This window comes from Phodopus roborovskii, unplaced genomic scaffold (assembly GCF_943737965.1).
Source record: "Phodopus roborovskii unplaced genomic scaffold, PHOROB, whole genome shotgun sequence".
Classification (NCBI taxonomy): domain Eukaryota; kingdom Metazoa; phylum Chordata; class Mammalia; order Rodentia; family Cricetidae; genus Phodopus; species Phodopus roborovskii.
The window spans coordinates 19863092-20005903 of record NW_026126571.1 but is presented as its reverse complement, the minus strand read 5'-3'; the positions used below and the strand labels follow the sequence as shown (position 1 = coordinate 20005903).

The 142812-nt window shown below is 46.3% G+C and overlaps 4 protein-coding genes across 4 annotated transcripts; 2 read left to right on the top strand and 2 right to left on the bottom strand.

The window, feature by feature from the left end:
* Positions 1 to 14132: 14132 nt before the first annotated feature.
* Ggct (gamma-glutamylcyclotransferase) lies at positions 14133 to 20608 on the bottom strand. Its single transcript, XM_051203003.1, has 4 exons — positions 20449 to 20608; positions 16627 to 16772; positions 15225 to 15360; positions 14133 to 14312 (listed from the first exon to the last, which is right to left on the bottom strand). The coding sequence occupies exons 1-4, from the start codon at positions 20587 to 20589 to the stop codon at positions 14163 to 14165; spliced, it is 573 nt and encodes a 190-aa protein (XP_051058960.1). The 5' UTR covers positions 20590 to 20608; the 3' UTR covers positions 14133 to 14162.
* Positions 20609 to 25168: 4560 nt separating this feature from the next.
* On the top strand, positions 25169 to 26162 carry LOC127235642 (pseudouridine-5'-phosphatase-like). The gene has a single exon (XM_051202989.1). The coding sequence runs from the start codon at positions 25221 to 25223 to the stop codon at positions 25908 to 25910; it is 690 nt and encodes a 229-aa protein (XP_051058946.1). The 5' UTR covers positions 25169 to 25220; the 3' UTR covers positions 25911 to 26162.
* Positions 26163 to 59595: 33433 nt separating this feature from the next.
* Positions 59596 to 96048, top strand: Gars1 (glycyl-tRNA synthetase 1). Its single transcript, XM_051203267.1, has 17 exons — positions 59596 to 59860; positions 66871 to 66972; positions 67844 to 67946; positions 69689 to 69830; positions 71120 to 71208; positions 71688 to 71764; positions 74582 to 74727; positions 80182 to 80331; positions 82521 to 82683; positions 83668 to 83832; positions 85042 to 85149; positions 86415 to 86560; positions 90196 to 90281; positions 91226 to 91335; positions 93667 to 93760; positions 94324 to 94514; positions 95770 to 96048. Exons 1-17 carry the CDS (start codon positions 59657 to 59659, stop codon positions 95893 to 95895), a joined length of 2202 nt encoding a protein of 733 aa, XP_051059224.1. The 5' UTR covers positions 59596 to 59656; the 3' UTR covers positions 95896 to 96048.
* A 9622-nt stretch (positions 96049 to 105670) lies between these two features.
* Positions 105671 to 133697, bottom strand: Crhr2 (corticotropin releasing hormone receptor 2). The gene is made up of 12 exons (XM_051203083.1): positions 133538 to 133697; positions 133279 to 133404; positions 120627 to 120712; positions 118818 to 118927; positions 118426 to 118543; positions 116235 to 116388; positions 115672 to 115732; positions 114502 to 114574; positions 108142 to 108227; positions 107830 to 107965; positions 107228 to 107269; positions 105671 to 105852 (listed from the first exon to the last, which is right to left on the bottom strand). The coding sequence occupies exons 1-12, from the start codon at positions 133638 to 133640 to the stop codon at positions 105712 to 105714; spliced, it is 1236 nt and encodes a 411-aa protein (XP_051059040.1). The 5' UTR covers positions 133641 to 133697; the 3' UTR covers positions 105671 to 105711.
* Positions 133698 to 142812: the final 9115 nt, after the last annotated feature.

The window sequence follows — 142812 nt, the reverse complement described above, 5'->3', positions numbered from 1 at the left end:
AAGAAGGGACAGAAGGATGCTATCTTGTTTTCTCCATTTGTCCCAAGGACACAGGTGAGAACTAACTAACCCCGACCCTGCCAGAGGCCCAATCTCATACTTCTTGCCTCTAGGAAATAAATAGAAAAAAATAAATAAATAAAAGGAATAATACCTGCTGTTTAGAACACAGAATCTGAAGGCTATCTATTTAGCACACAGATAACCACCATGAGTTTGTATACTCCATTAGCCATGCACTCTGTCTATAGAGCTCAGACTGGCCTCAAAGCTCTTATCCTCCAGGCTTCACTTCATAGTGCTGGGATTACAAGCAAAGCACTGCCAGACCCAGCTAATACAATGCTTGAGCCTTTTATGTTTTCAGCTTGGGTTTTTTAGTGTTGGGGCTTGAACCCAGTACCTTGGGAAGTCTGGACATACACTCTACCACTGTGTTAGACACTCAATTCCCAGTGAGCCATCTGATAATAGGTGTTGAATTAAAGTGTTGAAGAACTGAACCTCCAAAGAGCATGGAAGAACCTGGAGTTACGGTTTTATACCAGTCTTCCCTCCAGGCTACGGAGCCAGCAAGGCACTTCACACCCCTGGAAACATCCACTTCATTATTAGATATGCTCCAGCACCTACCACTTACTCTTGACATTCACTCTTCCGTCTCCCACCCTACCCCACACAAACCTCTGGGAAAGTTGCCAGGCACCAGTGCAGAAGAGGAACAAGCCCTTGGGAGGCAAAGGATAGGGGAGGTGAAGAAAAACACAAAGGCTGGGTGTTTTTAGAATTATTGAAACACTGTCACTTTTCCCTGAGTCCTATCCTAGTAGGCTTTCTGTGCTCCCCACCCACACACCTGCCTGCCATAAAGGCATACTTTACTGCATTCGGGAGACATTATCACAAAATAAACATAATACACGCTAATAAAGTTAAGTCTATACTGGTAACAAGGCTTTTGGGGTTTTTTTTTTTTTTTTTTTTTTCCTCTCCATTACAGTCCAAGCAATGGTTGAGGTTTAAGTCATGAGGGGCACAAGAGGAAGTTCCTACTTCCACTCCTTAAACTGGCAGAAACACTGCTAGGCAGGAAACATGCACACACCTGCCCTTAATTACAGGTAGAAGCCTGGACATGGCCAGCAGAGAAGGCGGGGTCCCACTAAACATCCAGGCAGAATTTAAGAAGCTGGTCTGGCTTCAAATCGTGAGTGGAGCACTGTTGACTTGGGGTCGGTCCTTTAACCTCGTGGGGCTTCAGCTACCCCACCTGGAAGATGGGAGATACCACTAAGGGCTTGGGGGCTGTTGGGAAGACTAAGTGAGGGGAAAAACAAAACAAAAACCTAGCACAGCATATATCCCTTGGCTCCATGTGCCACACAGCAAGTCTGTGGACCTGCCCACCCTTATCTGGAGTCTGTCATACCATCGGGACTTCATTTCACCAAACCTAACGTCAACCCCGTTCTTCCAGATGAGCACTGACTCCTGTTTTACAGATGCCAGAGCCCAGGCCAAGGTCACACAAGGAGATGGTAAAACCAGCCCTGCCATCATTATTACTATCACCACAGTAATCACCACTTACTGGGAGCTAGGTGAGGTGGACGGTGCTTCACAGATTAGCTCATCATTGGCTCAAAACACCCTGTTTGGAAAGAATGTCCTAGGTTGCAAAGCAAGGCGCCACGTTTAGTTGAGGAACACAGTGATGGTGTGACCCTGCTCTGAGTCCAAAGCCCCAGGTTCTTCCACATCCATCTGCTGTCGGCTTTACAGAAATCAAGAGCCTGCACTTGAAGCCTCAGGGAGCAACCTGGTGGCGTACTTTTTGAACTCTCCATTGTACCTGGCGTGGTGATGCCTGCTTTCAATTCTAGCACTCTAGGGGCAGAGGCAAGAAGATCTGTATGAGTTTGAAGCCGTCTACATAGTGAGTTTCAAGACTGTGGAGGCTACTAGTGAGACCCTGCCTCAAAAAAAATAATAACAATAAATAAAATGGAAAAGTCCACTGTTAAATGGAGCCAGGAAGGTCCTCTCAAGGGAGGGTCTGTTGTCCTGTAGTATTCAGAGACTGCCTGTCCCCAAGGGAAAGCCTAGCCTCCCACCTACTTCCTTCCAGAAGTTTGCTCTGTGGGTCATAGGTTAAAAAATGAGATTTTGTTTCCATAAAGCAGTTCTTGGCCATTGTATATTTAATTTTTGGGGAATTAGAACTGAGACACATATTCTCCCCAAGAAAACTTTACTTTCTCGCAGCCCTCCTACCACTGAAGAAGTGTCTTCACTAATATGTGACTGTCTTGCACGGTGGCACATGGCTGTGAAAGCATTAATGGAGTCATTAACTACTACCCTATCCCACACTTCTTCCAACCCTAACCTATGTGGTAGGGACAATGCAACAGAAGAATAAGCCACAGCTCCCGTCTAAAACAAGTGCATAGCAGGATACAGGCCTGTGATGCCAGCTACTCAGGAGGTTAAAGTGGTAGAGGACCCATAAGCTGGGCTACAGTTTAAGGACAGCCTAGGCAATTTAGTGAGACCCTGACTTAAGATTTTAAGAGTAAGAAGAGGGTGGGGTTATAGTGCAATGGCAGAGCTCTTGCTTAGTATTTGCAGAGTCTTAGGTTCAGTCCCCAGCACAGCAGTAATAATGATGGTGATGTACCTAGTGCTAATCACGTGCTTACTGGGTCATTTCCTGGGCCTTCATCTCTAACCATTTATTGCTTCTTTAAAATGTAGTCTCCTGTGGAAAAATTACTTATCAGCAAAAACAAATCCTAAAGTGAGTTTACTGCATAGTCCTGTTGGTTTTAAGGAAGCAGGGTACTTCATTGTTTTGCTGGCTATAAAGAAGTGCATCTCTTTCTAGGGACTCTGTTCCACCAAAGGCCAGGACAGCAGATGACAGCCTGCTCTCCATGGGCTGGCAGGAGAGTAAACGGGGAGGGTGGAGCCTGCTGCGCTGCTGTGGCTGACTCGGCATAGGACTCTCTGCCCACGATTTGGTGCCTGCCAATTCCTGATGAAATCCAAGTCTAAGTAAGCATCCAAGCCAGGAAGTCTTGTGTTGGCCAGTGTTCCAGCACTTGCTGAAATCCATCAGCTGATTGAAAAGACAGCAACTGCTCCCTCTTACTACAGAGTCGAGTTCAGATGAAACATCCGCCCTCCCTGAGCCTCTACAGACTTGCTCAGGACCTGTAGACTTGCAGGCTGCTACAGGACATACAAGTACATAGGAGCTCTCCTGACTTAATCTTGCCCACAACCCTCCCAAGGAAAAACGTGGAAGAAATTGTCATTTAAAAATCCAAAGCCTTCAATTTCCAGCCTTCCCTCAGCCTTGGTACTTCTTGTTGGATCAAATCCCAGTGACCACACATACACACATACACTTGTCCTCCACGCCTTTGTGCCTTCACGGTTTATATTTTGAATGTCTTATCTAAACAGTGCTACTGCTTGCTGTTAACTCTGGCGGTGACAGTCCCAACAAAGTGGAGAGCTGGGTGGCAGTTTGAGATGGGAGGCAGGCATCAGTAAGGACAGGTTTTGGAATTCTCTTATAAGGGTCTCCGATTGTCCTCGGTCTTTGCCGAAAGACTCGCAAGCCAACAAGAAGCAACTCACAAGCAAAACAAGAACAATGGAATGCACTGTCTCAGGCTGTTGCCAGCAAGGGAGCCATGTGTGCAGCATCAATTTTAAGTCCTGTTGACAGCCTGGCTTTCCTGAAATCGACTGCTTAAAACACACACACACACACACACACACACACACACACACACACACACAGTTTCTGGACAAGCACACTCCATCGTAGTGGCTATAACTGAAAATAGATAATTGTGGCACATAAATTATCACTACTCTATCTTCCAGTAATGGAGCCCCTGATGTGGACCATATAATGTTCCCTTATCCAGCTGATAGCTTCACTGTGTCCAGGCTTTATCAGTAAGAAAAGAGAGGCTCGGAGGGGCCATTTTTAACTTGCTGATCACATCACTCAAGCCACAGAATCAAAGACAGGAGCCAGCTTTTCTGGGTCTCCATTCTACAAAAACAAAACCTACACTTGGAGCCTTTGAAAGGGCTCTCTTCTACTCCTAGGCCCTGGGTTTTAAATCTGCCTCTCCCCTGGCCAGCATGTGTTAGGGTGCTCATCCATTTCCCAGTGGCGCCCGAATCACTGGCATCTACTCCCAGTTGCGAACAGGGGGACTCCCATCTCCAACAGACTTTGTGGATGCTAACCCTGAACACTCTGCCTAAAGTAGGAAGGTTGCTTTTAAGTAAGCACACAGACTTGTCCTGTGGGCATACCTTTGGCTTTACCCATAAAAGCGACCCTGCCAAGCAAGCATTGCCTTGCTTCCTTCTTTTGTATCTCGTGAAACAAGGGAAGTCCTCCCTGGACCTCAGATCCTTAGGAGGTCCCTGGAAGCCTCCTGCCTGCCTGCAGGTTGCTCTCCGGAAAGTCCCAGTCAGCAGGCACTATCTTTTGGCGGCCACCCCTTTGGTTTCTGCACATTGGCGTCACCCCGGCAGCTCTGAAGCAATAGCCTAGAAATTCGGATAGAATTGGTTGTGAAGTGGTCGTCTGGATCTACGAGGTCCCCATTTGATGATACTAAGTTGCAGGCTGGCAGGCTGAGAATGCCGGCCTTAGATCACAGTGGGATCTTCGATTCTGCTGGCTAAGAAGTGCACGCCTCCGAACTCGGGCTGCATCTGAAACTCCGGGGTCTTTGCCCGGTTTCAGCCAGAGCTTTCCAGAGCAGCCTTGCGTTTCCTCAACTGGTTCGGAGAGGGAGAGCCTGCTGGCACCAACCCCCCATGACTTACCAAGCTGACAGACAGGACTTTAGGCTCCGGTGGTCGGGGATACCGGTGGCCCGCAGTGTGGGGATCCAGGGACCAGGGTCGCGGATCAGGCGGGACAGCGGCAGCTGGAGAGCAGGGCTCGTGATCAAGGAGGGAGGGAACCTCCGATTCTCCGCCTTGCCAAGCCCCGGCTCCGGTGGGCTCCCGGGAGAGGATGGGGCAGAGCGGGCGGACGAGGCGGGGACCAGCTCCCTCTCACTCTTGCCAGGCCAGAGCCGCCGCCGCCGCCACCGTGTTGTACGAGCCGCCCTGTGGAGCGGGAGTGGGCCGGCCGGCCTCGGAGTTCGCCCAGGGGTGACACACTGGGAACTCGTCGTGCCAGCTCTGCCATGGCCGCTGAGAGCCAAGGCCCGCCCCCCTGAAAGTGCCACCCAAAGCCTGTAACCACAACCAATGCCCGGACCCGGGAGGAAGGCTTGTTAGAGTTTGATCTACTTTCAGGGACCGAAGCTTTCTCCCAGTCTGTCGTTAAGTCTTCTTCTCTTGACCATAGACGTTTTACACCCTTTTCATTTACTGCAACCACGTGAAGGAATTAACTTGCTATACATTTTCCGAATAAATATTTTTAAACGTTATTGACCATTAATCAAAAATGATTTCAGATTTATGGCCACGTACAGTCATGGATAAGAACACTCGCATGAAGGCTGCCCTCTGAGAAAATCGAAATGGAAACTTCAAGCTCGGTGGACCACAGTGTGTGAGGGTGTGTATGTGTGTGTGTGGGGGGGGGTGGCGTCCACGATTCTCCTCGCTCCTGCAGTGTGCTGAGGTGCTCCAAGTGGCAGGGACAGCTTTTCTTCTAAGAGTCTGATATTTTCAGGGGCTAGAGACAGACCCAGGGCCAAAGTACCCCCAGCGCATTGTTAGTATTTAGTCCTCTGCTCCTTGCTTAGTCTATTGTTTCTGTTTTTCTTTTTTGTTCCTTACTTGTTATTTGGGAATAATTGTATATTAATAAGGAATTGGAAGAAATAACACATAGAGCCATGCACCCTTAACCCCTACCCTGTGGAATTATGGTACCAAAAGCTATGGTAAACAGAAAATAGACAGCAATTCAGTCAAGATACAGACCAGGCCTGCCAGAAGCATCCCTTTACATCATCCCCCTCTCTGTTCGGCATCTGGCAACTGCAAAGCTGTTCCCATTTCTGTCATTTTTCAAGACTTAAATACATGGAATCGTGCATCAGGTTGCACTTTGGGATATCATTTTAAATTTGTGTGTGTTTAAGTATGTGAACACATGCATGCCATGGTGTGTGTACATGTGGAGGTCACAGGACAACTCTCAGGAGTTGGTTTTCTCTTTTTACCATGTGGATTTGGGAGTGGAGTGAACTCAAACTTGGCAGCAGGCACCTTTACCCATTGAGCCCTCTCACCAGCTCTGGGTAGCAGGTGGCTGTCGTTTTGTTTTCATTTAGTAAAATCCTGAAGGGATTCATGTAGACCATTGCTTTTTATCAAGTTACTTCCCTTTTATTATTATTATTGTTGGGCAGTATTCCAAGACATGAGTTCCTGTAGCTTTTGTAAAAACACTGCTCACCTGTTCACAGACAACTGGGCCACCTCCAGCCCTCGTTGCTCTGAGCAAACTACTCTGCTCATTTCCATACAAGCTTGCATGTAAGCTGAAATCTATGTTTCTGCAGGTCAATTTCCCAAAAGCCTGCTGGACTAGCTTCTGTATTAGCTGAAGCATTTAACATTTCCCCCATCGGCCTGCCAAGGGACTGCTTCATAGCCCTTTACCAGCCTCTGGTGCTGCCCTGTTTCTTCTTGGCCATTTGGCCAGTTGTGTTGTCCTGGTGAGACATGACTGTGGTTTCAGCTTGCTGATGCTGATCTTGCCTGTACCTGCTTGCCGTCTGCATATTCTCTTGAGGCAAACATGTCTCTGTGTCTCTTGTTCCTTTTCTAAGTGCTGTATGTTGAGAGTTTCTATGTTTGGCTTGTAAACATTGTCTCCCACTCTTTGCCTTCTCTTTCTTCCTCTTCCTTCTCTGCTTCCTTCCCTCTCTCTGACAGGGTTTTCCATATTCCAGGCTGTCCTGAAACTCACTAGATTGCCAAAAATGAACTTGGACAACTAGTCTTCCTCCCAAGCGCTGGGATTGCAAACATATGTCACCATGATCAGACACCATAGACCGAATCCAGGGCATGCCAAGCAAGGGTTGTGAGCAGACGAGCTACAAGACCCCTGCTTGCCCTGTCATTCCTGTGAGGTTCAGCTTACTGACTTTCCCTTTTAATGGACCATCTCTTTGGAACTCTGCCAACTCACAGATACTAAAGAAGACACCACTTTTTCTAATAGTTTTACAGGTGTGGTGTTCTATTGCTTTGCCCTCTCCACCCCCCAAGGTCTTGTGATGTAGCCCAGACTAGTCTTACACTGGGGTCCTCCCCCCGCCCCTCACGTCCTGGGGTAATAGTCTGTGCCACCATGGCTGGCCAGTTCACAGCAGACATTTATTCTTAGACTCTAAAATCCTACCTCTCCTTATAAAGAGTTCCCTCCCTGATTCAGGATCGCTTCCTGTCAAGTCTCCCATGAAACTACCTTGGCCAGAAGTCAGTCTGGTGTTTTCTCATGGATTTTTCCCTGTATTGTCTGTTCTGCTCCATTGGTCCATGCATCTATCTGTTTACTAGCTATTATACTAGGGTCTCATTTTATTCTCTCTCTCTTTAAATTGTTTTACCTATTCTACTTTAACAGTTTTAGAAAAAATGAATCGTGTTACAATTTGGTAAGTTTTATTAATTCTGTTCTGGGTTCAGGGAGAACCAACAATTTTTGAGTCTTCCACATGGATGTTTTCTTCAAGTCCTCCAACACATAACTATTTCCATTCACTTATGTTCGCTTTGATTCTTTTCACAAGTGTAAAGTAGTTTTCACCAAACACCCTGCTCTTATTGTCTAAGATTCACACTTAAGCGTTTTCTTAGTTTTTGGCTTCTTTTTGCTATTATTTTGAAACAGAAGCTCACTGTATGGTCCCTGTGGGCTTTGAACTCACAATCTTTCCTCCTCAGTCTGCCAAGTGCAGTGATTATAGGCACACACCACTGCACATAGCTAGTGTTTTCATTTTTTGGAAAGTGATTGTATATATGGTTGGTCAGCATTACAATGTTCCTGCCAAGTGGGATGATAGCTTTAAAGGGTTAACATACAGAATTACCATCTGATCCATCATTCTGTGCCTACGGATAAATCCAAAATAATTGAGAAGTGGCAGTCAAAAATATGTGCACAAAAAAGTTTTTAAAATATGTGTACATAAATGCCCTTGGAATAGTCATAATGGTTGGAAATGAGGACAGTTCAAGTGCCCACGATGGGATGAAGTGTGGTTGGGGTATGCATGCAACTTGTGGTATTCATTCATAAAAAAGGATGAGATTCATTCATAACTTGAGAGTGAAGCTTGAGGACACTATACATGTGTATAATCCCATTTATATGAAATGTACATGTTAATTAAATCCACAAACACAGACACTAGACTGGAGGTTCACATGGGTGTGAGAAGAGCAGGCAGCAAACGTTTGTACCTGGCATCACTTGGGGGTGACATAAATGTTTTGGAACTGGTTATAACACTGAATGTATAAAATACCAACTGTCCACTTAAAATGGCTACTTTATTAAAAATATAGCTAAAGTCTGTGATTTTTAAAAATTTGCTTTTTAATGTGTATGAGTGTTTGGTGGCCTGCGTGTATGTATGCATACTGCTTGCATGTCTGGTACCTGTGGAGGCCAGTAAAGGACATTAGATCCTGAGCCACCATGTACATACTGGGAACAGAAAGAAGCAGAGTTCTTTGTGAGAGCAGAGTGCTCTTAACCACTTGAACCCTGTCTGGCCTCAGTATTTATTTTACTATTGCTATCCTGAGGATCAAATCCAGGGCCACACACCTGGTAGGTAAGCTGTCTCCTGAGCTACGGCCCCAGGCAGTATTGTATTTTTATTTTCAGTGTCTATGTGTTCATCTCTAGTGTACAGGAATTCAATGAACGTTTTAAAAGCGTGGTAAATAAGAATCTAGGAAATGATAGGCTTGATGGATGTTTATTCGGAGAGAAATCACTTACACCAGAAAAAGATAACCCCTGCAGGTTCCTGTCCCAAGGATGCCTCCAGATGCTCTGTCTCCGACCAGGCAATAAGAGAGTGAGCTGGGTTCTGGGACCCCAGACCTAGTTCCCCCCAGGTCACACCCGCACCTGTCCCCACACCCCAATGGGCATGGTCAGTGCAAGAGTTATGGGCAGGGTGGATATCCACTACACTTTTTTGTATTTTACCTTGTACTCCCGACCCAGCTGGACTTACTTTATTGATTATAGAGATTTAAAAAAGAGAGAAAAGAAAAAGAAAAGAAAACCTCCCTTGGTATTTTCTATATGGACAATTATGTCAAGCATGTATAAATAGGGATGGTTCAACTTACTGATTTTTTTTTCTTTTTTATTACATCTAAAGTAAGTATGTGTGTGTGTTTGCAAGTCAGAGAAAAACCTGAAGGAGTCAGTTTCCTGTTTCCATCACGTGGGTCCTAGGAGTTAAACTCAGGTCATCAGGCTTAGCCGGGAGACTTTACCTGGCCCAGCTTACTGTGAACTTTTCTTCTGCCTTACAGCAGCAGTCTGTAACTTCTAAAGGTGATGAATAAGTAGGGAAAGCCTGTATCCTTATTCTCGATTTTAGGGGGAAAGCATAAACTCTGTAAGATTTAGTTCCCTTTGCATATTTTTCTGAGTGTTTTGATTGTGAATGGGTGTTGGCTTGTGCCAAATGCTTTTCCTGCATCAGTTGATACGTGCCTTTTTGTTTTGTTTTGTCACCGAAGTGACTTGACAGATTTGCAAATACCACACCATCAAGACATCTCTGGAATAAACCACACTTTGCCGTGGCTCACAACTCTTAGGTATGGCTGAATCTTATTAACTCCCAATTCCCTAAGCATTTTTTTTTTTTTTTTTTTTTTTGGTATTATCTTTTTCAGTTTGGTATCAAGCTAATACTGCTTCTTAAAAATGAATTAGGTAAGTTGGGCAACTGCTCTGTTTCCTTTGCTCTACCTCTATTTTGTCTGAGACTAACAAGAATCTTGTTTGCTTTGGCTCACATCTGCATCCCACACCTTTGTCCTCCATTCCCTTTCAAACTGCTTCACTCATTACAGCGGAAATTTCTTGTAGACAGCAGGAGGCTAAGCTATGTTTTAAATACATTTTTCCAACTTCTATCTTTTAATTATCATATTTAAATTTACATGTTGAAGTGTTTGTCTTCACGTATGTATCTATACCATGTAAGCTGGGTGCTGAGGCTAGCAGGGTGTTATGTGGGTGCTGGAAACCAAACCCAGGTCTTCTTAAAGAGCAGTGAGCACTCATCACTACAGAGACTCTTGGGCAGCTCCAATGGCACACATGATTACTATGCTGAAACATAACTGTCATTTCATCTTTGGTTTTTAGTTGAAGCTGGCTGAATTCATGATCCTCCTGCCTCAGCCTTTCAAGTACTGGGATTATAAGTACACATACATACATACATTCATACATACATACATACACACACACACACACACACACACACACACACACACACTTCTTGTCTTCTAGCAGATATGAGGTTTTTTCTTTTTTAAATTTAAGTTGTTTCAAGTCCTTTCTGAATTTGTTCTATTGTTTGCCTTTTTTTTTTTTTTTTTTTTTTTTTTAACACATTCAGATTCAGGACCTCTTCTCTGCTTTCCTTTTTTTAACCATGCTGACTTTCAGGACCTTGGCAGTTAGCATTACAACTTTTGCTCCATTGTCAAGTGTAATTAGGAGGTTGAGAAGGGAAGCCTATTGCATCTACCTGTTTTTCTCACCACGGCCCTTTTATTTCTATCATGCTCAAAGCTTCCTTCTTTTATTATTTCTTCTCTGTTTACTTTCTTCATTATTTGGGCAGGGTGGCTAATGATTTTATTTATTTTGATTTACTGTACTCTCATTCTGAGAGATTCTGGGGGTGTTTTGGTTTGGTTTTGTTGTCTTCATGAAGCATGCTTTCTTCCACTATTTCCAGTGGGTGGAGCAATGATCAACATGGCTCACATTCAAGAAGTTTTGATTTTTCCAAACTTTACTCTGGATTGTTTTGATGTGCATTTCTTTGGGCTTCCTTACAGCCCACTCAGCTTCTTTCCCTTTGCAAAAGTCACCCTGCCTTTTCTCCTGCAAGTTAGCTCTTCTCTTAGGAGTCAACTGGGCTCGGAAATCTCTTGGCGTCTTGGCTTTGCCTTCCACCTGTTATAATTTTTTTTTCCCACATTGGCAGCTAGTGTTCCATCACCACTTCATTCCTTCTTTCCTCTGTCATTCTGCTGGAGGACAAAGGTAGATTCGAGATAGTTTTATAGTTTCAGTTCTAGTTTTTGTTTCTCTATTGCTTGGGAGCCTGTCCTGGAACTGGCCCTGTAGACCAGGCTGGCCTCAAACTCACAGAGATCCGCCAGTCTCTGTCTCCTGAGTGCTGGGATTAATCGACTCTATTTTTTAATCCATTTAGGTCTTTTTTTTTTTTTTTTTTAATGTGCATTAGTGTTTTGCCTTGGGTTTTGGGTCCCCTGGAGCTGGAGTTAGACAGCTGTGAGCTGCTATGTGGGTGCTGGGATTGAACTGGGTCCCCTGAAAGTGCAGTCAGTGCTCTTAACCACTGAGCCATGTTCCCAGCCCCCCATTTGGGTCTTTCTATCCTCTGCTTTACTGAGACTCTGTTTTCACTGGCTTCCAGCAGGGTCCTGTTGCTCGCTGTGGCGTTTCAATGGCGGCTGTTTATTCAGTCACAATTGTAAGTGAAGGCATTCTGATGAACAAGGCACTTTGGGTTGGTGATGTACATTTTGTTGTTGGTCACTGGAAATGGTCACAAGCAGTGGTCTATTCTAAGCCCAGCTTGTGGCAGAATCAAACTCAGGACCTCACCCTGGTGAGCACTGCACACTAGCCAGCTGAAATAGCACCAATGGCTTACTATGCCTGGAGTGTGCGAAAAGTCCAGGCTCTCCTCTGAGCCTCCGTTGGCATGGTGGAAGTTGGAGTCTATCCTGTTTGTCTATGGCCTGACTGGCGTGTTTAAGCTCTGAATGTTTTATATTGCCAGGCTGTCCCTTCCCTGGCACTATCCCTAGAGCAGGCTGTGTGGACTGAAGCAATCCTCTTTGGTACTTCTGGGGCACTGCCTTTCTTAGCTATAACCTGAGCTGCATGAAGCAAAAGAAAACTCAGAGAACTTAGTGCTCTGGGGCATTGGGTCTGAAGTCTTTGCCATCTCCCCTTTCAGCCTTGCCCCAGTTAGCTGCATAATACATAGGGATTTTAGTTGTACTTAACTGGAGAAATAGAGAAAAGCACACCTACTCCATCTTGCCAGGAATCAGTGCATACATCCCTATTTTAAACTGGTGTGGGTTTTGTCATTTTGGGGATGAGGCTGCACTGACCAGACTGGACTCAGGCAATCCAGCCACCTCAGCTCATGACTATACTGAGTGCTAGCACACAGATCCGTGCCTAGTTAAGTTGCTGTTTTGAAAATAACTATACAATCTTCATTTGTGCGTGCACGTTCATACGGGGGAGAGTGTGCACAGAGGCCAGAGGACAGACTCAGGTGCCATTCCTTGGGAGACACCCACATTTTCATTGAGACTGGGTTTTTCAGCAGCCTGGGGACTCTCCAAGCAGGCCAGACTGGCTGGCTAGGGAACCCACCTGTCTCTGCATTTCCAGCACTAGGATTGTAAGCTTACAACACCATGTCCAGCTTTTTATTTTTTTTTTCTGGATTGGGGTCTAAGAACTGAATTTGGGTCCTCATGCTTGTATGGTAAGCGCTTTACCACCTGACCTGTTTCTCCAGCTCTACGCTCCTATTTTCTCTGCTTTCACTAGTGGCAACAACTGGGGGCTACACTGGGAGCCAAGTTAGTCCTTCCTAAGGGTTCTGGTATCTTATCTTACTCTGTACAGGATGCTCCGGGGCTATTTGTCTACTTCCAGGATACCTGGCCACTTCTTCCCAGTATTTGCTCTTTCAGCTTACAATTCACCTTTCCACCCCCTGGAAGAGGGGTTGGCACACTTAGAAGATTCTACAATCTAGGACCTAACTGTAATTTTTTTCCCTAAGTTTTTCAAGAGTTTTTCAAGGACCCAAACCACTGATTAAAAAAAAAAAAAAGAAAGAAACAAAACAAAAACAAAACTGAATGCCCTGCCACACATGACAGCACACACCTGGACTCTACATCTAGGAAGGCTGGAAGGCAGACAATCTGAATGCAAGGGCACCCTGGACCAGAGCACGCTTATGCCTCAAAAAAAAAAAAACAAAAGAACCCTCCAAACTCGGTGCCATTGCTAATACTAAGTGCCAGGCTCTGCCCTATGCTTTCCACCTTCTTACACACGAACCCTTCAGAAGAAGCTGCAGATACGGGTGTCCTCATTATCCCTATTTGCACAGGCGAGGCAAATAAGGTACAGAGACCCAAAGAAGCTCAAGTCTCACAACTGGACACTGTTGACTCAGCTAGGCCTAGTGGCACAGGACCATAAATCCAACTACAGGAGAAACTGAGGCAAGAGGGACACAGGTTCAAGGCCAGCGTAGCTCCGGATCCACGATGCTACTTAAGGCAGACTCCGTGAGGCTGAGGCTGCTCTGTGCAGTCTGAGATTAGCAGGGGGGGGGGGGGGGAGAGGCACTTGCTGGGACACCCCTTATAGCCATGGACACACTCACCCCTAGAAGGGCAGTGTATCGGTTTCTACTCCTCAAAGTCTTATCACCAACACTCTATAGTTTGCTTACTCTCACAAGCTGATCAAAAACGAGCAGAAAGCAGGCCAAGTGCAGCAATGTGCCACTGGGTTGCAGTCCTCAGAGCACACTGAGATGTTCCATGCAACTCAGGATACAAACATGTCCACAGGAGAACCCACAGCCATCACCGCTTACACACTCCAGGACCTCCTGGCCCCTTTTAATTGTCTAATTGCTATCCCCATTCCAGTTGAAAATATGGAATCACCTAAGAGAGAAGCCCCTTCACAGCACTGTTGAAAATCAATAGGTTAAAAACAGGAAGGTCCCAGATTCCTGCTGGCAAACACTAAACACACTTCATACTGCACACAGAAAAATCCTCAGATCCTGTTATGTTCTGTACAGTTTCGATTCCCCCTTTTTGATGATTTCTTCCATTTCATCTGAGATCTTTCCTTTATAGTCATTTGGTTCTATTGCTTTTAACTTCTCTTGATACTCCAATGGCAAACTGTTTTCTTTGGCACCCAAGCAGATAACCTAGGGAATGGTTAAAACAAGGAAGCCATTTTAGTTAGGAGCATGCTTTAGTGTACCATAGTTTTGTCTGTACTGTTAAGGCTCATGACACCGGCTTTAGATGACTAAAAAACTGGCACATTTTAAAACAACCCAGGCACAGCCAGGTGTTCCTCACTCTGTGGCGGCGGAAGGGATCTCAAAGCAGCTTGAAACGTTGTCAGAGTGTCGGTTCTACTTAACAGCATGACCTAAAATGTCTTAATAGTAAGATAAAATGCACTGTTATGGTATAAAATGTATATGCTATTTTAAGAAAAATTACATTCTTAAAAAAAAAAAAAAAAAAAAAAAAAAAAAAAGGCCAAGATTTTAGGCAGCAGCTGTCAGTGCCATTGTTTACTTCTGCTTAGAGGAGACACGCAGGGGACAAGGAATGACTATTCAGAGGACCCCAAGACCCTTACCAGGCTGATCTCTGGGCACCATGCCAGAGGCTCAGCTCCTGTGCTACCCTCAATAGCCGCCGGGTCCTCACGGGCCACACCCGGTAGGTACCTAGCCTCAGGTTTCCACCAAGGGACATCGGCCTCATCCCACTTGGGTCTTGTGCTTTGGAGGGTGGATTCCCTGACTCTAAAAGGCCTAGTTCCATTTAGGAAAGACAATACTTCAACAGCGGAAAATACATTACCCTCCAGGAAAAAAACGAATCTGAAGATGTTTGTTAAAGGGAAAAAAAATGATAAAAATATATAGACTACATATACATATAATAGATACTATAAATCCATTAAAATCCACTTTATTTAAAACATTTTGATTAAAATGTACATGTGGAATTTTAAATTCTTAAAAGCTTTCTAAAAATGAAATGCTCTCTAATTTAGCCCAGTGAGATTAAAATGATTCAGCAAGGTCCGGGTCGCTCACCTTCTTATACTGTGGTGATGGGGGCGCGCTCTCATAATTCGTCATCAGGTAACTTCGACAGGTTATTTCCTTCCCTTCCTGAGTTGAAACTTTAATTTCAATTACAACATATACTCCACTTTTAACTCCTTCTTGCCTGAAACCAAACGAACCACATTTTAGCCACATGGGATGTAGGAGAATGGCTTATAAGGTAAGATGTTTTACTCAAGCTGAAGTATAAGATTAACTACATATCTGTGTAGGCGTGTTTGCTCACTAAGTTCCACCATGTCAAATGTACACTTAGCATTTTTTTTTTTAAACACTATGCAGCCCTGTCTGGCCTGGAACCCACTCTGCAGACCAGGTTCAGACACACCTGCTTCTGTCTCCTGAGTGCTGAGATTAAAAGAATGCCCAGCCTTCTTTTGTGTGACGCCACATCTGGCATGCTTAGCATTTTAATGTTACAAATGGCTTCTGTAACAGATTGTACAGAATGAACTTTGGACTGAAAACATATTTTAAAACTTGGGTCTTAACTGAATACATACAGATTTTTTCCCCCCCTGGTCACTAGTACCTTAAAAGGAAAGCTGTTACAGTAAAACAAATTGATATTGGATTAAGCAGTGAAATAACCCAGAGATGATGCTGCCTTACAGGTGGGTAGGGGTAGGTCACATGCAAGTATCATATTAATTTACAAAAGGGACTTAACACGTGTAGATTCTGGTATGCTTAGGGGCAAAAGCAATGCCCTGTGAACACAGAAGAACAATGTCACCGAGTGCGCTTCTAGCAGATCTCTGCTTGTTTTTGTCTGAAGACATGACTCAAATGCTTATTTTACCTGTGTGCCCCTGAAGCAGTACTCTGACAGCAAGAGGACAGCGGAAGGGAAAGCACTACTGTAGCAGGAGCCAAGCACAGCATGCCGCCACTATGTTCTTTTCAAGGCCAGCTCTCTCTGGAACTTTGCATTGTATCAGGCACTCTGTCTCACAACTCTGAGAATTTTAGTTCTACTGTGTTATTCAGTGCTTTTATAAATTATTATTACTTGTTCAACTACAACCTCAAAGAATTAAAAAAAAAGAACTCTCAAAATCAACAAAAATATCTAACAATTATAAAAAAGCTTCATGACTTTCTGTAATATGAAACTAGAAAGATCATTTGTAATAAAAGACAAATCTAATTGAAAAATAAGGGCTTCTGTGTTTTGGCATAAAAGATGACAAACATTGCCCCTATATAATCAGTAAGTGTGACCCTTCTAGATTTATTTCCACACTGGCTGTTTCTAACTGTTGTACTGGCCCTGAAGTATAAGAATATATCTACAGTGTAGCCACAAATGCACATCCATATAACCCACTTTAAGTATTATTTTAACTTATAATTAGAAGCCACCTACTCATCCAGAGAACTTAAATTGCTTTTGTTCATTTTCCATACTACTCCCCACACTTCATCGCCAGGACTTTGAAAAATGGTAGCTATACCTCCATGCCACCTCTCACTTGTTTTTCCTTGGAAATTGCCAAAGTCGAGCTTAAAGTCCTGCAAAGGAAACCAAAGTGATATGTGATCAATACATATTTTAACATGAATTTCCTTCCTCAAAATACAAATGATTTGCCTTGATCTCCATGAAAGAAAAACATTCAATAACCTTTGTTTCTGTGTGTAAAAAGTTCTGGAACATAAGGACAGATAGACCAAGACCCAAACCTTAAGGCCTATAGATTCTTTCTTATTTTCCTTTAAAAATGAAGTTTGTTTTGAACAGGCATCTATAAATAAATAAAACCCAAAAAACCAAACAAACAACAACAACAACAAAAAACCTTAAGGAAACCTAATATACCAACACAATAGCTTTAGTTTTCATTTTTGAAAATGATTTGTTAGTCTACTTAAATACATGTGTATTTTCATTTACACACTCAGGGTGATGGTTTCACTTCTCTGTCTGTAAAGTATCTTACCTGCAAATCACTGTATTTAACCCTAAGCAAGCTGGCTTAGGGTGTCTGAGCATTAATCTTCATGAACTGTACCAATTTATTTCTAAGAGCAACTAATACTGATTATTTATTGTGTGTTATATGCACTAGCTATCACTTTACATGGACCAGTGTTTTACTCATCTTACAGCAGAAAAATTACAGCATAGAAGGATTAAATCACTTCCTTAAAGTCTTATAACAATAAGCAACAGAGATACCTTTCTAATTTGGCTTCTATTATCAATGATGGGCAACCAGGGAGTAGCCTAAGATGTCCTTCCCTCTCTCCAGAGTACACAGGATGGACTAAATGACAGTGCTGTAGTCCTTTCTGGTTTATATCATCCCTGCCACCCATGTTTTCTCAAAAATCTTGTTTGATAATTCAGGAAAAATGATGGTCCAAGTAGACAGGACCTTCAAGCAGCATACTGGGAAATTCAGTATCAGCAGATCTGATCAAAGATACAATCTCTGCCAGAGACTGGCAGCCTATTGATAAACACACCAAGCAATTGCATTCCCTGTCTGGTTCCATGGCTCACTGCTTGTATGTGACACAAGCAGCCACCTCTCCAGATCAGCCCTTTCTTCTGATTTGAGGTTGACCTGATCTTCTCACCTCTTTGCCAATCCCCCCTCTACTTCCCATCTTGAAATGTCAGGGTTTCTTTGAGTTCAAGCTTAGGTCCTTTTTGAACTTAGCAATGTGCCCAGGACAACCCTATCACCTCCAGTAGCTTCTAATACCATCAGATGCTTCGGCCACCTTTAAAATCAGCCCATATCTCTATTCTGAGCACTTGGAATAGGGTGCCAGCACACAGAAGTGCCTAACAAATGTTCACTGATATTTTTTTGTTCATGATTGTCCAGGGAGCATCTTAAACTTGATTATGTTCAAAGTTCTTAATAATTTTTACCTCCCAAACCTGATTCTCTTCTATAAACATTACCACCATCATCTACCTGGTTGTGCAAAAACTTGAGTCATATTTGACATCCCTTCCCTTCACACACTATCATCAAGGTTTAATGATGTTATCTTCTGGGCACTGCTCAGAGCCATCTACCTTCCCTGACACCACCCTATTAGATCATGGTGGCATTCTCTTGGATGTGAATATGGCAAAATCTTAAGTAGGCTTTCAATATTCACACTTTAGTAATCAGAATGAGCTTTTAAAGATGTAAATGCCATGATTTGCTTTGATCCTCAGGGCCTGCAAGAGATTGACCAAAGGTCTCTGTGGTCACATTAAGATGCGATACTTTCCTATCTTTCCAGCCCTCATGCCACATCTCCCTTATAGACTCCTGCCTCTTTGACTGGAACAACCACTTCCTCTTTCCTTGGGTTCTCTGAATAAATATTCTTTGAGTAAGTATTCTCTCACTTTTTGTTGTTATTTTGTTCCTCACCTCTCCATTCAGGTCTCAGCTTAAAAGCTGCATTCAGGAGGGCTTTCCTGAGTGTTTTGGTCAGGTTCTCTGGTCATATACTCCATGCACCTTGTCTGTCCTCTTTTAAGGCTAACCACTCTATAATTTATTTATGTGATATTTCTTTCCTGTGCTCTGACTAAGCATTTGAACTCCCTTCCTACACTCTCATGAGTTCCAGAACATAACTCCCAGCTTTAAAACTTCAAAGGCTAGAAGTTGGTTATCAGAATGTCTTGCAGTAAGGACATGGATACATGGTGAGACCTAGCCAATCCAATCTGGTCACTCAGAGAGGTTCTCAATTAGAGCCGGTGTTCAAGATCATCCGGGACTCCACTCTGGGTTTCAGAAACTGTAGGGCTGTGACACAGCATCAGAAAGGAGCCAGCTCTGTGTCGCATTTACTAGTTCAGGAAAGGTGCAGCACATCTCCCAAGGCTGGGCTGGTCTTCTCCTGCAATGCTGGTGGCACACACACACACACACACACACACACACACACACACACACACACACACCCCTATACACACACACCATCTCCCAAGGCTGGGCTGGTCCTCTCCTGCAATGCTGGTGGCAAACACACACACACATACACACACACACACCCCTATACACACACACCATCTCCCAAGGCTGGGCTGGTCCTCTCCTGAAATGCTGATGGTACACACACACACACACACCCCTACCTATACACACCTTCTTCTAGGGCTGGCCTGGTCCTCTCCTGCAATGCTGGTGGCACACACACACACACACACACCCCTATACACATACAACTACACACACCTTCTCCCAGGGCTGGGCTGGTCCTCTCCTGCAATGCTGGTCACACACACACACACACACACACACACACACACCTACACACATATATCTACACACACCATCTTCCAAGGCTGGGCTGGTTCTTTCCTGCAATGCTGATGGTACGTACACACACACACACACACACACACACCTACCTACACACACACCTTCTTCCAGAGCTGGGCTGGTCCTCTCCTGCAATGCTGATGGTACGTACACACACACACACACACACACACACACACACACACACACACATCCTGCAATGCTGGTGGAATGCACATACACCAGGCCTGCGTATTTACTCAGCTCTGTACTCCAGTCTTTCAGGTGATTCCATGAGCTCTCTAAACAGCCTTCCAAAACATCACCCTCCCATCCCCTCTCTTTCTTAAACCAGCCGGTTTCTGTTGCCTGAAACCAAAAACTCTGACAAAGTTAGCAAGGGCCATGAGTGTTTGGTTCAACTTGTCAAAGGCACTACACACAGTCGTATTGTATACACTGGACCGTCCTCCAAGTAGCGGGACTGCTCAGTCATCTTTGTAACCCCAGCAGTGAGTCCCAGAAGAATACGTATTAAATAAGCAGGTGAACTGTGGTCAAGAGCCATAGTTCACCAGAGTTCAAGTTTATCGGTTAGGGACACTCTTCTGAGGGAGCATCGCCATCTCTAGGGAAGACACGACTCCAGGTCTCAAGACCAGGTCCACTCAGATCCGGAGGAGAAGACAGATACACAGAATTTCACAGAACGGTGGGACGAACGCTGTGACAAAGGTATGCACAGGCTGGAAAACAGCTAGTCCTCGACTAAAGAAGCACCCATTGAAGGCGTCCTACAAGATGCTCGAAGTCGGCGGGAAAGGGCAGCCAGTGGAGGACTGAGAACGCCGATGGTAGCCGAAGGTTCCCGGCAGGGGTCGTATCTGACCCGCTCTCCCGGTAGCGGGCACAACGGCACTGACCTGCAGGCGTGCCACGCAGCAGAACACGGCCGAGGGGTTTCGCAGGTGAATCCTCTCGGTCAGCAGGTTGCTGCCATAGGCGAAGTACAGGAACGTCTCCCCCTCCTGGCCCGCGTGGCCCTCACAGCTGGAGCTCGCCATATCTGCTTGTCCACGCCAGCAGCGCCAAGCACTGATGAGCCCGGCCGGCACCGCCGCAGGAGCAGCGCGCCGCCACCCACGCGCCAGCGCAGAGCAGCGGGCGGAGCTGAGGAGAGAGCGCGCTGCGGGTTGGCTGCCGCCTTGCTGGCGTGAGCCGACAATTGGGATTGGTCCTTATGCACCGCCTCCCGCCCACTAAAGCCGCCTTCCCATTGGTTGCACTTCTCGGATGTCCGGCCCTGAGGCTACGTTGATTGGCCTACCGGGCAATTGGAGAGCGGCCAGGCTTCCGTCTTCTCCCAGTCTGGCAGCCCCTGATAAGTTCTCTCGGTGGGCTCCACGCTCGGTGCAGGTAAGACAAGGCCTCACGCTGCCGTCCAGCCTAGCCTGGAACCCGCGGCAGCCCTGCCTCAGCCTCCCTGGAGCGGGGACCACTGGCAAATCCAACAAGCTTTCTACTCTGGATGCCTGGGGCGCCCTTTCCCCGGTTCAGATCCCCGCATGGTATCCGCGAGACACTTGACTCTGCTCCTCTTTGCTCGCTGTTTCTCCTTTTAAAGAACGAATCACACGAAACCTCTGTTTTTAATCTTGAGGTGAAGGTAGGAGTGCAAACTGAAGACCTAGAGAAATGACTCCCATTGGCCCCCAGGTTTTGATCTAAACCCAGCAGCGCCACGGGGACAGGTGCCAGCATTCCTGGAGATGTGTTTGAGTCCAGATCAAAGCTAGGAATGAACAATACCTCTTAGAAGCACATGCTTCAGAAAACAATACAGACAAGGTCATTCCTAAAAGACTGCCCACTAGACAAAATGGGAACAATTTGAGCACCAAAACCACTAGAAACTAAAATAATCGTTAGCATTAAATATGTGTTATTTCCCTCAGGAAGTAAGCCAAATTAAAACAGAAAAGAAGGCCATTTTGCTACACTATCATTGGTGAATATTTTATCACCTTTACTCCTAAAAAGTGGTTATTTAAGAAAACAGTGTTTATTCTGTGTTTCTAGTACCGGCTGTAGTTTTGGAAAACCTTATAGTATTAGCAGATAAAGAAGCAATTCTTTGTGAAACCTATGGCAGCTAAATGCAGGAAAACGGGCAGAGCATCACCATTCAGTCTCTGATGAAACAAACCTTGGCAGGTGCATCAGTAAAACCACTGATTGGGACCCACAGATGTTGGTAAAGAATCAGAGACACCGCCCCTCCTCCCGTCCCCCATCACTGCTAGTCATAGGGGAGGGGGACTAGTACCACTTGAGAGACCTGAACTCTCTCACCTGATTGCAAGTCAATCTGATCACTAATAAATAAGACTACCCTGACATGGTCTTCTGATGAGAAGCAATATGAAACTCTAGCTTCTGTGAATTACAATTTGCAAAGGTCTTAAACCTCAACATAAGCCTATTATATCATCCTAGTTCAGAAACCATTCACATGGAATTAAAAAAAGAAATAATCAGTAACACCTAGAACCTATGTCTTAAATTCTTGTGGATAAAAATGAGAGGTAAGGCTGGGGCCCTCTAGATGGATCAGCAGACAGGGACACTTACTACCAAGCCTGCAGATGAAAGTTAGATCTCCAGGTCTCACTTGGCAGGAAAGATCCAACTTCTACAGGTTTCCTCTGACCTCCACATGCACTCACATATACATACAAAATCAATCAATAATTGCATACATATAATAAAACATGTTTTTAGAAAGACAAGACTGAAGGAGAGGGCTGTTCTAGCTTAAGAGAAACTTGAGATTTGATGATAAATGTGACAGTTTTTCTTTGCTTGATTCTGATTTGGTAACTGAAATAGAAATATATCTTAGGACAACTGTACTCGAATTTAGATTGCAGTATTAGATGATATTAGACAGTTGCTACTAAAGGAATAATGGTTTTGTGCTTATGCAGGAAAATGGGTTTATTTTAATATGCATACAGGCATTTAGGCTAACATTTGTTGTCTGTATTTTAAAATAATTCAGAAGAAATACAAGGAGCTAAATGTTAATGGAAATGATATGTAAATGTCATTCATTATACTGTTCTTTTCTTTATATTTGAACATAGTCTTAAGAGGGGAAAAAACAGAAAAGATGGGAGGAAAGTATTCGGACCAGTGTGCCTCAACAGGCAATGCCATTGTCGTATAAGCTATAGGTAGGAGATTGCTGTTTTCTCACTCCAACCACCAAGGCAGAACAGGAAACAGACTTGGTCACCTCACAGAGTTGCTTTTCAGTGCACATTTTCTAAATTATCCCCTGTTCTTAAGGTCCATGCTGCAGAATACTGCAATTTAAGGCTGGTTTTAAAGGCTTGTAACTACATAAAGTGTGGGTTTGGGTTTTTTTGTTTGTTGTTTTTTGGGACAGTTTTGTAATGTTGTCTAGTGTTGGGGACCATGTGAGAGAAATAGCAAGCAGCTTTGGAACTCATGGAATATGGCTCAGCAATCAGCCTTAGAGAGGCAGAGCCCTGAAGACTATGTCTCGTGAGGACCTCATGCTGTTACTGAGCATAACTCTGCTTATTGCCATAGCAGTCACCATCTCCCTCATATGAGTTGTATGGGTACTGGGGGGGGGGGGGTTCTATTCCCTCACTGGGCAGTGTCACTGATACTTAAATAGTTGTTGGCTTTTTCCAAGCATTGTTGCTGGAGCAGATTAATGATTCAACCACCGCCCTTAGAAAGAATTTTGAGATGTAGACTGTTAGCAAAGGTAGGTTAAGATGTTTTGTTATTGGATTTAATGTAGAAAATCTTGAGAAACAATTTAAGTTTAGAACGGCACACTTGTAATAATTGAGCAAGGGATAAGAACAAAGGCAGCTCGGTTATTACTAGCTGACAAGTCATTCTTCTTGCTAGAGATGGTAATCTAAGGCAGTGATTAATTTCTTGTTCCCATTTTTTCCCTCAGCTTCCTGGAATGATTTAATAAAAAATTGTGGATGAGTGGACATGTATACTTTTTTTAATATATAAAAGTTAAAATTATAATTTTTTTATAGGATTACCTTTTGAGATAAAAAATAAAATGGTGATCCTTTCTTTGTAACCGCAAAATGCAGCCTACTAGTAAAAGAACTGGCTAAGAACCTTGCTTGCCTACCATTTGTTAATCTATAACAAATGTATGTGGGTTGTTGGGAATAATTTTTTTCACTTGTAATAAGTAAAATGCTTAATCATGTAAGGGAAATGAGAAAAATGCTGGGTTTTTTATTTGTTTGTTTTTGCTTGCATTCATTGTAATCATTCATTTAAAAAAATAGAATGTAACCATATTGTAATTTTTATATTGCTTGAAAGATTTTTTTTTTCTTCCTGGGGTATATAAGCTATATAAAGATATATAGAAGGAAGACATCAAGGAAGCAATCAAAGGAAAACAACTGGGCAAGAGCAGAAGGAAAACAGTAGGATAGAAGAATAGAACCGAGAAAGAACAGAGTAGGAGCAACAGGAAGAGAGAAATAAAATGAATAAGCTTTGGACCTCAGAAAGGTTCCCATGTGTCCATGCATCTGTCAGTAGTTCACCTACTCTGTATCTTCTCTTCGGTGTTTCAGACCTGCTAAAAGAGCAGTCTAGACTGACCTTAAACTCTCCATCTGGCCTTGATATCCAAAATACTAGGTTTATAGTCCAGTCCCAGCAGACCCAGCAATTTAATTATTTTAAAGGTTATTTTTTCTTTTCTCTTCCTATACATCTTTCAGATTGTTTAATTTCATGGCTGTTAGTTATTTTCCACACAGATTTTTTTTTTTTTTTTTGTGGAAATTCTGAAGTGAAGCATTAATGTTTCCTTAAATTCTGAGAGTCTTGATTATTTATGTATTCAGCTATCCCATGGAGAATGTGGTGTGCAGAGTAGTATTGGCCAGCAAGGGGCAATAAGTAGCAGGGTTAGTTCTGGGTTTTGTATTTGTTTTGTCAATTTCAGCCAAACTCAAGTTAATCTTAGTTAACACTCACCTAACCCTCATGTTAGCTATGAGTCCATGGCCTAAAATCTTTCATTTACTAGTTCACTTACCTCTGCAAAAAGCTCTGTACAGAAGGTCACTGTTATTCTTTCGTAGGTATGGGCATGCAGGCTGTAGTTAGCATGCCTGAAGCAGACTCCACCTCTCCTGGATGCTGTCTCCCAGACTGCCCACCCTGCAACATTCTAGATAGAATAGTTGTATCTACTTTGTAGATATAATATATAATGTAATAGGTTGCTCTAAATATAGTAGTTAATAACAACAACTTCCAGATACACCCTGTGTTACAATTAAAGATATTATGAAACCACTTTAGGCTTCAGTCACTTGATAATGATAGCAAGGCCAGATGCCTTCCAAATGTCATCTTTTAATCCAGTTGTTCTTCATATTTCTTGATTGTGTCATAAATTTTTTGAGCATGCACAAATACATTTCTCTATATATTAACATATATGACTATACATTAAAGATATAAATAGCATTATGCCACATTATATGGGTACTATTTTTTGTTAATTTATTAGCACATGATAAATAAAACAACATTTACCACAAAATATATAATTAAAAATAAATGAACCCTTCCATCCACCCCAGATTGAGAAGGAGTCACCATGGAGATGCCCCCACCACGACCGGTCACCCACCTCATCTTTGACATGGATGGACTACTTCTGGACACTGAGAAGCTGTACTCAGTGGTGTTTCAGGAGCTGTGTGGTCGCTATGGGAAGATGTACAGCTGGGAGGTCAAGTCCCTTGTGATGGGGAAAAAGGCTCCAGAAGCTGCACAGATCATCATCGATGTCCTGCAGCTGCCCATGTCCAAGGAGGAGTTGGTGGAGGAGAGCCAGGCCAAGCTGGCAGACCTGTTTCCCACGGCTGCCCTAATGCCAGGGGCTGAGAAACTGATCCAGCATCTCCGAAAGCATAGCATCCCCTTTGCCCTGGCCACCAGCTCAGGCTCCGTGTCCTTTGAAATGAAGACCAGCAGGCACAAGGAGTTCTTCAGGTTGTTCAACCACATCGTGCTAGGAGATGATCCTGAGGTCAAGAGTGGGAAGCCATCCCCAGACATATTCCTCTCCTGTGCACGGAGGTTCAGTCCCATTCCTGCCCCAGACATGTGCCTTGTCTTTGAAGATGCTCCCAATGGCGTGGAGGCAGCTCTGGCAGCTGGGATGCAGGTTGTCATGGTTCCTGATGAAAACCTGAGTCAAGACTTAACAAGAAAGGCCACAGTGGTGCTGCGTTCCCTGGAGGATTTCAAGCCTGAGCTGTTTGGTCTGCCTGCCTACGAGTGATGGAGGCAGCCCTGGTGCTACCATGGGCCATTTGGCATACCTGGGGGATCACATAGCTTTATAAGGGCCACATGGTATACTAGGTTGGGGGAGGGAGTCTTGTTCAGGATTCATGCCACTGAGAAGAAAGGGGAACACAATGTATGGTACCAGATTGAGCCTGCTTATGTATTGCAGCCTTGGGAATGTGGCCATCCCTATCTGTATGCCACAGCCATCCTCTCTTTGGAGTGTGGTTGTGTCAGTAGATAACAGAGACTGCCCGGGATACAGCTTGAGTACAGTCAGTGATGTATATGAAGGAAATGAACATGCACATACACAGTACTGTGTGACTATACATGTGCCAATATATATCCATACATATATAAGTATATATGTAAATGCATAATGTTCCAGAATGAAATCATATTTGTGTTTGTTTCCGTATAATCTTTGTGAATGATGGCATTTGGGAATTGTAAATTCCATTATATATGTACATGTGGATGTATAGATCCTGTGTGTGTGTAATAAGTCTGTGTATGATAGACCATCCATTTCCTTCAGGGTGGACATTAATATTGCAATACCAGCTGGTGGGTGAGTCCACTTCTTTCTCCTTCTGACCTTAATGGCGGATTAGCCTCGTGGTGAATGAGCATCAAGCAATATCCTTTCTCTCCAGCCTTACCATCATCACAGACACCTTTCTGGCCTTGGACTCCATGCTGATTGAGCTCTGCCTCCAGGAGATCCCTTTGTCTCTGCATGCGTCTGCATATCTTTTATCTACTCCCTCATCTATGTTGGGGTGTTTTCTACCTCAAGGGAAAAAATTGAATTTGATCTTTCTTGATGTAACAACTTTATTTCAACATTGCTGATTGCATGTCTCGTCTGATGTTCGTTCTTCAAAACAGCTCTGATGTCTTGCTAGCACTCTCACAGTGATGATTTGGTTGTGTAATGTTTTAACAGGGATCATGATTTTACCTTTAAATAAAATATCCTCCAACCATCATAAGATAAGAAAGAGAACTATTTTAACTGTCATATGAATTGTGATATTTATCCATTGGCCAGTTTCAAGGCACTGTAAGTATATATAGTAGAGAATGGAGAGTTACATTGCAGGTAATTGCCGATAATGAATATGTTCCATCTTTAGCTGTCCTTGTCATGCCTTACTAGGTCATCATTAGCTGTACACCAGAGTGCTACAGGAGCTTGTGTAGAAGCCTGAAAATTACTGGGTTTTTTTTTTTTTCCCATCACTTGTATTTAAATTTTAGTAAGAGCTGGGATGTATAGATAGAGACAGGGCTTTGTTGGCCCAGATGTGCTTAAGGTGCAAAAGCTAACCAGAGACAGTGACTCTATAGTTCATAGTCTCAAGTCAGTGAGGAATAAAGACACAAAGAGAAAACTCCTGAGTGGGAGGGACCCAAAGGAGAATAAAATGGATGACATGCCTCTGTAGGGCCTTTTTGTGGGGCTTGGGGCAGAAACTAGACAAAGACTGGGTAATTTCTATTAAGGTAGTTTAATTCTATAGGCATATTGTGGACCATGCTAGTGGGGCGCCCTCATACTTTGGACATTACTCCAAACGTGTCCACTTGCTGCTTGCCAAACTGAAGGAGTCACACTGCAGCCCCACTCTGCCCCTTTAATTTATTGGTTAGCTGCTGATGGAGACTCACTTGCTGGTGATGCCCATTTTAGCAGGTGTGCCTGGTCTCTGACCTTGGCAGGAGTCTGGCTGCTCTTTATTCTCAATGTTTAGGTGGCTGGTTTGTAATTTAACTGTCAACCTCTTTTCCTTTCCTGCCTATGGAGAGCTATCTGCTGGCTAGAACACATTTCATCAAGCACAGGGAAATGATCAAGTCCCTACACAGAAGGGGTGAATGAGTGAGGGCCAACAACACTGTCAACCCTTCCCCAAGACAGCACCCTTCCACTGGGATAGTTCACACCCCCTATGCAGCAGAGACCAGCTGACTGAGAACTGTATACAAAATTCCTAAATTACTACGTAAGTTTCTTTACTGGTTGGTGGGCGATGTCCTGAATGCTGTGAATATATGTTTCTCTTATTGGTTAATGAATAAAGCTGTTTCTGCCAGTGGACAGGCAGGAAGTATAGGCAGGGCTACCAGAAAGAGACCCGGCATCACCGGTAAACCAAGACCACGTGGAGGTACACAGATTAGTGGAAATGGGTTAATAATTAAGGCAGAGCTAGCCAATAAGAAGCCTGGCTATCAGCCATTATAATTAATAAACCTCTGTGATTATTTGGGACTAAACAGGGCTGTGGGACCAGGCGGTACAGAAACTTCTGTCGACAACTAATCACAATAAAGGCAAACTATAGAGAAGCAAGAATCTTTCTGCTATTTAACTTAAATAAGTAAAAATCGAACTCACTGATTTTCATACTTTAGTAGGCCGGTTTGCTATTCCACTTTGCCTACTATTATTATGATTAGTTTATGTTACTGTTTTAGAGACAGGGTTCTTCTCCAAAGTCCTGAAACTCTGTAGTCCAAGCTGGCCTTGAACTCATGAGATTTATTTTTAATTTGTGTGTGTGTGTGTGTGTGTGTGTGTGTGTGTGTGTGTGTGTGTGTACTTACATGTGGATGTGAGTACCTTTGGAGGTCAAAAGAAGGCATCAGATCTCCTGGGGCTAAAGTTGCAAGTGGTTGTGTGTTCCCTACATGGGTCCTCTGCAAAAGCACTAAGTGCTTTTAACCAACTGTCAAGCCATCTCTCCAGCCCCAAGACCCAGTCTTTAAGAACAAACAAAATCAAGTGGAGTATTTTAGACAGGGTTGTGACCTGAGTTCTCCTTCATCTGAGTGAGTCTGGATACTGATGGGAAATTTAGTAGATCGGAGACAAAGCAGCTGCTGTAAAATTTACCGAACTCTGTTTGCATTTTTGTGGTACAGTGGATTGAATTCAGAGCTTCACATATGCTAGGAAAGTGCTCTACCACTAACCTGCACCTATGGCCCAAGTTTTGACAACTTGAGATGCTACCTTGGACTAGGGCAGAGGGAGTGAAGCCGCAGAGGAAAGCACTGGTGTGGACCGCCTTCTTATGGTTAAGCAGATCAGCCCTGCAGCCCTTTGCTGTGAGTCCATGCTTGGTCTACTCTCACTGCAGTCATTCTTGATTTCTCTTCTGGAGAAGGAAGTGATGATCAGTGAACGAAGGACCTGCTTTTCCTCCAGTCATTTGAACCACGATCTGAGTGATTCCGCCTCAGCTGTGAGCTGCTGGAGGAGACACGTGGATGAAGAAAGATGAGCCCGACACAGATAATAGGAAAGCAGATGGCAACCAAATCAGAGAAGGGAGGTGCAGAAAACAGCATGGACACATTCCAGTGCCGCCCCAGCAGAAATCAAGCAGTTCCTCCCTCTCGTTCAAAGACACTTGTAAGCCTAACCCTCAAGCCACACTGCTAATGAAATGTAGGGCATAAATGTTTATTATTTGAGACAGGGTCTTGCTGTAGAATTCAGCATCGAACTTGCTTTGTAGCCTAAGCTAGCCTTGAATTTGCAGTCCTCCTGCCTCAGCTTTCCAGATGCTGGGATTACAGGTGTGAGCAACCACACCAGCCACTTGTGACTAGATGTATGTGGTTGGGGGGAGAAACACGTTTAATCTCACAACAGTAATTTAGGGTGTGCCTTAAAGACCTCTACCTCCCACAGTAAAGGGCACAGCTGGGCGGGCCTGCATTATTTCAAATAATTAGACATGTCACGAACCTGATATCTCAGCACTCACAGACTGAAACAAAGGGATTATGACTTCACAGACAGCCCAGGCTACACAGTGAGACCCAATCTCAAATAACAATCAAAATAAGAGGGCTGGAGAGATGGATGGCTCAGCATTTAAAAAGCACTTGTTGCTTTTCCAGAGGAGTTCAGTTCCCATCACCCTTGTAGGATGGCTCATTACCTGTAGGTAGCTCCTAGGCATCAGACACTCTTCTGGTCTTGGACACCCAGTTGCATGCAGCATATACCCACACTGAAATACACATACAGATACATACACAGAGACAGACACATCACACAAAACCTTTCAAAAAACAAAAACAGGAGAGTCATTGTCTTATTGGAAACAGACAGTATCCCTTGGATGCCTCTAGAAAATCATGCTTGGTGCTGTGTTCAAGATAGCCTGGGAGAGATTAAGCCAGGGAGAAGGCAAGCGTGCTGGATACAGGTTCATTACAACAGCCAAAGTCAAGCAAGCCTGAGCCTGAGTGGTGGTTATAAAATGGGCTGCAGCAGAGTAAGGAGGGCATGTTACTCAACATTGATTTTATCATATCCCACCTTTCTGTAAAAAACCTGTGGAAGCATCTTTGGTTTATTACTTTACCAAACTTGGGCTCTTGTGCAATCCCATTGTTATCTGATTGTATTCTGTTTGCCTAGCTGATTTCCCAGTAGATGGTAAACTCTTTGGAGCCAGGGACCACACCTTGGGTGCCTTCAGCCTTTACCACAGCATAGATGAATACTAAATAATTGCTGATTAATTGTCCCAGAGTCAAAAAGCTCTGAGACATTTTCTGGCTCCCAAATCCTTTTCTCTGTCTGACTTTCCCAGTTTTCCTGGGACTTATGGAGAAACAATTGTCCTTTAGTTCTAAGATTTAAACATTTATACTAATTCTTCCACATATTCTAAGCAAACTTTATCGAACACAGTGGTATTGGCTTGTGGTTTGGCATAATGCGGGAAGTGAACCAGAGTATAGGTGAAGTCTTGACATGGGATTAGGGGAGGAATATGTTAAAAATTATAGTGGGGGGCAGATCATTTTATGTATAAAATAGTTTGCTAAATAAGCCTGGTGACCTAAGTTTAATAACTAGGACTGACAGTGAGAGAACAGAACCTGAAAATTGTCTTTTGGCCTTTATCACACATGCCATGTAGTGCACACCTCCCCACCTTTACACACACACACACACACACACACACACACACACACACACACACCAATAAAATAAAGATTTCATTGTTAAAATTCTATCAGGCAGCAGTTTCTCAGGGGGAAGGCAAGACTTCCTTACCATGCTACAAGGAACAAACAAATGTAATTGCCCCCTTAAAGCCCAGAACACCAAATAACCACACCCTAAACCAAATAAATATCCTATTGTTAAGGTATTAAGGTAAGACGTCCATTAGCTTAGGCCAAACATACTGTGGTTTAACCTTGAAGGAACAATAACAGGCTTGAACTCTCTGACCTTGTGTGAAGATGGAAGGGAGCCATTTCTATGGGCTTCCACACTGTCGTAAAGTGATTCTGACTGGTAGTTCCAATGTGTACTTAGTAAGTTGATCCTGGGGTGTCTCCATAGCTGTGTTCTTTGGGGAGGCACATGATGGGGGATGTCTTTCTGTGCATATGCTTCTCTTTTTGTTGATGAATAAAACACTGATTGGCCCGTAGCCAGGCAGGAAGTATAGGTGGGCTATGAGATGTGAATTCAGGGGAGACAATCTGCCGGAGAGACACCATGAAAGAGTAAGATGCTGGAGCATTCTCCAATAAGCCAAAACCACGTGGAGATACACAAGTTAATAGAAATGGGCTACTAACGAAGAGAGAGCTAGCCAATAAGGTGCCTGAGCCATGGGCCAAACAGTTCATAATCATTATAAGTCTCTGTGCGTTTATTTGGGGCTAAACGGTTGTGGGACCAGGCAGGATAGAAACTCTCAACAGGCATGGACCAGGCTGTTGCTGCAGGAAGGGAAATAGAAGCAGAATAGTGGGAAGGTAGGATGCAGGAGAGCGCTGAACAAGCACATTTTCTTATTGGTGCTGGAGGTTGAATGCAGGGCCTGGTGGATGCTGGGTGAGCACTCCCTGCTAAGCTGAGTCTATGCCCTTTTTTCACTTTTTATTTTGGGTCTTATGTTATCCAGGCTGGCCTTAAACTCACTCTGTAGTTCAGGCAAACTTTGAAATTGTGATCCTGATGCCTCATCCTCCAAGTGGCTGAGATTAAGGGCTTGTGTCGTCTGTAGTTTGGGCACTTCTGAGGATTTATTTTTTACTCTACTTTTATTCACACACACATGCGCATGCACACACGCACACACATGAGTCCACTGATATTTTAATTATGGAATGCCCCCCCCCATGGCTTCTCAGTCAGTACTCCACAGGCTACTCAGTCTGGCCTGCCATGGCTTCCTGTTCTGCAGCCTCGGCAGAGGCTCTGCCGAGGCTGCATATGTAGGTTTAAATTAAGTGTCTATTGTTCTATTTATCAATATGACTCAGAAGTCAAAGGCTGGGGTGGATACCTGCTAGTTCAGACAGGTTGACTTGTAACTAGCTGACCTGCTTTTGTGACTGGAGACACTGCAAGAGATACTCTCTCCCCTCATCCCAGAACCAAGAGAGCTCAGACTCTAGGCCCCCACTTTCCTTCCTGTACTTCTCTATCCAAATTGCTGGCTTCCTTATGGCCTATTCCAGTTGCCTACTACTGGCTCTACCCACTGACTCAAGGTATAGCTCTATTGGGCAGTCTTGGGAGTGTTAGAATTCCATCAAAATATCCCCCAATAACACACAGGGAAGAAAGAACTATAGCTCAGTAGACGAGTCCTTGCAGAAGGTACTAGGTTCTATCTCCAGACAATAAATAAATATAAGAACTATTTAAATGCAAGTATTAAATTTACAAAATAATTAACATTGGAACCATTTTACAGAATTTTGTGTCTCTATCTAGAGATCTGATATTAGGTAGATAAAAGGCAGGTAATGTAAGGTAGACAAAAAAGAGGGTGACAACTGAACAGATTGCTCAAAGAGAAACCCACACAGTGAACACATTCCCAAGTTGTGGCACTAAACATGTCAATCAGGTAATCTAACTGGATCCTGTCCACCTCACTCTACAGCATAAAGAAACTTCATCTGTGAATACGAGAGCCAGAATTGACCAAGCAGCTTTAGGAGAGGACCACAATATATCTGTTCTGGATCCTGCTGCCAACCTTCACAGTCACTTCCAGAAGGTTCTGAAAGAACCATTCAGCACTCTGCATGTCGTTTCCCATAGCATTTGTGTTAGTTTGCTTTTTGTCAACTTGACACTGGCTAGAGTTGCTGCCATCAGATTGATTTATGACAGATGTGGGTGGGCCCCAGACCATTGTAGTTCTGGGCTCTACAGAAAATAAACTGAGCAAACAATGTGGAGCCAGCCAGCAAGCACTGTTCCCTCACAGCTTCTCTATCAGTTTCTGCTTCAGGTTCCTCCCCTGAATGACTTCCCTTGGTGGTCAGCTGGGACTGGAACATGTAAGCCAGATAAACCCTTCTTTCCTAAGTTGTTGGGTATAGTATTTATCACAAGAATATAAAACAAGCTGAGACACTATTGTCAGCCCGAGACAGACATACAAAGATTGATGACTGTTAAGGCAAGGTCTGGTCAACTCCTCTCAGAACATAAAGTCAATAAACCTGCCTCTTAGCTATATTTGCAACACTTTCAATTCAGCTGACCACAATGAGACCAGCTATGGTGTTGATAACTTCAAAAGTTAACAGAAAAAAAATGTTGTTGTCTGTCATCTGTTGCTGACAGCTATAGCAGTGAAGATTTTCTTACTTGGAAATCAGTTTTTTTTTTTTTCTTGAGTATTGACCTCATTTTTCCTAGAAAGGAGTTTAAACTCAGTCAGTTCTTAACATCATGTATAATAATCAACTAAGAACCCAGAGTTCTTACAATGCCTCAATTGAAGGAGTTTTGGAATGAGGTCTAGTTTAAGTCTTCATAATGTTTTGGTTTCTTTGCTTTTGAAATTAGGAACTATGCTTGAGTTCGTTGCTTAATTAATGTGCTTGAAGTTTATGCAGTCTTGCCAACAACTTTCAATTAATAATTAAATCCTCTCAGACATATATGCACTTTAGTTGACTATTCAAAGAGCAAAACCAACAACAAACAAAAAACCACTTTGGGTATTTTCTAATCTTTCCAGTATAACTGTGACACCTTTAAATTATTATTATTATTATTTTGCTTCATTATTTCCTGCCTTCACATGAATACATATTGTGGTCATAATTCTACCAAAAGACAACTCTGCTTTTTTGTTTGTTACCATCTTATTTGTAGAGAAGCCCACAGACACCATACCGAACCAAAAATGACTCACAAAATGAGCAGTGACTGATGAGAAACAGGGGATTCAGTGTTGGGAAGAAACTGGCTTATATGCATTATTTGGAAGCTTCCTGAAAGCAGCATCTTTTATGTACACAAGCGAGGCACAGGTAATTCTAGCCTTTGGGAATCAGAGGCAAGACTAAGGGCTACGTGGCAACTTCCAGCCTGCTTGACTTGTGGAGATCTTGTCTTAAAAATAAAACAAAAGCCACAGGGATATTTTATTTACTTTGCAATACTTCACAGCAGCATGAATAAAATCTTTCCTATGACTCAGCAATTCCACTTCTGAGGTTTATCCCCAAACAGACTGAAAATAAAATATGTATATGCAAATCTTCAGAGCAGCTCCATTCACAGTAGTCAGAGATCTACATGGCTATGGAGGATTAATAAACCAGGCATTTTCATACAGGAATATTATTTAGCCAAAAAATGAAGTAATGACACTTGATACAGTGTTGACAAATGGATTGTTATTTACAAGAAGCAGAAAAAGAAAGTTACGTATTAGGTGGTTCCAAATAAGAGCTATCCAAATAGGCAAATCCACAAAAAGAGAAAGCTGGTTAGGAACCACCAAAGACCAGAAGAAGGAAGTATTCTATTTATCGTTTAGGGAGTATGGACTCCCATTTTAGGACCATAAAAATGTTTGTGAACGGGACAGCAGAGATAGTTGTATGATGTGGGTGTATTAACTTAAGTGGAACTGTTTATTTTAAAATGGCTATTATCATGAAACGTATACTTCATCTCAGTAAAGACAAACAACAGAACCCCCCTTAGTATTTGTGAGAACGCAGAAGAGGGAAACTTTTTTTTTTTTTTGAGACAGGATTTCTCTGTAACTTTGGAGGTTGTCCTGGAACCTACTCTGTAGACCAGGCTGGCCTTGAACTCACAGAGATCTGCCTGCCTCTATCTCCTGAGTGCTGGGATTAAAGGTGTGTGCCACTAACGCCTGGCTACTTGTGGGAACTTGAACATTGAGATCCTTTGATTTCAAGTGGGGTGAGGTATTTAAAGGACTTGACATGATCCATGGAGAGGTTACTCTGTTCTGATGGACAGCAAATGAGAAGCTCTTAGTTTTGAAATGGATGGTTCTAGAAGCTTTACCCCAACCCTGGAAGTCCTGAATGGGCATTGTAAGAAGAGAGAACCAGTCATTGCCAAAGTGTTTGACTTGTGGTTGGCTGGAGTTGAAAATGTAGAGGCTATAGACACAAAGGTCTGACTACAGACTGTATCTTTTGGGGATCTGTATTGTTTGTGGCCATGTGACAACATATGATTCATGGCCATGCGAAGGCATGTGAGTGTACACGGCAAGGAGGTCTGTGGAGCCCATTTAGTCCCCAGAACCACTCTGATACAAGAAGTCAGTTACCAAGAGGGTGGAAAATGCTTTTCTGGGAGATACACCTGCCTTGAGTCATTCGGCTTGAGTATCTGGATCACAAAGAGTCATTCACTTGAATCCCAAATTATTCAAAAAGTCGATAACCTGCAATAATGTGTTAGGTGGAAAGGGGAGATTACAAATCTCTGCCCTCTTCCATTTTGGCTTGCCCAGGCTCTGCCAGTGGGAGGAAACATTTTCTTATAAGGCTGACTCAGAAGTGTTGATGGTTTTGCTAGTTGCATGCCTTGTCCGTGGTTTGAAACTGTAGCACTATGTACAAAATGCTCATCAACTTCTATTTGACACAGTAACAGTTCCAGCCTTGCAAAAATAAGAACCTGATCCTAAGGCCAAGAACCAGTGACTGAGCTGTGTTTTCTGTGGTCCCCACTTTCCTCTCTTTATTCCATTCTATTTCTTTTATGATCATCAACTCATTTACAAGGGGAATAGAGCAGATTGGACAGCTTTGGGGATACCCCTAATGAGCATGGGACACACATGGGCAACGAAGGCGGGTCTTGCCAGGCCAGTTGGATCTTGAAACACGCTGGGGCGCCTTCATTAAAACAGTTCAGTCAGTGAGTGTCAATATTGATCCTCCCTTCTCGCTGCAAATGAGAGTCCTTTCTGAATTCCAATCACAAGCGCTTGTTGGCTTAGCAAGCTCCAGCTCCCTCGTGTAAGGTAATTTTCTGTGCTGTCAAGCAGTTAAGAATCTTCTCATGGTACTTAATCACAAGTGAATTGATAGTGACAAATTAGATTATTGCTCTTCGCTGTTCCAAGTCTTTCTGCCATTTCGGATTAGTGTGTCCAGGGTCTGATGGCCCCCGGAACCATGCTAAAGTGAGCCAAGTACTGACAGCAGAGCATTGGCCTAGTGTGGAGCACGATGCAGGATGAAGTTCCGCAACTAAGTCTAGTAAACGATTCAAAGGCAGGAAAGACACTTTTTAAAACATTGTGGCACTGAGAATTGAACCCTGGGCCTCGCATATTGGCAGCGGGTACGTTACCACTGACTTACATCCCTAGCCCTGAAGAGATTGTTAGTATTAAGCAAGACTGTCCTCCACCTGATTTTAAAATGGGGGGGGGGGAGGAGTCAGGAAGAAAATTGGAATATATATTTTTTTTTCTTGAATTTTGTCACTACTATAAAAATAATCTCTTTAGTAGAGTTGTTTTGAGTCTAATTTCACTAACTTGTTATATCAAAAATAAACTCAAAGACTTAAAAGCCAACCAAATATTGAAAGCACTTATACAAGCACACCGAGGAGACTGAGCCTGTGAGTGCCCTGGCAGGAAGGAAGACATCTAAGGAAGGGAACTGTGTCCTATGCTACTGGGCTGTGGGAACAGTGGTCCCAACAGAACTGGAGTTTCTCCTTAAATTCCATGCTAGGAGACTGGAGAGTCTGGAGTCAGTCAGATGGGGGAACCTACTTGTCTCCCAGAAAGAGATTCCACACAGTTCTAACAACTGGCCAGACTGTGAGGCAAAATTAATAACTAAAAAATATGGGACTCGTGGCAAGAAGGGAAAACCAGAAAAACAAGTGCTTCTGCCAATAGATATAGATAACCCCCTGACTGGAGAGTACATTCTCCCTGTCCCCATTATCTTAAAGACAAGGCCACTGTGCCCGCTGGTCCTAGAGAAAGAAACCCCCTAACCTTGCAGATGCACTAAACAATCCCGCCTTTTAAAAACTGTGTACTCTATGAAATCTTTGTAACCTTGGAAACCTTGTGGGCTGAGAGTAGCCTTCTCAAACCTCTCTTTCCCTTTAAAAACTCTTTGCAATTGTAAGCAGCCACCTTACTCTTCTGATAGAGTGAGGTCCCAGCCGGTTCGGTTCTTAGCAATAAAAACCTTTTGCTTTTGCAGTCAGGAGTCACTTCCTTGGAAGTTGAGGAAACCCGGTAGGCACAACACAGACCACCTTTCAGAGAAGACTTAAGTGATAGGTGGGACCACACTCTTGCCCGATATTTAACTTAAACTTCAGTTCATGTCAGGACCCCAAAGATAGACTTAGGTTTTATTAGTCCTTGCTGTAATAAAATACCCCTTTGTTCTTGACAAATTAATAAAGTGTAAAAGAAGGACACTTTTGTTTCACAGTCAGGAGGAGGCAGAGCTGGAGGTCACATTGCATTCACAGTCAGGAAAGGAGCGATAGAGGAGCACCTCCACAGTCTTCCTCAGTTACCCTAGCCTGGGCAAATTTCACAGACTTATCCAGAAGGCTTAATCTAATTTCAGTGACAGTTTATAGGCAGCCCAGGGGCCGATCATCTAGATAATTTTAGAGTCTGTCAAACTGATCATCAGTCTGCACCACCAGAGTCACTGGCCACACTAAACCCATCTCCTTCCTTTACTTTTCACCATTTCCTGTGTCTTTGTACATTGAGAACAGGTACTTAAACCTCGCTTGTTAGTGTCCCTGGAGTACAGGCTCTAACCTGAACAATGCCTGAAACAAAGTAGCAAAAGAAGGCTTATGCAGCTGGCGTGGACATTCCCACTTCTAACTCCAGCTCCAGGGAGGCAAAGGCAAGGGGATCTGGAGCCCCAGCCCAGCCTGGGCTACCAGGGCTACGTAGTAAGATCACGTATCAAAAACTAGAAAAGAAAAAAATAACAGGTGTGTGTGTGTGTGTGTGTGTGTGTGTGTGTGTGTGTGTGTGTGTGTGAGAGAGAGAGAGAGAGAGAGAGAGAGAGACAGAGACAGAGACAGAGACAGAGACAGAGGGTGAGAGGAGAGAGATTTCAGAACACCTACAAAGAACTTTACTCCTGTTGTCTTGAAAATGCTTATTTGCTCTTCAAGAGCAAACAAATATTACCTCCTGTCTCAAAGCGCCCTTAACTTCTAGTAGGTGGGATCACCTGTACGCTGTGTTATACTAGATCCATTCCTTTACTTTTGTATTAAAGAATTTAAAGTTTTCATTCACATATTTTTTTTCTCCTGTTGCATCAGAATGCTCAAGAGAACAAAAATAGTCATCCACTCAAATACATCCAATTCAGTACACGTGTACTGAGTGCTTCTACAGGCCACTCCTAAAGCTGGTGCTTCCTACACACTACTCCTGAAGGACTCAGCACTCACCTTCTATGCCAGGCCTTGGAAATAGGCAGTGTGACTACTGAGCAGGCATTCAGTAATTGGTTGCCAAGTAATCAAATAGTCCAGTGCGTGAAAAGCTCAATGGATGAATAGGCTCTATTGTGTGAGGTAGAAAAGGCACGGTTTTGCAGGGCAGTTTCAGTTCCCTGATTTACAAACAGAACAGTCAGCACAGAAAAGTCAAGCTAGGAAGAAGTGAGGAGTTGGCATTCTGCAGAGAAACACAGCCAGGCAGTTTCTAGAAAGCCAGTGGGGGACAGAGGACCCTGGCTATACGGCATCGTTAAAGGAACGGTGGGAGATGGAAGCCTGTCTGGTTCCTTCTAGGTGTGTTTCTGGACTCTGTCCTAGTCTGAGAAGTCAAAAGATGAATGGTTGAGTCAGGGTGACTCCCAGGGCTCTGCTGCTAACAACCTGTGGGTGTGGTGTTGGGGACAATGCCTCCCCTTCTTGCAGAATACTTGCTGAGGAAGACAGCCACATTAACTTGCCGATGTTTCTCCTGTGATAATCTATCCTACTGCAACTCTCCAGCTGCTGCAGATCACTTTTGATAGTGGGGAGTACTCCCAGGGCCACCAGGGCCACCATCTGCCTGAACTTGCAGTCAGCAACTTGCTCCCAAAGGGGTTCCTGCACTGCCTCAGACAATTCTGTCTCAGTATCTCACATGTGGGACCTAATCTCATCACACAGCCTCTAGCATCATTAGCAGCTGTGAGACCTGAGGTTGGATTTGCCACAAAGGGCAGTGAGCGCTCAGAAGCCTTTGATCTTGACAATGTTCCCTGCCAAGTCCCTTTCCCATTCTTGCACAGCTATTCCTGTCCATTGCCTGCCTTGCCACATCACCTCACTGTCAGCAAGCGACAAACCTCACATTTAATTCCACAGAGCTAACAGACAGCACTTGGCATCTTCCCTTCTTCCCATCCTGTATCATGCCTGCTGTTACTTGTTCTCTGATGTCCTTACACTTCGGGAAAAATGGTATATTCATTATCTATTGCTGCATAACAGATTAGTTCCCAATTGAACAGCTTAAAAGATGCAGCATTTGGGGGTGTGGCTGGAGAGATGACACAGTGGTTAAGGGTGCATACTGCTCTTCCAGTATGGAGTTCAGTTCCTAGCACCTGCCTTGTGCGTGTCATACTCACCTGCAAACTCTAGCTCCAGAGGATCTAATGCCCTCTTCTGTCATTCATGGGCACACACACACACACACACACACACACACACACACACACACACCAATAACAACAACAATAATAATAACAATAAATCTTTTTAGAAGACCGAGCTTTCATGACGTCACAACTCCACTGAGATGGCAATTTGGAAGTCATTTACTGGGCAGCTCTGGCTCAGCGCCTTGCATAGGATCCTGTACAGACGAGGTATCACTGGGCCACTATCATTTGGAGATTCTTTTCCAAGAAGATGCTGTCTCTCTCTCTCTCTCTCTCTCTCTGTGTGTGTGTGTGTGTGTGTGTGTATGCGCGCGTGCACTTTGCTGAACCTGGTGAGCTAATTTGTATTAATTACCTCCAATTTGTATTAATTGAAGGGGGTGACTAAATACCACCTGCCATTAGAAGGAGAGGAATTAGAGTCTATGTCTGGAATAAAAGTGCACCAAAGAATTTGTGGACATCTTTTAGATCTCTCACAGAGGGACCGCCTTTCCTTTTCAGGGCTAGCTTGAATCCATCCTTCCCTCTCCAACTTGGCCTATAAATGATGCTCTCTTATTTTCTCAATGGTGGGTTCAGTTCATGAAGCATCCCCCATGTCTTTCTACCATATATTTTATGCAGATAATCTTAATTCTGCACCATCTCTATATGGTGGGGCAAGGCAAGTGGGGCTTAGAAGTTTGAGATGTTCCGTGTCACACAAATAATAAGAGAAACGTTTCTATTTAAACTCACTCTTAGCTGGTCATGTAGCCACATCTGTCTTCCCAGCATTTGGGAGGCTGAGGTAGGAGGATCATCAGTTCAAGAGCAGCCTGAGCTACATAGTGAGATTGTCTCAAACAACACAACATAACACAACACAACACAACATGCCCTAAGTAACAAACACAGCCCTACTCAGTAGCCATATCTCTCTCTCCACTAATTTATTCTACACTGCCTCATATACACCTTCCACCTCCAACCTCCCCATTCCATTAGCTTCTCTGTCTCTCTCATTTTCCGAGAAAGGGTTTCTCTGTGTAACATTCCTGGCTGTCCTAGAACTCACTTTGTAGACCATGTGGGCCTCGAACTCACAGAGATCTATCTACCTTTGCCTCCCGAGTGCTGGGATTAAAGGTGAGCACCTCCATCTCCCAGCATCTGTTTCTTCTTCTTAGCCTCATCACAAGCTCCATCACTTTACATGCCCCACATTTCTTGCCAAGGTAGTTTACACATCATGCCTCCAACAAGGCCACACCTCCTAATCCTTCCCAAAACAGTTCCATCACCTGAAAGCCAGGTGTTCAAATAAAAGCGCCTAAAGAGGCCATTCTCATTCAAACCACCACAGGCAGCAGACAAGCAATGTGAAGACCCCAGTAGTGGTGTAATACGATGTTTGTGGAGGTGGCTCCAGTTGGTAAAGCGTTTGCCACCCAACCTGAGCTCCAACCTGAGCTCGGGTTCCCCTTATCCTGGGGTTAGCTGGGATTGGGGCATGCACGCATTCCTGGCTTAGTGTTTTTGATGCAGTTATCATGCACTGAATGCTGGCTTGAGATGAAGCCCTTAGTAGCATTTCAGCAGCAGGACATCAGACCGTGGCGGTGTCTTCACAGCGTGAGGTGTCATAAATACAATTTTAAAAGACGCTTGGACCCTTTTTACACTCTAATTAGCCTAGACTCAGCTGGAGGAAGAGTCTAATGTCTCTTTTATCCCTGGCATTCCCGTAATTCTTTTGAGGCTTTTGGAACTCCAAGGACTAGTACAGTTGTGGGCTACAGTTATGACAGACAAACATGACCAACTGTGGTATTGAATGCCTTTAATAGCATCAGTCTGGAGACAGCTAGGTACCAGTAAGTTCAGGGGCAGCTTTGTCCACATGGCAAGTTCCAGGCCAGCCAGGGCTATCTAGTAAGATGCTGTCTCCAAATAAACAAAAACAAACACATTAGAAGGTCACACCAGTCAAATCCATTAGCTGGAAAAATTACGGTCACTTGAATTGCTTGAGTTTTGGGTGAATTGTTGAGTGCAAAGGGTTTTTAGGAAAGAAAATGGGCAAAAGGGACCAGTCAGTTCATAATCTACTGCTTTGACCCATATAAAAGGGAGTTCAGAAGAGATGAAGGATGGTGGCAAATAACAAAATATAGACTCAAAGCAGGATGCTTAATCTGAAAGTCCTGGGTAGAAACCATATATACCTTGTGTCATCTACATTCATAAACATCAGTGGCTTTCTGTTTCCAGAGCAGAGTGCATCTAACAACTGTTCACTAAAGCAAGTCTTCAATGGGACTGGATGCCCAGTCTGCAGAATCCTTAGAAACTTTGCAAAGGCGTCGTGAGCTCCTGAGCCACCTATATGCTTATACATAACCATATGTAAATAACCTCAATAAATATGGTTTACCAAGCTGGGCTTGGGTAGAATCATTTCTCTGGTCTCTTGATACCTGCTTGATGTGAACAGACATGTGTCCAGTCTTCCCCAGAAAAATAACGAAGAAAGATATTCAAAGATCACCCTTTTTTTCTGAGCTCTCATTATAGACTTCCAAAAATTAACTTATATGCCTTTGTATGTACTTACTTAATCACATACATTAAATTAAATAAGTCAATAACTTTCACCCTAGGGTAAAAAACACTCCTCATGCCAGATGTGGTGGCACACATCTGTAATCCCAGCTACTTAGGAGCTTGAGGCAGAAGGAATGTAAATTCAAGGTCTGTCTGGGGCTACAGAATGAGTTCAAGGCCTAAGCATGTCAGCCAGAGACAAAATAGGATGTGCACACTGTGAAGTCATCCAAAGTTCTGGAGAGACATTTATTTGATGGTTATTGTTTTGGATTTAAGAAACCCAAGGAATGAAATGAGCTCGAAGCTCGGTAAACACACACAGATGTGCCGACCAGATGTTTCATCCTAAAAATGCTGCAACAGTCTAAAAACTGAGGTACAGCTCACAGGAGACTCCCAGCCAGACCCACAGCCTGTAACAGAAGTGCGATGCCAACTCAGGGAGAGGTCACTCTGCATACCAAGAGAAGAAGGACAGCTCTCTACTGACGTGCCTGCCCCTGGCAGAGGCTAAAGCCTAGATGACAGTCAATGCTGAACAGATGTTACTAACTTACATACCTGAAGCTTATGCATTCCACAAATGCTGCTGTCCTTAAATCTCTTGTGGGTCCTGGCCCTGGGTTACATTTTGAACAACTGAAGCACAGCCAGGAGGCTGCAAGTCTGGCTGGTTAAGTGGATAAGATGCTTCACGGCAAAGACACTGTGCATTGTCAGAATCATTTCAAGTGTTGTTCTGTTTTAATTGTGGTTACCCAGGCTCAGCTTGCCCATCTTTCATATTGATGTTTAATAAGGATCAGGAGAAACAAATAGGCCGAATAGATGTTTATTCAGGGAGAAATAACTCACAACATAGACAAATGAACACCAGCAGGTTCCTGGTCCCAAGGGGGCCTCCGGAAGTGCTCCTGCCCCCATGCTGCAAGCTAGAGAGCTCTCCGAGCCCCCTCCTCAGCCTTAGTTCCCCCAGGTCACATCCAGCCCTGTCTCCACCCCCCATGGGCGTGGTCTATGCCACAGGTGTGGACAAGGTGACTATCTCACTACACTTTCCAGTGGACTTAATGGCAGAGCTGGACTTCATGGTGGTTATGACCCTACACCATGCCTTGTGATGACTGCTAGAACCACGTCCTAGTGAGCATTTATATCCTAGCAGGGCAAGATTTGCTTATCTCTAACAGGCATGGTTAGCATGCTACTCACCTTTGCTGTGTTTGGGCCGACAAAATTCTTAGCTAAATTCTGCTTTATGTGAGTTAATGTTTCCTAAGCAAACATATTTACAGATCCTTTGTAACATCAATTCTATAACTTCGAGTTTCCTCTGCATCAAGCTGTCACCTCGACAGGAGCCATGGAGGCCAGGAGACAGCAGGACCCCCTCCCCCAGGATGCTTAGACCCTTCCTTCCCTCTTGGTTGTCTACATTCCACTTTCTGCTTCTACAAACATGACTACTTTGAATGCCTCATATGCCTTAGGGTTTCTAGTGCTGTGATGAAACACCTTGGCCAAAAGCAACTTGGGGAGGAAAGGGTTTGTGTTCATACTTCCAGGTACCACTCCATCACAGAAGGGATTCAGGGCAGGAACTCAAGCAGGGCAGGGGCTTGGAGTCAGGAGATGATGCAGAGGGCATGGGGCGGGCGTGCTGATTACCGGCTTGCTTCTCATGGTTTGTTCAGCCTGCTTTCTTATAGAAGCCAGGACCACCAGCTCAGTGTTGGCACCTTCCTTAGTGAGCTGGACCTCTCACTTCAATCACAGATAAATAAATGAATAATACATAAATAAATAGCCCTACAGGCCTGGATACAACCTGATCTTTCTGAGAGAAACTTTCTCAATTGAAGCTGCCTCCTCTCTGATGACTCTAGCTTGTGTCAAATTGACACGAAACTAGCCAGCACATCACATAAATGGACTTACATGATAATTGTCTTTTCGTACGTGACTTATGTCCTTTGGCATACATATGTCCTTAAGGCTCTTTCTGTGTGTTTTGTAATAATATTCCCTTCCCTGTTATGACTGAGTAATAGTCTACTTGGTACATATGCCCAGTTCTTCAGATGTGAAGGGAAGGGACACTTGAGTTGCTGCCCCCTGCCGGCTCTTGTGACTTCAGCGTCCATGGAGGAAGGGGCTGTGTTAGGCAAGGCCCAATGGCAAGCTGTGTAGGCTGCAAGCCACTCCCACCCACGGCCCGCCCCTGACATTCTCAGTTGGCAACCTTCCTGAGCTCCTAGTTAGTAGTTTGATTTTCTCCCTGGCCTCAGATCAGCAGCCCACATTTCAACAAAGGGCCTGGGGTCAGGTTGGCTCAGGTCTCAGCAAGCCTGAGACAGCAGACAACACCCCTCTCCTCTCACAAGAGCCCCATATGGTTTGATGGACAGAGGACTTGAGGCAGGGCAGCATCAGCTAAAGGAAAACACTAGACAAATGATGTTTGGTCTTTGCAGAGTGCAAGGCAGTTGCTCCAGGTTAGCCTGGTAGACTCCATGTGCTACTTTTGTTGTTGTCATGAGTAATAGATAACGTGCACAAAACTTAATATGCAGTGAGTACATTTATATGCACATATAGCTGTGTAAACACCATTCCAAAGCCGATAAGGGCATTTTCCAAACCCACCAAGGTCCTTCATGCCCATTCTCTCTCCCCTGCTAGAGGAAACCACTGTTCTGTGTTCTAGCACCAGAGATGATGAATTAATGTTTAGATGCTGTCCTGTAAGTCCTGACCACAGCCCAATGATATTTAGTTCTTACGAAGGATGGGAAGTCGCAGGTAATGCCATTGTAACAAAATAGACAAGGAAACATGTCAAAAGACTGTGGGAGGATCCGAGTTTGGTAAAGTGGGAGGATCCAGAGCTCCAGGCCAGCCTGAGCTACAGAGCAAGATCCCGTGTCAAAAATCAATCAATGATGGTCTCATCAAAAGGGAGACATTAGACATAGAGTGTGGCTCAATGGTAGAGAGCTTTCATGGCATGCCAGAGGCCCTAGATTCAACTTCTAGGGCTGCTCAAATAAGCCATACAGGAGAACTCACATGAGGTGAGTTATCTACACCTCCCCATTTGCTTTTCCTTACATTTCTCCCCTGCCTGAGAGTGAATGACCTGCAGAGCATGGACCTTCATGCTCTGACTCAGGAAAGGTGACACCCCAAATCACTCACGATTAGCGGTCTTGATGCAAAATGCATGAGATCTTGTTTATTCCAAGTGCACTGGGGTCCACAGTCATACACCATGCAGGGGTAGAGGACTGATGACCTGGAGTGCAGAATTGAGACAGCTTTTATAGGGTTTACAACAAAGTTGGCACATCGTAAACCAACCATCTCAGCAACAAGAGCCCACAAGGTGCGGTCCAATCAATTTAAACCATTTTATAGTTTTTAGACCAATCATTTAAAATCGTCCAAGCCTGCACTTTATAGATTCAGTTTTCTATAGCCCCCCGAGTCTGCATTTGCACGGGCTCTTAGGTGGGGTGACAAATAGCAGTTAGGTTAAGTCACTGGGGTGGGGGTTTCACAAGCTGTTTACAAAGTCAGATAAGCAGCAAGAAGTGTGACATTTTGCCTGTTTACTGGCTGAGGACAGGGTCTGGAATTTAAGGTATTTAGTATTTTTAAACTTCTAGCTTCCTGGGGTCAATGGAGAGTTAGGCTGTATTTTTCCATCCTTACAGGAGCTTTCCTAGGAGCTGGCCAAGCCGAACCATGTTATTCGCCATTATGTCCACCAGGGGGCAGCACCTCACTAACAGACGCTGGTGTTCTTTGGCCTCTCACCTCATGCGCTTGCTTCTCTTTCCATCACTGTTAAAGAGTAGGCAGAGATCGGTTTCATGCAGGTTGTTGTTGCTTGTTTTAGTTTGTTTTGTTTTTGAGGTCCGTAGTATTGCAGTCTCCTGAAAACGAAACTTGAGCTCTGGCACCATGTGAATCTTCCATTGGTCTTTCTAGTGGCAGAGCCTCTGATGGTACCATTCCTTGGGCTTGCTCAAAATTTGAGAACACGAGATTTTGGGTGAGTCTGACCAGTGCCACTCACTGATTGTGAGACTGGCTGTTTAGCCTCACAACACCTCAACTTTTCTCATCTGTAGATCCCGGGTTGTTGTGGCAACCTCTGTGTGGGGTGTAACACAGCCCCTGCCACACGGGGATGTAAAGCCCGTGTCAGTTCTTAGGGAACAGTTGGCTTATAAACTCTGTTGATCTCCAGGCTTCTCCCATTCGATGGGCAACAATAAACCTTACATTTTTAGCGCTCAGAGAACGTAACTGACGGTGGTTACTACTAGTGACAGGATGAGAAGTGGGCTTTAATGAGCGCTGGTCAAGTGTTCCAGCACTGAGCCACACTGATAGCCACTAACATCATTTAATAACCACAAAGAAGCAATGAGATACAATTACAGCTTCTTGATCTTAACTCTCAACAATTCCCCTAAATATCGGAACACCTTCACCCTTGTTCGGGAGCATCCAAGGGCAAGCTGTAGCCAATCTCCTGGGCGGGGGGGGGGAGGGGGGGGTCTTTAACATTAAACACGCCACTTTACATGGAGCAGGTAGTTGGTACTGATTTCCTAAAGAGACCCAGGAAGGTAGCTGGTAGCTGCTTCCATTTCAGATCTGAGTACTTCTTCTAAGTCTTCTCTTTTCCTCACCCACCTCGAAGTAGCCATGCAACCTTCTAACACTGCCCAGAAGCCTCCAGCTTTGGCCCCGCCCCGCCATCTCAGGAGTTCCTGAGTCGCCTTCGGATTCAGGACTCTGTGGTCTTGAGTGCACTGCCCTCCTGAGTTCCGCGTCCCCTCCAGAGGCTTCTGATGATGGTGCTGCGCTGTTGCTATTGTTTGGCTCCTGTGGTCATCACTTCACTGGTGAAGTTGTCTAGACCTTTTCCAGGGAGGACTGGCCATCCATGACATACTGGTGTTTCTTCCACAAAACCAAAACCAAAATGGATGGCATCAGCCCTGAGAAGCTGATATGGTTTAGTTCTTTCCTTGGGTTACTACTATTTATTATTTTACATTCCTAGGGCCTCATGGGTGCAGGCAAGCACCTTAGTACTGAGTGTCCCCAGGAGAACTCTTTTTTTCCCCCAAGGGAAATCTGAATGGGAATCCAAAAATGATTGCAGCCAAGCCCTGAGGTCGAGTCCAGGAAGTGGTCTGACCCTCCCAGAACCTAACCCGTTCTTCTCTTCACCTTGTAACATACCCTAGCCAGTTCATGGCTCAAGTGGTCTAATCATCTAGACTCCTAAGGTCTTCAAAGTGTGCAGGCCATGCTGGGGTCCAGAGCCCATGACAAGAATTGCTCTGTGGTTGCTGTGTGTTTTAGGATGTGGGGAAGGTCCAGGGAGGAAGAAAAGCAGGCAGCTCGTATGTGTTTGGTCAGGGTGGGTTCCCATCCCTCAGCCTGGGATTTTAGTGAAACGGTGGCAGAGCCAGGATAAGCCCCCTTCACGTCTCCTCCCGAGTACTTGAGCCCTCACGGGGAAGCAGAGGTGGGCTCCTGTTAGCTACAATGGGGTGTGATGCTACTGCTTGTGGACCCTCTGTCTGGACTACTCAGACTTGGGGTCTACATTCGGCACACATCCTGCTTGCTATTCCCATAACTGCTCCCCTGTCATTTAGGCTACAAGAGAGAAAATCAAATTTTGCACCTCTCACTCACACAGGCAGTACTATGGTTTGGATGTTTAAGACTCATCCTGAAATTGTCATTGCTACTGCTGGTATTATAACTCAAGAGTCGTGGCTGGCTCTGGAGGTCCCGATGAGCAAGCGGTGGGGAAAGGCAGAGACTGGAGAGTTAATGAATGGGGGCTCATTGGTTAGAACAGAAAGGGGGCTCAAGTCTGTCATCAAGGAAAGCAAGAGAAGGGAGGGGCTCGGGCATTGTCCTGGTTAGTTTCATGTCAACTTGACACAAGCTAGAGTCAGTCATCTGAGAGGAAAGAACCTCAACCGAGAAAATGCCTCCATAAGATCAGGCTATGGGCAAGCTCGTGAAGCCATTTCCTAATTCATGATTGGTGGGGGAGGGCTCAGCCCATGATGGACGGTGCTCCCCCTGAGCTGGTGGTCCTCAGCTCTACAAGAAAGCAGGCCGAGCAGGCCACGGCGAGGAAGCCAGTAAGTAGCCCTCCTTCGTGACCTCTGCTTCAGTTCCTGTCTCCAGGTTCCTGCCCTGAGGCCCCGCCCTGACTTCCCTGGATGACTGACTGCAATGTGGAACTGTAAACAAAACAACCTTTTCCTTCCGAGGTTGCTATTGGTCATGGTGTTTCATCACTGCGATGAAAACCCTAGCTCGGTATCTTTACCAGGCCAGGGTCTGCCTGGTCTATCTCAGTCTTGTTCTGCAAGGGGTTCTGAGAAGTCATTCTCCTGTTACCACTAGAGGGAGGTAGTGAGGGCCCCATGATCTGACTGCTCTTGTTCCACTCACTGGCAGCTTCACCACTGTGGGCAGGTGCTCTCACTTACAGGTGAGACACCCCCCACCCCCCACCCCCCCCCCGTGAGACTCACTGTAGCTTGGAGGTGCTTCCGTCCCTTGTCATAAAGATGTTTGTCACTCAAGCCTGTCATTCCTGGAACCCAAGGTCAACTGCAGAAGGGAACTACCAGGAAGGGGAACTTTGAAGGCAAAAATAGAGGCAGAGGGGGGTAAAATGGAGTAGTGTAGACAGCCGTGCGGCCACCTTCACTGTGGTGTCATCAAGCGGGGTGCATGCTGGTGGATGGATGCCTGAGTGGACGCCATTGTTGCGGGATTGACTTAAATATTTTGGGAGTGGCCTTCTTAAGGAGGTGAACTGTCTCACACACATGCGCATGTCTTCCCATGTGATATTATCAGGAGTGATTTAGTCAGGAACCTCTATCCCAGTACTGGCCCTCAGACATTGCAGTGTCCAGAAAGATAATGAATGTCGCCGCTCCTTATCAATTCCTCACTCTTGGGTGGTTTGTTACAGCGGCAAACCAATGGACTAAGACACCCAGTACCTATGAAGCTCTAGCCGCCCTCAGAGTGTTTCAGCTAAGTAGCTAAAGCTGGCCAGACTCACACCGAGAACCCTGTGCATGCTTGACCAATGCTTTACTGCCAAGCCATGCTCCAGTCCTGTCTCAGGTTTAAACGATGTGATGTAGGCATCAAAGTGAAAAGATTTGGTCCCAGCCTCTACTAGTCCAGTAAGTCAGAGCAGCCAAAGGAAAGTTAAACTTAGCCAAGGGTCTATCAGGCCTTGTGGCAGGTATTTGTGAGAGACAATCTACCTCCAGCCCTGACTGTGCCTGGATGCCGGAGATGACCAAGACTTCAAGGCCTCTGACTGGTCCTTATCTGGCCCATTTGTCTGGTCGTGCTTACAAGTGAACAGCTTTGATGACACCATATCCCCCACCCCAGATAAGGAACAAGCTTGTTCACTGTTTATTACTAAATGACACATTTTTCCAAATCAGTTGTGAGAGCACATGCAAACAGTCCCAGCACTTAAGAGGCAGAAGCTGGAGGCCGGCCTAGCTCATAGAGTGAGTTCAAGGCCAACATGGGGGGCTTGATCAGGCTGCCCTCAAGGGCAACAGATAGCACCCTGAGAATCTTGGGCACAGCATAGAGAAGCCAACCAGAAGAGAAAGGCTGTGATTAGGGGTGAGGAAACACGTGCAGTAGGGTTCATGGAGAAAACAACCCCCCTTTCCTGCACAGAGCAGAATCCAGACTCTACTTGAGGGCTGGAGTTTTTAAGGGCCTTTCTTCTTTCACTTAGGGTTGGCCAGTTCAAGCAAAGACGTGGGGCTGACTGGTCCACTACTGTGGGGTAAACATGTCCGGATCTAGCCTTGAACTTGTCAAACTGGTCAGGCACCCCAGGAGAAAAGGCATGTAGACCTTTGTCTCTTGCCAGCAGTAAGAGAAAGAAGTGAGAAGTTCGCCGTTTTTATTATCTATCGTGGCTCCTCCCTTTCGGTCCGGCTATAAGGGATCGTCTAAGTCCTGGTCCCTCAGTGGGATACATAGTGAAGCACTATCTCAGAAAATGCAACGAGACCCTTCCAAGGAAGTTAAGGCCAAGCTGGGCTCTCGCTTCATACAGCACCTAGCCCTGCCCTGGCAGTCGGCACCAAGTCCTGTCTCTGAGTTCGCCTGCATGTACTTCGCCCTTGTCTGCATCTACTCTGTCCTCATCCTGCACAACTACAATGGCGATGACACCTGAAGATGAATTCAATGTCATCATTAAAGCAGCTGATATCAGTGTTGAATCTTTCAAGCCTGGCTTGTTTGGACCAGCTGGGACAGAAACCTCTAGAATGAACAGAACACAGCTTTTAATCATTACAGAAATCACAAAATAATTGAATCGTTTTTTGTGACGCACAAGCAAGGCTTTTATATACCATGTTGAAGCAGCAATTTTGGAGGGAATATTACTTCTTTCTTGGAAAATGATTTAGAAGCACAGGTTTCATATTTCACACTTTCAGTGTGTTGTCACATTAAGGGCAGGAAGTACAAAGTACAAAAGCATGACCAGACACTGACCCAGCATCTCTATCTTTCCACCCACATTTTCACAGGACAACGGACACAATGGGCCAGTGTCCCAGGATGCTGGGGCCTTGGCCTGCAAATCAGTGATGGAAGGGATGGCTGTTCCTTACAGAGCACTGGGCCTGATGGAACTGTGCTGCCCCAACGTGCTGGCCGTGTAAAACAAATCATGGAAGCCTGCTGTGTTCATTACAGTTCTGCTCCCTGTGACTAATGCTCGGCAAGACGTAACTCAAGAAGGAAGGGTTTGTTTTGGCTCCGTTTGGAGAGACAGTCCACGATGATGGGAAAGACATGGCAGGAGGTGCCTCGGTGTTCCAGCGTATTTGAGATCACAAGGCAACTAATGTTAGTAGTCAGGAAAGAAAGAGGGAGGGAGAAAGGAATCAGGGCGTGGGGAGGAGAGCAGAGAGGGATAGAATGGACCACAGCTTCCCTGAGATCGGCCTCACAGTGAGAAATTTCCTCCAACTATGCCCTGCCTCCTAACTGTGACCCCCACCCCAATAACAGCTCCACCTGCTGGGGACTGTTTGTCAAACCATAGCACTTACCAATATCCTTTATCTTCATCCCTTCTCTATATGCCCAACACTGTACACAGCTAACTCATTTCCCCCATGGTTCTCCGTTTTCCAGTGAAGCAGGAGTAACAGGATGTGTGAGTGTTTATGGCTGTATACACATATGGGTACATGTATATAAGTATGCATAGGATTGTGGAGGCTAGAGAGTCAGGCATCTCTATGGTGGGCGATGGGATGGAATCCCACTACACCCCCTATAAGCTCCCTCTCTCTGTGTTCCCTGGCTGCATGAAGTAAACAGCATCATTAAATTCTGCTGCCCAATGGGCCCAGAAACAATAAGCCAGCCATGAACTATGACCTCTGAAACCAAACCAAAATGAATCCCCCTCATTTTCTCTCAGGTATTTACTACAGCAATGAAAACAGACTAGCACAGTGGCCCAGTCAAACCAACAGATAAAGAGGGACCATCACACGATAGAACGCTAGGCAGGAGACAAGTGGGAAGCAGTCTGTGGGGAGAGTCCTGAGGAGAGGAGGGCCCGAGGCCCTGCTGTCTCACCTTTCTCTCCTCACCCAGAAGGTGAACATGGAGACCGAGGCTCGTTAGCTTAGAGGGAGGCCAGAGACTCTCAAAGAACTCGGCGCTACATCCTTAGGCCCCACACCCACCTGACCTCCAACCACTTTCCTCCTCTTTAGCTGCAACAGCAGCGTGCTCGCCCTCTGTTCCTTCTGCCTGTCTGCCAGAATTAGCCAACTCTGAATCCCTGATTTACTTCCATTCCTTGTTAGACCTTCTGAGTCACTCCAGTGTCATTCGCTTCCCTAGAAGCCTCACCAGTGTGAGATACAGGCTAACTGTGGAGGATGTGGGTAGGGGCTGCATCACTGAGTATGACGGGAGTGGGCTAGACCTGAGGCTCACATCCGCCCCTGTGAGGTGGACTTGGACCTGGATAAGGGAAGCATCCCGCTTTCCCAGCCTGGGAGCCGCCTAGGTGCTGGTTCACAGGGAACTGCTCCCCTCTACTGGACAAAGTGAAATCTACTTTCCACAAATTAACAGATCTTCAGTTAGAGTAGGAAGAGTCCAGAAGCAGGCAGGTCCTGGCTGTTCCCATGGTAAGACTGAGGCTAGAGAGGAGAAGGATATCGTTTAAGGCTTCATGATAGTTGGTAGGGAGTCTGGGGCTAGAAATGGAATACTGTCCCTTCTACACAAGGGGAAGGGTAGCATCCCTTAGGATTTCTCAAGTGTGGCAGGCTTAGGATCTCAGGCCTGGGTGCCCGAGAAGGAAGTGCACACCTTAGCCTGAAGGACAGATCTGGAGAAGGAGGGACACACAGATTCTGACCATTTGGCTCTTACTAGAGATAGAAAAAAGTTGGCACTTCTGACCCAGGTGAGTGAGTGCTCTACCCAGGACCACTAGGGTATGTCTTTGAAGGATGTGTATTTTCCCCCTCTCTCCCCTTCTCTAAGTCATTCTCTTTGCTTCCTGGCTGCCAGGAAGGTGAACAGCCTTTTATCCACACATTCCTGACATGAGGATGCTCAGCCTCACCTCAGACCCAAGTGACCATGGAGCAAAGCCTCAGAGACAGTGAGCCAAAGGAAATCTTCCTTCTGTGAAGGAAGGATGTTTTGCACAGTGACAAAACATTCAGCTGAACATGTTCAAATGAGTCTGGGGCCCCGGGCTTTCTCCTACTGCTATGCTGACATAGAGGAGGAGGAGTCAGCAAGACGGGAGATTCGAACCATCATAGGAGGGAAATCCCTGTCACAGGAGGGAATTCCGATTTACAACCAGCCTAAAGCCAGGGATGGGAAGAAGCAAGACACCTCTGAAGACATGACAAGAAAATGTGAGAAGCAGTCACCCTCCCTCACACACAAATAAATCACACTTAAATACCCCCTCCATGAAATTGTTAAACTTTCTGAGTTAGAGCTCAGAGCTTTCTTGTCTTCTTCCTATTATCCTTCTCTGAGCATCATCCCAAATCTTCATCTGTTTGCCCATCCCAAATCTTCATCTGTTTGCCCTGATCCTCTGGGCACTCCTTCCTTGTGGCATGTCCTCTTTGCCTGCCCATGCAGCTGCTAGAAGGTTTCCATTGCAGAGCTGGCTGCTTCAGACATTCAACTCTGAAAACAGAACCTCCTTTCTCTTCCCATCGCTTCCCTCCTGGCAGCTGACTGTCCTGTTGCTTTTCTCTTAACCCTATGGTGGAACTGTGCTTGAGTTTCTTTCTGGCTCCTTTCTTAAGTCCTTTTATTTGCAAGATTTAGAACCTGTAAGAGAGACTCTGTTTCCTTGGCTGACAAAGGCAGTTTTAATTGCAATTCTTTGATGTGGGAGAGAGGGAGAGAGAACCTCTCTCTCCCTGTGTGTATGTCTGTGTGTGTGCTCGCGCGCGCGCGTGTGTATGTGTGTGTGCATTCTCAATATTGCCTTCAGAGGCAGAAGGACCACACCCAAATTAACCTCAGGGTGGAAGTTGCCTATAACAGACCTTGCCAGACAGGAATTTCAGGAGGTTGGAACAGGATGACCTCCAGTGGCCCCTCCTATTTTGGGGTTACTAGGTCTTTACTATGACAACCTAGATGACAGGTTTGGATATTTTTAAAATTATTTTTTTAGGTTAGAATACAGAATAATAGGTTGTTAAGAGTAGTTTTCTGGCATATCTTGCCTTCCTATTTGCCAACAGTGCTTTATTCATTAACTAATAAGAGAAACATATTTACAGAATGATATCTCCCATCAATAGGTTTCATCATGGTATCTTCATGCATCTGTGTCATTACAGTTTGTTTTCTTTTTTTCTTTCTCTACTGTCTTCCCATGACCCCACCTTGCTATTAGCTCATTTCCTTCCTTTCCCCAGTTAGAGCCCTTTCTTCTTTCAAATCCAGTGTACTCCAGTGCCCTCTCTATTTCCTACCTATAGGGAACAAATGAAGTCCTGGGCTAGTGAAGTTCTGAGTGCATGTGTATTGCTTGACATGAGTTGACTATGTCAAGGACAAAGACCTCAGACTCATGGAAAATCAGCAAAGCCTTTCCCTCAGGATCAGGCTCAGAGGGATGGCAAAGCCTTCTTCTGATCCAAGTGTGAATGTTGGCAGTTTGGACAGTATGAGTGTTGATGAATGAGTGACCAGTGTGTACAAAAAAAACTAACAGCTGCAGCTTTCTCCACTCAGATATTTACAGCCTGAGACTGCTCACCTACAGGGACCTCCTCCCAAGGCTAGATAACTCTTCCCGCTGCTGTGCATAATACACATGCTGTGGTTCCCAGCTGATGCCACTCTATCAGAGAGTGCACGACCCACCTGATCCAAGTTATTCTGTACGTGTGTCTCCTCTTTTCATTCCCTCATTATCCACTCAGGTCTAGGAACAAGCCACACAGGTCGAAGAAATCTACTTCCCTTAAGATCTCTTCTGCTCTCACAAGCCATTTTCTAGTTTCATGAACTACAAACAGACATATATACACACATAAACTTAAAGTGAGGTTTCTACATATCAAAGAAAACACATGACACTTATCTTTCTGAGTATAGCTTGCTTCATTTAACATAAAAATTTCCAGTAGTATCCATTCCCCTGTAGATGCCTGATGGGTATTTGAGTCATATTTCAGCCATAAAACAGCGGAGCACCGACTTGCTTCTGAATTTGGTGGACACGGAGACAGTGTTGTGATCATTTTTAGTGCTCCATGAGTTCCAGACTCTAATTGGGAGGCAAATGAGAGGGGAATTCAGCACCTCCACATTGAAGCCATTGAACCTGCCCAGTGGAGGCAGTTAAAACAAAACAAGCTCTAGTGTAAATGCTGACACATTCTCTGGCTCAGAATAGGAATTAAAGGCCATGACATTAACGTATATTGTTGTAACTGTCTTGACTTCAACCAAAGCCTGGCTCTTCCCAAGAAGCCCATTTCTCTTCAATCCCCTCCCTCGGGAGCTGCTCATTTCTGTTCCTCTGGGCTCTCCATTGTGGGACTGCTCCAGAAAGCTATTCTTTTCTCCTGGATAAACTCAACTTTATTGGGCTTTTGGCTCTTCCACTCCATATCTGCTAACCTCCTGGTCTCTGTTACTGGAATTAAATGGTCTGCCCAGCACTCAAATACTGACATTCAGGAGTTGGCAGGGAAGAATCAGGTTCATTCATGGGGTGGGAGAGTTTAGATGGGAGAGGTGAGTTAAGGTGGTGAGCCTTTACCATTGAGGCCAGTGAGTGGGTTAAGATGCTCCTAACACCATTGAAACTTACGAGTGGCTCAAGATTCTTCTATCACCACTGAAACTGATGAATGGTTCTTCTATCATCATTGGCACTGGTGAATGGATTAAGGTACTCCTAGCACTAGAAGGTCTTTGTCATTGTTTCTGTTTTGTCTCACTTCCCTATACTTCATTCTCAAACAATTAACCAATAATCAGCTTGGCCCAAAGTTAATAACAGGCAGATTGTCAAAGGACAGCAGTCACACAACCTAACCAGTCATCTACCTTTAGGACAGAATCAAAACTACATCAAGAGACTTGACTACCACAGGAATTAATGTTCATCCCCGTCTACCTGGGCATTAGCTGCAATTAGACTCCCCCTGAGCTCCACACAAGCCTTTGTATCTGTGGCTCTGGCAAGATGGAGTCTGGATGCAAGCCCTCCACCTCCCACCTGCTGGCCGGCTGCCTGCACAGCCCCTTCTTCTCCTGGCATTCTTTCACTCAAGCCACTGGCTGACAGTGGAACCAGGCTTTTCAGTTAGAGAGGCTAACCCTCAAAGCTCTGTCTCGGGGTTGCGGAAAACACAGTCATGGATAAGGAGCGATGGGAAGAAAGGCGAGGCTGTGGACAGGAAGATGTTTCAAGCACTCTTCACCGTGTAGGGCATGTCTCGTCTCTCACCTGAATACCGTAATGGACCTCGATCTCTCATCGCTAGTTTCTTTGTTTTCTTTCTCTTTTTCTTTCCTTGTTTGTTTTGTTCTGTTTGTTGGTGATGTATCCACGTGTGTTCATGTGGTGGTGGGTGTACATGCGTGTGCTGTGGAAGCCAGAGTTTCCTCTATCACTCCCCAACTTGCTTTTGAAATAGAACCTCTCATTTAACCTGCTATGCACTGTTTCAGCTAGGTTGGCAGGCCAGCAAGAATCTGCTTGTCTCCATACACCCGGTGCTGGGAGATGATGAATGTTTACATGGGTGAACTCATGCCCACATGCTTGCACAGCAATCACTTTTTCCACGGAGTCATCCATGCAGCATCTAGTTCCTTTATTTTGTCCTTTAATTTACATGCCTTGTATTAGTTAACAGACTGTACTGGAGACAAAGCAAGGGCTCCAACCAGAGTCTACTGGAGCCCGTTTTTGTTTGTTTGTTTTTGCAATACATTTCCATCTCTCCCAAGGTATTGGTAAGGAGAGGAGGTGATACCTTGCATAAGTTCTTGGAGCAGCTCTACAGGAGGCTAAAAGGGTTGTCTTTAGGAGGTGAAACAAACAGAGGGCATGAGGGGGAAACTATGGCTTCCCAATTGTGTCACCAAGTGCTGTCATGGTTCCCTGAGGCGGAACAGACCTCCACTGGAGCAGTGAGAACATAGACTTCCAGTCATCGTCTTCGGGGAGCTGTGGTGGCTGCAATGGCAAGCGAAGTATACAGCAATTTGAAGAAAATATTTTGTCATTTTATCAACAGATCTGTGAGACAGAACCATATAATATCAATTTACCAGTATAGAAACCCAGATAAATCTAACTTGTTTTATGACAGACTGGAACAGTACCATTAACTGTTAATATGACTAAATGTTTCATTTTCTTTCTTTCTTTCTTTCTTTCTTTTTTTTTTTTTTTGAGACAGGGTTTCTCTGTGTAACAGTCCTGGCTGTGCTGGAACTCACTCTGCAGACCAGACTAGACTTAAACTCACTGACTCACAGACATCTGCCTGTCTCTGCCTCTGAGTGCAGAGATTAAAGGCATTCATTTTCAAATCTTGTGTAGGTTGTGAACTAAAATTTTCAGGTTTGTGTATAAAAGCCTCCTTTGCTGCTCATACTTCTTTCTCTTGGTCTCAAGTGGGTTTAGGTGTTAATCTCAGATGTTTGCATTTTGGCTAGGGCAGGATAAATACCAAAACTTCCATGCAACAGTATTCCAAGATCCTTGAAGTGGAGGGCAAATCAATATTGTGTACCTGGAACTAAAACCTTCACCAAAAAAAAAAAAAAAAATGCCAAACGGGGGAGAAGAAATGGGGGACCTGGCTGTTTACACCAAATGTATTCAAGTCTTCCAAGCTCAGAAAGCATTCTCGGTTGCTAAGTGAAATTTGCAGCAAAGGGCCAAGTCCATGGGACAAGGGGTCCAGTCATTGAGTGGCCTGGATCATGGGTTCCCTATCCTGGGAGCTGTTGAACCATGGGTAAAGGTCTGGCTTGCTCAAAGCAGGCCCATCTTGTCAGCTGCCTGCCAGGCCAGCCACTGAAAGTAGCATTTTTGCAAAAGAGAGAGAGAGAGAGAGAAAAAAAAAAGTTTGCATAAGGCTGCCAAGTGGGTGATGATGAGAACAAACTCAGACCTGACTCCTGGAGACTAGGGTTTGGGACTCTTTTTAGGACAAAGAAACATGGTGGTTCACGGTAGGAAAGATGATTGTAGGTGAGGACTAAGGAAACGGTGATCTGTGTCATAGCTCTTCACAAGGTATGTTCTGAGGGTGAAGTTTTAAGCCCTCAGATCTTGAAAGGTCACCCTCAGACACCTGTGCAGGCCTCAGGGAAGGAGCAGTGGTTTAAACTTTTAATTTCCTGAAAAAATACAAGGGTTGCCATGGTGCTCCAGGCATTATCTCTAGTAAAGCTAATAAAAATATATGTGGTCCCTAAAATTGGTGCTCAAAGCAACTTGAAAGCAAATGAAGAGCTTCCCGCGCCTCCCAAGCCTCCTCCTCTTGCTCAGCTTCTGTCTTGGTGATAACCAGCAAACTAGTAACTGCTTTGGCTCCTCATCTTGAAAACCAGCATCAAATAGTTTGGGGAGTCGTGAACTTGTAGCTCTCATTGCACGAAGTTTGGCTATCCACAAGGGGGCCTTGGGCCAGCTTCACTACCCTCTAGACTGTCCCTTGTGTAAAATACAAATTATCAATGACAAGTATTGCTCAAGGATAATGATGGTTTTTCTTGACATTTGCCAAATGAGAAGGTAGTAGCTATCTCCTGATTGGGCCATAGGTAGCATCCATCACCTACCTCTATACCACTCACTAAGTCAGTTTTTCGGCAAAAACTTTGAAGCCAGGGTTCCCTGGGCTTCTTTATGAGCTGGTTTGCCAAGTAAAGTCACCTTTCCTTGCTTTCACACCTTGTCTTTCAAGTTAACCGGCATGCCCTGAAAAGAACAGCAACAGCAACCCCGGTTCCTAATAGTCCGAGGAACAATAGAGCTTGAATAATTTTCTCCCCCTTCTTGGAAACGGGAGCTCAATATGTATCTTAGGCTGGTCTTGAACTCACGATCCTCTTGCCTCAGCTTCCCAGGTGCTGGGCTTACAGTTCTGCACTACCATGTCCTGCTTATTAACTCCAGGTCTCTATTTGATGTGACTACATATTCTTCTAAGCAGCGAGCTGAAGAACAAACTGAATTGTGTGTGTGTGCTCCAGCGGGGCTCCTCGAGCGTCTGGACCCACGATCTGAAGATGCTCTGGCATCAGGTCTGCACTCTCGGTCAGAAGCCCCATCCTCCTGAGCGCCTGGTTGCCTTGTCCTCCTCGCACGTCCCTCTGAGCAAGCCGGTGCCCTTCCGGGTTCTGTGCCGAATCTGCGGCTGCAGACGCGGCGGCTGCGCGCGCCTGTGGAAGTGCGGCTGCGCGCGCCTGCGGCCTGACTGCACTATTTCATCATGCACCGGGCGGGCCGCGCGCCGCTTCCGTAGCCGCCCCGCGCAGCGCCAAGGCGGCGTGCTCATGCCCTGTCCGCTGCCCACGCTGCTCAGAGCCACCCGCGCCGCGCTGCTGCTACTGTCGCCGCCCAGAGTCGCCGCCGCCTCCGCGTCCGCGCCCGCGCCTCAGCGGCTCCTCAGTGTTCCCGCGCAGCCCGCCGCCTCCCGGAGCAGCATGGACAGCGCCGAGGAGCTGCTGGCCCCACTGCGGCTAGCCGTGCGCCAGCAGGTACCGGCCCTCGCCCGCGTCCGCCCGGCGCCCCCTCCCGACGGTCCTCTCCCTGTCCACGCGCGGCGCCCGCACCCGCGATCCGGGGACCTCGCGCGCTCGCTGCAAACCCCGAATCCCGCCGCAGGCTCCTCCGCCCTCGCACCCCGGTGGCCTGGTTCCTTGTCTGGTTCCCGGTTTCAGGGGCGAGTGGATGCCGCGCTTCTCTCGAGTGTCGGGGGATGCTTTGGGAAGCGGTCCCTTCTTTTCCCCTTCCTTCCTTCCTTCGGTGCTGGTGCTCAGAAGAAGACACGGTTGAAACGCGGCTGTAGGGAGGCGACGAACTCCCCAGTCCCCCGTACCGATGCGAATTCACGGCCCCTCGCCCCTTTCGGCTTTTCTGGCTTCTGAAGAGGGTGTCTGGGACCAGCGAGTTTTTGGATCAAGCTGGAAATTGTACATGGAATGACTGAGCCACTCGGTGAAGTCATGCATCCTTAGGGTGGAACACCTGGAAATGTGATTTTGCGCAAGAAAGGGTGGGCGGTTAGCATTAGGACCTGGGGATTTAATGCAGACAGCCCCCTCTTTTTCTGTAGCACTGAGTGGAGATCAGAGTCAGACTTGAGAGAGGGAAAGGAGAAAAGTATTTCAGACGATACCCACACCCAGCGAGAGGCAGAGCTTTCAGCAGGGCCCTGGCATCCGTGAGTGACCTACTAGCCGCAAACACCAGTCTGGTTGCTCCTGCGCTGCCGCCTGATGCAATCGTTTGTCTAGCTAAGGACAGAGGAATCCTGTTTCGGAAATAATCCATTGGAGTAGAGCTGCTACAGCTTCAGGAAATTCTGCCGCTTTGCTCTAGTTTGAGCCTGACTCAGTTAATAGGCTTTCATTTTGAATTTCACTGTGGGCTTCATTTTTTTTTTTTTTTTTAATTGTATGTTCTGTACATTCAATTTTCTTCCATCCACCTTCTACTCCCCACATAAAATTAGGCGTGGTTCCTTTGTTTTTGCTGTAACTTCAAGTCTTTCCTTAGGAAGAATATATCTAGTTTGGGGGAAAAACAAAAAAACACACTCCAAACCCCTCCCTCTGCCACGTTAGCCTGGAACTGCAGTACATAATATCCATCTGTAGTGAGGCTGGAACTAGTTAGCTTCAGGACGATTCTTGAGAGCTTTTGTGTGTGACATTTCTGCCCTTTAAATTGTTTATGTTGACTATGTTCGTCTGTTTATTTGGGTGGGGGGATTTTTGTTTGTTTTTGTACTTTAGGATATTTTCTGAATAGTTGTGCTAATTTATTTGTTAGGTTTTTGTTTATTTTTAATTTTCCAGAAGTAATATATGTTGATTAATTGCCTGGAAATTTGAGCCATACTGACTCTAGTGCCACTGGAAAGAGTTTAAAGATCATCTAGTTAAACTATTTTCTTCTTAGATATGTATGAAAATGTGCTCTACAGTGTGTCCATTTCACAGATTTTCCACTGTGACCCTTGTACAATCCTTGTGCAATGGATGACTTAGGAAAGTGGGCCTTTGGGAGGTATTAGAGGATTGTTCTTGATAGTGGCATGTATTTTGGGGGGAATTACTGGTAGCAGTTGTACCCCTAAATAAAAACTCAAGCCTTAGCAAAACTAAAATTTTGGAGAACTGGTTTCTATTAAAGCCAAGCTTGACAGATGCTTTAAGGACTTTTTGATGGGATGAGTAGTGATATTAGCAAATACAGAGATTCTGGTATTGTATGGTATATGAGGCTCCAAATGACCTGGGCATTGTGATGAAAACAGGACCTGGGAAAGCTCTCTTCAGAGTCCTAAGATACATTCCTGGGTTTATGTAACAATATAAAAGGTTCAATGCTGTGGTTTCTGAGTTAGAAATACTTTCTGTTCTCTTCTGAGATAGGGTCCTACTTTGTGGCCCTAAGTTTGAAATCCTCTTCTCAGAGACAAGGCTTTATGTATCCATAGCTGGCCTCAAATTCAACATGCAGAGGATGACTTCTCCTGGGCTGGGCGTGCTGTTCTGTGCAGCCACCTAAGATGCTGGGGAGTGAACTCTAAGGTGTGGGCATACTAGACAAGCAGACACCAACTGAGCTGTCTAATGCTTTGAAATCACTTGAGAAATACATTTTTACTTATTCATATGTGTGTACATATGAATGCCACATGTTCTTGTGGAGATCTGGACTATCTTAAGGCTATAATTTTTCTTTTTTAGTGTTTGTTATCCTACATGGAAGTATTGCAGGAGTAAGTTTTGTCCTTCCACCCCAGGTCCCCAGGGATCACTCTCAGTCTGTCTGTCAGGCTTGTAAGCATGCCCTTCCTGGCTGAGCCATCTCACTGGGCCTTTTGAAATCACTTACAAGAAACTACCGCCTGTTAGAGTTTTGGTCAAAGAAGAATTTCTACAATAACCTGAAAAGACATTCAGAAGTCCTTTTCCAGCTATGTATGTCTTCTTTAGTAGACTTTACCCCAAAAGTATTTCTCAATAGCAGCATATATGATAATGCCTTTGATAAATTGCAACTTAAGAGATCAGCAAAATCATAAAACTGCTATTTTTATTTTTTGAAAATAGCTATTTTCAGAATGATGTTCATGTTATATCAAGTTTCTTCATTTGAAATAATTTTTTTAAATTATTTTTTTCAAATTTCCATTTTATTTTCTAATACAAGTGTTCCTATACCTAGAATGGGGTTGTGTCCTGGTAAACTCTTTGTATATTGAGAATAGTGTAAGTTGAACCTTCCTGATAACATCTAACTTACCTAAGAACATCTAGCTTAGCAACCAGGCCACTGCAGAGTGTCTGTTAACCCTTCTGATCATTTGGCTGTATGGGAGCTATGGCTCACTGCTGCTGCCCAGCAACACAAGAGATCTTATATATCTCTGGCCTGGGAAAATCATAGATGTTCAAAATTCAAAGTACACTTTCTCCTGAGTTAAAAATATGGGGGCTGGAGAGATGGCTTAGTGGTTAAGAGCACCGGCTGCTCTTCTTGAAGTCTCAGGTTCAATTCCCAGCACCCACATGGCAGCTCACAACTGTCTGTAACTCTAAGATCTGAACACCCGCACACAGACACATGCAGGCAAAACACCAATGGACATAAAATAAAAATAAATAAGTAAAAAAAAATTTTAAAATCACCTTAAGTCAGAAACAGCTCACAGAAAAGCGCTTATTCTTGGTGATGTAGTGATTAGGGAGGAGCAAGCACTAAGGATGGAGAGATGGCTCAGGCAGTAAAGTACTTGCCATGCAGTCCTGAGCATCTGAGTTCCATCTTCAGCATCCATGAAACAAGCTAGATGTGGTGGCATATGTTTATAACGCCAGTGCTAGAGGGGTGGGAGTTGGTGGTCCCAGGAGCCCCATTCCTGAGGGTGCCCAAGGGGCCCTGAGTCCACAGGCTTTGTGAAGTTCTGTCTTAGGTTTGGACTGCTGTCTCCACAGTCCTGGAAAAGCGCAGGCTTCTTGCTGTCTTCACCATTTCCTTTCCCCATTCTCTCTGTCCACTGTCACTGTCGCTGTCTTGACCTTCACCACTGCCCTTGCTTAGCACTGCAAAGGGTACAGCTTCCCACATCACAGTTTACCTGTTCCCAGCATTCTGTTGTCCATTCCTTGTTACCAAGATGGCTTTTCTCATTAAAAAACAAACAACAAAACAAAACCAGAAACAAAAAGCCAGGCCTGGTGGCACATGCTTTTAATTACAGCCTCAGTATGCAGAGCCATGTAGATCTTTGAGTTGAGGCCTACAGAGCAAGTTCCAGGATAGCCAGGGCTCCATAGAGAAATCCTGTCTCAAGCAAAAGAACCACAAAACTTCTTGGCTCTGTCTTAACAAAAATTTGGGGTTGCATAGTTGCAGACGTGTGGATCTTCATGTTTGTACACGCAGGATCTTTGGAGGTGACCGGCCTGATCTAGAGGTTATAGGTACTGGTGGAGCGATGTAATGAGGCTTTGGTTTCTCTCTGGACTTGAGAATGTAAGTGTGGGTTGAAACTCCAGCAGATTAACTGTAGTAAGATAATTTTTTTTTAAGGCTGAGGTGGAACTTAATAATTATCAGCATAGGAGAAGCTTTGAAGAGTTCCTAGGTGTGCTTTTTTATACCCATTCCTCTGTGTGTGTTATGTTTATGGATTAAGCAGTGCTGGCAATTTAACCTTGTCATTTGGAATGCAGGCTCTAAAGATACATTTCCAAAGTTGGGATTGTGACTTTAGGCGAGTGATTATTTAACCTTCAGTAGCCAAACATCTTTATCTAATGTATGAAGTGTCCAGCGTGAAAATGAGTTCATGTAAAGTGTAGTGCCTCTTATCCCAGCATGTAGCATGCTCTTAGTAAATGCATCTTTCTGACTTACCCTTGTTGGAACATCGGTTCTCTAGCCACTGTGGCTGGGAGTTTACTTGTTCTCTTAGATTATTAGTTTGATGGCATTTTGAACCTATGTGTGAAAATTAATGTCTTCTAAATTTGAGAAGGTGACAGAAAAGCCTTTCAAATTTCCTTCTGGGATCTGTCACTGTCATGGGTGGGAGACACAGAAACCCGATTTTTTGTTGTGGGAGACAGAGTGAGGATGTGAGGAGCCTTGAGTCTTTTCTTGGCTTTGATTTTCTGAGCCAAGAGTGATTTAAACTTCTTGCTTAACCTACAAAGGGCAAATGAAAAGTTTATGAAGTTTTCTCAGTAGTATAAAACATTTGGAAGTCTAAGATGGACCCATTAACCCTAACAGAACTCTACTAGCCGTATGTGTGAAGCCACGCACTTTCTGAAGGTAAGGGAATGAATGGTTCCTTGTTTTCTGAGTGGCTTAGGCATCCTAGAAGGATCACTGAGGATGTGATCTGTGGGATGAAGCTCTGTGTTATCCATTGCTTCCCCTGCGAACTCAGATTTAATGCTTGTGTCTGTTGTAAGCTTCTACCCAGGAGCAGGACTTATAGTGTAGCCCTTGATGCATTGTAGGCTGGTTTCCATCACTGCACACACAGAAGTCCCCAAATGTGGATGGGTGCTGAAGAAAAATAGTTAGCAAGTAGGAATCTTGGAGCGTAAGGCATCTCTGATGCTTTTGGTTTAGATTAATAATGAAATTGAGGTTTTATTATCCCATTACTCAGGATAAACATAACTTTTCCCTTTGCTGGCTTGGAAAGATGGTGAATCGGACTGTAGGAAACCTCACCCTCACAGAACTTTCATGTAAAGACTGGCCGCTGAATTCTTGTGCCTTAAAAGACCAAAAGTGACTTGGGATGATACATTTTAAACTCTTCCTACCCTAGTCTGTCTCTTAGAGCTGTGATGAAGTGTGCAGGCACTTAAGCCACTGTCCAGGTTTACCACGTTTCTGTTGCTGTTCATGTGCACTGGTAAAGGTGTAATATGTTGGTTGCATATACTTCAGCAGCATTGCATTAATCCTTTGTTTTTTCAAATATTGTACAGCTTTTTCTCAACCAGTGAATGCTACTTTATAAAAATTACCTACAAAACAAGGTATTGCTTTTATATCACATTTTACTCTGCTCATTCCTGGAAAATACACTGGGTATGGGAAAATGCTTTGAAACGGACAGAAACAGCTGGTTTTAGGTTCCAGTGTTGTTGGTTTTTGTTTTGTTTTCACTTTTTGTCTGGAGTGTTCTAGAGAACATTGGCTCTGGAAGAGGCTGACAGGAATGAAGGGAGGAGTAGGGACTTGGAAAGTGATGATAACCAAGGAAGAATGAGTTCAGGAGCCCTTCAGGGCTCAGGATCTTAGGGGGGAAGACAATATGGCTGCCATCTCATCCCTGTGGGCGTGGGAGAGAAAGCAGCTTCTACCTGGGTCAGTTTTGCTGGCAGCCAGATTGGGGTACTTGGAAATGTGGTAGGCTGCTGTTAGGCTTGGGGAAATATGCGTGGGTAGGAAGATAGACAGTGAGCATAGAGTGGAGACAGTTACCAAGTGAAGGATAGTTTGTCTTTATAAAATAAAGCTTAAAGATGAGAAATTGCATGAGTTCAGGTTTTTTGGGGACCAGTGTCATTTTAGTATTAGATGATTTGGATGGGACACGCTGGCAGTCTATAGTCTTAAATTGGTCAGGAAGACTTAAAATGAAATTGACCAGATGTTCGAGCTAAAGTAGTATCGCTTGATGTTTCCTGAGATGGCAGATGGAGAAACAATTCAGCTTGCCACAGATTGGGTTTGAAGTATCTGTGGCCACAGCCAGGTTGAGGTACCTGAAAGCTAAATGATAGCTGTCAATCATTTTGCATGCACCCTGTTAGGTGCCATTAAAATACTTGATGTTCTTCTGCAACAGCCTGGGAGGTGAGGATAAGTTTGATTTTCAGTTTGCTCCAGGTTTCACAGCTGATAGGAAGTGAAAGCCAAATATTTATACCCCAACCTGTTTTACCGTGGCTTGCCCAGGCGTGGATTTTGTATGTGTGTTTGGATTTTCTTGTGTTTCCTGATCTGATAATTGGTCTTTTCCCAATTACAGACATCTCATAGTCACCATCTTCCCAAATATTGCCTATTAAAGTTTATCCTCCTTTCTTTTACATTTTAGTTGAATGTGTTAGACTCTCTCTTTGCCAGCCTAAGCTTTAACTGTCTTTCTGAACTATTCCAGTCAGCTTCTTTAGCATCTCTTGGGTCACTGATCCTCTCTTTAGCTGTGTCTGATCAGCTGGTAACCTGTCTGAACTTTTGGTGTCGGTAGCTCATTTCCATGTGAGCTCTGTTCTTCTCTCCTCACAAACTCACCGTGCAAGCACAGCTATTTATGTTCTGGACTGTTGGCGGAGACACAGACCTTCAGTTGTTCACAGAAACTTGTTATAGAATAAGCATGTGAAATTGCTATTTGTGCACAAGCAGTTTTTAAATGCGTGTTTAAAAATAGATTACTGGAGTTCCTTGGTTCCTTGACTTTGAAACCAATCTTGAATGTGGCTTGCTTGTTGGCCAGGGAGACATCGTGCGCAAATTGAAGGAAGATAAAGCTCCACAGGTGGATGTGGACAGAGCAGTAGCTGAGCTGAAGGCCCGGAAGAGGGTTCTGGAAGCAAAGGTAAGTCTTAGGGTGCTAAGATAGAAACATAGTAGGCTTGTTCTTTGGCTAATTTCTTTGAATAAGAAAGATCTGGAAAGCTTTCAATGTTTTTACTCTGCCTGCCTTTCCCTCATCCTCTACCTAACTGACTTCTTGTGCTGCCAGAGACCACTCAGGGCTGTACAGCTCAGAGAGAGAGAGAGAGAGAGAGAGAGAGAGAGAGAGAGAGAGAGAGAGAGGAGGGGAGGGAGGGAGAGAGGGAGAGAGAGAACACTTTACTTCACATACTAGGCCCTGGGTTCCATCCCCAGCACTTGAAAAACAAAGTGCTGCTTACAGTGTCACATTTTCTCTAAAGCTTCCCTGCTACCTGAATCCGTACCGTCACTGTCCCCCAAATCCAATAGCTAAATGAATTTTCCAGAAGACATTCGTTCCTTTGTAAGAATTCTCCTAGGCTTAGATTTAATGGTTTTATTGTAATCCATATCATATATGACTCCACACCTCTTTAAATCATAAACTTAGCACTAAAGTAGTTTTGGGTTAGGGGAGGATTGGTTGTGTGTCTGTCTCTGTGTTTGTGCATGTGGAGGCCAAAGGTCTACGTCAGGTGTCTTCCTCTATTGTTGTCCCTTTTATTTTTTAGACAAGAGTCTCATTGAACCTGAGTTCATCAGTTTGGGAAGACTAGCTAGCCACTGAGCCCATGGGATTCCCTGTCTATCTTCCAATGCTGGGGTTACAGATATGCCACCATACCATGCTTTTATGTGGTTCTGGGGTCTGAATTCAGGCCCCTGTGTTGGCAAGCTGGGCTGTCTCCTGAGCCTCGAGTCTGAAGTTTTAAAATGGTCCAGTTATATTCTTCTCGCTTACTCTCTTGTAGGAGCTGGCGCTACAGCCCAAAGATGACATCGTAGATAGAGCAAAAATGGAAGATACTTTGAAGAGGAGGTTTTTCTACGATCAAGCTTTTGCTATTTATGGAGGTATGGGTTGAATGAAGGAACAGTGGTGTTATCAGTGGCTTTACTATGCTTAGTCAAGAGCTTGGTTTGCTAACTGATATCTAGTTATATTAGATTCCCGTAAAGGAGAGAAGACATGTAATTTGCTGCTCTGTTATTCAGGAGTTGACATTTGGCATAATGCCCACTCTTAGTACTTCCCTACCCTGTTAATTCTTTTGTTTCATATTTTGAAAATATTTGTTTTCCTCCCATACACTTTATCCTGATTATGATATGATCCTTCCCTCTGCTCTTCACAGTTCCTCCCAACCCCCCCCCCCCTTCCCATCTGGATCCACCCCTTTCTGTCTTTCCCTGGAAAACAAACAGACACCTAAGGGTTAATAATAAAATAAACTGTAGACGATAAAACCAAACATATTAATAGAATGAGACAACCAGAAGGAAAAGGGCCCAAGAAAAGGCACACGAAATAGATATAGGTGCAGAGACCTACTTGTTCGCACACTCAGGAATCCCGTAAAAACACTAAAGGGGAAGGCATTATATCTGCCCAAAGGACTTGTAGTGTTAATATATATAAAATTTAAGAAAAATTCATTTTAGAAAAGGAAGGAAGAATGGCATTGTAAGACAAAGATAACCTTTGGGTTTCTTTTCTGTTGGCATCTACTGCTGGATATGCAACCTGTCCTTAAGAGTAGTCTGTTTCCCCAGTGAGACTCCCTTGGAGAAAACTAATTCTCATTTGCAAGTGGTTATCGATTGGAGATTGCTTTGGGGTTAGGGATGGGGACAGCATCCACTTCTCCTTTCGGCTCTAGGAGACCATCTGGTGCAGACCCGTGCGGGCCCAGTGCATGCTCCTCGGTCTCTGTGAGTTCATGTGTGTGTCTTGGTCCTGTTGTGTTTAGAAGGCCTTGCTCTGCTGCTGACCTTCGTCCCTTCTGGCTCTTACGCTCCTGTCTCCTTCCCCAGGGCTTCCTGAGCCCCGAGGGGAGGGACTTGCTGGAAACATCCTGCAAAGGCTGACTGTTCCAAGGTCTCTCACTCCATCCTATGAATTCTTGAAGCTTTTTTCCCCTCTCCTAGCAAGCAGGGGTTGCTGGGCTCAGACAGTAGGCTTTTGCTGGGGCTGTGTATTCATACATTGGTGCATTCTTCCTAAGACCTGTACTGTTGTAGTTCTGTTGGCCTGGCTGCCCTCCTTACAGGACCTCAGTCATACACAGTCCTTGGCCTATGTGGGCATTGGTCAGGGAAAGTGTTCTTCGGCAGGAAGATGGAACACATTTTTCCGAGTGCCATCTGAGGGCCCACTGGTTAAACATGAGCTCTGTGTCAAACAGAGATTCTTGGTGGTCATTGGCCCGTGTCACTTTGTCACTGAAACTTACCTGGATTTGACTAAGCACATCTTTGAATGTTTACCTCTTGAGGTTTAAATAGCAGCCCAAGTACCCACAGTGAATAAGAGAATGCAGTGCTAACCCTCAGGTCATTGTTCTCTGCCAGCGTGGCTTGTTTTGTACATGCACTGCAGGTTGCTTTTTTACCCTGCCCCTGGCTCTGTGGCTTCATTTAGTGTAACGTGGGGCTAACCCTCCGTGAAGTTACAACACAGAGACAGAGTGGAGGGAGCTTTTAGGTTTCCCTTGGTCAGCCAGCTGTAAGTAGTGCTCTTTGGTGCAGTGGGCATACTGTGGGCAGCATATGGGTTAGAGAAACAGGAAGAGCTGTTGGCTTCTCACTCCTCACAGGTGTCAGTGGTTTGTACGACTTCGGGCCAGTAGGATGTGCTTTGAAGAACAATATCATCCAGACGTGGAGGCAGCACTTTATCCAAGAGGAGCAGATCCTGGAAATCGACTGCACCATGCTCACCCCTGAACCAGTTCTAAAGTGAGGTTCTGCTTTGATGGGAGAAGTCCTTTAAAAGTTAATATTTTTTGCTTATAAAATAATCATAATAATAAGTTTTGATTACAAAAAGTGTGCTCATTTAGAAAATTAGTGAAAAACAAAAGAAACAGACAGCCACATTACAATTAGCTTGTCCTTTCATTCGTTTGTATGTTCCTGTGTGTTTGACATGACCAACTCATTGCATTTCTTCATGCAGTGTAGGTGAGCATATACTTACAGAGTTAAGTCTGTTGTAAGCAGTTTTGGAGCCATTGAGCTGGTCCAGCAGGTAAATGTGTTTGCTGCCAAAACTGATAACCGTAGTTTAATTCTTCATTACCACATGACTACTACAGCTTGCTCTCTGGCTTTGTCGCATACAGCCACATACATAGACACACCTGGACATGTACAGTGAATGAATAATTGTAATTTTAAGAAGCATTTCTGATGACAGCATAGTGCTCTGTTTTATTATAAGTGTAACATAATTTAGTCAGTGACATAACTTAGGCATTTAAAGTGTTTCTGAGTTTGTGTTCAAATAGATGCATTTTTGGATCTACCTTTGATTATTGCCATGGCATAAATTGTTAGTGTAAAAAGCATTCTCACCCATGCTTTATATATTAAGGTTTCAATGCAAAGTTGTATATTCAGGATTATTGAAAGTAGGGTAGAATTTCTGTAACTGCAAGAGGAATTCTTGCTACTTTGTGTCTCATCCTTATTATCACTTAATGTTGCTAGTAAGATGGGAGTTTTTATCATTACCTTCTTTGAGGTGCTCTTAATAATTACAGCCAATTAAGATAAGAGGCAGCCCTGTTGATAAGTCTGTAAGATCTGGATAAGCTCAGTGATCTATTTGTCCCATTAGTAAAGGCAATACTAAGTCAGTATAGGTCAGGATCTGTACCGAACTGTAGTGAATTCTTGGCTCATCAAATTCCTGATGACTTTGGCCTTTGCTTAGATGACTAATAATAATGGAATAAGCATGGATTATCCTGAAATGTCATACAGCCTTAAAACAGTTTGTAAATGTGTATAATCTAGCTAATCTCTTTTTTCCATAGGAAATACTTGAGAGGGCATGAGAGTTTTCTCAGGACATATGTCTGTGTGTGTTGTAGATACATGGTTACTCTAGATATGGGATTTCCATCTTTGACATACATGGATCTAAACTCTGGGTAGACATGTTATAGGGGATCTTCTTCTAAGGTAGTATACTCTATTCATTTGAATGAGAGTGACAGGTTAGTTTTCGTTTATTGCTTTAGGACCTCTGGCCATGTAGACAAATTTGCTGACTTCATGGTAAAAGATGTGAAGAACGGAGAGTGTTTCCGTGCTGACCACCTGCTGAAAGGTATGGTCTGCATCTCTTTCCTGTGCCTGTGGTTGCTCAAAACAAAAGGTTGGACCCCCCCCCCCCCCCCGGCCTTTTTTTTCTTCTTCAAGTTTTTCCTTTTTTTTTTTTTTTTTTTTTAAATTGGGTTATAGTTATACTCAAACATGTAGATCATGCCCTTTATATTACATAGTCTCCAAGAGATTAGTTTTATTCAGATAATAATTTCTCTAATCAGTAAGTGATCAAATTATTATTGACTGAGCTGTAGCTCAGTGATAGACTGTTTAGCATGTTTAAGGCCCTGGGCTTTATCATCAGCACAAGAGAAAACCTGGAACTGTTGAGACCACCCCTGCAAACTGTCTATGCATTAATGGAAACTAAGAACGCTAACTTCAGATTCATTTTTAATTGCTCAGCATTGAAACTTAAAATGTTTCTTCTTCTTTTTTTTTTTAACTTATGGAAACTGACACTTACCAATACTGTTCTAGCTCATTTACAGAAATTGATGTCTGATAAGAAGTGTTCTGCTGAGAAGAAATCAGAGATGGAGAGTGTCTTGGCCCAGGTGAGACGTTTGGAGACAACAGAACAACTGTGTGGTCACTCCTGGCGTCTTCCATGTTTGTCGGCAGTTCCAGAGTCCACTTAAAACTTTTCTTACGCCCTGTTCAGTCATGAAGTCCTATGTAGCACACCTTAAATCTTCTGTGGCTAGCCACAGACAGTTGTGTTTTTAACCTTTTTTCCCTTTGATTTTTAGTCGGTGTAGACCTCACGGTGTAGCCCAAGCTGGCTTCCAACTTGAAGTGGTCCTCCTGTCTCAGCCTCTCATGCCTAGCATCTATCTGAAACTGAGTGGAGAACTTGGTGCCATTGGCTTGTTTGTTCTTTCACTTATTTATTCATCTTGTGAGGGAAGGGTTGGCGTATGCCTTGGCTCCAGTGCGGAGGCCAAAAGACAGCATTAAAGAGTCAAGCTGGTCCTCCCTGTCCCCTAGGTAGATCCCGGGTTCCTCATCAGTCTTCCAAGTGCTGGGATTATGAATGCAAACTACCAGGTCCAGCTTAATATTTTGTTCTTTCATAGAAGTTGCTAGATTCTTTGTTGCTCTTCCCCTATTTTTCTTTCAAGCATGTAGATTTTTTTTTCTGATAATTAGCTTTCCCTTCCAACCTTAGATGAGACATTTTCTTCTTCATTTAAATTAAAAACTTTGTTAATCTAGTTGTTGGTTCATCTGCCAGTTTATTTCAGTCCCTATGATGTATAACTTGTTCCTTTCCTGAGGCTTGTTGCTCTAATGTCGGGAGGGTTAGAAAGTCAGCTTTTATTTATTTATTTATTTATTTATTTATTTATTTTTATTCTGATGCTTTTAGAGCTGTGTGTTCTTTGCAGTGCTGGGGATGGAACTCTGCCTGGTCATTTTATTTCCTTACTCCTTCAAAGGCTTAATATTCATCTAAAGGAAATGAAAGATGCCTCTAATTATTCCTGATTTTGGATTCTTTGAGACAGGGCCTCACTTTGTAGCCCTGGCTGTCCTGGAACTTGGTATCTAAACCAGGCTGGCCTTGAACTGACTGATCACCTGCCTCTCCCTCCACTGTGCTGGAATTAAAGCTGTACCACCATGCCCTGGCGTGTCCCCTCCCCCCCCCCCCCCATTTCTTATCTTCCATTCAGAATTACTAAGGATATTGCCATGTGTATGTCATGGAGTTTTACTGTAAGCATGAGTTTTCTGGTCCTGCAGGTCCCATGGCCGTTGAACCCCAAATGAACACAGAGACGCTAAATTAGTTACATTAATGTTGGCTGGCTAGCTCTCTTTTAATTGTTAACTCATAACTACTAATCTATGTATATCTACATGGACTTGGCTTACTGGAGGACTCCCCGTGCATGCTCTCTACCTGGGCTCACATCAAGACTCCTTTCTGCCTAAACTTCCCAGAATTCTCTTTAGTAGCCCTGCTTATCCTTCCTGCCTGACCACTAGCCAAATAATACTTTATTCATTAACCAATAAGAGAGACCTACACAGAAGGACATCCCCGTCAAGCAGTGTGTCCTTGATCAGACCAGATGCTTTCATTATCAAGTAAACTTTGAGAACTGAGAGTAGCTGATCTGGTGAGCTATGATTGCAGTTTGAGCACTAGCTTTTTCATGTCCCGAGAACAATGAACTTTGTTGCTGTTGTTATGTATAAAGTCCTCAGTGAAGAGTGAGGGGTGGGAGCTAGTGAAGTTCTCAGACGTGGCCTCTGTAGCTTCACTGCTTCAAAGCCCACCTGGTGTGGGTGGGACACGTCATGCAGATGCTGCACCACTTTGTGCCAGTGAGTCCAGATTCGCCCTCCAGTAGGAAGATCCTTTCCTTTTACGTGTGCTCAGCAGTTGAAATTGGCTCCCCCGTCTGTGTCTGTGCCGACTCAACAGCCAACGCTTTCTCCCTGTGCTCACCCTCAGTCTTTGTCGACCTATCTCTTCGTGCTGCATTTTGTAGAATCAGTTTTAAAACTTTATTGCAAAAAAAATATAAAATTACAAAATCGACCCGAAAGGTGAAAAATCCTTGAAGTTAATTTTCTTCCTTTGTGAAATTTGAATACATGTAATGTGAAAAATATAGTCACTATTCGCCTTGTCCTGGCTGTGCGCTTGCCTGTGTTCACCTGTCTGTGTTATCAGTAGAGTCTGGACATTTAGCAAGTGCACTTCTGAAGTTCTGTGTCATCTCCATGCGGTAGTCGCTGGTGACCGTGACACAGGTCCGTTGGATGATGAGGGTTTCGAAATGATCTTGATCTCTACTGTTGCTTTTGGCTAAAGAAAATAGGGGAACTTCCCTTACCAATTGTAAAGAAGATTGAGAATTCCTGTTTGATCCGTGCCTTCCTCCTGTTTTAACCTGTTTGTTGACTCCTTCCCATCCATCCAGAAGTGCATGAACAGTGACTTCCCACCTGTGTCGTTGGTTTCCTGCCTTTGTCTGTTCTTATTTAGAAATTACACATTGATACTTTTCTGTAGCAGCGGCCTTAGGCTTCCTGATGGTGGAATTGTCCGGTTGAGGTGTCAGGGATGTCATTAGTCTCTCCGTACAGCTCAGTACTCTGATGGCTTCCTTACTGTTTGGTGTGACAAGATAATTGCAGGCTCATTTAGTTTGTTTCATGTCTCAGAGCTGGAATCAGCCTTTTTCCCCAAGCAGACCTTGTCCTCCTTAGTGGAAATGCTTCCTGGTCATATGTTTGAGCTGGGGATCTTCTGCCTTACTGTAGCTGGAGCAGTGATGGGTAGCCCCTGTGTATAGTACTCGATCTGCTCCTTGTTCTGTAGTTTACACTAATTATTTTCTTTATTTGTTCTTTAGCTTGATAACTACGGACAACAAGAACTTGGGGATCTTTTTGTGAACTATAATGTAAAGTCTCCTACTACTGGCAATGACCTGTCTCCTCCAGTTCCTTTTAATTTAATGTTCAAGACCTTCATCGGGCCTGGAGGAAATATGCCTGGGTATGTATTGCTTTTATTTATCCATTTATCTAACACACTTACTAAAACTGCCTGTAACAGAAGGCAAAACTCCGTGCCAAAGAGAAAGGCCGCACTTTCATAAGCTAAAGTGTAGTGGGTTTTGTTTTTGTTATTAAATAACTACAAAGCCCATGATCATCGTACCTTGTAGTAAGAGCTGCATAGGGCAGGAGGGCCAGAGAAACGATTTTTTATATGTATTATTGTATATAAATGTATAGTTTAGGAATGATTGAGTCTGTCCAGTGCCGTTTGTGCTTCCTATATCATACTGTCCCTGTAGCTACTAGTCATATATGGCTTTTTAGCACTTGAAGTGAAGCCAGTGTTTTTGAGGATTGAATTTCAGCATTTATTTTACTTTGACTAAATTTGAGTAGATAGATCTAATAGCCCACATCCTTGAAAGATAGCTTTTATACATGAAGTAAAGCTGGTGACAGTATAGAGCCTATCGTGGGACAGACCTTCTACTCACCTGTTGATTCCTGGTGAGATAAGAAAATGGTTCTTTTAATCCGTCAATCTTTCTTTCTCTTTCCTTTCTGCTTTTATTGATTTATTCTGGGAGTATGGTACATGTGCCACAACACTGGAATATAGGTCAGAGTTCAACTTGTAGGAGTTAATTCTCTCCACCATATGGGTTCCAGTGACTCAGGTTCATAGCTGTGGCAGCTAGCATGCTTCCCAATGAGCCACCTTCAGGCCACACTGGCTAATTTTATGTCATGTTGACACAAGCTAGAGCTTTCTGCAAACAGGGAACCTCAACTGAGAAAATGCCTTCATCACATCTGGCTGTGAGCTCTTTTATTTATTAGTGGTTGATTGAGGAGGACCCAACCCATTGTGGGCGGTACCACCCCGGGCAGGTGGTCCTGGGTTCTATAAGAAAGCAGGCTAAGCAAGCCAATAAGCAGCACCCCTCCATGGCCTCTGCATCAGCCCCTGCCTCCAGGTTCCTGCCCTGTTTGAGTTCCTGTCCTGACTCCCTTCAGTGATGAACAGTGCTATGGAGGTTTAAGCCAGATAAACCCTTTCCTCCCCAAATTGCTTTGGGCAGCCTTTTTCATCATAGTAATAGAAACCGTAACTGGGATCCAGGCCATTTAAGGAAGTAATTTAAAAGGAAAGGAAACACACTAAAATATGTTAGTTAAAAGTGGAGGCTGGAGAGATGGCTCAGTGTTTAAGAACACTGACTACTATTCTAGAAGCCCCGGGTTCAATTCCCAATACCCACATGACAGCTCACACTATCTATAACTCCAGGATCGAATACCCTCTCACAGGTAAAACAGAAATAAAATAAAATAAAAATAACATTTTAAGAAGTAGAAACAGTGTATTTGTCCATTGACTTGAGAGAGGCTAAACTAATTGTAGTGAAGTAGATCATCTTAGTCTGACATTCTACTTCACTTAACCTGACAGCATTTAGTTATTTCAAAGTGGGCAAGTATAGTCATACTGCAAGTGGCATAATTTTACACACACTAGTTAGAAATGTAACCAACCTGTAGCTGCACTTACATTTGGATGAACCTGGAATGGGCCATAAAAATGAATAGTTGGTTTGTTAGAATGAAAGAGGTGAAGTTTGGGATTTCTTTTTCTTGGCTTTAAATTTATTTTAGTATTTTGAAGTAGCCCTCTAAGAACATGTATTTAAGTGAGTGTTTTACACGGAATCTACTGTGAAATTGGAGAGAAGGCACTGGCTAGAATACTGTTGTGAATGAGAATGCCTTCATAGTCTTATTTATTTTATTGAAAGTAGCTTTTTCTCTCATTTAGTACATCTGAACCATAGTTTCCCCTCCCTCCACTCCTCCTAGCTTCCCTGCGCCTCCCCTTTTCCCCAGATCCCCCCCCCCCTCCATTTTCTTTTCAGAAAAGGACAGGCCTCCAAAGGATGACAGCCAAACAGGACAAAACAAGACATAATAAGGTGAAAGTCATCATATTGAGACTGGACAAGTCTACCCAATAGGAAGAAAAGAGTCAGAGCAGTCAGGAGTCAGAGGCACACCTGCTCCCACTGTAGGAGTCCCACAAACACCAAGCTAACAGTCATAACATATGCAGAGGACCTGGTGCAGGCTCCATGCTTGCCATTTGAGGCTCTTTCGAGCCCATGTGAGCCCTGATTGGTGTTTGGTGGGCATGTTCTGTTGCTGTCTTCCATCCTCTTTGATAGACTTCCATATTTGCATACTTAGTTCCCAGTTGATGAACTTGAAAGGATTAGGAGGTTGTGATCTTGTTGGAGGAGCCATGCTGCTTGGTGTGGGATTTGAGGTTTCAGAAGCTCATGCCAGGCCCAGTGTCTCTCTTAGTCTACTGCCTGTGGATCAGGATGTAGAGTTCTCAGCTAGGGGAAGAGCAATAGGAGAAAGGGATAAATAGAAACAGTAAAAATAATATGTATTTAGATGCTAACTTTCAAAATGGAATTTTAAAATAAGTATGCTTAGGCATAGGTCTTATTTTCAGAAGGAACTAAATTTGGCATCTGCCTCCATATAAATGATCATTCCAGAGATGCCTTATGGCTGTATTAGTAGTTACTTTTCTATTGGTGTATTAAGAGACCATGAGCAAGGCAACATTTTTTTGTTCTTTACTAAAAAGTTCTTCCTACAATATATTTTGATTATGTTTTTCCACTCCCCTAACTCCTCCCAGATCACCCCCACCTTCTTACCACCTAATTTCATGCTCTTAAAAACAGCAACAAAAATCAAAGCAAGTAAGAAATCAGTAAGACAAAAACACTCCCCTCCCAACACACAGATGCACAGCATGGAGTGTATTTATTTGTGTTGGCCAACTACTCCTGGGCATGGGACCTGCTCTAGAGTGTGGTTGATACACCCAGTGATATCCCATTGCAAAGAACGACTTTTCCCTTTCCCAGTAGGTAGCAGTTGTACATGCTTTTAGGTTAAAGGTGGGACTCTGTGTCCACTTCCCCTTATCAGTGCTGGGACCCTTTCTGGCTTGAACCTGTGCAGGCCGTGTGCACGCTATGGCAGAGTTCATGTGTGCATCAGCCTTGTTGTATCCGGAAGACACTATTTCCTTGGAGTCTTCCACCCCCTCTGGCTCTTTTCATCTTTCTACTTCCTCTTCCATATAGGTCCTTGAGCTTTTGGGAGTGGTGATGAAACCATCCCAATAAGGACTAAGTGCTCCAAAGTCCCTCACTCTGCACGTTGTTCAGCTGTGGGTCTCCATGTTAATTACCATCCTCCAGCAGGAGCCCCTCTAAGGAGGATTGAATGCCCTGATGTATGGGTATGCAGTATATCACTAGGAGTAATTGTATTTGATCTCCCTTCAGTGCATTAATAGTATTGACTTTCCCTAGGCCTATTACCTGTGTAGTCTCAGGTTCTTGGCCACTTAAGTGGTATTAGGTATTGTTTCACCTCATGAAGTGGGCCTTTGAGCCAATAAAAAGGTGGTTGGTTATCCTTGACACTTGTGCTGCTATTACACGAGTGTATCCTGCAGGTAGATTGCTGTTGCAGGTTGCAGTCTTTGTAGTTGTGTAATATTGATCATTACCTTTCTTCTCTGGTACCATGCAGAGTTCCTTCAGTGCCATGAATGCTAGTTAGTGGGAGTGAAGTTTCAAGTTGGGTACCAATTCAGTTTCTCCATGTTTGATGACATAAGTAAGTCGTGTTTTCAGTAACAGGACCTTATTGTCTCTTTGTGGAGAGCAATAAGTAGCCTTGTGATAGCTTGTGATGTTTGGGGAGGTCCATGGGACCTTTGGCCAGTGCTCAATTAAATATAACCCATCTAGTCATCGACATCTAGTTGGGGCATTGCCTCTCCCGTTATATGTTGATTATTATTATTATTATTTTTTTTTTTAAGGAAGCTTCTACAGTAGTAGGTTTCCATATGCTTTTTCAAAAGGGCTTTAGTGTAACTATTCCTAAAAGATCCTAATGACTTCACCAGGAAATTTCTACACTTTCAGCAAAATAGCACATATAAAGTTAACACAGAAATCAACAGTCTTTCTATATTTAAATAGTAAACATACTGAGAAAATTAACAAGGAAATAATACCTTTCATGGTAGCCTCAAAAAACCAAAATCTTGGGATAATTCTAACCAAGCAAGTGAAAGACTTCTATAATAAGACATTGAAGAAAGAAATTGAAGACACCAGAAGTTGGAAAGATCTTCCATGCTCATGGACCAGTAGGATTAATATTGTGAAAATGGCCATCCTACCAGAAGTGTACAAGTTCAGTGTACTAACCCCATCAAAATTCAAACACAGTTCATAGAAATTTAAAAAGTGATCTTCAGCTTCATATGGAAACAACCCACAAAAACCCAAAATAGCTAAAACAATCCTGAATAATAAAAGAACTGTTGGAAGTATCCCGTCCCAGATTTCAAGTTCTATTACAGAGCCATAGCAATTAAAAACAATATAGTGCTGGCATTAAAAACAGATATGTTGGTCAGTGGAATCCACACACCAAGATTACACAGTGGATATAAGACAGCATCTTCAGTAAATGGTGCTGGTCAAGCTGGATGGCTGCATGTAGAGGGATGCAGATAAATCCATATTTGTCACCCTGTACAAAACCCCAGATAAATTATGGACCTGGTACATTTACACAATGGAATGTTAGTCAGTTGTTATGATGAAAAGAAAAGAAAAATTTGTAGGTAAAAGGCTGACATTAGAAAAAAATCATCCTGAGTGAGGTAACCCAGACCCAAAAAGACAAATTTATTTTCCCCTTAAATATGGATATTAGCGTTTAAGATTTCTATAACTATACTACTAGGATCTGAGTAATCACAGAGGGAATGGGGAATGGAGTGTAGTATTGTGGAGAGATAAAGGACGGGATGGGAGATGGGAGAGTAGGGCAAAGGAGGCAACTTATAAAAGAGTGTCTAGTTGAGCTTAAGGCTGCAGAGGGTTAGAGCCCATGATCTGAAATGAAGACATGGTGTGGGAACAGCTGAGAGCTCTCATCCCACCACAAGCAGGAGGCAGAGCACTCTAGGAATGGCAAAGTCTACCCCTAGTGATACAACTTATCCAGCAAGGCCATACCTCCTAATACTTGCCAAACAGTTCTACCAAGGGCCATTCTCATTCATACCACATAGTAACACTCAGAGAGGTGGATGTTTTGGCCATTGGAGTAAAGAAGTAAGGACAATTCTCAAGGTATTATGCCCACCCCAGGTTCCTAGTGCGTCCCCATGATTCTGTGTGAGTGTTTGAGACTTAGGATTCCCTTCTTTTAAAACTTCTAATTTGGCCCTTAAGTTTAGCTTTTCTATGAAAGGGTATATCTGATGCTTGACTTGTAACAGACTTTGTTTTCTTTGAAAACACAATTTATTTGTAATAGACTGACTTATTTACCTTTATAGATATCTGAGACCAGAAACTGCACAGGGAATTTTCCTGAATTTTAAGCGACTTTTGGAATTCAACCAAGGGAAATTGCCTTTTGCTGCTGCCCAAATTGGAAACTCCTTTAGAAATGAGATCTCTCCTCGGTCTGGACTGATCCGAGTCAGGTATTTCTGTTGGCATTGGGTTGGAGGTGTAAACTGACATACTTGTACTTTAATCTTGGTCATGGGTTTATTTCTGTTGTTTTCCAAATGTAATCTCTGGTGAGGGCAGCAGTTTTGATTGAGGGCATGAATTATAAGCGAAAGGAAGGAGCTTGCTCTGAAGTTATCTTTTCCTTTGCTTACTACCTGTTTTGAGGACATAGAGATCTTGATGTTGAAACCAATGCATTTCTGTCAGTGATGTATACTATGGGGTTAGGTGTGTGTGTTATTATAAAGAATGGGTAGTGTCCAGGGCAGGTAGCATTGCTGGGAGGGAATGAACTGGATGCAGCCTCTGGATATGTAGGGGCTTTATAATATGGGGCAGTTGGCAAGCCAAGACTGATGAGTTCAGACACCCGCCTAACAGCCTGGTGTGTCTAGGCATGTTGGAGAGGCATCCTGCACTGACTAGTCTCTTCTCTAGAAGCCTACTATGATATACGTTTATGATTTCCACATTTCTTCCTGATATTATCATTCTGAGTAATATATTCCATACACAAATAGGCTGTGTAGCCATAGTTAGCTTTACCTAGGCTTCAAAACAGTTTTTGGCCCAGCATCCCACCATTGCCTTTCTTACTGTAACTAGAGATCATAGTTTTCAGGGTGTATTGGTACATACGTTATGGAATGATTACCATAGGCAAGCTCATAATCTGTCGATTCTTAACGCTGGTGGTAAGAATCTTAACCCTTTCAGCGGGTGATGAGATGATATTACTACATTATTAACTGCAGTTGGCATCAACTACAGATGGAAAGACTTTGGCAGCACCGTTTTGGGGGGATTCTGGGTAGGATCCTTAATTCATCTTCCCAAGTTCATTTCCTGTTAACCATGGTGTAAGTTATGCAGGGACACAGCTCCACATTCACCTTAAGTTTTCATGTGCACAGACACATTTCATAGTTGTTGAAAGATAATTAAGACTTAGTAATAAAATGTGCCATTAACGAGAAAAACTTAAAACCCAGAGCTCTCGGCAGTACATTTCACATGTTTAGGGCTAATCTAAGCAATTTTGTGATGCTTCTAAAACATCTGAGATAATCATGAGAGTACACCAGTGAGATTGTGTCCATTTTTTTGAAAAGATTTTTGACTCATAAAATTAACTTAAAACACTCTCCCTTCCCCTGTAATAGCTACTAAATTGCAATTCAGAGAAATCTCTTTGGAAAACCATTGCCATGTGCATATTTATTTCATCATTATGTGCCGAGCTTGATAGTGACTTGTTCAGTTCATGCCCAGTGTCCTTTGCCTGGAATAAGGCTTTATTTAGAAGCTCTTCCTCTAACGAGACCATCTGTTTGGTACCATTATCAGTCATTTACTTGTTTGGAGCTATAAAACACAGTCAATCAAACTGCTTTAAAACCCAGAGAACCATTTCTGTTCACTTCTAATTTCCCATTCTTTGAAAAGTAAATGTCTGTGGCTTCTTTTAGTGTATATTTGTGCAAAGGCCTGATGCTTTAAAGTAGAATTATTTTATGTGGTGTTACTGTTCAGCATCTCGTTTCTCTTGTATGTGGCCTTTGCTTGTTTTCCTGTCTTAAAAGGCTGTATTAATCTGCTTTTAAAAATTATTTTTATTGCCGGGCAGTGTGGTACAGGCTTTTAATCCCATCACTTGAGAAGCAGAAGCAGGGGATTTCTCTGAGTTTGAGGCCAGCCTGGTCTACAGAGTGAGTTCCAAGTGACAACACAGAGTAAAACCCTGTCTCCAAAAAAAAAAAAACAAACAAAAGAACAAAAATATTTATAACTTGGGTATAACTACATAGAAGGAGTATTTGAGAGAAGGTTGCTGCTGAAATCATTATTATTATTTTTATTGTTGTTATTTTGATAATATGGATTGGACCTAAGGCCTTGAGCATACTAAGCATGAAATCTACCATGGAGTTGTATCTCAGGCTAGTTACTGAAATTTTTTTAAAAAGCAACCACCTACACAAACCCAATCTAAAAATCTTTGGGTAATTTCCTTAGGAAGCCAGAGTTCTGCTTGGTCATAATAAATCCCTGCTGTTTAGGCCTTTTATCTGTGGAGGAATGAGCAGCTGATGTAGGACCCTTGTTGGCTGAGTTTTATAGTTAAGCATGCAGAGTCCTATCTATTTTTTTCCTTCAGGGAATTCACAATGGCGGAGATTGAGCACTTTGTAGATCCCACTGAGAAAGATCATCCCAAGTTCCCGAGCGTGGCGGATCTCTGCCTTTGTCTGTACTCGGCAAAAGCCCAGGTCAGCGGGCAGTCTGCTCGGAAGATGCGCCTGGGAGACGCTGTGGAGCAGGTATGATTGTGGCAGAAGTTGATTTAGATTGTGCCCAGTAGGGAATGGCAGCGCTTAGCAGCTGGGTTGTACACTGGTTGATGAAATAGTTCACTTTAGCAGTATCTTTGTTTATTTGTGGCATTGCGGGTCAAGCCCAGAGTCATGTGTAGGCTTGACAAGTGCATGACTGCATCCTCAGTCCCTGGCAGGTTTTTTTTCTGTTGTGGTAATGGTGAGACAACCAAGGTCCTTGCATGCTGAACAAGTTCTAAGCCACAGCTCAAGTATCCATGAGTATTTACTTGATATGGAATTTGTTTATTAGTATCATGAGAGAAAATGTTATGAACCACTAAATTCTGAGCCATGAGGGTAACATTAAGAAAAATGTTTAGGGGCTGCTCAGAGGCTGCTCTTCCAGAGGACCTGGGTTCAATTCTCAGTATCCACATGGCAGATCACAGCTGTGTAACTGCATTTCTAGGGCATCTGACACCCTCATACAGATGTACATGTAGGCAAAAACATCAATGTATGTGAAGTAAAATTTTAAAAAAAGAAAAGAAAAAATGTTTAGTAGATGGGCCAGGGAGGTGGCTCAGCAAGTAAAGGCGCCTGCTGCTAAGTCTGAGGACTTGAGTTCAATTCCTGGAACAGTCATGGTAGAAGGAGAGAACCAACTTCTGTAGGTTGTCCTCTGTCCACACACATACATTTAAAATAAAATTCTTGTCGAGCAGAGCACTTAGAAAATAGGTCTTGGTTTGAACTGCACATCATACTTCATACGTAAGTAACCCTATGTTAACAGTCTGCACTACTTTGAGAGAGTCAGAATTTTACTCAGGAAAAGCAAACACTGGAGCCAAGCCTCCTTGTGTTGCCCACAACATGGGGTTATAGGTGTGTTCTTTTCTTAGTAGACTGGAATGCTGCAGGTAGTACCTTGGGCTTCAAAGGTGTTAATGTGAATTTTTTTCCCTCGCTGTACTCTTTGTTCAGGGTGTGATTAACAACTCAGTATTGGGCTATTTCATTGGCCGCATCTACCTCTACCTCATGAAGGTTGGAATATCTCCTGATAAACTCCGCTTCCGCCAGCACATGGAGAATGAAATGGCCCATTATGCCTGTGACTGCTGGGATGCGGAGTCCAAAACGTCCTATGTGAGTAGACTTCAGTGAGGTTTTACACTGTTGCTTACTGTTTGTCACGCCAGGGTGAACCAACGATGCTAGCAAGGCAACTTGTACTCTTTGTAAAGAGGGGCTTCCCCGTGCGTCCTTAAACCCCTGGGACACGGGTTTCAGATGGGGAGTAAAGGGTGAAGGTGGCCTGTGTGTGCAGTGGAGATGAGATGCTGGCAGTGGTGGCAGGGCTACAGCGTTGCAACACTCCTAGTTTAGAGAACCATTTGATAGGGTGAGGAGATAGAGTAGGAGACGCTGACCTCTTTCTCTGCGTATTACTAAAGATCCCGAGCTCCCTGGATTACCCCCCACCGTGTCCTCCCAACCCTCTAAGTGAGCTTGAGTCCTACAGCTGAGGAAAGACAAGCAGCGGGATATAGCAGGCTTTTTCTCTACAGAGCCAGGGTCCCAGGAGACGCCAAAGCAAGGGGCCTGAGGGTACCGGGCTCTTCCTGGTCGCATGGCTCTCTTCACCTAGAGAGAGACTGCTGTAGCTCAGGCTCCCTGAGCTCCACAAGGTCATTGGCTTTGAGCTTTACTTCTATAAAATGGCTTTTTATTTTGTTTATTTCATGCAGTCTTCTGTGTTAGCCCAGGCTGGTTAAGCCGTGAACCTTTTGCTTCAGCCTCAAAGTGCCCGATTACAGCCATGAGTCACTTAACACTACTGTTAAGTGACTTTTATTTTTAATGGGTTATTTTTTTCCTTAATATTTTTAATGGTTTATTTTTATATTATGTGCATTGGTATTTTTGCGTGCATGTATGTCTGTGAGGGTGTTAAATCACTTGGAGCTGGACCATAGACAGTTGTGAGCTGCCATGTGGGAGCTGGGAATTAAACCTGGGTCCTCTGGAAGAGCACCCAGTGCTTTTAACCATGGAGCCATCTCCCCATTTCCTGATGAAAAAATTACTCATACTAAAAAAGCGAAGACAGTGCTGGATGTGAGCCTAGAAAATAAGACCACTGAGTATACTGTGTGAATTCCTCTATGTATTTTATAGATGTGTTAACTCCCTTGTGTATGAAACTGTTCTCTTTTTAATAATTTACAAAGTCCAGTTGGAGGTTCTCTAACCGACTTGCCCCTGGATATTTGGAAGGATTAGTTGCTGTCTGCGTGCTTTCATTGACAAAGCCAGTGTGAGCAGTGAATGAATTTGTTGGTTCTGTCTTCCTAGGGCTGGATTGAGATTGTGGGATGTGCTGATCGTTCCTGCTATGATCTGTCCTGTCATGCTCGAGTCACCAAAGTCCCACTAGTAGCTGAGAAACCTCTGAAAGAGCCCATATCCTTTCTGGCCCCTCCAAACTGAAGGCTAAAGGTGTGTGAGTCCCAGTTTGTCCCTTGCCTTTTGGATGAATGGAGAGCTTTGGCTTTGTTTGAAGTTGGTGGTGGTAACCCTCATTGTTCCTTTCCTAGTAGGGTTTAGTGAGCACCCACAGCATTAAACCCTTAAAGACACACACTTAGAAGTATACCCAGGATGTGTTTTGGGGTGCTACTTTTTCTCAGATGTTCCCAACATGCCTTTCTGCACCCACACCTACACATAGGCTACCTGATGAATGCTGTTCTGCTCAAACACACACACAGGGTTTCTCTATGAAACAACCCTGGCTGTCCTGGAACTCAAAGAGATCTGCTTGCCTCTGCCTCCTGAGTGCCGGGGTCAAAGGTGTGCCCCACCACCTGACTGAGCTTGCCTCTTTATCTGGCTCTGAGACTGTGAGCTGATCCTTAGGGTTGAGTAGTGACAAAGCCAGATTTTTTTAAACATTATATTTATTAATTATTCGTTTGTGCTTTTCATTCAGCACATGTATGGAGGTCAGAGGACAACTTTCAGGAGTCATTCCCATCCTCTCGCCATGTGGGTTCCAGGAATTTAATTCAGTTTATCATCTTGGAAGCAAGCACCTTTTCTCAATGAGCCACCTTTTTAGCCAAAGACATTACCAGAAGTTTTTATGCGATGGATTGAGATATATTGTGGACTAGATAATATCTATTTCATTTTGCTCTAACCTTAGATAGAAGTCTGGGTTAATGGCATTTATTTGTTCTTTCTCTGTGGTTTGTGTGTCTGTGTTCATGTGTGTGAGGCTGCATGAAGACATATGTGTGTGGGACCCAGATGTCCGCATTGAGTGTATTCTTCTATTGTTATCTACCTCATTTTCTGAGACAGTCCCTCACTGAAAATGGAGTTCTCTGATTTCACCAAGACTGCCTGAGCAGCACCCTCAAGGAGCCCTCCTGTCCTCCTGTCTCTGCTTCCCCGGTGCTGGGAATGTGGGCGTGTACGGGCACTCTTGGGTATTATGTGGGTGCTTGTGTGGAATCATCTCCCCAGCTCCTGCTTTCTTCAGTAAGGCTGGTCACAATAATTTGGGGTATACCTGACCTGGTTCATCTTGTACTTGAAGCGGGAGTAAGCCTGGTCTGGGATGCTGATGCTGGCAGGACTGGTGGTGTTGGTGCTTCAGTGCTAAGACCATGTCCCAGAACCCTAAAGCAGCACTGCGTTGCAATTCCTTGACCATTTCATACAAAGTAGTTAACGTTGTACAGTTTGAGCCCAATAAGGGCGCAGTGGGCAAGGCGTACAAGAAGGACGCAAAGCTGGTGATGGAGTACCTCAGCGCCTGTGACGAGTGCTACATCACAGAGATGGAGCAGCTGCTGAGCGAGAAAGGGTAAGCGGCTGCCTCTTGCGGGGTCCATTGCAGGCTCAGAGTGGGGACAAGGTGAGTGTTTATAGAAGGGTTTTAAGGTAAGTGCCATCTGTGTCGTACCTGTTTTTAAATAACTCTCTTTGCTAGAATTTCGACATTATATCCTAGAAATATATTGGAAGCAAAATATAAAGCTCTTTTTATGATCTTCTTTTGTGTGTGTCATATGTTTTTTCTCTTTTTATGCTTATGAACAGTGTGCTGGCTTTAATCCCCAGCACCTCAGAAGAACAAGCAGGAGCAGGTTCTTTTCTAGGGATTTTCTTGGCAGAGACTACTGAGTTAGAGAAGCTAATCTAAGTGTTCTTTAGCTGTGTGGAGTACTCTGTAATCAATAAAAATATAAAGATAACAGAGGAGAGTCTTCAAAGGAATACAACGAAATCCAGCACCAGATTAAAAGACCTAGAAATAACAACCATGACTAGTAAATACATAACTACAGTAAGAGAGTTAACTACATATGTGTAGGAAGGGCTGGAGAGATATCTCAGCGGTGAAGCGTGCTTTCCGCTCCAGGACCCTCTTTTGACCTCCGTGGGCACCGGTCCACATATGACATTCACCCATATACATAAGTATTTAATATGTATTTCATAAAGAATACAAAGGAGACCGTGAACCTTTGTGAGGAGTGGAAGTGTAAACGCAAGTCCCAGCTGTCACCTTGAGCTGCCACCTCACTGTGCATCAAAAGTTAGAGGCTGGGGGATGCCGTGGACCAGTGCCAGACAAACACGTGTGATAGTCACAGTGTGTGGACCAAATATTTGATGATGCAGTAGCAAGAAACAGTTCCAGATTGAAGAGCTTAGTCCAGGCAGGTTGAAGACAGAAAATCACATGATGACACACATTAGACTCAAATTGCTAAAAACTGGGAATAATGAGAAAAATCTTTAAAGCAACCAGTAGGGGAGAAAAAGTGTTATTATACAACAGCCAATCAATCAATCAATCAATAAAGATAAAAAGATAAGAATAATTTAGAGTTCTTGTCAAAATGGTAGAAGTCAGAACACTGTGAGTTAGGGTCTTTAGCTGCCTAGAGCCAAAAGTACAAATGTGCTAGACTCAGCAGTACTGTCAAACAGAGCAAAAACTCCGTGAAGTGTTGGGGTGCAGATTTCTCAGAACTATCAAGAGCTTTAAAAATGAGAACTACGTGGTGATTATAAATCATGGTGTAAGTTCTTTAGAAAGACAGTGGACTGAGCACTGGAGAGGTAGCTCAGTGGGAAAGGGCTTACTGTGCAGGAGTGAGGACATGAGCTCCCACTCTTGACCGCCACACACAGACGCATGGCATCCGTAACCCCGGTACTGTGCGGCACATTTCAGCGGCTCAAGGAAGACATTCCACACAACGGCTAACCTTCACATATGCCCACACGGACAGTCGACTGGTGCATGTTCAGAAAGGGAACAAACTATTTAAAGCCAGAACAACAATATGTTATGGAATTTATGTGTGGAAATAAAATGCATGCCAAAGTAAGAGTGACTGGGAATACACTGTTATAAAAATAGGTGGAGTGATAGAACCTAATGGTTGGGAATACATTGTTCTAGGAGTAGAAGGAGTGAAAGAACCTAATGGATGCAGGCAGTAAATTCCAGAGCTGTTGTCTACAAAGAAAGTACACAAACCAGACACAAACTTAAAGATAAAATACTGTTTAAAAACACCGAAACCTCTAGAAAATTGGCAAAGAGGACAAAGAACGGTTGGAACAGATAAAAATATCTTGTAAGATGGCAGACTTGTACTATCAGTGAAATAAAACAATCTAATAATTGTCGGTCAGTCTGCTCCAAAAGTTCCAGACTTCATTAACTTCGTCCAGTATTAATACAGAAATAGATTTAAAAGTAAAAGGATCAAGTTTTTTCTATAAATATTAGCAAGAGTTAGAGTGGCTATGTCGTTGTCAAAGTAAACTCCAGAACAATGGAAATTAGAAGGCCAGAGAAAGACACTTTGTAATGATGAAGGTGGTTACACAAGAGATCATGTCATTTCTAAATATACATACAACTGAAAACTAGAACTTAAAATATACAAACCACAGAACTGAAGAGAAACCAGGCGTCTTTCATTTGCTGTAGATTTCTGTTAGTAATTGATAGACTGAGCAGCAGAGGAAAACACAGGAATTAGAAGGCACATACTGTTAAAAACTGATTTTTTTGTCATTTGTGGAGCAGTCTTTAAAATGCATGTAGAATGCTCGTTCCTCCCATCCCTTCTCCCTTTTTGTCTCACTCCAACAAAAAAATGATTTTTTTTTTTTTGTGTTTTCAGGGTGTGGGGATGGGTTTAAACAAGAATAACAAAAATAGTCAAATGAAACAAAGTAAGAAAACAATATACAAGAGACAACATGGGGCCAGCGAGCTGGAAATATTTCATGGCTGCTCTGAAGGGTTGCCTTCGAAGCAGATTTATGGTAATTTTGAGTGAGGGCACAAAGGAGAGGGACTTAGGACCTTTGAGGCCATGATGGTGTGTTTACCATTTGTTAACAACAGTCATGAACTCTTCAAGACCATTTGTTGGGTTTAATCTCAACCAGTAGCCATCTTAGGTTTTGTTTGTTTCCTTTTCTTTGTTTTTTTTTTTTTTTTTTATTTGGTTGGTGTTTATTTGTTTTTTGAGACAGGGTTTCTCTGTGGCTTTGGAGCCTGTACTGGAACTAGCACTTGTAGACCAGGCTGGCCTCAAACTCACAGCGATCCACTGCCTCTGCCTCCCGCCTAGTGCTGGGATTAAAGGCGTGCGCTTATTAATTCTAACTGTTCCATAGGTGTTTCCTACTCAGCATGTAGAATACTTATAGAGTACATGACACTGTGCGAGCGCACACACACAAACTTCAATAGTTATTGCAGGAGATTAGTGGAAATCATCCAGATGAGGCAGAAGATTATGACAGGAAGAGCCCTGCAAAATGTAATGATAACAGTTACTCCATAGACCTTCAAGATAACCACATGAGGGCTTTCTTTTAAAGTTCTGGGCTGCTGTCAGGCCAGTGAAGTGCACACTGGCCTTTATAGTGAGAAAATGGCTGGAATGTAGGGCCCTGTGCGGTCCCCTGGTGACCTGTAACTGATCTCAGGACACGAGCATATGGCAGCCATGGGGGATGTTTTATGCTCACATGGCAAAGTCAGGGAACGTGTTTAAAGCTGATCTGCAGTCTGTGTTTGTATTTGCTGGGATAGTTAAACAACAGTGGTCGTTTTCTCTGCAGAGCTATTTTGAACAAACTTAATTGCCCTAAAACAGTTTTTGTTTTGTTTTTTTAAGTTGTTATATTTAATCTTGACTTCAAGATCAAAGGAATTTGCCCTTAAATCACTTGTAGAATTTTATAAAGTGAGCCACACTTTAGACATTTTCTGCAGGTGATGGTTTGGTGCCATTGTTTGGGTAATAATCTGCTGGTTGTTAAGAAATGACTTTTGAGTTGTCATCTGGAGAAAAGATCAAATTGTGTTCGCACTTCAGATGAGGAATGTGTCAGCACCCTGGAGAAGGGAGCTTGTTCTAACTGCTGTGTATTGAGTTTTGTCCCTTTTTTTCTCTGTAGGGAATTCACTATTGAAACTGAAGGGAAGACATTTCAGTTAACAAAAGACATGGTCAGTGTGAAGAGATTCCAGAAAACACTACACGGTAATTTATGAGAAAAGTAAAGAAACAAGCAAACAACAGTTGTTAGTCCTAAATTTAAAAAAGAAAGACAAGTTTTAATTGTTTTACATGAGTTTCCAAGAGAAAAGCCACTTAATGGATATGGAAAAGCCTTCACTTGGGCGTTATTTTCTCTCTAAGGACAAGCCTAAGGACAAGGTCTGCCTGAAAACCTTACTACTGTTAGGGATCTTTTGTTTCTTTAGTAAAAGGGCCCTCTTCCCCGTAATCTACATTGCTGGGGTTTTTGTTTGGGTAAAACAACTTACAGTAGTTCTTTTGCTTTTAATGTTTTTTATAAAGCTAAGGATAATGGTTTTTCTTGTTGGGCAGATTCTGTGAAAAAGGCAGTGTATAATTGGAGCACATGTGAATGTCACTTGGATCTGAAGTGGAGCTCCTAGAAACTGTTATAGATATTTGAAAAGCTATGGTCAGTGGACAGGTGAGACCTGGCTTCAGAGCCAGCACAGGGGTCAGTAGCATAGCCATTGTGTCCTGACAGCTGCTTCAGAGCCTATACTGTTTCAGAGCCTATACGTTGCCATTATTCAGATGCTACAAAGGATGGACAGGAAAAGTGCCTTGATTAGATTCCTAAAATGCACCCCACCCCTTGTGGTACTAAGGATCAAACCCAGGGCCTTGTTCATGGTAGGTAGGCAAGTGCTGTACTAAGCCATGCTTTTATCTATCTATCTGTCTGTCTATCCATCCATCCATCCATTTTTGTGGTGGTGTGTGAATCTATTACTACACTTTATTATACTGGTGGGCTTGTGTTTCTTACGAGTACTTAGATCTTATGAGTGTATTCTTCATCCCGCACTTCAGAGGTAGCTTTAGTGTCGAGGGTTATTTCAAAGCTCTGATTTGTAACATGTGGTTCTTGAGAGAATATTACTGAATTATCATCTCTTTTGCAGTGGAAGAAGTTGTTCCGAGTGTAATTGAGCCCTCCTTTGGCCTGGGCAGGATCATGTATACCATATTGGAACATACATTCCATGTCCGAGAGGGAGATGAGCAGAGAACGGTGAGCTGCCCCTGGAATGAGCTCTTAGCTATTGATTATTGGTGATGTATGCTCCTATCTGAACTTCAGCACATGCTGGTTACTCTGGAAGCCATTGTTACAGCTCTCTGGTGACTCTGCTTCGAAAGAGCTTATTTGGGGTCGCATCAGTTTCTGACATGGTCCTTTCTGGTTTGGCCCTTTGTTTTTAAAAAAATTCATAAGGATGGGGATCTGGCCAGAGTACAGAACAGTTTATGCGCTCTTGCTAACCAGCCAAATCGCTTGTAAGATAAGAACTCCTAGGTTCTAGTCTAACAAATGGATGGTTTGGGGCTGAGCCCCAGGCATCTGTGCAGTGTTAGGTTTTGTTTTCCTTGAATAACTCGCCCAATACACACACGCCTAGACATTCACCCACACAGTAATTCCAGTGTGTTCACCTGATGGATCTTAGAGTGGTCAGTATCTGGGGTGGAGCTTCCCTGGCATTCAAGTGTTGAGGAAGTTACGAGTTTATAGAAAGCTTTATCAGTCCCCTCAAGTTTTCTCTTCATTTGACGATCCTGCATCTTGGTCCACGCTTTCCACTCCGTCTCTTCAACCTTGTCATCTCACTCTGTCTAGGAAGGCGTATTCCTGTAACTTCTAGCACAAACTACCAGGAAAGAGAGAGGTTCTGTCAGTGTCTTACGATTAACAAAACCATCTCATTTACCTGTAACATTGGATGTCAACCCTTGGTTCTTTGTGAAGCACTGAGCCTTGGAGGATAAACTGGTGAATTCTAGGTGCCTTCTAGAGGGTCTGACACACTGTGTAGCTAAAATTGCCCTTTTGGTCAGGATGTCGTGGTGCACACCTCTGCACTTGGGAGGCAGAGGCAGGCAAATTTCTGTGAGTTTGGGACCAGCCTGATCTTAAAAGTGAGTTCTAGGACAGCCTGGGTTAGAGACCCTGTGTTGAAAAGCAAATGACAGCAACAATAAAAACAACCACCACAAAGAAATTGCCCTTTTTATCTCTGCTAAATGTGTCTTCATTCCTGATATGACGGAGCAGCTGCCTTTCTTTTGGCAGATAGTAGGAGCACCGTGTAGTCGCATCCCATTTCAGGGAGCGATAGTGTGCGTAACAGAAGTGTTCTTTCAGATGTCAATTTTGCTTCATGTTTTTCCTGCTTATTTTTCTAATAGAAAGGTTTTTAGTTTTTAAGAAAAAAAATCTTTTGACTGTTTCTTTGAATTGAACAATATTGATATAAGTAGAACTTTAATAGACATTTCATAAAGGCTAAACAAGAATAAATTAGTCACACTGTTATGAATTGCATAGCATCCCTTCATGAAGAGAGATTTGATTAGGCTGTGGGAAGCCAATGATGTTTCTGAATTATTAGCACCCACTTACTTAATCCATTTGCCTACAAATTTGGTCTAAAAACCTTTCTGGTGAAATTTTTTAAAACTATGTTCTGTAAAGGCAAGTTCCTTTTCATGTGACATGGAATCATCAGAAGACGAAAGGAGGGAGTTGGGTTCAGAATATCCCGTGATGTGGGCCTCACTGTTGCTGGAGTACACAGTTCCCTTAGCGGGTATTTGTCACTGCTTGGCCTCAAGGGGCATTGAAGCTTTGCATAGGCGCTAGCCTCTCCCTGTCATTCAGTGGTTTAATGGCACAGAACCACTCTCAAGTTGTGTGTTCTTGCCTTCAGATGAACCTTTTATACAAGTACACTATCTAAGAACTGCCTGCAGCTCTCATTTCCAACCCAAATGGCCAGCTGGTGTGCCTGCTGCTCTCTGTGATTCTGAGTTACTTGTCCATGCATAGTGTAGGAGGCTTGAACTGTTTCCTAGAGGCTGATAGGACAGGCCTTATTTTTTTGTACAAGTTCTCTTGAGTTGATTGAAATTTTCGGTTGTACTAGGTCCCAAAGGTCTATGGATTCTTCTTGGAAGAGCTGGTTGGGTTTTGGCACTGCCATGTGTTATTTAATTCTCTGGGAGGTTTTTAGGTGGGCCTTGGGGAGGTGAGGGTTTCTCTCATGTAGCTCCCCAAATCGACCACTGTGCATATACAACAACATTCAGAATGCTTTCAGATCAGTGTTTTAGTGTCTGTGAGCTTGGCACTCCACTGTGGGCAGTAGAGATCCACTCAGAAGCAGAAACAGTTCAGAGAATTCATCAAGATGGGCCAAACTCAGATGGAGCTCTTCCTGGTTCTCCTGGTGTCCCGTTTGTCGCGCTAATTATTATACCAACTAAGTATAACTGCTTGTGCTTTGGGATGTTAATAATTATTTATAAACTAACATTTTAATGTCTTTCTTTTAAAACCATCTAGTTCTTCAGTTTCCCGGCCGTGGTTGCTCCATTCAAATGTTCTGTCCTTCCACTGAGCCAAAACCAAGAGTTCATGCCATTTGTGAAGGAATTATGTAAGCAAATCTGATGGGGCAATCTCCACAGAAGTGCAGTCAACACACTAAGTCTTACAGAACATTTTGTCAGTTTCAGTAAGCGTAGATTGACTGAATAAATGGGATGTCAGCCTCTGCTCTTAGCATTGGGTGAGTCCGGAGCCAGGAGCCAGACAGACATTAGGATTCCTCGCTGCTCTTATTGACCCTAGCCGAATGGGCACCTACTGGATCTACGGCTACTGGGTCTGCAGCGCTGGAAGGGGTCCTGGGAGTGCTGGCCCCCTTCTGAGTTGGGAAAAGGGAAGTCTGCCTGAGCAGCTTAGCGCTTTGCAGACAGGTGGCGGCTGTTAACCTAGTGCCCACCTGGTCCTCCTGTGGGGTGTCTGTCAGCTCTGTCAGGTGTAGATAGCAGTGACTGTCTGGGCTCCAGCAGGGGACTTAGGCAACATCCATGCGACTGAGACTTGCTGCTCTCTTGTCTCAGGCCCTTTATGTTCCCTGAGCATCTCAGTCTATATTGAGATGACACTGAGAGTTTCTGCAGTGTTTTCACTCCTACCTCACTTTGTTTTGCATAGCGGAAGCTCTGACCAGGAATGGGGTGTCTCATAAAGTAGATGATTCCTCTGGGTCCATTGGAAGGCGCTATGCAAGAACTGATGAGATCGGCGTGGCTTTCGGCATCACCATTGACTTTGATACAGTGAACAAGACCCCCCACACTGCAACGCTGAGGGACAGAGACTCCATGCGACAGATAAGGGCAGAGGTGACTGGCCTTTTCTTTGACATGTTTCGTCATAGACGTGTGCACAGTTTCCTACTGGCTTGATTGACTTTGATGTATTTATATTCCTGGTCCTTTTCTTCTTTGTAGTATTAATGGTGGGTTTGTATCAGACAAAGCCCAGATCCCCAACACTGTCTGGTTTAATTATGAAAATATCCATTAGCACTTCCCTAATATTATCTAGACGTCTGGATTGCTCTGGGCTCCTTCTCCAGCAGTTTGTTTTTATAGTTGGTTGTTTATTGGGCAAGAGAAATGCCATCTCATGAGGCTGTTGCTATGGTTATATTGGCAGGCTTTGGGGGACTTAGACATTTTTATCGTTATATTTCTATAGAAACATAAAGATATGTGTATAAACTTTGTGTTAGTCCATTGGAGTTGGGTTGTTTTTCTGTGATTTTATGTAAAAGAAGGGAATGGTGGGGCTGAACAAACACAGAAGGGTGGGCTGAGGGGCACAGAAAGGGGCTGCAGGGGCACTGTAATTCATAATTGCCTGGCTAAGTTTTTAACTTTGGACAGGTGTTTATTTAGAGTACCTGGTAGTATCCATCTTGATGTAGTTCTAATAAGGAAAATAGTAATTAAAAACTGCTTTTATCCAAAGGAACTCACAGTCCACTTCATAAGTCGTGGATTTTTGTCTTGTCTTTACACACCAGTCCTGGCTTCTCTGGACTGACAAACCAGTGGCTGTGGTTTTCAGAGTGTGGGCCCCAGAGCAGCTCACTTGACACCAGCATCTCCTGGGAACTTAGAGCTGAAAGATCTGACCCCCAAACCTGCCAACCCATTAGTCCGTAGGAAAGGGTTTAACAGGTTCCACAGATGCTGCTTTCCACGCCCAACTGTATAAACCACTGCTGGCCACCAGCACTTGCGTAGGCTGAGCAGCAGCTGGCTCTCTGCTGCGCGTCATAGACTTGGTTAATTACAGGAGTTCATTTACCAGGCCTGAGATAGCTTGACATGAAGGTGCAGGATGGGATGGGAAGCTTTGTTGCCGTGCTGAACTCTTCAGGGAGCTGGGAAGCTTAGTGGACTTAGGAACAAAGAACCTGGCCTAGGAGGGATGAACATGGTTAAGAAAGCAAACACAGCCTGTATAGGGGTGTGATCATTATACAGACAGTGTTTGTGCTCTGTGCTGTATATAAGGGTTCCTGAATTCAGGGCAAGTACTCTCTTCTTTACCAGTTGGCTAATGCTTGCCCTTGTTTTCTCTTCCCAGGTCTCTGAACTGCCTGGTGTGGTCCGGGATCTGGCCAATGGCAACATCACTTGGGCTGACGTGGAGGCCAGGTATCCCCTCTTTGAAGGGCAAGAGACTGGCAAAAAAGAGACAGCAGAGGAATGAGAGCAGCTGGGAACTTGTGATGACTTGTGCTAATGAAGAACTCATCATGTCCACTACACAAAGAATCACGATTGCTTCCAGGGACTGTAGTTTTCCTCAGTGGCTGCCTGATTTTACCCTGACAATTAAAGTTGAAGGAATTCTAAACAAATTTATAATTCATTTGTTCTTTCTTTTTTTCTTTTTCGTTTTTTTTTTTTTTTTTTTTTTTGCAAAAATATTTCAGACATGTATTTGATTAAATGTGCTGAGTTTAACATGGTACATCTTATAAAATTAAGTTTTATTGGGGTATAATTTATATACTGCAAATTATTTTAAGTGTACAATTTAGTGTACTTAGAGAGTTAAACAGCCACAGTCTGACTTTAGGACATTTATATCTGAAGGAATTGTCATGTGCATTTGTCCTAACCCTCCATTGCCCCTCAGCTCCCGGCAGGCACTAATCTATCATCTATAGATGAGCAAATGATGCTGTGTGCCAAAGAGACAGCCTTCTCCAGGAAGGTTGGTGGCTTCTGGGAAAGGCTGAGTGGATGGGGAGTTGGCGCTGGGGTAGGTTTCTGTCTACTCTACAGCGTCAATCCCTAGCTTCCTTGGGAGTTTTAGGAGGCACTGGTTCCTGAAAGCTGGAGGAGCCAGCTCAGTTGCCTGGCTCAACAGTTCCTTGATCCTGGTTCTGTAGTTTGGGCTTTGTTTTTTAAAAGGCTTTGCTGCTAGAACAAATAAATTGAAGGAAGTGGGAATTTGTAAAATTAAGGCCTTTTCCAGCTCCCCATCTCTTGTCCATGCAGGTCTAGGATTCGTGGCCTCCAGAGATTCCCCAGCTTTCTCTCACCTTGCCATGATGCCGACCACAATGCTGCAGATGGCAGGGACTCAGAGATCTGGATTAGTGGGGATTAGTTTTGTTGGCATTGGAGCTTGTGTATTGGGGAAGCACTGAGCTATGCCCCCAGCCCCAGCCCTCATCATTGAAGTTATGAACAGACCTTGTTGGGAAGAGATCTTATACCAAGGCTGATCTGTCTTCTGTCTTCTATGAGTACTCGTTATTACACTAGAATGAACTATAATTTAAATTCTCCAGGGTTCCCTCCTGCCTCATATTCTTCACACACTAGCATTCTCCCTTTCTTCTTTCATGTACTTCTCTTTTCATCAGATTTCACCATAGAAAAACAGCAGACTGATGGGCTCGTTAATATGGGAAGGTATATTAACCGCATCCCAGGATTCGCCTATCCTGCACCATAAAGGGATTCCAGCTAATGCTCTCTTCTCTGTTGGACTCTAAATGAGTTAGAGTCTGCCCTTCCTCTGCTCTGCCTCTAGGTGTCGCTGTGCCATCCTCCCTAGAGGATGCCTTCTCCAGGAGGATGGATTTCCCCAGTGAGGGCTGCGCAACAGCTTCACTGGACTTAAGCATAGAGTGCAAAGACTTATGTCCTACATGAACAAGCCTTTTGCACACAAGATTTGCTCATGCTCAGTGGTGGTTTAAAGTCCACATGTTTCTGGCTTGATGCTCTGTAAGTCTTTTTAGATTTAAAGAAAAACGTTTTTAAAATGTGTGTATCAAGTGGCAAGTTGAACATAGTTAAGTTAGCCTGGCTTAGAAGTCCTCCCTCCCAAACTGTGATGTGTGGCTCGGGCTAATTGCTTCTATGAAACTTAAAGAACCCTTGTAGGGTTCTTTATAGCTTAGGTTGGACTTCAGGACACTTGACCAGGTGTGACATGGAGTTGTCTAAAAATTGGGCCTGGTTTCTGCATGAGTTGTGACACCTTAACATCTAAACCATAGTACCAAGCATTGAGCTTAGAGGGGTATTCTAGAAATGGACTCGCCCCCAAGTTAGAAAAACAGACCAGTTTTAATACGAATACTGCCATGAAATGGTGTTCCCAGTTCTAATGAGAACAAGGTCACTCAAGCATTCATTCTAGACCTTTATTTATGGTTTCACTGGCCAACATGATCTTAGAGAGTGAGACTCCATAGTGTAGATGCCTGAGAGGATCAGACACCCAGGGAGAAAAGTCCCAGTGACCTTTGCTGTTTTAGTAGCTGTCTGGGGGTGAGCCTATTGTGATCAGGTTTACCTGGTCATGGGTGTAATGGGTGGGGCTAGGGTGCGGTGGTTTTGAAAGCATTGCTTACCACATAGCTTGTACCCTCATTATTGAAGATCTATGTTCCCAGTAGGTGTTTGTGACATTAGGCCAACATGGACATGAAATTGAATTGAAGATTCCATAAATGAATGAATAATCAATCGTGCTCTGCCTCAAAATTCACCTCCTGTTGCCTACCCAATAAGTCTTGGTTATCGGGCTGCCACTGAGCAGTAATCGTGTTAAGACCATGTGGATGGCACTAATGTCCTTCTCTGGAAATTCGGATGCTGATTTCAGAGCTTCAGTGTTTGCCTGAGATGAGCTCCCTGAGCTCCCACCCTCCTACCTCCAGACCCCTTCCCCGGGGAGGACGTGTTGTAGAATGCGTCTTTTTAACGCCATTACCTCAGACTGCAGTTCTCAACCCCAGCTGAGTGTTGAAACACCTTGAACTTGGAAAATACTCCCTTCTGAGCCCCACCTCAACCCACTAGGAAGTTTTTCCAGGATGGGTTTTGAGTGTCTGTCTGGGGATTTTCTTAGTAGAGCTGTTTCACATTACTGTTGCCCTTGGAGAACCTTCTTGCTTTGGGAAGGCAGGACTCCTAGCAAAGATCTTTGAGACTAGACTTTATGAGGGCCCTACATCTAATGAGCTGTGGGGCTTTAGATTCTGAGAGCTTTGTGGAGCCTCAGCCCTGTGGCTTTGGGATGGTGGCCTCAGAGCAGAGTGATGGAGGGAGACCTGTGCCCAAAGCAGCAGCAGCATCCTTCCCAGCCTCCAGCACAGCAGCCTCCCTTAAGACTCATGCCTCCATCTCAGGCCAGAAAGAGGGGCCCAGCTCTCAACACCGGACTTGGCACTGAAGGGAGCCAGTATAGACCTCTGTCTGCACCTTTTAGATTTTCAAACTCAAATCACCGACAATTAGCTGTAAAGCAGTTATTCTAACTAAAATAATTTAGGCTAATTAAAACAGTTTTTGGCTCCTCAAAACTTTCTGCTCTGCGTCCAAGTGCAATAATTGATAGTGAGATTAAGTAGAATGAAATTGTAGTGGGGCGGGGCCAGGCCTGAATTCAAAATAAAGGAATCTGAACCTAAACTTAGCATTTGGGGGCTGCTATTCTGAAACAAGTTTGCTAATTCATGTGTTCCAGCGGCCCATCCTCAGTAAAGACTCTCATGCCTCAAGAAAGACCATTGGCCCACCTGAAGCCCGACAGACCTAGACCTCCCACCACTCCTCGGCCACCACTCTTTGCCACCATGGTGCATGCGCATTGGTGATTTTTGGAAGACATACCTGAAGTTCTTGCCACTTAGGGTCTGTGTCACATCCAGTAGCTAAAGTGACCCCATTCTGCCCTAAAACTCATTGGCTTTTCATGCTCCTCTGGGAGGGACACTGAGTACCCACCCCTCCCTAGCCCGCCATCACTTTGCCACTGGCCCTTCCCTGCTGTCCCAGCCCACACACTTTTTCTGTTGTCACCACTGCTGGGGTTTTACGCTTGAAATCACCCAAAGGGCAAAATCCATCAAACGGAGAAGCAGTGCACAGTAAGCTTGATGTTAAATTCAGCTTACTTTGAACCGACTACTCCTTGCATATCATACACCTCGACCTTGGTTAGAACTCAATTTTCCACCCAGCAGAAGGCCGGAAGACAGGTTATCAAATTTAGTGGAGACACCTTTTTAGAGAAATGAAATCTCAATCCCTCAGAAATCCCTAGCTGGAGAAACTTCAGAGCCCATGTTATGAACTGTAAACCATCTTTTGGTTGATTGACATCAAGTAAATGATGTGACTAGCAACCTGTTTTTTAAAAACTATCACAAAATCAAGACAGTAAATGTAAGAACCTCTAAAATGTGTACTCTTGAGAAGAGAGGTTCCAAGAGGCCGATTATCTGTTAGCAGGACTGACGGCTGGGAGCTGGACCAGATGTGGTCTTGCCCGAAAGCCCTTGCTAGGTTGGGGGAATGGCTACAGTGCCATGTGAGTGTGGCCCCTGAGGTATGCTCTCTCTAACCTAGAAAAGTAGGGCCACCTGGTGCGTTTATATTGGCAGAGAATTGGGGGTTTGTGGGTGTTCAGGTTCTTGTCAGGAACAAGGAATTAGACAGTTGACTTGAACCCCCAGTTGACAGATGCTACCCCTGTGTTAAAGATTCCACAGGGCTTTCTAGGCAGTGGTGGTGCACGCCTTTAATCCCAGCACTCAGGGTGGGGGTGGCAGAGGTAGGCGGATCGCTGTGATTTTGAGGCTAGCCTGGTCTACAGAGTGAGTTCCAGGACAATCTCCAAAGCTACACAGAGGGACCCTGCCTCAAAAAAAATCAAAACCAAACCAAAACAAAAATTTCCACAGGGCTGATAGATGGATTAGCCTTAGTGATTATGGAGGGTTGAATGTTGCAGATCTGGAACCAAATTGTTATGATCTGTCTTTAGCTCCCTACATAGCCATTTATAAGCCATTTATATGAGTCTGAATTGTTCTGTCTTCCTGGGCAAAGGCTCCTTTATGAGTATCCATGACACTGAGGTGTGGATGGGAGGCTGGGCCTCAAGGAACCAGAGGGAGCCTTACTTGGTTCCCTGCAAACCTAGTTAAGTTTGTTACTGTACTCTCTTCCCAGCAGTGGCAAAGGGCAATTTTATTTCCAGGTCAAGAATCATTAGCTTGTCTCTGCCTATGCTTACTTGTAAATTTAACCAGCAGATACTAGAAAGGGACTTAGGACCTGCCTGGGAAAGTCCTTTTACTCCAGCATTCTCCCCAGACTGCAGATGCTAACATGAGGCTTTTCTGTGGATCTGACTTGGACCACTCACTTATTCTAGCAGCATCTGTGACCTCCATGGCAGTGAGACAATTTAGAATTAAGGACACATGCAAGAAGGAAAGGCATTAACTGCACTAGGACACAGGGGTAGACCATGTCTGGTTCCATCTTTGGGAGCTGGTGATACGCAGATGGCATCCTCTGCCATTGGGAAATCATGTTCCACCAGGCTTGAGTCCTCAAGTGAGATGACCATTATGATGGAGACAGGATCTCACTATGTAACCACAGCCTTGAACTTGACGTGTAGCTAGGCTGGCCTTGAGCTTGATATCCATCTGCCTCTTCCTCCAGAGTGCTGACATTACAGATGTGAGCCGCTACAGCCTGGGGCGGGGGAGGGTTTACACCATTTATTCAGTGGTGTTGGGGATCAAGCCTGGGCCTTAGTATTAGACAAAGCACTCAACTACTGAACCAGCCTTCTGCTGAAGATTCTATAGGATGTGACAGAAATACCCCAAGATCTGTCATTCCTGTGAAATGGAAGAGAGGGATGCTATGTTGGGGACTGGCCCTTGGCCTGATAGGGAGGGCAGGATAGGGATGGATGGGAGAATAAATTTCTCCTTTTGCCAGTCCTGATTGCTGTCTTCTTCTGCCTTGCTGGCATTGAACTCCTGCGGGTTAGCCCAGCCTTGAGTGGAGCAAATGAGAAGGGACTAAATGTTGAGTGAGTGGTTAGAGTTCGAGGAGGCAGGAAGGGTCAGCACAGTGCCAGGGATCCTGGCCTAGCATGGCTTCTGTTGTAGGAGTCCCCAGATGCCCATGTGTGGCTGACACTGGCAGTAAGGCAGTCTGAAAGGTCAGGCTTCACCAACTAGAGCAGGAGGCCACTTGGTGAGCCTCATGCTCCAGCCCTGTGCAGAAAGCTTTGTTTGCATTGCCTAAGAAACCCCCTGTCCATCCCTGTCTATACCAGTGAGTATGGGCCTGCTCCTCTCTTGTCACAGCTGCCTTCCCTTAGACAGGTCTTACCGCAGCTTTCTATAGCAACCCACCACACACAGTGGAAAGAGAACTTCCTGTTAGCTACGCACAGAGCTCACAGCTGCTAGACCGCCACCTACTGCCTTCCAGTTTCTGGGTCCACTCTCGAGAGATCTGTGTCCCCATCTCTGGACATGTGACTGTTAGGTCAGTTTTTGTACTGTGTTAGCTCCACCTGAGACCAATTTCTCCATGACTTGTCAGCCACCTTCCACAGGACCCTGGGGCTCTAGAGGCTTCAGGCCTTCAGTAGCTTCTCTACCATGGATTTTCAGCAAAGCATCCTGGGAAATGCAGCCTCATCCCCAACTTCTGCCACACAGATACTCCACCACCTGCCTTTCTGGAACACACTTATAATGTACCAACTCTTAGCTCCAGCCCACACTTTCTGCCCCACCTTGTGAAGGGCCCTCTGGACTTGGAGCCAGGCTGTGGCTTGGTCTGCAGTCTCTTGGCGAGTAGGACCAATGGAGTAGGAATTTCCTGTGTGCTCATCTTCCCCAGCTTTAAAGGGCAGGGAAGGTAAGGGTTAGACGAGAGCTGGAGGCAGTAAGGCTCTGAGTGTTGGAACTTGTTCCGACAGTGTCCGATAATGAGGCCTCTTTCCAGAAAGCCCTCTCAATGAGGACTGCAAGCTCAGAAGATTGCAAGACACTAACAAGGGCTGGCTGGGCTGTGGGAGCAGATGCTGAGTGGGGTTAACTAGTGGGGACTCAGAGAGATGGCCTAATGTCTCTGGTGGCATTTCAAGGGCACTACTCAGCCAGGGCCAGGAGCCCAGGGAGCAGAGCAATGCAGGGGTGGGGTATAACTCCAGGTCTATAACTCCATGGGTAGCACTGTCCCACCCAGCTCAGACCACAGACTCCAAACTCTCCAGCTAACTCATACAGGAGAAATAGGAACTGGTACTGAGGGGGCAGGGTGTCGGAAGAGCTCTGATGGGTGGTACTGGGGGAGGAGGGCGTCTGAAGAGCACTGATGGGTGGTACTGGGGGGAGGAGGGCATCTGAAGAGCACTGATGGGTGGTACTGGGGGAGGAGGGCATCTGAAGAGCACTGATGGGTGGTACTGGGGGGAGGAGGGTGTCTGGGGAGCACTGTGGGTGGTACTGGGGGAGGAGGGCTTCTGAGGAGCACAGCTGGGTGGTACTGGGGGAGGAGGGCTTCTGAGGAGCACAGCTGGGTGGTACTGAGGCTCTGTGGCATCAGCTCTGATAATTCCTGCTGTCTGTTCTCGTCTCAACAGCTCTTCACATGACCTCTTGGGCCAAGCCATTTATACCTCTTTGCTCTACAAGAGCATCTACAATGTTAATCAATTCAGCCATTACTGCTTCTCTGGCTAGGCAGGGAGACTTTGCGTGCCTGACTTCTGTCCCTTGAGAAAGCCAAGCCTAGACATTCCTGCCACCTACCTCCCCAATGACAAGAGAAGCCAAAGCCTTGTCCACACCACCCTCCAGGGCATCAAGTGTGTAACTCCCCTTCACCAGCTCCCACCACACTATCTGGTACAGGGGAGAAAACACCCAGCATATGCTGACCGGGGCCTCACAGCTTATTGCAGAATCATTTTCAGCTCATTCTTTTCAGTCAGGTATAAAGAGGGCTTAAGAGACAGAGACAGCATTTTTGGTTATAGATTGCCATGCAATCTGGGACACACATCCCACAAGCAGTATAAGGAAGCGAGTGGCATGCTTCTTGTTTATTTGAAAAGCTGTAAAGGGGAGGAAAGGAAGGAGAGAAATTGATCCTGAATTCTGACTCATTCTTGCTGTAAAATGCATCCAAGGATCCCTGAACAATTAAATTTCTATTCATTTGTTTAAGGTGTGGTTTCAATGTAATTTCCATCTTAGGTTTAACAATTACTTATACAAACTGTCTATAAATGTCAGTTCTAGGGCTAGCAAGATGGCTCAGCCAGATGACTGGAGTTGGTCCCAAGGACCCACATGGTAGAAAGAGAAAAATGACTTCCAAAAAATTTCCTCTGACTCTACACTAAAACAATGGTACACACACACTTCCTCCAAGGAAATAAGTGTAACAAACAAACAAACAAAAAAAACCCAAAACCCTTTCCATATCTAGTGTGGCTTTAATACATTGTTTATATTTAAAAATAGTTTAAAGCACGTGTTCATAATCTTAGCACTTAGAATGCTGAGGCCAGATTGGAAGTTCAAGGCGAGCCCAAGCTAATCAGCAAATTTTGAGTCCAGCCTGAACTGAATAGTGAGGCCCTGTCCAACAAATCCAGAAAAATTAAAAAGCTGTGATACCCAATCTAGAAGACTCTAAAAAAAAAAATCCTAAGAGCCAAGCAGAGAAGTTCGATAAGGGCACCTAAAGGGCAAAAAAGACATCTGAAAACAAAACGCTGTGGGGACAGTGGGAAGAAGGCCGGGGTTAGGAAAGAAGGGGCAACAGAAGCCACCTGCGGACAGCGTTTGAAGCAGGTGGCGGTGGCCCTGGAATCATGCAATACCATGCAGTTTGATGCATCTTAAAGTGCTGTGACAGTTTTCTAAAATTAAATATTTGCCAACTGTCAGAAACTACATCTTTCCATGCTTTAAGATGTATTAAATGCCAAACTAAATATGTATGGAACGTGATCATTTTTCAAAGTTTATTTTTGTGGGGTACCTAGACAAGGGACCCTTCTCAAGACTGTAGTCCGTTGGTTCCTCCCTCCTCTTCGGCTGGGGCGGGCACAGGGATGGAGGAGGGGTCCAAAGCCAACTCTGCTTCTCGTTTGTAGATCCTGGGGGCCTTGCCCACTTCCCTCCCAGTTCCAGAATCTTAGTCCCTGGCACAGACAGGCCCTGTGTGGGGGGGTGGGCAGATGTCATCCTGGGGTATGACAGGGATGATTCAGGCTCTCTGAACCTGGACACTCCAAACCCACCACAGGCCAGAGGAAGGCCTGCTTGGGCTGGGGCATCATTTCCAAAGAGAGGAACATGGCTACGCCCTGCAGGCATTCTATCCTCATCCTTGGCCTACACCATCACTCCGATGTCTAGTTGCTGGACTTGAAGTCTGCCACCCCCGTAGACACCTGGCTGATGTCACAAGGAGCTGTTCTTGCGGAGGAGGCTGAAGCAGTCTGGGGAGAAACTCTCACCCTGCTCTCTGCCCCCGGTGGGTCGTCTCCCCTTCAGTCCGGCACTGTGATTGGCCGGAGAGTGTGGCTTTCCATCTGCCTCTTTTGCTCATGGGATCTCCAGGTCCCCAGACTGAGCCCAGGCTGGATGGGGGTCTCCCGGGAGGGACAGCAGACACGAGCAGGGGGACCGGGAAAGGGGTGAAGGGGCAGCTTGGTGAGGGGCTTCTCTTAGACAGTCCTTGGGACAAAGCCAGATAAGTTCATTCTTGTCTCCCCCCTCCTACAGAGGGCGCCCTCAGTGAGGGCACCCCAGGTGCAAAGCTGGAAAGCAAGGAACAGAGCCAACTGTGGGTGCTGTGAGTGTGACTTGGCCAGGCCAAGCTACCCACCTCAGCTTTTTCACATGTAAATGGTGCTAACAGCGAGAATCCGTGAGAGAGGCTGGGTGTGCAAAGGCTTGATGATGTGAGATCCACTCTTTTTGAGGGCCCTGCCATGTCCCTCTGCTCCCTCTTGCTTGCAGACTCATGGTTGCACTGGACCTCGGTTCTTCAGAGCCCCCTTCCACAGCTTTCTTTTCCTTCCAGGCTGGAGAGTCGATCTCTTTCCTCCTTCTCCTGCGCCCCGGGGGTCAGTGTAGCAAGGAGGACCCAGGGGAAGGCTGTAGAGGATGGGGAAGCTGCCTCAGTGGTGTAGTGATGAGTGATGGATGACAGAGGGTCACACAGCGGCTGTCTGCTTGATGCTGTGGAAGCTGATCCTTGTGGGTGATGTGGGGATGGACATGGCCCGGGCCACGGGCACTCGGAGGGAGTGGTGGTCCTGCCAGCGATGCCATCGCTTTCTCAGTGCTGAGCGCACCTGCAGGGAGGGAGAGGCTCAGCCACCCGATAGGCCAAGGCTCTGTTAGCCCCCAGCCCCACCCAGAGCTATTAAAGGTTCTGGGATGGCCCTAGGCCTGCCACCCTTGCTCCAAGGGACCGGTACCCCATGAACGCTGCTGCCTGCCCTGCACCTTCTTCAGGGATCCATCCTCCCTCTCCCTCTCCTGGAGAGGCCACTGGCCTGCTCAAGGTTCCAGTTCCCTGTGGATACCCCTGCCACTATGAATTAGGCATCTCTGGCTCTGTTCCCCAGCCACTCAGCTCAGCCCAGGCATCAGGCTCCTCATCAGGAAGGGCCTTTCCTCGCCCCGTCCAGTCTCACCTTCCCCAGTTTGTTTAAGGAGCAGCTCCTGGCTCATTCTCCACACCCGACTGAATGTCTTCTGCTTGTATTGTAATGGAAGATATCAGCTTCTTCCTGAGTGTGCATGTGTGTGCGTCTCTGTGTGTGTCTGTTTGTGGGGTGTGTGTGTGTGTGTGTGAGTGTGTGTGTGTGAGAGAGTGTGTGTGTGTGTGGTGTAATTGAAGTGAGTACATGTATGTGGGGGGGGTATGGGGGTGTCTGTGTGTGGGTGTGGGTGTCTGTGTGAGTGTGTGTATGTCAGTTTGTGTGGAGTATGTGTCTGTGCATGTGTCTCTCTGTGTGTGTATGAGTGTGTGTGTGTGACTGTGTGTGTGTAAGTATGTATCTGTGTGACAGTGTGTGTGAATGTGTGTGAGTGTGTGTGAGTGTGTATGTGAGTGTGTGAGTGTGTATCTGTGTGAGTGTGTGTGAGTGTGTGTGTGAGTATGTGTGAGTGTGTATCTGTGTGAGTGTGTGTGTGTGTGTGTGTGTGTGTGTGCAGTGAGCACCACGGCACGTGTGTGATCAGCTTTCATTTAGGAGTCAGTTCTCTGCTTCCACCACGTGAGTGAGCTCCAGGGACTGAACTCCGGTTGCTGGGTTTGGCAGCCAAGTGCCTTTATTCACTGAGCCCTTTCACCAGCCCCTGATGGTTTCTTTTCTGCTGAGTTAGTAAGGCACTGCCTAAATGACATTTTCCTGGAAGCTTCCTTCTGTCATCCTCTCTGCCTGGCTTTCACAGGCCCTGCTATCTGGGCACCTTGCTTGCTCCCTGGCTCAGGGGGCACGCCCTGGTTGATAATATTATTTCTGCCTTGTGTAGTTGACCTACACTGGTTTTGCAGAAGAAGTTCCATTTGCCTAAAGTTGAGTAGTCTCTCGGCCCCTCTCCCATCACAGGGAGCTGAGCAGAGCCAGTGATGAAGCTCTTCTGGAAGGCCGGGCACCTTCCGGAGGGAGCAGTGTAATAGGTCTGAGCCCCTAGACCACCCTAAAGGCAGTCTCCTACCTCTCCGTTGAAGAAACAGTAGAAAACAGATACAAAGAAACCCTAGAAAGAAAGGAAAAAGACATCAGACATCTGCCTAGGAGTCGTTCCAACTGGGGGTGCAGGAGGACACAGGATGGCTGGGGGTACTCCTCCCAGGACCTAGGGCTCAGAGCTGAGTGGGGCCTCAGAAGTCCTGGGCCCAGACAAGGGACGTAGTTACAGCAGGGTCTGGTCTGAGCGGCTGTGGGCTCTCAGTGCCTAGCTCTCTCAGAAGTGCTAACAGGACGGGTGGTGGTGCCATACACCTTTAATCCTAGCACTCGGGAGGCAGGCAGATCTCTGTGAGTTCAAGGCTAGCCTGGTCTACAGATCGAGTGCCAGGATAGGCTCCGATTACACAGAGAAACCCTGTCTATAAAAAAAAAAAAAAGAAAGAAAAAGTGCTAACACATCTTAACCCTGGGATGGGGATGACATAACCAGGGCGGCCTGGTCAGCATCTGAGGCCCAGTGGGGTTCTGATCATGCCAGCATTTGTGTTTCATTCTCGAATAACTGATCCTAGCGTGCAGGCCCCGTCTGAGCATCCCTGGGAACTGCACTGTCGCTGGGGTGCCTACCTGAAAGGATTGCAGGAAAGAGTTGAAATAGATGAACACAATCTGTGACAGGTCGTCCTCACCGGGGTTGACAAAGAAGAGCATATAGGTGATACCCAGCAGTGGGAGGAGGACCAGGGTGGCCTTCACTGCCTTCCTGGATGGGGAAGCAAGCCGGCAGTGACAAATGAGTCACTCAGGTGGGGAGGTGGGCTCCCTGCTTGGCTTCTGGGAGCTCAAGCAAGCTCTAGGGTGAGGACTCCAAGGGCTCTGGGGAGAGGACCTTCTTGCTTCTTCCCTGCCTGACGGTCAGGCATCCAGGCATTCCCGTACCTGTACTGGATTGTCTCGGAAGTGGTGGATGCTCGCAATTTTGTCATCAGGATCCTGACGATATTGAAGAGAAATATAAAATTGATCTGGAAGAAAGCAGATAGGGGCAAGGGAAGGTCTGTGGGGATGACTAAGAAGCAGAAGTCCTTCCCAAATCCCGGACACCTGCCCCCCTGCAGGCCCCACCCAGCACCGAGCCCCTGCTTTGGCCACCCAGCTCTTTCCTAGCCAGGGCAGGAGGCACCCATTGACTCCAGGTCCTGATCTCCACTGGTGGCCCAGGCAGCGAGTAAAAGCGGTGGGTGGGAGAAGTTCCCTCCCGAGAGCCCCAATCTATGCCCTGCTCCAAGAGAACCACACCCCAGATCTCGGATCCATCTGTCTTCTCTCGGTCACGGGGTCCCTACTTAGCGATGGAAGACCTCAGAGGCCCTCAAACTGTCACCAGCTCTAGGTTGGCCAAAGGTCCTTTAAGCTTTGCCCCGGGGGGGGGGGTAGGGGGGAGAAACATGGTCCAGATGGAGTGGCTAATCGCTACCACTTCTGCTCCTAGGCACACTCCTAAGCTGTCAGACACCCTCAGGCGAGGAAGATGAATGGGCTGCCCGGCAGCTTTAGAAAAGGGACTCATTTATCTTCGTTTGTGCTTTCCCTCAGAACCAAGGTGCTCCCACGTCTCACTGCCATGGGTCTGCTGGCTCCTGAGTCAGCTTCATGTTACCTGGGTCCCTGTGGATCCCCAGGGTCTCTTGGTCTCTGAGGGGATCTCAAGGGTCGGTAAATTGGTCAGCTGTCCCCACGGCTGTGCTGTCGTTCTGTGTGTGTTGCCCTGTATGATTGTCCGTATGTGCTTGTTTCAGAGTGCATCTTGTGCGACCATGCGTGCGTGTCTACCTGGGAACACCGTGTGCCTGCATTTTTCTTCATGTACTGCCAAGTGCAAGCAAATGGGATGGGAGTGTGTGCAAGCCCGATGGGACTCTTTCCTCAGAAAGTGTTCACAGGTTAGGAGACACGTAATTAGCCTAGGGATGTCTGCTGTCCCAGATGTGTGGACACACACATATGTCCTCGCTCCAGTCTCTGTCTAGAAAAATTCATTGCTTCTGCAGATTGAGCCAGTCCTTCTAATCCTCCTACACTATAGATTTCAGGCAGGGAATAAGGGACATGAGCATATAACAGCCTTGCAGCCCCTATCTCCCAAGCTGGAAGGTAGAGGGACAGGAGGATTCGAACTCTCACCTCCCTGCCGCCTTCTCGCTCTCTCACATGCATATATAGTATACAGCCTAGTGAGCCCACAGACAGTTGGAGGGGAAGCCTTCCAGGAGGCTGCTCATGGCCTGTTGCCTGCTTTCTCTAAAGGCTCACCTAGCCTAAAGTAACACAAAGGCCTAGGTCTTTTTCTGGTTCTTTCTGACCTCTCTGAGAGTAGAGACTGTTGGAATAAAGAGATATTCAAATTTCTATATAATTTCCTTGTGTTAAATATCATCTAGTTCACTAATTAGTTTGTTCAATTATCTACCCAATGTTTCATCTATACATTAACCTACTAGACATACACCCATCTATCCATCCATCCTCCCACCAAACACTTCATTTGATTGTCCACCCATTGTTTTTGCCCATCCATCCATCCATCCATCCATCCATCCATCCATCCATCCATCCATCCTTCCATCCATCCACTCACTCATCCACCCACTCACTCATCCATCCATTCATCTATCCACCCACCCTCCCATCCATGCATCCATCCACCTACCCACCCACCCATCCACCTACCCACCCATCCATCCATCCATGCACCCACCCACCCATGCACCCAGAGGTCACTGAGCACCCCTTGGCTACAGGACCCTGTTCTGTGTGGTGTGCCAGGCAGGAAAGGTGGTTTATATGGAGCATCTAGGAGACCTGACCCTCTCCTTTGATTAACAGGCTACCCCCCCGCCTGGGTCTGTGTCCTTTTAAACTTGTTTCTCAGCCTCATCATGTATGGCATCTACATCAGTCTCATCCCAGACACCTTCCTCTCTATCCAGGGAGCCCTCTGACTGCTTCAGCCCACGCTGAACTCTTCAGTATTCTATCTTAGACTGCATGCCAAAGCAAAACACACCGGCTCCTCCATGAGCCACTATACCCAGACTTTGTTCAACCTGGCTTTTGGTTGTAGCTAACCATTCTTGCACTCAAACAATCATCTTACCATGCCAGCCTCTGTGCTAGGCACCAGTGAAAGGCATGTGGACAGGCAGACCCAGCACCTGCTCACAGAGAAGTATGGCCTAGTTGCAGATGGGGAGGCTCTGCATTTTTCTGAGGGACTCACCCAGAAAGGGCTGCAGAAAGGGCACTAAAACAGCGGTGACAGCATTAGCGGTGAAAGCGTGAAGCTGGCAGAGACCAGACCAGGAGAGGGGTGCTGAGTGAAGGAGCCAGCCCCTGATGGTGGTCAGCTGCTTGTGGGGGTCAAGACAAGCCCCAGGAGGGAGGGGCATCTGAAAGCCCCCACAGGAAACCCCCTCCCTCAACAACTCCTGTGCGGGGCACTCCCACCCGGCCTGGAATGTTCTTAAGGTGGTCCACATGGATGGATTTTGAGATTGCTGGAGCAGTACAGGTGGGTCTAGCTCCCCGAAGAAGCTTTGCCCGAGAAGTCTTGTCTTTCGGCACTCCTAACATTAGTGGTCCAGAGCCACGGCACTTGCATTCCATCTGCGTCTCCTCAGGGGACTCAAAGGTGTGAGTGCCGGGCCTAGAAAGGGCCTGAGCCTTCAAGGTGGCTGTAGGTGCTGAGGCGGGCCACCACATGAGAATGTCTTGCCTTGACTCCCACAATTTGAGCACTCTCTACACTCTTGTGACAGGACAGGCGGGGGGGGGGGGGGCTATGCATGCCTAGATGCCAATAATGAAATCTGGTGTTCGTGCCATTCCAGGTGGAGCCCCAGATACAGCACAGCTATTCCTCTTTCACAGGCAGGTCCCACCACCAGCCATGATTTACAGATGTCCAGGTGCAATGGACCTGTTGGCTTTGCCACAGACAGCAGCGCTGGCTTCAGAAGCCCCTTCACCCCAGCCCCTTCCCACGCCGCTGCTACAGGGCTTAAGGAAATGTGAGCAGACAGAAACTGGCTACCCTCTCAAGTACAGCAGCTCATTGGAGGTCTGCCCCAGGGAGGGTTTGAGTACTCCAGGACCTGCTGAGGGAGAGCCCAGAGCACCAGCTGTATCTTAGTCCTCTATATATGTGCTGCAGTTATGCATTATAGTGAGAGGGCACAGTACCAAGAGGGCGGAGTTCCCCCAGGGTCACACCACAAACCAAGAGGCTATTGCTCATCCCGTAATGCACACGGCACAGCCCTGCCTGCCACCACAATCCAAGGCAGAGAAAGCACAAAGCCAGCTGGCTGCCTCTGCAGCCCCACCACATAAGGCTCCCAAGCTTGCTGGAGGGGAAAGTACTTAGTAAGAGTAAGGCATGTTGCTTGCTCATAGGAGCCGAGTTGTTGTCAGAGCCTCACTGTAGGCTGAGAGGGGACGAAGAGGGAGGTAGGGGAGAAGACCAGATAACAGAACAGGTGACTTGGTTCACCTCTCTGTGGGCTTCAGACTTGCCTTCTGCCATCTTTAAGCTGGCCGCCTCAGGCCTAGGGGACATCTATTCCCTGCCCTATTCTGGTTCTTAGCAGTCATCTCCACATTTTTTACTCACCTCCTCCTTTTGGCTCTCACTCATCTTGTAGCTCTCTTCACCACACCTACTTTAGGACCACACCTGTCTGCTCTACAGGGATCTATACAGCCCGGGATCCCCTCAAGATGGCCTTGGTTAGCAGCTGTGGCCCCTGGTAGATTGGTCCTTACTAGGTGAATTACTACGCGCAGACAGCTGATTAGCACAGGGAGAAAGTCCTGATAGCACACTTCCCCTACCAGCAGCACACCTGACGTTACTCAGGACTCCAGATGGGCATATCCAAGTCCCCTGGATGTTATGAGGCATGTTGTTGGAGCAGATGGGGGGAATCTGCATTACAAACAGGTATGACCAAGGACTGTGGGGAGGCTGACAGGAGGCATGTAAAGTAAGGAGCCACTGTCCATGAGCTATAAAGCCCAGCATCAGTCAGTCAGACCTTAAGTGTCACATGCTTTAGATGTCTATCCTGTGTTCTCTGGCCCCGAGAGCACTTGCAGGGGACAGTGCTCAGCCTGAGGCTTTCTCTTGTGTCACTGGGCTAGTGACTGAAGATGTGGAGGGTTAATAGTCCCGAGGCCAGCTCCAGGGCAGATAGATAGGACAGCCTGCCCACCCTCAAAGGGACGTGTCTAAGATCTTTGTATGCAGCTCTTCCAAGGCTGTTTGCCTTGGTGGTAACCCTGACCTTGCACCTTCTGCTGTTATCACCCAGTGCAGGTCCTAAGACCATCTCCAGTGAACTCTTGGCTCCAAGTGTGGGTCTCCAGGTTCAAATTCCTTGTGTTTTTGTGACCCAAGGCATATCACTGGGCACATTATTGCTTCCTTGGGTGTCTAGCACAGAAAACCAGAGTCTGCCTTGAAGATTGACTCAGCATGACAGTCGTGGTGAAAGAGCCTGTGTCAGTTGCAAAGAATGACCATCCTTTTCCCACAATGACCACGAGGCAGTGGGCAGTCTTCTCACAGACTCCACCACCAGATTCCCTTCACAGAATCCAGAGTAAATGACGGGAAGCCTCTAGAGAACAGGAGAAGCAGGCCGGTCAAGCAGGCAGGGTGGTGAAGCAGGAGGCTGGTCCCTGCGTCTTGACTCCATGAGTCATGTCTGTAACCTTGGGTTCATCTCTGCACTGGGGAGTACCATCTCCCCTGTGTGTGAGCAGAAGTGTGAGGATTGCAAATTCTGGGAAACAGAACCTGCAGAAGGGCTCAGCTCAGGTGCTGGAAGCCTCTGCTAGCATAACTGGAAGGGCGTATGTAGCCGCAGATGTGGGCAAACTTGGGCAGTAGGCACCTGGGCTCCCTCCTCCCTTCTTTATGGTTCCCTCACTACCAGTGCGACAGTGGTAGGCAGGAACTCATTCCCAAGCTTTTGGTTCCCATCCAGGCCAGCCTTCTTGGCTGGGTCCCAGGTTTATCAAAAGCTCCAATCCCTTCACAAGAGCTCCTGGCAGCTGGCTGGGAGGTTTTCATTCACACCCAGGGGTGAGTGAGTCACTGCAGCTGCCAGTCCAAGGACAATCCTTCCCTCACCACTGACAAAGACCAGCTTCTGCCTCTCAAGTGAGTGGAGCCCTAAAGGTGGGTGGAAAACCTTTCTAGTCATCTTCAGCTGATATCCATCAAGGACACTCTAAAGATGGCATCCAGTGACTCCAGCAGTCACAGGAAGGAGAGAGTCAGGAAATGGAAGAGATAAATGGTACTTGTCGCCATGGTAGACAAAGACAGGCCCGCTAGGCACCTGTTGTGTGCAAGAAGAGGGCATCCTGTGAGTTTTCCTGAAGGCTCCATGGCCCTTTAAGAGAGCTGGCACACACAGAAGCCTGGAATAAATTTTATATAAATGCCAATTTCTTATGGGGCTTTTTTTTTTTTATATTTTTTTAATGTATGATATATAATGGGCTCTTTTTTTTCAGAATGCAGTACTTAAACTCTATCTTAATTAAAGCTTGTTGTGCATTAAAGATGTGGTGGCAATTATATCTTAGATGCAAATACACTTGGCAAAGGGCGGGGAGCTGGCCTAGGAACAATTGCTCATTATGCTGCATTCTGGAATCTGCTGCCCGCCTGAGGGCGGTGGGCAGGGCCCTAGAGGGTGTTCCTGGGGGCAGAGGAACTCAGCTCTGTGCCGAACAGAAGCCAGCACACCTTCTGCTTGTACCAGTTGCTTGCTCACCTTCCTGTCTCAGCATTGTACCTGGCCGGAAAGGCACTAAAACCAATCAGTCAGACCAGAGAAAATACCAAACAAAGTCTGGAGCCAGGGGCTGGAGAGATGGCCCAGTGGTTAAGAGCACTGACTGCTTCTCCAGAGGTCCTGAGTTCAATTTCCAGAACATACACAGTGGCTCCCAACTCCGCTTCCAGGGGATCCGACACTGTCATATAGACACACATGTAGGCAACACACCAATGCACATAAAATAAAAAGAAACAAATTTTTGCAAAAGTCTGGAGTCATGTGCAGTTGGCCCCAGGCAGAGCCCATAGTGGTGATGGAAACTGGGAGCCTTGTACAGGGCACGGGAACAGTACGGGTGCTGCTAAGTCCCGGTCTTTGTCACTGCCTAGCTGGATTTCCTGCTATGCTCCTAGTGCCCCAACCCTTAAATCCCCAGAGGACTTACCAAGAGCACCAGGATGATGGGGCCCTGGTAGATGTAGTCCACCAAGTCACCAGGTTCCTTGCCAAACCAGCACCTGCAAAGACAGGGCAGTTGGGGTGGCCTACTGGGCTGTGCCCATGGGGACATTTTCAACTCAGAAGTAGGCCCTCTGGTGTGAGCCTTCCTGAGCCCAGCCTCCAGGGCAGTCCTTGGTAGGCAGTGCCCTGCCCTATCTTTCATTGTAGCTGGTGGGGCTGGCCCCCATGGCCAGTCTCAGGGCTGCAGGCTGTGGGGGCCCAGGACTAGAGATGCGGCAAGAACAGGGTCTAAGGAAGAGCTGGCTTCCCTTCACTGATCTAGGGTCGAGCTGTCCCCTGCCACCTGTTATTTACAGGGCCTGGGCTGTGTCCAGACACTCGTGGCACAAAGCAGCAGGTGTAGAAGTTGGCCCAGCCTTCCCTTCGTCTTTGAGCTGAGCTTCGTACACACAGTGAAAGCTGCCTATGGCCTGGCCAGCATCACTGACGGCTGGGAATGCTTTGGGACCCAGAAGAAAGGCGAGGCTAAGTTTCTGACTCTGCCAGCAGGTGCTGAACTTCAGAGGTCACCCAGTGCAGGCTGGTCTCAGACAGCCATCTCAGAGCACCCAGCATCTCTGTTCTCTGTCTGAAGAGCCCCTTTGAGAGAAAGCTTATCACCTACCAAGGCAGCCCTCCACTTCCTGAGCAGCTTTTGTCTTTATGAGCCTTTCTGATTGCTGAGGTCCTTGAGTGTGCTTCTACTCTTGTTCCACACCCCAAATTCCACTTGTCATCTCTTGCCCCTGTGATCTCATGGGCAACTGCTGTCATTTGGGCTATGGTCCAGTACCCCTGTGATCTCATGGGGATCCTCTGTCATTTGGGCTATGGTCCAGAACCTCTGTGATCTCGTGGGGAGGCGCTGTTATCTGGGCTGTGGTCCAGTAGCCCAGTCTCAGATACAAGGAAGGCTGAATTGAATTCTACCAATGTAATGTGTGAGCCTGGCGTGTGAGGACCCATGGAGGTGGACCTGTTTCTTTCTGCCTGAGGACTACAAAAGAGTGATCTGCTCAGGCTAAGGTTGCGATTCCACCCCACCCAGGGCTGGGCCAGAGCCAAGGCTGACCTATCTTAATGCAAAACCCCTACACCGTCCTTTCACACTTACTGTTCATTCTCATAGTAGAGTTTGCCAACTGCCCAGGCAATGATGATAGGGCAGGGGATGCCTGGAAGGAGAGACATGAGATGCACAGGGTGGACAGATGCGCAAAGAAGATCACAAGGGGGCTGGGATTGTGTGTTTGGACTGCCAACTACAGGCCATCTGTGACGCTATGGTTCCTGTCTCAGATCCTGCCCCCCTCTCAGGCACCCTCTCCAAACAGGATGGTGCGGTGGGCAAGGAGAGCCAGCTCCTTTTGGAGCCAGAAACAAGGATCTTTCGTCTGGTCACCTTGGGTAGGAAGACTTCCTGGGATGACCTCTGGAGGGTTTAGGGGCAGAATAGAGGAAGCAGATGTATCCTGAGATGGTGCAGGGGTGGTGGGCAGATCTATACTGGGACAGTGGCCAAGACTGCATAGGGAAAAAACAGGGGCTGCGGGGTGGGGGTGGGGGTGGGGGGTAGCAAGGCAGCCTGGGTTCCGGTCCTTGGCCTCAAGATGAAGGGGGTGGGGTTTATTAGCAGTGCTCCTTTCCCAGGAGGCCCTCCTGCCCAGGGACCCTCACACCAGCCAATGAAGAGGAAGAGCCACTTGCGCAGGTTCTCTGTGGAGTATGTCATGACGACGGCTGTGTGCAGGTAGCAGCCCTCCACAAACATCCAGAAGAAGTTGGTGACCACAAAGTAGTTGAAGATGGTGGTGATGCAGCGGCACCAGATCTGCATGTGGGGTGGGGTGGGGTGGTGAGGGGCTGCTGGGGCAGCAGAGCAGGTCCCACGGGGAGGCAGAGGACGTCCCACTTTGGGGCTCATTGACACAGGGCTATGAATAATACCAACTCCCAGCAGGGTAGCTCAGCCTCCCGCCTCATATCTGGGCAGCTCTCCCCCCAGCCCCTCCCACCCCCCCCCCCCCCCCCCCGCCTCTTCAGTCTCTTTGCTTAGGTGCTTTAGGGGACAGAACCCAAGCATCCTGAGCTACAGTCCTAGCCTTTTAAGACATTCAAAAAAAAAGCTTGTATTTTGTAACAGTGTCTCACTAAATTGCCCAGGCTGGCTGCAAACTCACTATGTGGACCTGGTTGGCCTGGAAGTTGCAAAACTCTTTCTCAGTTTCCCAAGTAGCCGAGATTACAGGCCTACACCACCATGTCTGATGTCTCTTTTTCAGTCTAGAGAGGGAAGCTGGTTGGATTTCTGCAGGCAGAGGTGAATCTGACCAGCCCAGTTTTCAAGGCTCAGGTCCCTTCTGCTACATAGAGTCAGACTGGGTTTCAATTCGGGTAGATTTTGGACGTTCGCTTAAGAAGAATGAAAACAAGCCAGGTGTTGGTGGAGCACACCTTTAACCCCTGGCACCTGGGAGGCAGAGACAGGTGGAGCTCTGAGTTTGGGAGTTCTAGGACAGCCATGGATACACAGAGAAATCTGAAATCCTGTCTCAAAGACCCAAAATCAAAACTAACAAAACCAAAAAAAAAAAAAAAAGACAATGTAAGGGAGACAAGCCACCATTCAGAAAGAGTAGTGTTGTGGGGTCACAGCCACTGAGGTACTGAGGGCTGGCTTATGGAGGGGGCATACAACTTGCTAGTTTTGAGGCCTCTACATATCTGGACACTTCTCTAAGCCTCGAGGTAGCCACCTTGCCTGGTGGTGAGAGGAAAGGAAGGCTCTGAGGCGTGAATAGGAACTGTGGCCTGGCGGCTATCGTGTAGCTTGTCCGCAGAGCAGGCTCTGGCCCTGGCCCTCTGAGTGAGGAGCCTGTCCCCGAGCATATTACATGGGACGTAGGGAAGACGGACACTGGCCCAGACTCCCACGGTGGCTCCTCTGAGCCTGTGTCTTTCTTTTTCCCAGTCAAAGTTAGCATGCGGAGAATGTGGGCAGAGTCCCTGGGTGAGGGGAGCCCTGGGCTGCCTACTTCCTCCCTGGGCTGTCTACTTCCTCCCTGGGCTGCCTACTTCCTCCTGTGCCGCCCAGCCATCTGGTTCCTGGGTACTGGTCTTAGGCTGAGCTGCCTGCTGACCCATAGCTCTACCTTACAGCCCCAGCCCTAATCCTGGGTCCATCTAGTTGCAGTCTCCTTTGTTCCAATGTGTTGGTGGGTGGGAAACTGTGAATCCATACAGTAAAGCTGCCCTTTTTTTGCAGGTTAAGTGCAGTTACCAGTGGGACTGGAGTGCACCTGACACCTCATTACACCAGCCTGGCAGTGATCAGGGTCAAACAGAGGGGGGGGAGAGGAGAGAGGGAGAGAGGGAGAGAGGGAGGACAGAGGGAGGAAGGGGAGAGGGAAGAAGGAGGAAGGGGAGAGGGAGGAGAGAGGGAGGGAGGGAGAGGGAGGGAGGAGAGATATGGCCAGGCCAGGCCAGCCAGACAATGTACTGAGAACTGTGAGGTGAGCCAGAGATTGGGCGTGGCCCTCTTCCAGGCCACGGTTTTCCAGTAACTTGGACACTGTGCAGTAACAGTTGACACAAATCCACAGTGGACACCTCATATGTGGGACCATGCTGTGGAAAACCCATACTCACACCTCTTTGAGCTTCAGTTTCCATGTCTGTGGAAGGGGAATTAATCTCTCCAGCCCTGGCCTTGCAAGCTGAGTAAGGGCAGAGGGCGCGGGATGGGTGATGGTTTTGGCTGGGAGAGCAACCCCCAAGGCCTGGCCCATGGTGGGTCACTACACAGGATAGCCTATCAAGTGTCAGGCAGCAGGCTGGCATCCCCAAGCCTGAGGCGCCCAGCACTGACCTCGTTACCCTCGTGCACTTCGTGGTCGATGAGCTGCAGCAGGAACCACGTGATGTTTCTCAGGATGAAGGTGGCGATGAGGTTCCAGTGGATCACATTCCGCAGGCAGCGAATACTCCTGCGGAGGCCCAGGTCAGGGTCAGCCAGGGTCAGCCAGGGTCAGCCAGGGTCAGCCAGGGTCAGGTTCGGCTGGGGCTTGGGCTGGGGTCCAGGGTAAGGACAGCTGGGAAAGACTGCCTGGGATGAGGTGGGACTCCACCAGAGCCCAAGTCTCCCCCCCCCCCCCGGTGGTCCCAGCTGGGCCTGCTGGCTTACCCCATCTCTGTCCACTCTTCCCAGGGCCCCAGGATGTGGGAGACAAAGCTGAGGAGGCAGGGAGGAGATGGACTCACCGTAGAACCAAGAAGAGCAGGAAAGCAGCCACCAGGGCCACCACGGAAACACAGTGGCCCAGGTAGTTGACAATGAGGGCGATATGGTAATGCAGGTCATACTTCCTCTGCTGGACAGACAGACAGGCATGGGAAGACAGAAGCATGGCTATGTGGGAGTAGGGCCGGCACCCCAGCCGTTTCTGCCCTGGCCTTGGGACAAAGAGTCTCCGAGTATCCCCAATCCTGCCTTCTAGATCTTCCCCCTGTTCGCCTGGTGACTCTATTATACATGGCCAAAGCTTGGAGGTGCAGACCTATAATTCAGCTTCTCAAGAGGTTGAGTTAGGAGGACCTACCTGGACTACTTAATGTCTCAGAAAACAAACAAACAAACAAAAAACAAAAGACAGCAGAGGGCTGGAGCTGAGGATCAGTGGTGGAGAGCTTGTTCAGCACGTTTGGCCCTGGGTTCATCCTCAGCAACACACACATAAGCTGTGGCCAGGCCTCCCACCATGGATTTATAGGGGCACATTTGGACAATTTTTTGGGGGGGGGGTGGGGGTGGGATGGGGAGGGTGGTTAGAGACAGGGTTTCTTTGTGTATCAGCTCTGACTGTCCTGAAACTTAATCTGATGACCAGGTTGGCCTGGAACTCACGGGGATTCGCCTGCCTCTGCCTCCCAAGTGCTGGGATTAAAGGCGTGTGCTACCACCGCCAGCAGAAACAGTCTATTCTGGTATACCCTGGAGCTATAGACGCAGATTTAAAACTTGAGCCTCTACAGGGCCACAAATGGGTTTAGTCTCTGCTCAGACTCCAGCTGGCAGAGTAAGTGAGGGAGAGACGGCCCTTAGCTATGACATCTATACTCTGGGGCCAGCCTTCCCTTCTACCTTAGAAGCAATGACCTACGGGAGGCCCAGAGGGGTAGGTTGGGATTGGTCCCTGAGCATAGCGATAATGATATATACATTGTAGAACATTTACAAATAACACTCAAATGGAATCCGTGTTAGTCTGCTTGTGTCATGACCTGGGGGGAGGGGCTGTAAGAACCCAGAGGAGGGACAGAGCGTTGTCAAGTGAGCTTCTTCCTATCGAGCGTATATGGCTCTCCTCCTGCTCCCGAGGCCTCTGTGGAACACCTGGGCTCACATTCTGTGGCACCACGCTCAGAAGGGGCGAATGTTTCAGCCTCTGCACTTGGACTTTATCTGTGGAAGAGCTCCAGACCAACGGAAGACTTCCTTGGGTGAGTGAGGTGATGGAGCATGGGTCAGAAGCGAACCATGGCTCTTTGGAGGTGGAGCTCAGAGGAAGGGCGTTTGCCTAGCACATGTGGGACCTGGTGGATCACAGCACTCCACCTAAAGGCAAGGGAGGCTAGATCTTTGGCAGCACTGAAACCATTTTCAGAGCAAGAACTACTTCTGGGTGGCAAGGCGCAGGCAGGCCCAGCTTCCTGCCAGGATGGTTCTGATGAGGTTGTATTTGCTTCTCCATGGTGATGAGGCTGTACTTACTTCTCCATGGGAGAGTAGAAGCAAAACACCAGGGGGGGAAGGGCTCAGTGGAAGAGGAAAGAAGGAGCTCACAGAGCCCACTAGCCTCAGGGAGCACTGACTGCATGGCTGTACCCTCCCCAAGTTTCATGCCACCAGCTCAAGCTCTCCTGGAGGGGGACCCCATGGGGAGCAGGCAATACAGAAAAGAGGGTCTGGGTAACACAAAGACTGGTTCTGTTGCCAGTACGGTTCTTTGTGCTCAGTCTGAGTCCTAAAACTCCATGAGGTCCTGGGTGGGGGAAAACAGGGTCACTCACCTTGTCATCCAAAATGGGTTCACAGTGTGAGTAGTTGATCCTTGAGGCCCACGTCCCATTCCCCAAGCATTCTCGGTAGGCGTTCCCTAGAGAAGATGCCAACCACTGAAAGTCAGGCCCCTCTCTCTCCTTAAAAACCCTGCCTGGCTCCCTGGGACCTGCAGGATAAGGTCCACACTCCTTAGCTCCCCTGGACGTGAAAACACAATGCATGTCTGAAAGCTTGCATGAGTCATTTATATGAAAATTGCACAAGGGGCTTTAGCATATACAGTAACAGGAAGGCACGCTAAAACCCATTTTAGACACACTCTTTGACCAGCTCTTTGTGCATGTTTTCTCATTTTATTCCTCTGCTACAATTGTGAGTCTTGGGTTGTGGCTGAAGATTGGCTGCTTTTAGCACAACAAACAATTTCCGTCCCTACTTCCATCATTTCCCATGTGCGCCCCATGCTCTTCTCCAATAGCAGCTTTTGCATTTCAACAATAGCTGGCACTTACACGGCATGTGCTTGCCTGCCCAGGTGCTCTTCTAGCTGAGTCTAATGGACAAGATACACTTGCTGTTCAGTCGTTGTGCTCATCCTCTATCTATAGAGGAGGAAACCGAGGCACACGGGGAGGCAAGAATACGAATATTGCAAGGTCTGGCTCTGGGTTTTGTGTTCTTGACTCCTAGGTCACCAGGTTGCGATAACATGGAAGTTTGGGGATGCAGGGCTATGTCCCTGCCCTGGAACGATGACCACTTTGCAGGCCACTGAGTGTTGTGTATGTTTGGAGAACCAGTTTTCACATCAAAGTCAAATGTAGTGTTCAATGGGACATTTTGGACCAGGCTTCATCAAGGGTAAAGCATGAAGGTAAAAAATGTTCAAACCCAGCATTCAACTGGTGCTCTGGCCCAGGAAGTCTAGATTTGAAGCTGCTCTCTCCATAGCCCACCCCCACCCTCTGCAAGCAGGAGGGTGCCTCCTCCCTGAGATGCAAAGCTCTTCCCCCTTTAGCAGGGAGCTCACCTCCCCTTTGATTACAATTCCCAATAATCCATTGTTTGGGGGTGATTTGTTCCAGGGCTCTGTTACTGGCTAATGGGCAACTCTTCATGGGTTTTCTTTTTTGGCTCATGTTAGATATACAATATAAAGCTAATTAAAATAAATAGCTCAGAGCACAGAGTCATGGGGCTGGAGGGAAGACTTTAGATTGTTTGTGGAAGCAGTGAGTTCTGAAAAAAAATATTAAGTTACTTAGAAACTCCCTTCCACTGAGCTGACAGCGAGCTCAGAGAGATGGAACTATTAAGCAGAGAACAACGGGGGGAGATTCTATTAGCTTAATTAGTCTTTATTCTTGTGCTCCAAGCCAATAGAGTTTTCAAATTCAGGGTTTTAAAAAGTTGGCCTCTGGTGCCATCAGCACGAGGCCCGCCTCTGTCAGGATCCGGAGTCAGCCAGCAGTGCCTCACAATGATTGTAACGCTTCACGAGAGACCCTGGCACCACTCCAGCGCTCAGTGCTCATCATAAATAGATGAGAGATGGTTAAGAGATGCTAGTGGTTAAGAACAGAGGACCTGGATTCAGTTCCTAGCACAATCATTCCCAATTACTGGAAGCCCAGTACCTGGTTCTGACTTCTTTGGGCACTAAGCACATACATGGTGTACAGACATACATGCAGGCAAAACACTCACACATAAAATTAAAAAAAAAAAAAAAACCAAAACCTTTATGTGGTCTGTAGAAAGACCCAGACTCCCAAGGCCCTGCCACTCCTTTATCCTGTGACATCTCTTACCTGGCATGTTATGGGAATACCTCCTCACTGTTGGTAAGAAACATGGTACTGGCCATTGATTAAATGCCATGCCTGCTTAAAAAATCATCCATCAATAAGTGTCTCTTTATTACTCTCAAGAATGAAGCTCAGATTTCTTGGCTTGATATTAAGATTTCTCTACCCCTGGACCCCATGCCTGTCTAGCACCCCATACACAGCTGGCATTTGCTTTAGCAGGCCTAACGCACAACCAGAGCGATGCTACTCCAGACCCTGAGGCACTTCTGCAAGTTCTCCACTCTCTAAGAAACTCCTGCTTATCCCCCATGCCAGCTCCTACACAGGGCCAGTCTAACACTCTACAGCTGAACCCATCATTCTCTTCCCTCTAAGTACCTCTTTTCGGGAGCCTCACTTCTTGGAACATAGCACACACTCTGTATTGCCCTCAGACTCCATTAACACATACATTTTTGTATTATCAAATATACACACACACAAACACACACACACACACACACACACATTCACATTAGTGCTTGGATCCTGTTTCACAAAGTAAAATTTAGTTTGACCACAGCTATAATGTTTTTCATTCTACTCTGTTCTAATGTGTCTATTTGCTTCATAAACAAATGTTAGTCATGACCCACAAAATTGAAATCGCAGTCCTCTATTGTCACACAATCTGTATAGTTTGAAAAACAAAACTATTTTAGAGCATTTGCCATGATTCAGTGTGGGCTCTGTCTCTTTGAATCTAGTCCTTCCCTTTGCTACTGAACTTAGGCTCCCTGGTGACAGACAAGTAGACAGAGTTTGTACTGGGGTCACTGTGTGCCCCTCAGGACCAAGATTTTAAGTGCATGTGGACAGCACTGAATTAACTTAGATTTGCTAAACCTTGAAAATCATTATCTGAAATGTGGTAGGTGGGCGTGAAAAGGGTTTCCCTCTGGGGGCCCACTGCTGTCTGGGGCTGAGCTTCTAGCTATCAACACTGGGCACCAGAAGACTGGAAGACAGATGCGCCTGCTCTTTGAGGGAGCTGTCTGCTACAGCTAATGAGGGCACTGAGCCCTCAGGCACAGCCTTGGACAGGAGAGTGGACGAGCTCTGCTCCCTCCTCCCCACCAAACCTCAGGAGGATGGTCACATACAGTCTGAGGGCAGATGTCCAGGCCAGAACAGTGGGGCTGGATGCAGTGAGGTGGGTACCTGTTACCACAGCAACACAGGTGCACCTGCTGAGGATCGATGTCAATGGAGTGTGGTGTGTCCTTCCAGGGGTATTAGGATCTGGATGCTACAGGTGGTGATCCCCAAAGTGGCCCTGGACTGTTGAAGCTTAGGGTCTGGATGTTACAGGCAGGGTCCCCAGAGTGGCACCAGACCATTGAAGCAACAGGCCTCCCCATTTCAGGTATCAATAGTTTGCTAACAGCTCCTTGTTCAGAGTCTCTCCCAAGGTGGTTCAGAGCCTGACTGGGGGATGGGAGCCTATTATCTGTTTCTAATGTTGTCTTTGGTGGCTAGATGGTGATGGAAAGCCTCCCTTTTGCTTCTTTCTTTTCTCAGAAAAAAGTAATTTCCATTGGTTCCCAATGAAACCACTGGCATTTTGGGTAGGTTGCTTATCCACTAAGTGGGCCTTTCCATTTTGCTAAATGCCAGCCACGAAGCCATTCTGACAGTTCCAAGAATCCCTAATTCCAAATGCCCCCTATATTACCACCTCTATCTCGCATCCTCGCTGATAAGGCCCTGTAAAGGAGTGCGCTGAACCATTTTGGGAAATAATTCAAGATGCTGGTTGGGCATAGCAGAAAAAGAGAATGAGGTTGTGTTGCAGGGAGAGATGTTGTTATTGGTTATTTGGAAAGAATTATAAAGAAGGGCAGGTGATGGCAACAGCGAGGTAGAGGCTAGAAGTGACATTTACAGAAGCCAGGGCACAGGATGGGCCCATTCAGCACCATGGACAGCAAAGCCAAAGTGCCAAGCAGATAGCCATGTCTGTAGGTGGGAGACCTTGGAGAGCTCCTGACCACTTAGGTTCAGTGTCAGCCCAGTCCCTTCAGCAGCTTCCACAGCTGCTGTTGCCCCAAGGGTCCAGCTATTCACCTCTGCCTTGTGCATGCTGGACTAGGATTGCTATTTCACTGATTCCTCTTTTAAAAGGCCCTTTGCTCCCACCCGGCCTACACGCTGCCTGGAGTGAGAACGTTCACGTCCAGGCTGAGATTCCCTAAGGCAAAGCTTACATTTCCTGTCAATCTGGTCCCTTCTTTAAGTGCTGAACAGAGCTGAACACACAGAGATGGACCAAGACTGACACTGTTGCCTAGGTTACTGGGGAAACTCAAAGACAGAGAGACACAGGATAAGTCAAGAGAAGGGTTAATAACCTTGGATGTCTGGACCCTACCGCACTGTACGGCAACACACGAGCAGGTGGCAATTACACCTCTCACACATCCAATGACAGGCCAACCCCACTGCTGGAACTACAGCCACAAAAGCCCAAGCCCCTGTGCTGTGGGACATCATCTTAAAAGGCCTGTGGGCAGCATCCTTTACTTGCCAGACACAGTCTTTGTTTCCCTGGGAGGGAGGCACATTAGAAACCGAGTCAGTGGACACTTCCTCAAGAATGTAAGAGGGGAAGGAAACTTCTCCCTCAGTTGTCTGTTGGGGACCAAAAAGGAAAAGGACGTAGTATGTTTCTAGTCATTCAACAGTGTGGGCCTTCCCTGAGATGCCCTAGAGCCAGCTTTTTATTTTTCTGGAAGAACGAGCCTTCCCCACTGCACCTAAGTCCCCTGCAGCCAATTGTACATCTCTGAGGGATGCTGGGACTCCTAGTGACCACATGGCCCACTGCAATCTTCCCATTGCCTGAAATCCAGGTTAAGCCATTTCTTTGCTGAACTATTGAGCCTCGACTGACTAATTTTCCTTGCTTGACGAGAAGAAAGTCTATCCAACTCCCCCCACCCTGGTCTCCACTGCCTGGTCTGGAGATATACGGCACAAGTAGCTGCTGAAGAGAGCACTGGGGAGGCATAGCCAGAGCTGGATGGTGGAGATGCAGTCATGACGTCAATGGAGAGTTCCCTGGGCCTCCCAAAGGAGGTGGACCTCTCTGAGAGAGAGCTTCTGTACAGGAAAGTTAGGATGGGCTGGATCTAGCATCACCTTGCACATCTCCCTGGTATTATCTTAGGCCTTGAGAAGCAGGAGACCAGAGATCAGGCAGATAGTGACACTCACACGCCCAGGCTGACCTAACCTAGAAAACTTCTTGGGACAAATTCCTAAGACTTGGAATCCATTGCCCAAACTGGATACTGGCTGGGAAAGGACCTCTCTGGAGCCATCTGCCTAAGACAGAGAATGGCCACTCCATTGCTATTGTGCTGTGTGGCCACTGCTCTCACTGTCTTCACTGGGTCTCAAACTTCCTAGTTCCACAGGGCTTTTCACGCATTAGGCCCTGCCATCCCTGAATGGGCAGAGTCGGGACAACAGCCTGTATTTATAGGGGATAGTGGAAAAACTGAGTTACGGAGACACTGAACAATTTCAAGGTGATCATACTAGGTCCACAAAGGAGGGCAAAGGTGAGTGGGATCCACTTCACTGTGGACATCACTTCTTCCTCGGGAGAGGAACCTTGGGAGAGTCCCCACCCCATGCCCCAGCCTCTATTCCTCATTCAAACCATCCCTAACGATGCTCGTGGGCCTGTCTTCATGATGTTGTTCTGCATGACTCTAGCCTGTGAAGGGACCAAAACACGAGATGAGCTGGGGACCTTCAGGTACAGGCTGTTTTGGAACCAAGGCTTGTAAGGGAAAGAGGACCCTACTAAGTACAGAAATGGAGGCCCAAAGAGGAGATGAGTTTTCCAGAGGAAGACAAGTAGCCATTATGAGAAAAGTTAGGCCTGGCTCTCCACCCAATGCTCTTGCAAAGTAATGGCTGCTCCTACCCACCCCCTAAGCAGAGCTGCTTTTTGAAGACGGAAAGGCACGTCTCCTTCTAGCACAGCCTTTGGACACCAGATATTGTCAGGTGGGATGGACAGACTGTTCCTTCCAAGACATCATGCAGAGGCCACACCATCCCAGTGTGACAACCTCTGTGATGTGAGATGCCCCATCACGCCCAAGAATCTCCTCCTTCTAGGCCCCAGATAGCTGCCTGCTCACCTCTCCTCTTGCTCCTCGCTGACTGTCCCCAAGCACTGTCCCTTCTCCACTTTGACATGTCCCCATGAAGTCACTACTTTCTCTTCACACAGATAAGAAAACTAAGATAATTTAGTATCAACAATGGCAAGGAAATGAAACCAGCTTCGATGTCCATCAACAGATGAATAGATAATGAAAATGTGGTCAAATTCAGCGGAATTTTACTCAGCTGTAAAGAAAAGATGAAATTATGAAAAATGGATGGATCTGGAAAGTATTATATTAAATGAAGCAACCCAGACTCAGAAAGACAAAAATGTCATATTTGGTCCCGATTTGTGTGTGTGTGTGTGTGTGTGTGTGTGTGTGTGTGTGTGTGTGTGTGTGTGAATAAGAGTGGGTATACACTATGAATCAACATGGGAGATGGGGAGAGGGGAATAAGAAATGTTGAGGAAGGTGCGTGAGCCCGGTGACAAAGGAAGTGTGGATGTGACATGGAATTGTAAAGGAGTTACTGGGGACAGGAGAATAGACAGGGAGGAGGAGAAAGAGAAACAGCAAAACCTAAGTATTTGTATTTTCAACAAAACAACACAAACTCATTAGTAGTATATGCCAATGAAAACATACTAGGACAGGGAGGTGCGCAGAGGGAATGGACAGTTGCCCAGACAGCTTGTCAAACTGATCCAATCTCTGGAAGCCACTTAAAGAACTGGCTCAGGCAAGTTGTCCCCAACCTCCACACATACGCTGTGCCATGTGCCCCCCCATCTCCTACACACACAGTTGTAGGCACAATAATGAAATTGCAAAATTCATTAAATGAAGAAAAAGAAAGAGAACGAAGACACAATCAGGAGGTGGCCAGTCACCAGGGCACCCTAGCCCAGCACTGAGGCCGCCTCCCACGTCTTGCCGGGCTCCTTGCATCTCCCTGCCTCCACAGGTACTGCAAAGCTACTATATTTCTGACTGTGGAGCATGTTGGAGGCGGTCAGCAGGGCCTAAGTGACTGAACGTGAGCACAGCTAAGAACAGGCCCTTTGGGCTGCTGGAGGGTAGGTGAACTCCCTTAGGGAGGACTCCAGGGCTCCAGACTTCTGTGGTTGCTGGTGGTCATCGGGGAGAAGACAGGGAATGGTGCTGAAGACAGGGGCAGGACAGCAGAACAGGCCTTGGACTAAGATTTAGATGGCACATCCTGAAAATCAAGCAGCATCCCTCCAGAACTCTTGGTCCCTCGCTATGCACAACCAGCCATCGTCTTCGGGTGTTGCAGAGTGAAGGCCTTCAGTGCCTCCATGGTCCTCCTCTTTCCTGCTCACATACCCTCTCTCTGCACGACACAACACTAGCTCAGTTCTTTCAGCTCCAGTGAAACACTTCCTCCGGAAGTCTTCCCAACTTCCTCTCCATCCTCCCATTGGCTCAGGCAGCTGGGGCTGTGCTATTTCACCTAGGGACCAATGCCACATTCTCTGGCAGTGTCTGTTGCCTTTCTTTCTACAACGGAGCCCTTGGAAAGTGTGGTGAGGTCTTACATGTCTTCAGGGAGTTGCTTTCTCAGCTCCTCGGGGACTTTTGGAGGGGGGGAGGAGGGCCACACAGCCTGGTATGAAAAAGATTCAATGATGTGTTGCGGGGCTGCTCCATCCATGGGGGAGGGATGAAGGGGACTTCAGAAAGACAGACTTCTCTGTCTCCCAGGCTCCTTCCACACAAGGCAGACAGATGTTAGAGTATGGCTGGTCTTTTCCTACTTTTCCTACAGGCGAGGGTGGCTGGAGGAAGGTGGGCAGTTAATTCTAGGTACTAGTGATCCCACCTGCCCCCCCCCGGCCCCATTAGCCACCTTTTGTGATGGGGGAACCTGTTCTACTTTCCCTGTCTCTCAGCAGGGAAACTGTCCTCATACAGAGGACTTCCTGCTTCTGGAAAATGAAACAGTCTGGGCGGGACCATGTCTCTCTGGGAACAGAGGCAGTCCAGTTTCTGGATCTGCAGCCTCTGACTTCTTGTCCAGAGGCTGTGGTCTGTCAGGGACCCTCAGACTTGTAGCCTCAACAAATGCTGAATGCTTGCTGTTAGAGTCCTCTGAGAAGCCTCCCAGGCATGCTCCAGTGCCTGCCATGCCCCTTAGCCCAATATCTGACTGTTGATTTGTTTAAGTTTAGTCTGTAAGCAGTCTAGGGCTTTTGAGGCCAAGGGCTTTGCAAACTTTTTTGACACCCCCTGCCCCATAGTACTAAAGAAGGGATTCCTGCTCAAGGACGCAGACCTGGTGGGAGGTTTCTCTGTCTAGGGGCCCCTTAGGTTGTGTTTCTATTTTAGAATGGGGTTCTGGAAAGTGAGGCTTCCGTCTTCTCCATAGGTAGTTAAGGTAGGTATCCCCTCTCCTTGCCCAAGGATGCCTCAATACATAATGGTCCCATTGTTCCCTCTTGACATGGACGCAGATGACAAGGTAGAGACCCGTGCTCCTGATCCTGGGGAGGCAGAGGGTGCTCATATGTAGCCATAGGACCACAGCACAGGGGAAGGGAGGGGCACACTCATCTATGGGCATGGGGACATCAGGAGTAGAGAATAAGCAGGGAGAGGGGAGAGTAGGGAAGAGAAGACAGAGTGATAGGAGAGGGGAGGACAGAGGGGAGGAGGAGGAAGGGAGAGGGGGAAAGGGGACAGAGAGGAGGGGGAGAATACTTGGAGGTGTGTGCACAGGGAAGTCTGTGAATCGGGAGGTGGAGTGAAGTGGAATTTACATGTCCTGTCTCCCCAACAAGCTGATGCTGAAAACACACTTCCTTTGTCTCTATAGGTGGGAGACTGAGACCCAGGAAGGATGGAGGCTCACCCCAGGTTCCAGTGTGCATGGACACTTTAGGATTGGTTGTAGCTGCCCAGGAGTTGAACCTGGGCTGGGAAAGCAGGGTCCCTTCCTGCTGGACCCTTAGGAGCCCTGGCAATCAGCACTTGAGCATGTGAGCAGGAATCGCCATCAGACTGCCTATGCACGAAGTAGAGATGAAAGCCCTTCCCTCCAGAGACCATTGCCGGGAGCTCTAGGCTGAGCAGCATGGCCTTGCCCAGCTGGTGGTCGGGGGTGATGGTATCAGCTACCCAGGGAAAGCAGGGTCTTCTCACTGGGTCATCTCTCTCCTATGTTCCTGGCTGGGCCTCCAAACTCCAGCTGCTTAGGTTTAGGATTCTTGCTCTGCTAGGAGGTCTTCAAGCCTCTGTTTCCCTGTGTGTAACATGATAAGCCCAAGTCTCCATCTCTGAGCATGGTAAGTGAATTGGGCACCAGTATAGACACCAGGGCTCAGGATGTTAGAGGGGACACACAGGCACTAAGGTGGTTCATCCATGGAGTCAGGTGTCCTTGAGAACCTTGCCTTCCCTTCCTTTGGCCATTGTTGGCCATGACATCTGGGGATAATCTCTGCATGGGACCAGTCAGCTTTGATGTGCTCTCAGACAGCTTTTTCCACCTGTTACAGCAGCTGCCTGATACCTTATCTCCACCCTGGTGCTCTGGTGCTCTCCTGGGCTGTTGTTATCCAGTCGCTGCTTCTTGAATGTCTCCTGCTCAGAGGTTCCCTCAATGCCTCAAAGCCAGCACATCCCTCACCGTGTTCAGCCATTTCTTTTCTGCAATTCCTGGTCCCTTGCCATCTCCTCTCCCCCTTGTCAATTGTAGTGCCCAAGGCCACTTGTCATGGGAACCCTCCTCTACTCCCAAATCATCTTTTCCAAAGGGCTGTTGTAGGGTTCTTACCCCCTCCTCTTCCCACCTTAGATTGAGAGGACCTCAGCTTAACTCCTCTCTGCTCACAATCTTGCCCAGGCTCCATCAGATACCTACAATAAAGCCCTTTGCAGTGCTGTGTGCCTTTAGTCCTCCACGTCCCTCTCTGATCTTATTAGATTTTGTCCTGTTAAGTTCTAACCGTTCCACAGTTCCCAGGCACTAAGCACACCCCCACCTACAGGCCTCCTGTTTTTATTTTCTGGCCTGGAACACCTCCCTCCATTTATCATATATCCACCTGCTGAATCAAACATGCCTCTAAAGTGCAGTTCAGAGGGCTGAGTCCTCACTGACCCTCCAGACTGGAGGCTTGAGTCTTCTCAGGTCTTTTTTTTTTTTTTTGCAAACTGAACTGTCGCTCCTGGAGATGGTGTTTCCCTGGGGTTGCAGGAGGGTTAAGGCTTCCTGCCTGGCCTGGTGCACAGAAGCTAGCTAGCTGTGGGCCATCTCTGGACTTTGCAACCTGGACTTGAAAACAGCTGGGTCTTTGGGGGTTGGCAGGAGTGGGATTGTGGGTAGTAGATTCTCCTGGGGAGTCTGACACCTGGCTGTGATGAGCACTTGGAGGCTCTGTGGCAGGTATTCTATGCTCAGCTGAGTTAACAGGCCATGGGCTCGTCTGCACACACTGCCATCCCCACAGGGCAATTTCTATCCTCAATTTCTGCCCTCTGAGAAGCCTGGCTTTGGGGAGGGGAGAGGGTGGCTGTGACATGATGAGATTAGGGCTCTCTTCCCTCGGGCTTTTCACTGAATGGTTTTCTAAAGAAGGATCCCATTGAAGGCAGCCAGAAGGAAGCTATCTGTGGCGCTAGGCTGGCCGGAGGTAGAGGGAGCATCAATCAGGTATTTCCACGGCTGTCACATGCCTCTTCCAACCAGGTTGACTGCACCCTCCCAGCTCCAGGTATGTCTCTAAGCCAACACCCCACCCCCAGCTCAGTGTTCCCTAGGAGCTAAGGTGCATGCAGTGCTTTGGTCCAACGAAAAAAAATTGTTCATTAGACACCAAGGGCTAATTGCCACCACATTTACCAGCCTCAGTGGTACCTGACCTTTTTTTTTTTTTTTTTTTCCCTTTTTAGCTTCTCATTTGTTTTGATAGGAGGGGTCTGATATGTGATGTCCCTACCCCTCCTTCTTCCCATAATCCTCTTCTTTTTCCTGAAGCAGGGCAGTTATTACTCTGTATTCAGCTGTCTACAATTGCCAGGGCAGCCTCAATACAGTACAGTCAGTGTAGCTGGAGCATAGTAGGTGTTCAACAAACTGGTTATGGGATGCTGTGCTGGGCTCTGCTCTGGAGCAGAGAGTTAGGCACTGCCCTGGGCAGATGGGTGGAGGGGTCAGTGCCAGGGTAAAAGCTCAGGCAGACCTTCCTCAGCCTTAGTCACTCCACTTGGCCCTGCATGGCCCTTAGTCTCGGCCCTTCTGAATTAGGTACCTGATCTCCATTACCCAACTTCATGGCGGTGACATCCTAAAAACACAACTCTGTTAGTTACTCCTGGGAGGGAGCTTGAAGTCTCTCCTTTTGTCAAATACCTCCTGGGCAGGGATCTCACTATCTACTGATGAGATCTGTTTTAATCAGCTCAGGAGGCATTTCTCAGGTGGTGGGCAAACCTCACCAGTGGTGCCTCTACCTGCATGGACTTCTCTTTTATCAGGAGCATCCAGTCCTAGCTTTTTCAGAGCAGGCTCCTCCTCACTCCCAGGGAGCCTGGCCCCAGTGTGGGTGCTGCTTCCTGGTCTTCAGTACCTGTAAGGGTAAGGCCTCCTTGCCCTCAGATTGCTGGGACATACATGCGCATGTGGTGACGGAGGAGATGGGTCACAAGCAGACAGGGCCCTGCCAGGGTGCAAAGGGCGCATGTGGTGACGGAGGAGATGGGTCACAAGCAGACAGGGCCCTGCCAGGGTGTAAAGGGTGTAGACAGCTTGCCACAGTCTCTGCAGTACCCTGACGGCAGCCGGGGCGGAACAGGAGGGTGTCTGGGTGGGTCAGCCATGGCTGCTCACAACCACACAGAGTTCAGCACCGGCTCCTATCACACCTTGAATTTGTGTTGACATGTGTGGACCCACAACCACAGCCCCCAGATCGAATGCCCTTCCCCCTCCCTGCTGTCCTCTTCCTATATGTGCAGCCTTCATGGAGCTTGCCAGCAGGAAGGAAGCTGCAGGCCGTTCTTCCTGGGAGGTGGGGGTGTGGTCCTGATTCAAAATCACTGAGGTTGCACAGAGGTAATGCTGCCCAGGACTCCATACTCAAAAGGCCAATGAGCAAGTCCCAGAGGTTAGGGAAAAGATGACACCCATCCCCTTTGACCTCCCAGATTCTAGGCTGAATATGGCCCCTAACATACGCACTCACCTCGTTTCCCCACCCCTTTCTGATTTCTCCTCTCCAGTGCTAGAGTCTGATTACCTTCGTCACAACGTGAATACAGGATTGGGGCCTTGACATCTATCTATATGCTGCGTCGCCTTAGAGATAGGAGAGCATTGTGTCTGTTCATATGATGCTCTCTGTTCAGAGGAAGCCCTAGTGGGCGAACTTCAGGCACTTGAGCAAATAGTGCAGGGAACGCTTGCCCCCAAGGAGAAGTATTTCACACTCTTGCTCGCCTCTTTCCAAACGTGTAGAATAAAAACTCTGGGCAAACCAGAGCCTAACCGGGGTTAGAAGCGCCATAGGGTTAGGGAGTGAAGGTGAGCCCCCCATATTTAGAGTCCCCAGGGTAATTGCTATAACGGTATGAAGGCCCTCGGTAGATGTCCGATTCAGGTCCAGAGTCCTCCCCTCTTCCTAACCACCTTTCTGGGAAGCCCGCAAGCAGGGGGTACTCACGGGTCGTGTTGTACTTGATGCCATTGAAGTACTCGGGGCACGGCCTCTCCACTAGGGCTCCGGGCGTACTCTGGGGCCAGCAGGTCCCGATCTGGTCCAAGGTCGTGTTGCAGTAGGAGTAGGTACCTGGTGACAGGAGGGAGCGCAGCGGGGATCAGAGGGATAGCCTGGGAGCAGAGCCGGGTGCCGCTCAGACCCGCTCTAGGAGAGCGCTGGAGAGCGAACCCACGTGTGGCTGGCCCGCTCGCCTCCTGCCTACCCTCGGGGTCCGGGGGCACCCCCCAGCCGTCCAGGAGCAGCTCTTCGGCCAGCGCCAGGCTGCAGTTGGCCTCCAGCAGGCTGTGGAACAGCGCCGCGTCCATTGCGCCCAGGAGCCGCGCGCGGAGGGAGTGGGAGTGCGCGCCCCGCGTATCTGCGAGGGAGCGGGAGCGACGGGGAACGGCCAGAGAGCGAAGCGTCCGGGTTCCTGCCTGCCCTCCCACCCCGGACCAGCCGGGCAGCTCCGGGACGCCGCAGCCGAACACGCCTAGCCTAGGCGAGGAGCCAGGACCTTCGCCAAGACGATCTGCCTACTCTAGGAGCTGCGGGGCCGCCCGCTAGACCACAACCAATGGCGGCGTCGGGGGCGGGGCTCTGTCTCCTGCCCCGTCGGGCCCGCAGCCCCCCCGTGCGCTCTTAACAAGACCAATAGCCAAGTGGCGAGAATACCAGTGGGGCGGGACCTACGATCTGGGGTGGCTGACTATCTCTGCTGAAGACCCTCGACAACAACCCACACCCGTAGCCGGCCAAAGTTGGGCGGCTCTTGACCAGAAATTTCTACTCCTGAAGGACATTAGAGCTGGGTTGGGGCGATTAGTCATTTCAGGAGCAGATTTGCACCCTAGGGAAGGAAATGGATTGAAGGGGTCAGGGAGGGTGGCAGAGAGGTCACCAGGGAGGGTCTAACAGAGGAGGAGAAAACGAATGGAGTAGGTAGGCAATCTCAGCCGGAGCTAGGAACCAGGAACAACATTCGATTTCACACTGACAGATTTGTTACCCGCGACAAGATGGGGTTATCTAGGAATAAATTAATTAAAATTATTTGGAAGACTTGAAGGTCTTAAGGTCTTGGGCACCAGACGGAGTAAGTGAGAAGTGAAAACATGTCTCTCTTCCTCCTGGATTATGCAGAGCCATCTGAGGAGGGAAAAACTGCCTCAGAGTGCTCAGGATGGGCCTATAGCTAGTGCCCGTGCAGTGGGTGGGCCAATGCTCATGCCCGTGCAGTGGGTGGGCCAATGCTCATGCCTGTGAAGTGGGTGGGCCAATGCTCATGCCTGTGAAGTGGGTGGGCCAATGCTCATGCCTGTGAAGTGGGTGGGCCAATGCTCATGCCTGTGAAGTGGGTGGGCCTATGGCTCATGCCTGTGAAATGGGTGGGCCAATGCTCATGCCTGTGAAGTGGGTGGGCCAATGGCTCATGCCTGTGAAGTGGGTGGGCCTATGGCTCATGCCCGTGAAGTGGGTGGGCCTATGGCTCATGCCCGTGAAGTGGGTGGGCCAATGCTCATGCCTGTGAAGTGGGTGGGCCAATGCTCATGCCTGTGAAGTGGGTGGGCCTATGGCTCATGCCCGTGAAGTGGGTGGGCCAATGCTCATGCCTGTGAAGTGGGTGGGCCTATGGCTCATGCCCATGAAGTGGGTGGGCCTATGGCTCATGCCTGTGAAGTGGGTGGGCCAATGGCTCATGCCTGTGAAGTGGGTGGGCCTATGGCTCATGCCCGTGAAGTGGGTGGGCCAATGCTCATGCCCGTGCAGTGGGTGGGCCAATGCTCATGCCCGTGAAGTGGGTGGGCCAATGCTCATGCCTGTGAAGTAGGCCTAGGTTCTGTGTATGTGTGTCTTGCTCTCAGTCTAGGTTCTGCTTTGTCTCTCTTCTCTTTCATGTTGCTCAAGGCAAGACTCTTGCCTTCTTGGGTTTTCTCCATCAGTGCCATGTTCTCTGGGACCCTCCACAGCCCCAAGAGTCTGTGGTTTTAGAGGCTCTAGAACTATTCCCCTCCCCCCTGCACCCTCCACCAGGAACCAGATGCCAGTAAAGGGAAAAATCACCCTGAAGAGGCCAGTGCCCCAGGTGGAGGGAGGCCGAGGCAGACCAGTGTCCTTGTACAATCTTCCTACCTCCACAGTAATGTTGCTGTCACTCCTAAGCAGAACAAGTGAGTTTGTGAGCGAGTGACCAGAGAGACAAGGCAGAGTCCTGGAATCTCTCCAGGGCATGTCAGCTGGCAGGGAGACCAGACAGTTCTATCCTCTGCCTCCTGAATGAACAGTTAGGGCCCTGGCTCAGCTCCAGGCACAACCTTAGGCTAGAGCATGGCTGGCTGGGTCAGTCCTCACAGGGACGTCTCTTCACTAGAAAGCAAGGCCATGAACACAGCATTACAGCCCTATACATAGCATCACAGCCCTGCACACAGCATCACAGCCCTGCACACAGCATCACAGCCCTGGACACAGCATCATAGCCCTGCACACAGCATCACAGCCCTGCACACAGCATCACAGCCCTGCACACAGCATCACAGCCCTGCACACAGCATCATAGCCATGCACACAGCATCACAGCCCTGGACACAGCATCACAGCCCTGCACACAGCATCACAGCCCTGCACACAGCATCACAGCCATGCACACAGCATCACAGCCCTGCACACAGCATCACAGCCCTGCACACAGCATCACAGCCCTGCACACAGCATCACAGCCCTGCACACAGCATCACAGTACAGACAAGGAGGAAACCAAGCCAAGTTTAAAGGATAACTCGGTTGTCATCGGAGCTCAGAAGACACACACCATATTAAGTAGGTGGCGAGCACCTGTGACATGCTGCTTTACAGCATGCAGAATGGGATTGGCCTAGGTGACCTACTTTGCTTAACGGAGTTTCTTCTGGAGACTGACCAGTTCAGTGTTAGGGCCAAAAGTTACTGTGCACCCTAAATGTGTGAGCAATTGAGATCTCTAGACTCCCATGATATGGTACCATTTCTTCATAATCTCATATTTACAGGCACAGCTTTCCAACCATCATTCAAGTTGAAACATAAGGAAACCAATTGACTACACAGCTCACTTTAATGCTGGCAAATGTCACCATAAATGAAGGAGAAATTGAAAAGAGCATTTTCCTTAGATTAGAGCCAACTGCACATAAGCAAGGCAAGGCTGTTTTGTTTACTAAAGTTGCAGAGGTGGGTGAAGATAGGGTCCTGGGGCTGCCAGTCAGTCCCAAGCTAGGCATGAGGGGACAAGTGTTTGGAAAGTCTGTGTGTCCTAAGATGGTGGGGCCAGGAACATCGGGAGTCAGTTCAGGGAAGTGCAACAGGCGCCAGAGTGCCTTGTTGTCGTGAGCAGCCTAGGGTGAGTCACAAGGCCACCACTGATACCAGCCATGCCGGTGATGACCAGTGCCAAGCCAGCTTAGGCACATCTACTGCATGGCCCCATGCAAGCCATCAAACAGGCCTACAAAACACGTCAGAGGCACTCTACTGCCACAGTCCCACACTCTCACAAAATTATACTCTCGTTTACACACCCACCAGGCAAATGCCAAGTGCACAACAAGGTTTACAGAGACAGCCCTTGCTTCTCTGAGGGGCTGTCCACAGGAAGTCTATTCAGGGATAGTTAAGGGCAAGCAGTACTTCTGGAAGTTGTAGTGAGGTGTGGGGCATCTCTCTCAATCTATGACATCAAGGGATGCTCTAGCCCACCCCTTCCCCAAGCCTGCCTAAGGACAGAGGTGGTAATGCGGTGTCTTGGTGTTCAACAATGTCTCCAAACTGTGGGGGCAAGGAAAGGCCTGTAGAGAGCTTTCTACCCCACATATTCAATGTACAGATGGGCAGTAGGAGACCCAGGGGAGGAAGAGCCAATTTGATGTCCCATTCTGTTGGGCTTCACTCATCTCTGGATCAGCTCAGCTGGGCTCCCATTTCCTCCACAGGGCAGATGAAAAAGATGTTTGTAGTTGTGATCAGGTCACTTTACTTCCATAATTGGCTCCTCATAGCCTCTAAGGTGTAGCCTGTGTCTTTGGTGTGGTAAAGTAGACACTTTGTGATCACCGACCCCATCTTTATCCTGTTGCTGACTGAGATGCCCTTTGGAAGACCCTACTTTCATGAGACCTGTGTGCCTCTGCCATGCTGTGCCTACCGTTTAGAATGCCCTTCGCCTCTGCAGCCCAGTCCAGCCTCTCTCCTCTTCCTTCCAGCATGCAGCTGTGGACTCATGTCTTCTGTCCCTGTTGCTCAAATGCTTTCTTGATACTTATATTTGTAGGGGCTCCTGTAGCTCTCACCAAAGCTCTACCAGCCTGAGACTCCATGGTTTCCCCAGGGTCCCCATCAGAATGTTCCAGGGATGGTAGTCATTGCATGGAACAAGACAAAACAAACAAACAAACAAAAAAATAACAAAGCAAAACAAGATCCTTGGCCTTGGGCTGAGGAAAACCTAGGGTTCTATCTCCCTGGCCATACTTTCTGCCCCCTGGAATAATACCAGTATGCCTCTCTGTGCACACATGTGAGCATATACGTACACTTGTGCACATGCATATGTGTGCACCTTGGACTGGAAAGTTACCTCAAAGATTCCTTGGATGCCTTTGGAACCTTACATTATCTATGAATAGAGTAAATAATATGCCTCCCAATAGTGACCTAGCATTTTTCAGATATATGTAAATGCATGCGTGGTGAATAAAATAGAAATATGCCATTAAAAGCTTGCAGAAAGTAATAATTGCTCCCCTGACTGTGTGTATTTTTTTTTTCATTTCTTTGGACCACAGGGGCATTCAGCCCAATTGGTCGTAGTCTTTGATTCACGATCTCTTGTGATCATCAGCCCACACACAGCCTAACTTTATTGTACGCTCTTTTCTTTTATGGAGGTTTGTGTATAGCAGTGATCATAATGAGCTGGCCGCCCAACCTGGAACAGATATTGCCAGTCACTCCCATATTTACCCACGCGTGCCTTCCCAGAGGGAGCATTCTCTTGAATGTTACATTTGTCACTCCCTGGCTCTTTTTTTTTTTTCCTTCCAGTTTTTCACATGTAAGATCCTCTGAGCAATTGTGAGTGTAGTTTTGCTTGGTCTCACACGTTTTAGTCATTGTACATTCTCCTAACTAGTGGGAACAAGATAAGAGGCCACTCACATGCGGAGGTTAGCGAAGCAATTTCTGCAGCAGACAGACACCCTAACAGTTTATATGTCCACCCCAGGGCTGTGGCTAATGAAGGGTGATGTGTTTCCACAGTGGCTGCTAGGTAGCGCCACCAACGATGCTCTGAGTGAATATTTAATGACAGGGAAGCACTTGTAGTTATTAGAGAAAAACAAGTTAGAAAGCTATGGACACAATCACAGCTCATTTCTGGTGGAAAAAAAAAAAAAAGAGAGAGATAGAGAAAAAACTCCAAAATCCCAAAACACAATATAAGGCTCTGTGGACGATGAACTCCCAAAGGACACAAAACACCATCAAAATTGTTGGGCTGTGAGATAATGAATTCTTATCATACGATTCAAAAAGATTATCCACCAATTTCTGCATAAACAGTGTGGGTGCCTTCGTCAGCAGACGGGAGACCTTAAAAACCAGGCAGGGAGGGCTGGCTTCACAGAAGAGGACCTTTCCCCTGAGCTCAGGTTAGAGGTGGGGCATCTGTGCCACCTTTTCAAACAGAGAGGTGGGCAAGGAGGGCAGGGAGATGCCAGGGCGTCTTTGGACAGCGGTGCTGTCTCAGGTGACAAAGTGTAAGAAGAGCTGGCACTCCTGAAGTAAGGGAGCTCTGGTCCTGTCTATGTCTGCTAGACATGGCCCACCGTCTGTCCCCACGGCCTCTTGCATAGACTTAAGCTGCATTTCTGATAGGCGAGGGAGCAGAGGCATAGACTGATGGTGCCCCTTAAATCACATGCTAAAGTCTGAAGTCCCAGGACTTCAGGTTGTGGGCCTTATTGGGCCTGGGGTCTTTAAAGAGGTGACTCAAATAATATGAATGCTATGGCGAGTGGCCTTCTAAGGAGAGGAGGTGGGACAGAGTCTCAGAGGGAAGACCTTGTGAGGACAGGAAAGGTCTGCAAGCCAGCGAGAGAGGCCTCAGAATAACCAACCCATGCCAACACGCCCTTCCAGACTCCAGAATAGGGAGAAAATGAGTTTGGATCCACGAAGCCACCCAGGATAGTGCTGTATCACAGCACTCCAAGAAACTCATATAGACAGGTGACTTGCCCAAAGCCCCATAGCTGCTAGATGACGGAGCTGGGTCATCTGTGACTCTGAGAGCTGAGTTCTGAAAAGCCCCACAGTAGAGATGTAGATGGTAGGATTTAACTCTTTGATGCCTGCCTCAGGTTGTGTTTGGATGTCCAGGCTGGCTAGCACACCTGTCCCCTTGAGCCCTGACACAGGCTCTGAACCACCCTACCCAGCCCTTGTTGTCTGGGAACTTACTCTGTAGACCAGGCTGGCCTCGAACTCACAGAGATCTGCCTGCCTCTGCCTCCCAGGTGCTGGGATTAAAGGCATGCTCCACCACCACCCAGTTTGCCAGTCCCTCTTTCCCTGCCCTTGGAAGTTCAGGAGAAGGGGTGGGGCCCTAGCAATATCTCCCTAGAGCCCTCCCCCCAGTATCCTGCATCACTTTCCCTGACAGTGTGAATCAGCTTCAGGAAGCCCCAGAGGGTCAGACCCCAGAGTCTGGCTGTTGTTTCACAGGGCCATACTGGGGTGAAGCCTGTAGCCACGGCAACCAGAGATGTTTTTACACCTTCGGCTAGTCTTGCCTTTTGACCGAGTTTGAAAGCAGAAGGGTCATCCTCTCCTTGGGCTCCCAAATACACCAGTTTAGTCAGTCTAGCCTATGCAGGGACAGTGGTGAGCAAGAAGAGGCCTTCTAGACAAAAATCTCATCATTGATAAAGAGCCCGGGGCTCAAATAGGGAGGGACACTATGCAAAGATCAGGATGAAGAGGCCAAGCCAGACCTAGCTGAGTTTCCTTGCTCAGGACTACTGCAGGATAGGGTGGTGGTCGAGAAGCATGCGTACCTGAATGGTTGATGGGTTTCCAGGTCCTGAGGCAGTGCTGTTCCAACAGTGCCCACAGGGGCTGGTCCTGGGGCACCTGGCCTGGTCTGGCCACCTAGGAGAGTAGAGGTGAGGGTTATTGGCCTGGCCTGGCTGGCCATTGATAGCACATGTCTGCTCCCGCCCAGTAGAGGGACAGCTGAATGGGAAGATACTCAAGCGCCCTTGGAAAGCAAGCTTCTGTCTCTCCTGTAGCCCCACAAAGGCTGTGGTCTAGGAAGGGACAACTCTGAGACAGGAGTCTGCTGCTTCCCTTAGTCCCAAAGCAGGTTCCTCTCCCACTGGAAGAAGTGCGCGAAGGCCAATGCCCTGTTCTCTATCACCACAGCCCCAGAAAATACTTCAAGATGGCCTTTTGACTATTAGATGACCTTAGGTGTCCCAGCCAAGGTGGACATGTCCTAAGCTTATAGACAGAACAGTGGGGAAGACAGGCTGCAGTTTAGCTGTTCTGTCCCAGATGGGAGAGACACAAGGAGCCCTAGGTTAATACATGGGAGAGATAACTAATGAAGTGCTGGAGGGCTTCCTGTAAGAGGAGGAGTTGGATGGAAATGAAAGGATGAACAAGCAAGAGGGAATAGGAATATAGTGCCAGCTCAGACTCCCATCATGGAGTAAATGTGACAGTGGAAATCCAAACTAGAAGACAAAACCATCTAGGACCCATCTTCCAGGAAAGTTTTCAGAGTTATTGTCAGGCACAGTAGATAAAGCATTTCCCTGGATGGGGGCATTTTCTTCCTTCCTTCCTTCCTTCCTCCCTCCCTCCCTTCCTTCCTTCCTTTCCTTCTCTCTCTCTTTCTTTCCTTTTTAAATATTTATTTATTTATTTATTTATTTATTTATTTATTTATTTATTATGTATAACGTGTTCTGTCTTCATGTATCCCTGCATGCCAGAAGAGGGCACTGGATCTCATTACAGATGGCTCTAAGCCATCATGTGGTTTCTGGGAATTGAACTCAGGACCTCTGGAAGACCAGCTAGTGTTTTTAACCACTGAACCATCTCCCCTCACCCACAGGATGGGGGCATTTTCTGGTGAGAATGATGGATTAGTAACCAGCTTTATTGAAGGAAGCTAAGATAGCAGCATGGAAGAGATCATGATGAATTGGGTTTTGAAATGTGAACAGGAGTTTGCTTAGCTAAATAAGGGTCCCTGCTTAAGTGGGGAGCACAGTATGAGCAAAGGCAGAAGTAGGAAAAAATGGTGTAAGGCAAAGCACTCTAAAATCCTAACCCTTGCCTCCAGCTCCTCCCAAGACCATGCTTTTCTTACTCTACAACTAGCATGCAAGTGCAAGTTCTTATGAGTGTGTGTGTGTGTGTGTGTGTGTGTGTGTGTGTGTGTGTGTGCTCTAAGGGGGAATCCTGAGCTGTTAACCAGGACATAAGAGACCAGGGGTTCTGTGTTCAGGCTCTGCCAGTTGCTGGAAGCTCCTTAACACCAGCCTCATCAAGAAGATGCTGCCTTCTCATCAGAAGGGACCTCCTACTAGGTGGATAGGGGAGCTTTTGGGCCGGATCCTCTGCTGCTTAGTCTTCTCTTGTCTTCATGGATACTAGGCTCTTGAAGGCATGGCCTCTGCCCCCCTCTCTGGCTCAGCTTGCAGTATTGCATGACGAATGCCTGTCCTGTCTTGTCATGGATGGTTAAGGCTCTGGGATACCAAGACTTAGAGCTGAGTCCTGAGGGGGGGATGAGTGTGGATGTATCAGAGTAGACAAGGGAGAATGTGCACGACACAGCTGTCATCCCTTTGCCTTTGCAGCCCTTCCTTCCTTCCGTGTGTGTGTGTGTGTGTGTGTGTGTGTGTGTGTGTGTGTAGCATCTAGCCAGGTCTTCCTGGAGGATCAGGCTCCCAGGGAGCCTCAGCCTGTGCACCTCAGATGCTGTCTCCATTTCTCAGAGAGTCTGCCACAGTATTTGTGGCCCAGGTGTCCCCTGCCACTTGCTTGGAGCCCACATGGTGGGTGAGGGTGATGTTTTCCAGAATCAGGTGATGTGGGCTTAGACTTGTCTCTGATGTCTGGTCCCAGGCTGAGCCAGGTCTCTTGCTGAGAAAAATGCATGGCTGAGGTGGGCACAGGGTGCTGTGCTCAGTACAGGGGCATATTGTTCTTCCTTGGGCACGAAGCTTTGAATTCTTCCCACACCTTGGCTCTGTCTCTCCTAACTCCTCCTTCTGTGAGTCTGAAACCTGGCATGGCCAGGAATCTTCTTTTCTTTCTTTCTTCCCCTCCCCCAGGATCTGTCTGATTACATTTGACTCAGTTCAAGCTCACAGTACACCCTAAAGATGTCTATTCTGAGCAGAACCCCTGGTGGCCGTTGAGATTGTGGATGGGTAGGGAAAGGGC

Bases quoted from the DNA above. Each gene is read 5' to 3' on its own strand.
- Gars1 (XM_051203267.1), top strand. From the start codon at position 59,657: ATGCCCTGTCCGCTGCCCACGCTGCTCAGAGCCACCCGCGCCGCGCTG. The intron at 85,150-86,414 runs ATATCCTTTCTG...ACCATTTCATAC, and splicing joins AGAAACCTCTGAAAGAGCCC to AAAGTAGTTAACGTTGTACA. The intron at 90,282-91,225 runs GTAATTTATGAG...TCTCTTTTGCAG, and splicing joins ATTCCAGAAAACACTACACG to TGGAAGAAGTTGTTCCGAGT.
- LOC127235642 (XM_051202989.1), top strand. From the start codon at position 25,221: ATGGAGATGCCCCCACCACGACCGGTCACCCACCTCATCTTTGACATG.
- Ggct (XM_051203003.1), bottom strand. From the start codon at position 20,589: ATGGCGAGCTCCAGCTGTGAGGGCCACGCGGGCCAGGAGGGGGAGACG. The intron at 15,361-16,626 runs GTAGGTGGCTTC...GTTTGGTTTCAG, and splicing joins AATTTAAGTTCTCTGGATGA to GCAAGAAGGAGTTAAAAGTG. The intron at 14,313-15,224 runs GTGAGCGACCCG...ACCATTCCCTAG, and splicing joins CATCACCACAGTATAAGAAG to GTTATCTGCTTGGGTGCCAA.
- Crhr2 (XM_051203083.1), bottom strand. From the start codon at position 133,640: ATGGACGCGGCGCTGTTCCACAGCCTGCTGGAGGCCAACTGCAGCCTG. The intron at 115,733-116,234 runs GTGAGGGTCCCT...CTCTCCTTCCAG, and splicing joins CTTCCTCTTCATTGGCTGGT to GCATCCCCTGCCCTATCATC. The intron at 108,228-114,501 runs GTAAGTCCTCTG...GCTTTCTTCCAG, and splicing joins CCATCATCCTGGTGCTCTTG to ATCAATTTTATATTTCTCTT.